The sequence below is a fragment of the Vidua chalybeata genome, chromosome 5 (assembly GCF_026979565.1).
Source record: "Vidua chalybeata isolate OUT-0048 chromosome 5, bVidCha1 merged haplotype, whole genome shotgun sequence".
NCBI classification, from domain to species: domain Eukaryota; kingdom Metazoa; phylum Chordata; class Aves; order Passeriformes; family Viduidae; genus Vidua; species Vidua chalybeata.
Window position 1 is genome coordinate 57,149,846 of NC_071534.1, and position 124,447 is coordinate 57,274,292.

At 41.3% G+C, this 124,447-nt stretch overlaps 2 protein-coding genes across 8 annotated transcripts; one reads left to right on the forward strand and one right to left on the reverse strand.

The window, feature by feature from the left end:
- Positions 1-27,380: 27,380 nt before the first annotated feature.
- GRAMD4 (GRAM domain containing 4) lies at positions 27,381-99,265 on the reverse strand. Of its 6 annotated transcripts, none has more exons than XM_053943131.1 (20): positions 99,093-99,265; positions 95,766-95,880; positions 75,618-75,828; positions 67,258-67,378; positions 54,107-54,227; positions 46,573-46,634; positions 44,563-44,695; positions 44,047-44,072; positions 42,094-42,185; positions 40,437-40,528; positions 39,468-39,516; positions 38,565-38,636; positions 37,201-37,244; positions 36,992-37,101; positions 35,620-35,774; positions 31,688-31,835; positions 31,121-31,214; positions 29,952-30,036; positions 28,168-28,236; positions 27,381-27,625 (listed from the first exon to the last, which is right to left on the reverse strand). In XM_053943131.1, the coding sequence occupies exons 2-20, from the start codon at positions 95,813-95,815 to the stop codon at positions 27,524-27,526; spliced, it is 1,836 nt and encodes a 611-aa protein (XP_053799106.1). In that variant the 5' UTR covers positions 95,816-95,880; positions 99,093-99,265; the 3' UTR covers positions 27,381-27,523. The 6 variants fall into 6 exon arrangements, with proteins under 6 accessions (XP_053799106.1, XP_053799108.1, XP_053799107.1 ...); XM_053943133.1 differs by lacking the exon at positions 99,093-99,265 and adding an exon at positions 98,586-98,643; XM_053943132.1 differs by lacking the exon at positions 99,093-99,265 and adding an exon at positions 98,022-98,082.
- Positions 98,586-118,842, forward strand: LOC128788221 (histone H2B 5-like). Of its 2 annotated transcripts, none has more exons than XM_053943142.1 (2): positions 98,586-99,020; positions 114,553-118,842. In XM_053943142.1, the coding sequence occupies exon 2, from the start codon at positions 114,582-114,584 to the stop codon at positions 114,960-114,962; it is 381 nt and encodes a 126-aa protein (XP_053799117.1). In that variant the 5' UTR covers positions 98,586-99,020; positions 114,553-114,581; the 3' UTR covers positions 114,963-118,842. The 2 variants fall into 2 exon arrangements, with proteins under 2 accessions (XP_053799117.1, XP_053799118.1); XM_053943143.1 differs by lacking the exon at positions 98,586-99,020 and adding an exon at positions 99,500-99,686.
- The last annotated feature ends 5,605 nt before the right edge of the window (positions 118,843-124,447 follow it).

Genomic DNA, 124,447 nt, shown 5'->3' on the forward strand with positions numbered 1-124,447 from the left:
CCAGTTGCTTTTTCCTATATGGGGAGCAAGGAATACTTTCAGAGCCCTCTTGCATTCATCCCTTCAGCAACTACATAAACTTGTGGGGTGTTGAAGCACTGCCAGGAGAGGGGCAGTCATATTGCAGTGAGTTTTGTACCGCCTGCAGGTCTTCCACACAGACGGATTCCTTAAAGGTGTTTCGAGGCAGTGAAAGCCTGGAGAGCTGATGCTTAAAAACATTTTAAGGTGAGCTGTGGTACTGAATAAGCAAAGAGCAGTGGGGAGCCCCTGGCAGCTGCAGCAGAATCTGGGCCTGTTCTTTATAGGACAAAAATGCATCTTCTGTGTTTTGTCCTCGTGAGCTGTGAATGCTGAACAACACCAGCATTTCCATGGAGATGGAGGCATTGCATATTGTTGAAAAAAGGATGTGAATTTTAAACAGAAATATGATAGATCTCAAAATGCTGCTCAGGAGGCAAGGCACTGTTATGCTAAAAATCATGTTTTCCAGCCCCCTGCCATGGGCATGGAGGGATGACACTGTTAACTCCTTCAGTTCCAAACTTAATAGGCACCAGGACAGTGAATAGTCTGTCAAGCTTAAAATCTATTCAGAGATAGCAAGATACTTGTCTGCTGCATCACTGAGGCCCACTTTTTCCATGATACACCATTTCCATGCCAAAGTGGCAGAAAGTGCTGCCCCTGCAACATATTTGGAAGCTTCAGTACTCCGAGGGAATGAGAGTGTAGGCTCAGCATCCTGAAGGATAAAACCACCAGATTTTGGATTTGCAGAAGAATTTAATATGAGGAGTTAGCAAAAAATACATAGCTTCATAATATTTCTGTGTCAGCCTTCCATTAACTGCCAGAAAATGCAAGGGAAACGTTATTCAAACCAAACAAATACTAGGGGCCAATATTTTTTTGTTTTACATCTTCTTGTACCTTGACACTTAAACTGTGCTTGAAACCAGGAGAAAGCAGAGAAAGACCCAGGAAGGTGATTTGGAAAGTGGTTTCACTTACTTCTAGTGGAAGAAGCTCTCTCTTCACATACAGGTCCTTTAAGCTTTCTTAGGAATGGGCAATCTCAGAAATATGAAAAACAAGATGCATTGTGAATCTGTAGAAAAAAATCTTGGTCTAACACTGTGGAGGTACAAGCAGCTTTGCAAAAGCCCTCACCTAAATGGGAGTGGAGCAGTCAGCCAGGAAAGCACATGGGAGGGATGCTTGGGAGAGACACGTGGAGGCAGTGAAGGTGGCCAGCTCAACAGAAATAAGACAGAAGGTACCTGCGAGAAGCCAGATGGGAGCATGTGTGTTTGCTAACCCTGTCACAAGGAATTTAACATGGTGGGAGGCAGGGAGAACCTCTGCTCCCTGCCCAGGAAAAGCAGGCTCTCTGCTTGCCCAGAGGTCTGGCTGGGGAAATGACCCTCTGCTGCCAGTGTCCTCCAAACTCACAGCTCTACTGTCACACAGGACAGAGTCCTCGAACACTGGGTCCCCCAAGGAACAGGCATTGCCATGAGCAGCAGCACCAGGAAAGATTACAAAGTCTTTCATCTATCTGCAAAGAGCTGAATGCCTCATGAATGTCATTATAAAATTACTTTCTTTTATTTAGGACAAGAGATGGAGGGAGTGGGATGGGGAGTTAGCAACATAACCCCACGTGCTGCATTTCTGTCTATGACAAGTAAAGAAACTCTACCCCAGCAATCTTCAGGGCTCAGCATCCTTTCATCTTCTCAGAGAGGTATGCCTGAAGCACTAACAGCCTTTCCTGGTCACAGCAGCTTTCCCAAGCTACTCCCTCCTGCTCCTCAGGATGCGCAGCTGCATGGGTCTGTCCCCATTTCCCCTGTCTGGTTGTAGATGGAAAATGTCATGCCATTAATTTCATAGGAGCAGATCAAATTCTTGTCTTTCGCTGCTCTTCAGATGCTACAGGAAAAGAAGCATTTTACATAATCTTGATTAGACAAATGGCCCACTGAAGGCAATATTCATTAAAATTCCATATAGATAAAAATCATTAAAACACAGAGCTGGCTTGTCCACACACACAAATTTTCTACTATTAAATAATGGAATTTTAACACTTAATGATGTTAGAAAAAAAGTTACTATTGCAACAAACCACCACAAAAAAACTACCACAGGCCTGAAATTCACAGTAAAACTATAGCTTGTTTGCTGGGTTAGAGGCATTTTTGTGGGTTTTTTTTTTTCACTTGACCCACAAAGTCTGGAAACTACAGACTGAAAATTTCTTATCATTGTTGTAAATAAACACACTGTGTGGGAGGGAGAAAGCAGAAAACACCGGGCTGCCATTTGGCGTGAGACTTTTGGGAGAGCAGGGATAAACCTGGCACAAGGCGGGGGGGACGTCCCTGGTCAAAGCAGTCAGCCTTGTCCATTTCAGCAGGCATGTAATATGGCCTTCATAAACTGACCCAGATCCACCTTAAAGTTATTAAGGTAAATACATTTCCTCCACTAGGACACTATGGTTCTTATTCTTCTAATATTCTGGGACACTTGTGGTAATTTTCACCTTATGTTTATTAAAGACCAGTTTATAGCCCACATCTAAGCTGCCCTTCTGATCAAATGTCCCTGAGGACCATTCCCTGAATATTGAATATTTTCTCTCTCTTTCCATGTTTTACCAGACCCTTTGCTGCCTCTTGAATGGCAGCTTTCCCTTTCCACAGGCAGCCATAGCAATGAGTGGGGTTTGCAGGTATCCCTGCTGGACACTGGTTATCAGACCTAGATTTTGCTGTCCAGAGGATGGGTATGGATTTGTAGGTGGTCTAGAAGGTCAATCTTGTCAATGCTAAAGTAGCCTTATGGCTTGAGGGTCTTTGATGCTAGAGGAAGACAATGATTTACCATCCACTTATTTTGGCAAAAATAGTTAATTTCCCTGGTGATATTCTCAAACACAGCCAAGGGAAAGCTTAAAAAGGACATCCACCTTTTGACTGCGGCAGGATGGGCTAAAAGCACAGCTCTCTACCACCACTCACAGCTGTGGGTTCTCCCATTTCATGCCTCCCAGGCTGCTGACTAGCTTGGCCTTCATGTGGGTGCATCCTTATACTCCATTGAGTGAAATTTGGATGTGACAAAAGGATTCAACATAACGCAAGTTTCAGAGCAAGTGACAGGAGTACTAAAATCTAAGCAGAGCATAAACATACAAGGTTAGCATGATCAGAATGAAATTACCTTCTCCTTATTGCTCTTTATAGACCACATATTGACCATGAAAGTGAACTGCTTTCTGTAGCATGTCCAATTGACTTTGGGAAACTTCCTGAAATCAAATTGGAAATGTTTTGAGATTTCTCAAGAGAATAAATGAGAAATAAATAGCAAAGCAGCATTTCGCTGAAGTGTGTAGTCACCAGTCATCATTAGATCTGACAGACAGAACAAGATGTTTGGAAAACTTATTGAATATGGTCTGTTATCTAGTTATGTATCAAGGCTTTTATCTGACATATCTATGGTATTCTTTATATAAAGAGAACTCCATTGCATTTGCAACAAAAATATCTGTTTATCCTAAGGACCTTGTTGTCTACAGTATGTTGGTTTTGAGCCCTATACAATTTATTTCATGGCAACATAGTTCTCTGTTTTAACATTGCTGTGAAAAATCAGGAATGTTGCTGTTTATCTGGTGAAGGGCAGACAAAAATCTGCTCTTATTTATGTTTGAATAAATCTAAAACAAGTGTTGACTTAAGCTGCTAATCTAGATACCCACTGCTGTACCAGAGGAGAAACTCCTCCACTGAATGCTCATTTTTTTCAATAATGTCTGTCCCTGCATGGCTGAGCCCAGGGTCCTGATGGATAATGTACAAAGATTTTGAAAAAGTCATTTTTCTCTGTCCTAGATCTTCAGCCTTCCTCTGACCCTGACTCCAGCCTTTCTCTGCTCTGTTAGAGACTCAGAAACTTCAGAAACCTTTTCCCCGGACAGGGGCTTACAGGCCATGACCGAGGCACTTAAGCTCTTCTGGATAAATTATATTGAGCTCTTGGCATGCTCTAAGCTTTTCCAGACTTCAAATCATTCTTGCAGTATTTCAGTGTATCCTCTCCAATTTATCAGCATATTTTTTAAACTGGGGATCCAAGAAGTGGTCAGTTTGTTCCAGTAAAGCTCTTGCTAATGCCTCACAGAGTGATAATTTCCCTTTCCACTTCTCATCAGTATTTCTTTCCATGCAGCCATGGATTACTTTAGCACTTTAACCATTTGGCTACTCTGGGAGCCCATCAGCAGCCAGCTATCCACCGTGAAAACATTTCTTGGCCACTGCTTGCTGAAATACAGTCCTAAGTCCTGTCACTGGTACCTGCACAAAAATATTCCAGCAGTGCAGTTCCATCTCCAGGAATTCAGCCCACTGTTAAAATGCGTGTTACCCAAGGGAGCCCGAGCTGCTGTGCCAATGGATAGCTCTGAAGGGCTGCCCTTTGTCACTCTCCCCCACACAAACTTCTTGCAGTCAAGTCCACTGGGGTGTGTTTGCACCCTGGCTGTGGAGAATGTTGATGAGAGCAGGACCATGAGCCGGCACCTTATGAAATCCCAGTGAGCACACTCCACTGGGATACTGGTTTCTCAGATATAGTTATCTTCTGAGATCTGTCCATCGGCTGATTTCTGAGCCTTTTGGTAGGGATTTGTAATGCTTTGTGTACAGAAATACTGGGTTTTTTTCAGCAGAATATTATCCATTATCAAATGAAATGCCTTACAGTGTCAAGCTTGGCAATGCCATTGCTTTTATCAGCCAAGTGCATCTCAAAGAAAAAGCAATATAAAGTTCAACAGAAATACTGCTCTGTGCTCATTTGCCTATACATACAAAAAAGCAATCAATCTGCAAAACCTTGGCAAATAAGAAAATATATTCAGTTATTTAAATTTTCAAAGAAAAATCTTTTGTTCATCCAGTTTGCAATGTACCTGAAAACAGAAAGGTTTTTTCTCCTTCCTGATATTCAGAAACTCCTATTAAGTCTGAGACAGCCAATTTCACTCTCAAGCCATTTAAAGCAGATGGATTGTAGCCGTGCACAAAACTCTCTAATGAATAAGTAAAACTACAGTTACTTATTATATTATATAATAGCCATTTGTAAAGAACTGATCATTGAAGCAGCTGAAGTTTTCAGCTTCTCCCTACCTTGCTTTATTTAATTGCCTTTGTCTGCCTGGCTTTTCTTGGGCATTTACTGCCATCCAGTGCTTCTCTGAGATATGACTCCACCATCCACTATTAAGAGCTAACACAAAGCAAGAATATTTGGCTCTTAATGCACTCACTGACCTCATTTGGAGAAGTGCTACAGGTATTTTACAGCAATAAGCCATCGCTGTGCTGCAGCAGTGCCTGAAATGCTGCGGTACCTGACCGTGCTGGCAGCTTCATCCTCGTGGGACTGGGCTGTCAGACCCTGCAGTCAGACCCTGGCTGCCTGACATCCGAGGGGGCTGATTTGAGCTGCTGTTCCATGGCTTCAAAGAGAAAATGTTCCATGATAAGAAATTTAAATAATGGTTTGCTTTGATTTTAAGATATTCATCTTCCGTGATTTTTTTTTTTTAATTCATTGCATACAATTTGCTTTTGCGTTTTGTAGCCTGCAAGTATTCTGTGTTCACTGCTTCTGCTTGCCTGGAAGATAAAGCTCCATGCTTGAAAAGCATTCATCTTACTGGGTTTTGGGGCTTTTTTTTTTTTTTTTTTTTTTTTTTTGAGGGTTTTTTATTTTTTGGATCAAACCCACACTTCATACGACCTGATCATGTTTATGCGATGTGTAAGAAGGTTAAAATAGTAAATATTTTAATTATACAATATCCTTTTTTTTTCATATTTTCATGAAATGTTGAATGACATTCCTAATGAACTATCCATGTAGCAAAAAAACCAATACTACTCCAATATTGTACTCCTTTTAATAAGACAGAATATCTTAATTCCGCAAGGAATAAACTGTGTCAGGCTTTGGAAAGGCCAAAACTGTTACTTCAGATCTCATGGGTAGAGAGAGAGAAGACAGACCAAGTGCAACAAGAAGTTTAGGGTAGTGAGCCAGGGAGTCAGGCTCAACCTTGATCCTGGCCAAGTTATTCAGACCACATTTTGGTAGCTCTGTACACATTCCTTGTTTTGGTTGGGTATGAGATACCTAAATAGTTTCATGTGTCCAGCCATTGTGTATTTGTACCAACTAGTGGCACTTTCCTTGCTGCAATAAGATAACACATTGTGGAAAAAACGTACTTAGGATGAAATGTGTGTTTGTTTATTTAAAGTGATTTCTGTTTTGTTTTGTATGGTGATTTAAGGAAGCCAGAATTTGTAGTATACAGCACTTAACCACTATTTTTATTGTGAGAGATCAAACACTGCAAAGACTGTCCTGAGAGCTTGTAGGGAGTCCACCCTTGGCTGACTGGACATGGTCCTGAGCACCCTGCTGTGACTGACCCTATTCTGAGCAGGGGATAGACTAGATGGTCTTCTGAGATGCTTCCGGCTTCAGCAAGTTGGTTTTGTGTGGTACAATACATAGCTTTGTCCTGAAACAAAATGTTAGATAGACACAGGAAAATGTAGTACACCAACAATAAAATTATGGCCAAACACTTTAATTATGGTCATGAGCTGACCACCTTTCACTTTCCAGTAAGATAATGAATCTCTAATTACACAGAAACTCATAATAGCATTCATAAATATCATATAGTTATATTTCCTACATTAAAAAATGTTCAAGCACATGCTTAAGTATCGGAACAAGCCTACTGTGATCAATCCTCAGATTTAGACTAGGCATATGTTAGACGAACACATAAACTTTACCTCTTTTAACACATTCATTGTTCTGGTATCTGTATTCCTGACCACAGAGCTGGGTTGTAAAGGGCAAAAGGAAAGTTATATGCACTAGAAGTTGGTGTGTGTCCAGGTGAGACGGAAGTGAACTGGGAAAATGAGAGCCCAAAAAAGGGAAAAGCTGACCCAGAAAACACTTTCTGATACAACTATAAATTCCCCATGTAAAACTTCTAGCACATGCAGGTGAGCTGCTTCACATATCCCAGCTGAGTTTGACCTCACAATGGAAACATAGGGGATTTTTTTTCTTCTACAGCTGTGTTTAACCGGGAAAGTTGGCATATGTGAAGCCTCTCAGCTATCCCGATCATCTTTCCTTGCCTGGCACAGCACCCCAGTGGTTACCCCATCCCCAGGAGCACAGGTCTCCCTGAGCACCAAAGCCTTCATCTCCCCTTACCATAAATCCCCCCCACATATACACCTCCCCCAGCTTTCCCTTTCTCCTTGAGTAGAATCAAAAAGCCTCCACAAAGCTCAACTGCACAATAGGAAAAGAGGTGGTGGCTTTAAACTAAAGGAGGATAGATTTAAACTATTTATAATGAAGAAATGTTTTATGATGAGAGTAGTGAAACACTGGTACAAGTTTCCCAGAGGGATGGCAGATGCCCCATCCCTGGAGATATTCTAGGCCATGCTGCATGGGGCTCTGAGCAACTTGATCTAGTTGCAGGTGTCATTGCAGGAGGGTTGGACTTGATGGCCTTTAAAGGTCCCTTCCAGCCCAAATTATTCCATGAATCTGTGATTCTGTGATGTGAACACAGATCACCACACACACCTGAGCAGAGATGCCGTACTGCACCTGAATGCTCTTTCCTTAGCTGCTGTCCCCCTGCAGCAGGAGGGTACAAGGAACTGCTGAATGCAATATTTCAGTATTAGATTTTGTGCTGCAGGGTTATATTTTATTTAAGATAATAGCAACTAAAAATCTTTGCCTCAATTTATCTCCATGATGTAGAGAATTTCAACTGAACTTTACAAAAATTATTTTCCTTTCTATCGTTGTTTTTAATTCTGCATTTCTTACATAGTTGTGATTCAAAGAGGTTTAATTGGACTCACTTGGCTTTATAATAGATTCAAAATCCAAATAGATTTACACCCTTCAGATGCCTCACACAGTGGTGGCATGGAAATGCTGATCTATTCTAATGGATCAAAACTAAACCTGTTCCAAAGACTTCCACCTTCATCTAAAGCCAAACACCAAAATTAATAAAAAATTCAGATTGTATTTTTCTGAAAATCTGTGTAGGACACCTCAACCCTGGGGGAGCAAACTGTCTTTTTTAATCTTTAGTGGGAAACAAAACAACTTATTGTTGATTTTCTTAAAATTACCTCTTTATGCCTTAAAAAAAATCTCAGATACCAAGAAATTGCTTGAGTTTTGTGATACACAACTGTATGAGGGAGCTTGATGGTTTGTCTCACTTTTTTTAAAGGAAAGTTAGGGTCTGATCCTATGTCTGGACCCACCAGCAGCTTTACCACTCACGTGAGCCCATGTATATCAAAATGATGCTCTAAATTTTAGCCTGGCCACAGCTTGTCCAAAATGGGATCACTGAGATTCAAATGAGCTGTGATATTGCTTTACCCATGGGTCTAAATGAAAAACTGATAATTTTAAAGTTTATTTTGAAATCTTTACTTCTTTTTAAAAAATTATTTTAAAATCTGTAACACATTGAATGCTGAAATTGTAACAAAACACAAAAAACAGGTTTGCTTTTGAAGTGTTGAAGGAATGGGTTTGTTTTATCCAATAAGTGTCTTAAAATTGGTAAAAGAGACTACTATGCCCTTCTTATCAGTGATAATTTTACAAGATCATTTCATCCTCCATTTCTTCAAATTTTCATCCAACTAGGTGCCTGCATTTTCAGTGTCTCAGCCCCCTATTTCACCATGCTTTAGTCTGTTACTCATACTCTGAGGTATGTCACAGTGTGTAACCTACCTGGTTTTATGCTTTACCTCCTTTGAGGAACTCTTGACCTTCTAAATCTGCTGACATGAAAATATTTAAAGGTTACAAGGCCATCCCTGTACTGCATCAGCCTCAGTTTCTTCAGGAGCTTCTCATGTCACTCACATTTTAAATTCTCTTTGGCTTATGCTTTCTTCATGCTTTTAGAAACTCTGTGAATCATGTTAATGCCCCTCCCCTCATTTTTAATTTTGATTCTGGATCTGAAATGAGTATAAGTATGTGATGGATGCTCCAGAGCCTTGGCAGACCTGGCCACTAAAAAAGTGAAGGAAAGGGAAAGAAAACTTGCTTTGAGTTTGGCCATAAAAAACATTTGCTTGCTTCCTGCATGATTGCACCCAGAAATCTCTTCAGTCATTTCATGGTGCCTGATTTGGCAGAAATCCCACCAAAACTAAGAAATCAATTGGGCCCTGTCTAATGTGAGAGCAAACTGGGAGTCAGCACAGTTCTAAAGGTAACATAGCACAGGTAAATTCACCACATAGAAATGTGCTGAGTTGTTTGAGTCTCATTTTTTAAGATGGGAACTTGGTGCCATTACCAAAAAAAGTTTGCAATGATCCAGCAGGAGCTTTCTATCAAAAGAAGGTTTTGATTCAGCATTACTGTGGGTAAATGATGGATGTAGTTACACCAAAGAGAGGATCCTCAGACTCCCAGACCTTCATGTGCTCCCAGGAGGCTGACAAGAATCCATAATAAGCTGGGTTGAGAGAAAGCAAAGTAGGCTGCTGTCTAATTGGCATTTCTTCCCCAGGATTTTTGTCTATGAGTTAGCTAAGCCTGAAGATTAATGCTACAAGGGAAAATGGGCACAAAGGGAATCTAAACTCATGGCCCCAAGGACTGCAGCTTCAGAAACAGGTATGTGCTGTAGATTGAAGCTTGAAACAAAAACATTAAGAAGTTTTCAAATCAGATGGTGTTTTTTTGAATAATTTGTTCAGATTTTTATGTGTGCTCACGTGAATATTCCAAATTGCATCAGGCCAAACAACACATGTCGAAGAACTCATTTTCCCCCTGGGATATAAAACCTAATATGTACTTGGCAGTAGAAAACAATCTACAGTAGCTTAGAGGCTTAATTAAAAGCCAGCTATACCTGTGGTAAAAACTGGCAAACACTGACTTTTCAATGGCTTCTGTGAGCAATTCAAAGAAAAAAAAAAAAAAAAAAAAAACCAACCAAAATTCAAGCTTACTTGACTTAACAGTATAAAGAGAAAAACAATTCTGAAGAGCAGCCGGGCTTTGGGAACACAACTTTTACTGATGGAACTCTTGGAGATAAACACAACTTAGGCAAGCACTTAAGTGATGCACAGGATAGAAAAAGTTACCTTAACAAGATGTATTTTATAGAGCTGTGTGTTTTTACTACCAGCTTGCAACTATGGACTCATGAATAAGAGAACTAGAAGTGCTTCTGAAATGGTGGAAACAAAATGTATTGTTACCACTGGTTGAAGAGCCAAGGGATCTGAGACAGTTCCTCAGCACTTGCTGTGCAGACTTGGAGCTGCTGTGCAGTGATGCAGCTGAACACCTCATGGGAAATGCAGTAAAGCTCAGCAGAGATCACAGTGGCAGGATTTTAAAGAAATTACACTAAAACCTGCAGAGTTTAAGTTTCTTTTAAAGGAACATTTGCTGTGAACCTTCCAAGAAAGACCCTCACTTGCTGTAAGCCTGGCTCACAAGGGAAATGAAAGCCATCCTTGCAGAGCTCGGTGGTATTCAGCTGTCCTCAATACACATTCCAATAAGAAGCCATTAATAGTCTCCAACAGGAGAGCAGATGAACAGGAAACAGTTTCTGTGAAACTCTCATTCTTGATGGTGCTGTAAAACACACTCTAAGGCTCATTCCATTTGTGTGGATGGTTTCTAAAGAGCCCACTTATTTAAAACACTTATTTAAAACTATTTTTGCTGAGCTAAATCTCCCTCCTAGAAAGAGAGTCAGAGTGACATTTACAGTAGTGCCACAGCCAGAGACCTCCTGCAAGCACAGAGCTCCTTCCTGCTGCATTCTGGCTCCACACTGATGCATTACTAGGGAAAACATGCAATAGCAAATCCTTTCAGTCTTGTTCATCTGTTAGTCAAATAAACAGAGAGGGAAGCTGGTTAATTTGGTAACAGGAAGTCTTTCCTCACTGAAACATCACAGGCAATAAATAACCACTCAGTGGGTTTTTGTTTGTTCTCTTCATTGCTCTATGACTCTGACAAAAGATAATTCATCTGGTGTTACATTTAAATGAAGAAAAACAGATATATATATATATATATGTATTCATTTATACAGAAGTCATATGGGGGAAACCTAAGATGTTTGCAAAGAAAGGTCATAATGGAAAATAAAACACAATTTATAACTGACTTTAATCCTTTTTCTCCTTTCTTTTGGACAAGCTCATTACAGAAGGAGAACTGAATTTCTGCAGTAGCTGCCTTTGCTCACAGGCCTCTGATGAGCAATCAGCACTGTGCACTGAAGCATGAACCCTATATCTGTACAGAAACTCATAGTTCAACAAATTCCCCAGATCAACCTGGAGATGGAATAACAACAGAATTAGATGTGTTATTAGAGATAGTGACCCAACACCTTCATTTTTTGCCTTTCATTTACCTTTCCATTTGCCTGCATCCAAAATGACAAGCTGAGTCTGCCTTCACTCAGTCCCTTCCGTGATGAATTTTTTGATGAAATTTCTGCAGGCCAAAAATATTATGGTTTTCTTTTTAATTTTGATGTTGTTTTTCTTGTGTTGCTATTCACATAGAAGCCACATATGGATGGAGGAGATAAAGGAAAATGTCACATTGTGCAGGCTTTGAATTAAGATTAAGTTCTTGCATCACAGTTTTTTTCACTGAGCAAAACACTTGAAAGATCCTGCATTTCTTCCACTTTTCTATGAGGGATTACTCGGTGAGGTCATCTTTGCCAGTGAAAGCAGCAACAATTTTGGAGTGGAACAGGTTCAATAATTTTAGTATCTCTTGTTGTCTACAAAGTAAACTTCTTGTCTAAATATACCCCCTCCACATGAGCCTGCCACCCTGACCCTGGTTGTGGCAATTTCCAAATGGCAGCTCCAGATCCTCTGTGGTGCCTGAGCCACAGCAATGGGCATCTTCATGACACCAACAAGAGGGAGCCAAAACACTGATATCTCTGGTTCATCAGGGTCACCAGCAGCCTGCTGGAGTAGGCAGATACTGATATTAAATTATAAGGATATATTAGGTTCAGCATTTTTTTGTGTACCTTTGCTTACCTTCCTTAAGCCAGTCAAACCAGGTGTTATACAAAAATAATACATATACTCTCTATATATGTGTATATGTATAAAATAAAGAAAGGGTGGCAGTCCCAATTTTGGATTTACTAAAATTTTGGATTTACTTCAAGCATCTCTCCTACAGAAGGTGGACCACAGAGCAAGAGCTGCACTAGCAAGGCAAGACTGGGCCATGATAACATCAGAGAGTTTTTCAGGAACATGCTGCCCAGAGCCTGTTTTCTGGAGAGGGATTTCTCACTACACATCACACACTGACACACAGGCTGTCAGCACTGTATCTGAATCAACAAGTAACACATTTACCCCTAGGTAAAGGGAAGAAGGTCAGGCAAAAATATCATAAAATCAATACCTTGCTTTTTCTAAATTTAATTTTATTTTATTTTACAACTCATTGTAGCTGGAACCAGTGGCAGATAGACTCTAAAGCCAGGTGCTGAGACAAGAGTATTTCCAGTTGTGCCTGTTTCCTGTTGTGCCTCCTGCCATAGAAAGGCTGCTGTAAGCACCAGCCTCTTGCCTCTGAAATTAGAGTTTCATCACTTGTTGGGTGACTGCGGATATAACAAGTTCCACATTTTCAGAATGAAAAAGAATTCAGCCTTGAACAGCAGGTGATATTTTTGTATTTCAGCTCAATTTTTTTTCTTAACAGGGAAAGGAGAGGACTTTAATTTTCTGGGAGCCTTATAAAAATAGTCACAGTAACTTTACTTTGATAACTCCTGTCTGTCATATCTGGAACTTCAGACTCCTCTTGCCTCATACAAGTCTTAAACCAAAGGAGCATCAGCGACACCAGCAGCACAGAGTCTGCTATTTCATCTATTTTATTATTTTATCTTAGCTCTTTCCCCCCTCTGCCAGCTGGCCAATATTTTTAAGATTTTCAGTCACTAAAATATATTTTAGAGCATATTTTGTTAAACAAGGGATTTTGGAGTCATATCCTTGATGTATAACCTTAGCAAGGACAAATATTTAATGGACCCAGTTTGCAAGGGAGTGGCATGCAGGGTGCTCCCGTCCCTGGATCAGACCTTGCTGCTGACCAAGGGGTGATGTCTGTCACCTGCCTGTGTCAACTGTGCCTCTCTGGTATGGCATCCAACGTCCTTGGTCTTCACACAAGACCTGGCAGCTGGGTGGGAGCATCCTTCCTGCTGCTGGAGGGCATCACAATTCCTGCTGGCAGCAAAAACCAAAACCGCCCTGCTCAATGATACTTACAGATAAGAAGAATTTTTACTTTATTCACTGAAGGGTTAAATACACTTCAGTGAATCATAATCTGGAACAGTCTCCGAAAGACTAAAGGAAGTGCAGGTGTGCCTGGACAGCCTCATCAGTGCTGCTTGAAGGTCCCTCTCCTGCTGCTGCCCCAGCCCCTGCACAGTGGGCCATCCTCCATGTCCCCTCCATAGCCGCAGGCCAGTGAAGCTCACCAGGCACTTCACAGGCCAGCATCTGTGATGCCTTTCATTCACTTATTCAAACTCCTCCAGCTAAAGCATGTGTCCTGACAGGTAGAGGCGTCCTGTGGTGAGTGCTGGGGTTTCCTCTCTGTCTGTTCCCCTTCAGAGCACACCCTGAGCTGAGGTGTCCCTCAGCCCTCTGCAGATCTGCCAGCTAGCTTCCAGCTCAGAGTTACTGACCCACAAGCACGGCACCACCGCTGCGGTTCTTCAGCTGAAGTGCCAAGGATGCTGGCTCATGGAATCCACCATTCACCTGACAGCCTCTGAGGACTTGAGGGCCCAAAAAGTTTGGGAACTGAGTTAACTTTGGATTTCCCTTCTCTGGTACTGCCTCAGCAGGACAAGATTCCTCTCAGAGCACAAGTCTGATATCACACCAGTGGTGGAGGATGCCCCTGAAGGTATTTTAATTAGTTCAGGCTGGCTTATTCTACCATAGTGGATCACCAAGGCCCCATAGCTTTATCATCTCAGAGCTCTGAGCTGATGTCTTTGATAGCAGCTTGCATCAGATCTGTTTGCCATTAAATCATTAGCAGCCCATAAAAAAATGAAAATAAATCAGGCTACTATTCCCCAGACTGGTCATTTCCTAATCTCATGGAACATATGAAAATAGCTATGCTAATGACATTGTTATGAATTTGGTTTTCTTGCTCATCATTACAATTTTAAAGTGGCTTAAATGGACTAGTAATCACCATAGCAACAAAGCAGCACTCAGGGGGACTACTGTCAAGAGAATTTGATGTCTTAAAAGGGTATGTGGGTTTTTTACATCTTTTCAATGAAATCTGGAGTTTTTTTCTGACTTTGAACCAGATAACAGACCTGAAACAACCAGGAAGAAAATATGCACATTCTCATAATAGCACTGAATATCCCCAAAGCTACACTTCTTACTTATTGATGCAAAGTTTAGGGGGCATGAACAGGGAAGCAAGTAGGAATTAGTCCACCAGGAAGGATTTAAGTATGTGTTGGGGTAAAAAATGTATTTCAATTGCAAAAAGACAGTGCTGTACCTGGGAAGGCAAATAACTGAGGTCTGCAAGAAGACCACAGTGTCTTGCTATGCCTCAGCCTTCAGGGATTTTTTTTATAATAACCTTTCCTGCTTCTACCTCCTCCTTCCACTGCTAAACATTCAAAGACTCTTAAAATTACTTGTCACAGTATACAGCACAATCTAACATGGTTCTTTTTGTTGTTCCTTAGATACTGACAGCCACAGCTAATTATATTAGAGACGAGATATACATTTTTTTTAGCTGTTTGCTACTGCCTGGCTAAAAATGTTTAGATTAATAATGACATTGTCTGTTATCTCTTTCCTATCTTTGCCTGTTTTCTGGAAGATGTGATGTGTCTCAGGAAAAAGCAAATTGAGTCAGAGATATAACAAAATTGTTACTGTATTCTTGTTTTAATATTGAATCTGATCTACATATATTTCTCATAAACTTTTCACTGATGCACAGTGAAAATCAACCCACCTGCAGCTGAGGCTGGAGTGCTGGGATGTTCCATGAACCCTTCACCAGCACATGGCAGCAGGACTGGGAAGCAGGAGGGAAGCCAGAGGCCAGTTTCTGCTTGGTCATATCTTTACCTTTACTCACCTTATTTTGCTCTTCCTCCCCAAAATGCCAGACATCAGTAAACAGGCAATATAGACAGCAGGTACAGGCAATACACCTGCCTACATGCAGGCCTCATTTAGCAGCCTTAGGGGAGAGGGTTTTGCCATGCACAGCTCCTTCCAGCCCTATAAAATGCAGTGTTTTCTGCTCGGGGGAGCTGCCCCTTGGTGTGCCACTGTGCCACACAGCCCAGGAGCCACATCCTGACAGCCAGAGCACAAGGCAACCCCTGAGGGGTTCAGAGCCCAGGATGGAGCTGTGGGTGGAAGGTGGCTGGGGAAGCAGTAGGTAGCCACGCTGGCCAGCCCCTGGGCTGATCAAGTTACCTATTAAAGTCAACAGATATTGAACTCTTGAGGGCAAAGACATTTTCCAAGTTATTTTCCTCTTGTTTTCCTTGTTGGAGCCTAAGGAACCAGCACACATCCAGCTGGAGCTGAGGCCTCTCCATCCCTCTCCTGCCTACATCTGCCAGACTGCTGTGTTGGGGGGTGTGGGATATGAGCTTACTTCAGCCTTCAGCCTCCACCTTAGTACAGAAGCATTCCAGAGCACTTGGATTAATAACATTGCCTCTCTTCTTGGAATGTGCACAGTTTTCTTCTTATAAAGGACTTAGCTGCATGCCAAAAGCTTGCATCTCAACGCCACTGCAATCACTAGGCACAGGGACCTTTTCCAAGGCCTGCACACTGATCTGTAGTCAGATGCTATTTTCACCTCATTGCTGATGAGCAAGTAGAAACTGCCAACGAGATCTAAAGCAGCACACTTAACTCCAAGTTCCTTCCCTTCATTTTTAAATACTAGCAGATGGAACTAGCCCAGGGCTCAGGGAGGATGCAAGTTGTCTTCAACTATGAGCTGCATGCTCTTCACCAGGAGAGTGCACAAGAAAACACATTGTTAAAAAAACTCACCCCGGAGGCTTCAGAGGTGCCCAGGTGAGCAATATTGTGGGTGATGGAGACCTCCAGCTTCAGCACAGTGCAATCCCTGTACCCCATGGGCATGAGCTGCTCTTCCCCATTCTGGGCCCAGAACGTCGCCCCCACAGCTCAGCAGGCTCCTGCATGTTACCCACCACAGCAGGCAACAGTGCCTCTGCTTATTAAAAACATAAAATTAGACAGACCACAATGTTGCTTTTCCTAAAGAAAGCATCAAAACCGGCATCTGATAAATACTCTTCATTTCCCACAGGATCTTCCCTTTCACTTGCTTAGAGACTTCACTCAGCAGCTGTATTTCAGAAAAAAACAAACAAACAAACAAACAAAAACAAACAAACCTAACAAAGGGGCAGGGCATTTAAATTACCTCAACCACATCAATAGTAAGAGGAAGTGGAGACCAAGGGTCCCCTGAGCCCAGACTGGCTTGGCATAACAAGTCGCCCTGGCTCTGATGGCATATTTTGGATCTGCAGGCTTAGGCCCCAAAAGGAGAGCCAATACAAACCAGTATGAAACCAGACAGAAAGTTAACTTCATAGAAAAGGATAAAAGATATGGGACAGGGGAGATGTTCTTCATAATGATGTCCCTCTCTTCACCATGGCTGCTCTCACCATCTTGACACAAGGCACAGTGCAAGCAGTACAGTTCTTCCCACACAGAGCTGGCTGATTAAGACATAATGGACACCATAAATTGTGGAACAATGGGTGGTAATGAGGGTAACAGCCTAAAAAGAATTCTGTTTTGCTAAGAGAAAAGCTCAGGCTTTACCTGAAACCTTTCTGCCTGTAAATGCAGGAGAGGACAGCAGGACTCCTTTCCACTTCTGCCCACCCATCAGTGCCTTGAGCATGGCACCAGCCCAACCTGTCCCCATCCAGAGGCACAAGCTCAGGCATTTCTGTCACTTCTCCCAGCTGGGACAGGCTCAAGCAGGGCAGTGATGACCCTCCTGGCCAAGAGAACAAAGCAATGACTTGTACTCAGCTGGGAGCTGCAGTGGGACAGTGCCTCGCTCCGATTGCTTGCTGTGCAGGGGTATGGCAGCTGCTCTGTTCCACCTCCCCCTGCAGCTGTGTGGGAGCCAGGAGCTCAGGGCAGGCACTTCCAACCAGCTCTGAGGCCAGCAGAGCAGAACAGACTGGGCTTGGAGGGGCCATCAAGCTCGTGGTCACTGTGAGGGCCCTTCCAGCCTAAAGGTTTCAGCAGCTCTGTTTGTTTGGACAACTGCAGGGCTGAGTACCCACCAAAGGCACTTTAAAGCACCAACATTTGGGATTTAATACCTCTTGGAGACACAGCTTTTTCAGATATCAGAAGTCTGAGCAAGCTTGTTACCACCTTCCCCCCTGTCACAGTGAGAGTCTTCTCTGTCAGGTGCTCAGGTTTTCGTTCATCAACTCATCCACCCCTGAGCAACCCAATGCAATCACCAAAATGACACTCCTGAAAGCAGGGGGAAAGTGTCTCTCATTAGGGCTTTCTTGGCAGTAGCAAAGAAACCCAACACCATAATTCCTAAAAACAAGGACAAAAATTTAGGTGTAACTGAAACCTGGTACCTGTATTTTGATAATATATTCCCCACCAAAAATGTTAGCAGCAAGGAGGATTAAAATGCAGTGCTATAAAGTATTTCAGCCATAGCATAACATAAATAGCTTACAAAGTGTGATGTTTTTCCATGTGGAAAAACATGGGAACCTACAGATGAGGTTCCCAGAGCTGTCACGGGAACCCCTCAACCTCAGCAGCACTGAGAGACAAGCCAACCCAACATTCCCCACCCTGGTCTGGTGCTGATGGGCTCCGCAGCTCGAGCAGGTCATGCTCTCGAAAAGCAAGAGGACAAAATCATAAAGATAGAGATAAATACAGCAAATGCTGGGATCTCTGGCACTAGTGCAAGGACACAGATCTGAGAGTGTTTAAGTGCAAGATAGCATTCTTTGCAGGCTGAGGATATGGGGTGCAACAGGAGCAGGACATCCCCCATCTAATAGATATTCCTATCTTGGTTTTAAAAATAGTAAGTGTTAGAAACTGTGTATACTTGCAAAAAATTACACTCAGGCATTTGTTGACTGAGATCTGGGAAGCCTGAGCTTTCTCCCAGCAGCCACCGCCGCTGCTGCAACCCACATCTTACAACTTATTGCACAAGAGTGCAATTACAACTTAAAGATCAGATTTTTTTGCAAAGATATAGGACGGCAGCACTTTTTTTACATGGCTTACCAATCCAATCCTGTATCTACCTGCATTTTATACCACCTCAGCAGTGCCACCACCTACCAGGCCAGACAGTGGCCCTTGGCCCCTGTGGGAGCATGATGTGGCTGGAGGCAGCTTTGGGAGCTGAAGTGGGAAAGCTGCAGAGCACAATGGCTGGGTGGGGCTAAGGGTCTGGAAAAGAGGGCAAAGCTTTGCCAGCCTTCATGTGAATACACTGGCTGTGCACAGAGAGGTAAAGGTTTTGACCCATTTCTTCAGTGCACACAGCCACATGTCCACAGGCATACATGCAGAAAGAAGGTAAAACTGAAGAGTAACATGGACTAAAAATGCAAAGTAAATCAAAACCTTTTAAAATTTAAATTTAAGATAATCCAAGTTCCTTAATCATGGGTTTTAGGATGAAAACATGCCACACATCAGATAACATCCTTTCTGCTTCTTCTGCATGGAGGCTGTGAAACAGCCATCCCCACTTTGCTCCTGCTTCTAAGAGGGATGAGTTTAACCCAGCACAGCCCCTGAGACAACATGCTCAAACAAAAAAGCCCATGACCTCTCCTGGCTGTATTTCCTGCCTCCTCTTTAACCATCCCTGCTCTTATTGCAATGGCCCCAAAAATTTAATGAGCAACGGCCACTCCCTCACCTTTTTTTTTTTTTTTTTTTTTTTTTTTGCCAGCGCTGGTTGAAGTTTTAAGGGAAGGAGCTGTGCAAAAATCAGTGCTTGAAGGAAGTGGATATAGCAGATTAAACATACCTCAATCAATAGCATTCCAACTCTTTAAATATTTGCACAATCAGGTTTTGTGCAGATTGCACACACAGACATTTTAACTCAGTTTCTTTGTGTTATTCTTTAATACTATATGCTCAGGATTAGCTCTGAACATTTATCCAAGTTATATTCAAAAGTTACCTCTGAAATCTGATGGACATTGCAAACCTGAAAAGGAGAACTCAGAGGTGTGTCAGATCCCTTATGGCTACCAAAACCATACCTGGGCTGCAGATCCAGAGGTAGCCAAGCCAGCTTCCTGTGCTTTTTGGAAAGGTGGATAATGCACTGCTCTTCTCACTGCTCTCATCCTGTGCTGGGCTCCTGCCAATTCAGGAAGGTTTGGTGAGACCCAGCATTGGCATAAGATAGGAAGCAGGAGGCAGGGAGCTCTTAGTTTGGCATGAAACTACAGTTACCTTAAAATGTTTGCTTGAGCAGAACTCAGGTTTTTCAAGGTGTATACCCAGTTGGACATGGAGCCTGGCACACCTCTAGAAGCAGGTGTGACAGGCTCCTGTCATATCCAAGTAAGATGCACAGTAAGTCTTCACTAAGCTATCCACATTGTCAGGAATATAAAACAGTAAAATTACTCGTACAGTAGAAATAAATCGCAAGCAAGAGTTAGTAGAGGAGCAAGTTCAAGATGCTTGCTGAGGTTTAGAGGATTTTGTGTTTATTTTCGCAAGAAGTCACCAAATACAACTGGTATTTGCCACACAGTGACCTTGCATGATGACCATAGTGGTCATTTGAAAATGTCTGTATTAGAGCAATACAGCAAAGATACATTTTCCATATAGACATTCTTTATACACTTTTTGGCACGTTTAAATGAAGAGTCTCAACATATTTATATAGCTTTGAAGACAGTATCTCCCCTCTTTCCAAAAGCCCTCCTGAACCCTGCTCAGCCACAGATGGTGTGAGGAGCACCTACAGTCATCACAAGTCCAGTTTTGGACTCAAAGCTGCCTCTCCCTCATATCCCATCTGTCTTCCCTTCACCATTTCAACCCTGCATCCCATAGGTAAAGCTCAGGGCTTAACTGTGCTTTGCTTTCATTGGAAAGTGCCCAGAGCCACTCATCTTGCAGATGGATTGGAGCACAGACACAGCTGCCACCACTCCATGAGCTGTGCAGTCAGGGCTGCTTATTTTGCTAAGTCATAGGGATCAACACCCCATGAGACCAATGTGATGGTCCCTCTATGAGCAGGAAAAGGGCTTTCTAAGGCATCTCCCCTGCCAGGCGAGTCCTGGAAGTAATGATGACATCCTGTGTGGATTTGGAAACTTCTAAAGAGTGTCCACTAACCAACACCAACAACACACTTCCTGCAAGCATCCAAAATGCAGGGTATTGCAAGAAAAACACATCTGAAACACAGGAAAGCCTTGCATTATGAGAGTAAAGAAACTTCAGGAGAAATGTCTAATGGAGGCTGCTGTTAGCTCACACTCCAGGACCCATCAACAGCTTTTTCCCAAATAACATCTAGAAGATTTAATCCTTTTTTTCCTTTTTTGGCAAAGAGCTTCTTTTCACTCCAAATACTTCTTGTATAGGTCTCATGTCTACAAATATGTAACTTGCATAATATTTTTAAGGATTGTTAGGTTTAGAATCAACTCATGACTTTTATTCCTATTGTGTGGCTGGTTAATATTTGTGACTGGCCAAAGACATTTCTGGTCAGGGGCAATATTTTTTCACAAAGCAGAACCAAAACTGAATACAGTTGCTTTGTTTACAGACTTTATACCAGGAATCCTTCCCAAATACTCATCTGACATAACCTAGTGAGAGGATTTGCAGAATTTCTGACTTAACCATGATGGGTTAAAACCTCATGTCCTGATGCTCAAGAGACTGGCATGAAGATGCCTCAGCAAATAGCTTAGGCTCAAACATTCCTTCCCAAACACCATTTTGCAGCAGGCAAAATCATCTATATCTACATTTGCTCTGCAGATACATATTTTGCTCAACCAATGCTTGCACCAGTAAAACTGGCTTTTTCAAGAGATTGTTCACTTTAAAGAGCTCACTCAACAAGTTAAAGAAGCATCTTCTTTCCCAGTCATTTAGATGATCAGGAGCAAAGACATGACAAATTAGACTGAGAAAATGGAAGCCACTGAGTAATCCAAACCAGCAGATATAGCAATTTAGCTCCAATTTATACAAAATAGAAGATGTAAGATGTGAAGGCAGCTTTAGTGAACTTGTGACATGTTCATCGGGACATGGTCCATCAGTATCTCCAAATAATCAGGACTGAAATTACAGTTATTTTTGTGAGAGGAAGAAAACTGGAACAACACTGAAGGAGAAAAACAAAGGTCAGAGGAACCAGTGGAAAAGTTCTGACTTCAAAACTGTCATAGACAGCAAAGGAGAAATTTCGGAAATTTAGGAATTAAAAAAAAGAGCAACTTTTATCAATATTTGGTAATTAATAGGGAAGGATAGTGAAAAAGGAAAGCTGAAGGAGATCATTATCCATATGCAACTACATGTCACAGAAATTCTCAAAGATGGAAGGAACTTCAGTAGAGAATACAAAAGCAGAAATTTTGCCTAATGCACATCTCAACTAGGCTGTGCAGCTTTCAAGGCACAGAAAAGTGCCAGCTATTTAAAACCAGAAAAAGGTATTTATCTACCCCTCATCCCTCTGCTTCCCAGTCAAATCCAACCTGACCAAATACAGAATCAGTTCAGGCTAAATCTAGTATTAAAGAGATGTTCATAGCTACATCCTTCAGGCGCTGCATTACGCCTATCTAACTTCTGGAGCAACCACAGCCCAGTGAGGACACTGTTGCTGCAAGGGAATGATCCCTTTGCAATATCCCAACCTCTCTAAGACAGAAAATTAACTTCTCACATCTTCTGTATTTTTTACTTTTGAAATAAAAGTATTCAAAAGTCTAAGATAAGCCAATAATTAATGTACTAAACATTTAGCCTAACCTAAAACTAAGGAGAGCAATTAAGTGAATCCAGGGATTCAGTAGAAGAACTCAGACTTGAAAATTACTTAAAAGTAACAGGAAAAAAACCCTCAGCTTCTCCAAGCTGAATGCTGTAACTACCCTTTATCATTAATCCAGGACTGCCCAGGCCATGCCTTGCTCACATGTACTAAGCCACTGTGTGTGGGTGACACTGCAGACTGTGGCTGGAAAGCCTTTCTGCAGTAGGAATTGGAGTTACAGGCAGAGCAAGTGAACAGCTCATTCAACTCAATTCTATGTTTTTCATGGGCTGCTAAAGTGACCTTGACACAGCAAGCACTGTTTTCAGGAAGACCAAGTCCCCTCACACATACCACGGAGTCTATAGCCAAAACCAGACTTCCAGGCTCCACATCTTCCTTCCACAAGGCTTCAGGCAGGTGGGACTGAATCCAACCTCTGCGAGCGCTGGTGCAGGTGCAACTCATCTTGTACAAACATTTAACAAAGAACACATTAAACCAGTACAAGAGGGAAGCTAAGTATTCTCTGAACAAGGTAAGCATTGTCAGAAACACTTAAAATACCAGCATAAAACACCATGATATTGCCAGCTGCATTGCTGCCACCAGGAGAAAACTAAATATTGAAATGGGGAGAGCAGCACACATTCACATGTGGAGGATCTGTCCCAGACTGATCTATTTCAGCCAAACCAAACACTTGGAGCATTGTAGAGACAAACAAATGGGTCTGGATTAGATGACCAGGCAGCTCAGTCCCAGGATTACATTCCTGAGGGCAGACAAAGGTCTGAGAACGCTGTGGAAGCGAGCACAGGACAGCGGGACAGCTTCCCTGGAACACAGCAGGGATGGGGGAGCCTGCCCATTCACCCCCAGCAGGGGTACAGGTGACACAGGCACAGCACTGCAGGGTGGGCTGCTGTGACCAGAGAGCTCAGGTGACACAGAGGCTGCAGAACAGCTGCTCCTGATTAGGGAATGCTGCTGCTGAGCACACCTCCTGCCCACCCCCGGGATGGAAAGGCTTATCCCTACCTGACAGGAGTTTGTACTCCTCCCAGCAGTCTTGTGTCATCCGTGCCCTCCTGCAGTGGCATCTTAGAAATCACTGCTTGCTTTTTCATTCATTACATTAACCACGTAACTACAAAGTGACTGTACTCACAGGAAAGACTATCCAAAAACATAGGTGCACTCTCCAATAAAGTAACAGAATTATTTAAAATAAAATTCAAGTTCTTGGGCTTCAAAAGTAATAACACTCACCTGCCTCCCCCCAGAGATGGCTGTGAATCTGCCAAAAAGCACTAACTCACTTTGTTCCAAGAAATCAGGTGTAGTTTTGATAAACAAATAATTGAAGTTTGCAAGAAGCATTAGCACAAAGCATTTTTAGGTTTATTTAAATAAAAATTATAATTTATACAAGACTTTTTAAACAAACAAGATTTTCTTAAAAAATGTACAGGGCAAATATTTTCATTATTTCAGTTATTCATACAGTATAAGTCTTCTGTCAAACAAAAGTTACACTGATAATGAATTATTTACAATTTCAAAATATAGACTCAAACTTCAGACATAAAAATTTTAACATCCATTATATTTCAATGATTAGTAGAAATTAAACATCTGCCAAAATGTACAGAGTTCAATAAAAACTACCAATGTTTTCAAACAGGTTTAAGTAGCCAAAAAACAGGTACATCCTTTCATCTCTTCACAGCTGGGTAAAATTCCTTTTCTCTTTGTCTGCAGAACGAGGGTAGAATTTTGCTGCTGGCATCCTGTGTGATGTTGCTACTAATAAATAGCTTGTTTCATTCAATCTTGCCTCACAAAAGCTACAGTGCACAGAAAGGCATGATTTCATATTTCAGCTTGTTTCACTTTTAAATTTAAATGGTCAGTGATAAAGAATTAGTCAGTTTTCATCTCCCTTTCTTTATTGTCTTTAGAAGGGACTCAAACTAACCAACCAACTTCTAAAGAAGTTAAATCCAATTACACGTGAATGATCCAGACATCCACAGACATGAACAGAATTGCAAATATAAACAGCAATCAGACAGAATGACAAGAACATCACTTTCAGCTATTTAGAAGCACTTTACATTAAGTGTTCCGACCCAGCCTGTTTCTGAAGTGCACCAGGCTGTACTACAAAACTACGTAGGAAGATTGGAATTTAAGGTGGGAGCTTCAGTGTGATCACACAAGTCAAGGATACATTCACTCACTGCCCATCCCCTCCTGCCCTCCAGACCCCAGAGGGTGCAGCGGGGAGGAAAGCGCGAGTAAACACTCAAAGGTCGCCTTCAGTCTCTGAAGTCAGGGGCACCACAGGAGCAGCTGAGCAGCAGGGAAATCGGATAACCCAATGTAAAGTGAAATTTGCAAAATATGTACACAGATGTCCGTCAATTATATTACAACTCTATTAAAAAAAACAAACAAAAAAAAGAAATCCAGTCTGTTTTCTCTAAACTAGAACCAATGTTGCATTGCAGTTTGCACTAGGTTTGCTGCTTTAAGGATCACTAACTTTTAAATTCACACTGTTAAAGCGTGGATTCATTTCAAACATCAGCACATAAGATTTTATAAGACATTTCTAATTTCTTCATTCAGAAAATAAATTTTAAGAGTGTATTGTACACATGAGGCATTTCAGTCTGGGAAAAGGATAATGATATCTCTTCTCCCTCTCGGAAGCCTAGGTATGGTTAATTGTCCTGGCACCAGCAGTATAGATCCTATAGCTCCTCCAGGAACCAGAATCTAGGACAACCCTGTACACGAGGGTCACCAGTGAAGGGTGGGAGGGGGAGGAGGTAATAAGTGCAAGTCAACTGATTTCCTACTGAAACTGCTGTTATGATCAGAGTGAAGGTATAAATTACACTTGAAAAATGATACAAAAATAAGAAAAAGAGCATGCTCTCTGTAAAAAATATAGTTTTCTGTTTCTTCAAAAAAAAAAGGATAACCTTAAAACACACCCAAGGGATTTTTTTCTTAAGACAAAATGAATGAATCTGATTAAGATTTATATAACATTAAGCTATTTTAATGCCTATTTTTTAGCTGCACTTGCTATTCAAGGAAGATTCTAGAAAGAAAAGCCAAATTATAATATGTAGCAATTATAAAAAAGATATTAACTGATTTTAAAGTAGTTTTGATAAGAAAGATTTAAGAGTAATTTTTACTTAAACATATAACCCGAATGTGTAAAGTTATGAAACCATGAACTGTCAAGCTACATCCACTTTAAACGGTGGCAAAATGGATTTCCCACCAGTTCACTTGTATTTGAAGTTTCCAGGCCCTGAGTTACAGCATACCAAAGGTGGTGTCAGAAATGCACCCATTTTTCAGGTCATGCACAGACATATTCCAGTGCTGCTCTAAAGTGAGAACTTGAAAATTGCATTTTAACCATTACAGTGGTTTTTCCCCTGTTCTTGCTTACATTTCCACCCAGGGCATCAGTGTTTCACTTTACAATACTCAAACAGATTATGGTATTCAACACTACTGTTTAATATAAAATTTGTATTAAGTTCTCATATCCTACCTTTTCATGGCCAGACTAAAATAAGGTTTGTACAGTTTGACCTCCACCTTCTTCATCACTCCTGCACTTATTGATACACTTCAATTTAAAACTGTGCTAAGAGTTAACACCCTTTGGTGTTTGCTACCCCTCTCCCTCCTTCATTTTACCCCTTTCCTTACAAAGAAAGGAAATTCCTGTTCAAAAAAAACCAGAGAAAAAAATCCATTAAATTAAATCTCATTTTACATAAGAATTTGCATCTCCATTGCTTTTTTTTTAGGGCCATTCATATAATGTCTGGACACATCTATACTACTCAACTCAAAAGACACAGCAAAGGAAAAGACACTCTGGAAGGCTTGGCCTAACTCCTACTGTGCTTTCATGAAAATGCAAATAAAATTCTAAACCTCTCAGATGGGTGCTATTATATAGAGTATAAAAGCTTTCTAATATTAAAGACAAAGGTCAATATGTGCTTTGCTGCTAGACAGGCCTGAGAGAGTTTAGAGGAGTGCAGCCTTCCTGCTTTACCTGGCATTTGTGTTTAATTGTTACTAAAATTTAGTTCTGCAAGGGGGAAGACAGAAAGCACACCAACGCTTCTCAAATTATGCTTTGAGAGGAACAAGTGCTTTCAGTTGCTATATTATAGCATAATTTTATCATAAGGTAACTCAAGAAAAGAGCCAAATTAAAAAAGATCACATCTGAGTTTAGTTTAATCGTTCCAACCTCCCCAGCACAAAAAGCCTTCAAGTCTTTAATGCATTAACATACAAACGCCTTGTACATGCAACATGTACAACAGCTGAGCCCTTCTAGGACAAGTACCTATAGAAATATAATTATAAGATGCCTAACATTTTAGGAACAACATTTCGGCGCCCTCTTTTATAAAAAGTATCTGCCTGCCTTCCTTCCTCTTGCTTTGGTTTATGAGGAAAGAAGATATACTTACAAACTTTCTCCTCCAATTTACTGTACAAGTAATTTAAAACATCTCTATGCAGGAAAAATTGAAGCTAACCAAACCAATAAAACACCCTTCTGCAATGCAAAAATTAGCAAGGAGGAGTTATTTTAAATGCAGTTGTGGAAAATACTAATACTAAGAAGCTAATAATTCCTTGGTGTTGCCATCAGTTTTAATAAAGGACCCAATTAAAAACTCCAAGCTGAAGAAGGAGACTTCAGGCTGCTGCAGTCATCATTCTCACATCTCAGGGAAAAACAACTTAAGATAAAGGGACAAATGAATTCCTAGTGACATCAGTGGAGATAAAGGGATCAATCTGTTATATAGTCAGGTCTCTGAGCATCTTCCCAGCTTTTAATGTCAATAAATAAACATTAAAAGTGCTTAATGTGCAAGGCTAATAGTGATGATAGCACTTTCACTGTTTTCATTTGGTTTTTTTGTCTTTTTTTACAAAAACCTTAAAAACAAACATGAAGGCATATATAAAATACACTTGGTTTATGTAACAGATAGAATATAAACCACCAGACAAGAAAAATTATTGCAAAATAGATGAGGATGTTCATTTTTTTCACTACCAAGTCATACAAGAAGAAAGTTTCCTTCAGCTCCTCCAATATAAGACACTAGCTTTCACTGCTGGATGATGCAGATGTTATTTTCATGTATTGGCTGAAAATTGTCTCAAAAGCTTCATCTCTGTGTACCATGGCACCAAACACCAAAGGCTAAATGACAGAAAAAAACACATCATGTCAGTCCACAAAGAAAAATAATTTCCTCTAGGTATATTTCTGTCAAGTCACTAGGAACAGATTAATTGTACTAGAAATGCATTGATAAAGTCAAAATAATCCTTCTCTCTATTAAATCCTTGACCATGTGGCGTATTTTCCAATATTTTTCACTTCTTTAAAATCTTCATCTGTCAGTCCCTCCCACCCGAAAGCCTCCTCCCCCATGGACACTCTCAAGCCAACAGCTTTTTGCTTCAGACTGCGTAGCAGACTGCATGCTCCTGATGTAGGATGCTGGGAAAAAGCTTTCTAAAGTGTCAAACACTCCAGACACAGTAGACCAAGCTGAATATTTAATTCATTAAAATTCTGAAGACAAACACACTGAATAATAGACAAGTCAATTTTTTTAAAAAAGAAAAAAAGCCAGCCACTGGCATAAGGGGACAAAAAAAGCCTTTATGCTGATGTTAACCAGAGGAGGAAAAGGTAAGAAATCCAACACAGCAATACAGATACAGCCAGCTACTTACTTTCTGTGTAGATGGTGTTGATACAGCAATACCCATCCCTGATCCCGGGAGAACAGAGAGCACTTTATACTAAAAAAAAGCAAAAAAAAAAGCCACACACGAAGACATAAGATACCTTCTGTACTCAACAATTGCAAAAGTTGCTGCAGAGGTTACACAATCCATCACTGGCATGTCCTCCCAGCCACAACTAAGAGAGCTCCACTAAAACCAGGATGAAGCTAGCTGCCATTCTCTGGAGTCTCATTCTCCTGGACTCGCTGGGTACAGCCTCACCCAGACAGCCAGGACCCTTCTCCCCACTTCCTCCCATGAGCTGCAGCAATGCCCACCCTGCTGGAAGCAGCCCCAGCCCCTCCACGAGCATCAGTCCTGCTCCAGCACACGGAGCTGAGCCAGCCGTGGTGTGGGGAACCGCACGCAGCCGGATGGGGTGGGCAGGGCACAGCCCATGTGAGAGGGCCTGTGTGCATCTCCCACAGCTTCCCCTACAGCTGACATCCATCCACTCTTCAGTGGAACAGCAAGCAGACCAGAAAAAGCTTCTTTTCCAAAATTAGATAGAAAACAGGGTATCACAGATTCATCATTAAGGTCAGAAAAGAGCTCCCACCTTTAACTAAACACCACCGTGTCAACTAAACCATAGTACCCAGTGCTACATGTGGATTGCTTGCTTGTTTTTGTAGAAAGAATACAGATAAGGAATACAGTTGGCTGAACCTGGGAGTATTCACAGGGAGAAAGTGACATTCAAGTCGGACCTGGGTTTCCCACCTCCAAATAAAACCAGGCACAGTACATTTTTATGCTTGACTGCATGATCCCCATCTCATCTTCATTAAAAACGCTACACAGATGCAAAAGAAACTTTATGGCAGCAAAGGCATACTGAACAACAAAGTTGAAGTATGATGTTTGAAATCCATTAATATGAATTATTAATTCCAGTAGGAATGCTCAATTTGAGCATAAGCTGTCTGCTTTATAGACATGTCATAGAAATAGAAGGAATTAATTTGAAAATCTGGAGGTACTTCTGCAGTAGTAGATACCAGGCTGAGATGTTTCTTTCTCAACATGATTTAATCTGTGGTAAGGATGCAAGCAGAAACTAAGGGTGTCTGTGTTCAAGATAGGGACAAGTTCAGAAAGGGTAACAAAAAGTGATGTTAAAGGCCATAGAGAGTGGTGTGAGGCACCAGTAAAGCCATTAGTAACCACAGGCTGATAAACCTCAACCAGAGGAAGGACAACATTGCCCTTGCTATGCTTCCAACCTTCCACTTCTTGCCTCTGTTACTGATGGGTCCAACTAGACTAAACTCCAGCCCATCCCAGTCTGGCTATTCTAATGATCCACCTTTTTCCACTGACAACAATCCTGCCTCCCTCTGAGGCACCTACTTTTAAGATGGTGCATCTATCAATATTCACACCCAAACTGAAGTTAGTAATACACAATTCCTGCTACCAATAGATCTTAAGGCCTACACAGCTCTGGTCAACACTGGAGTTAGTAAACAATATAACTTAAATTAAAAAAAAAATGCATGAGTGTAAGGGTTTAGCAAACTAGTTTGTCTTCATGCTCATAGCAAGTTCGCTTGTGCTGAGTCTGAAAAAGCAGTTCTGTGAAACATTCATAATCAAAGAATTACATTTCACTTATACAAATTATCAGTGGCATGCTTTTCCAAAATAACAAAAGCACAAATGAAAAACATGAGTAGCTGAACAGAAAACCAGTTTTCTCCCCTATTTACAACACCAACCAGACATACCTTCTGGATATCTGTTATGTCCGACAGCTTTATAACTTTATTTCTTTTTGATGAGCCGGATTTTGAGCTTTCAAAGCACAAGTAACTGAAAACAAGAAAAGAAAGTGTTAATTTTGATAGAGTGTTTTAAAATAAATTTCTCAAATATCCTCTTGTCCCTTCTGAACTTTGAAATCTCACAAGTTAAAATAACTTTCAAAATAAAAAAAGTCATTCAGTTCAGTTATGGCTTCTAATTTAGCGCAAACTTCAATGAATTCTAACAGCTGGCTGGTGTGTCTGAAAGCCCAGAACATACAGTATGCATACACACGTAAGAATTATTGTGTTTTTATTACTGCACTGAATGGTTAAACCTGACAAGCATTTTAAAGACACACAAGGGACATATATCCTTAAACAGCTGAAATACCAAATGTCAAAAGGCTTTTAAGTCTTTCACCATCCTAAAAGAAGATTAATGAGAAACACTGTGTTAGTTTCATGTTATTGTGCTGCAGACAAAAGCTCAGATTTCTAAACATTGGAGAGCAGCCTCTATCACTAGCTGACACTGCATACAGATGAGCTTTACTTCCTTTCATTACACTCCAAAGGAACTTCAGTGCAAGACCCAAACAGTAATGACCATAGCTATTCAGTCCTGGGAGGCTGGGAGGTAAGTAAGGAAATTTTAAAAAACAACCACTCACCCATAAAAATTTGAACCCAAGGCTTAATTTTCAGTTTTCTTTTTTGTTGCTGTTATTTCAAGGAAGCTATATGTTCAGCTTGCTTAAAAAAAAAACCCAAACTAAGCATATTTGTCAAATAGTTGTTGATCACAATTTTCAACGTTCACTTAGGTTTTAGGTATCTATCACTTAGATTTTTTCTAGTATCTATACAGTTAGTATGTTATCCACATCAAGAACTGCGGCTTCTAACAGCTGTCTGTACAGAGCTACTTTGCATTCCAATGCAAGCCTTTCCAAGGCAAAATCTCATCTGTTAAGCATAGCCACACACCAGGTTCAGCTCCCCCTCTCCTTTGATGCTTCCTTGAGTTTGCAAAGCACTTTGAAATGGCATTTTTGTTTCAAAACATTATTAAAGGACCCTTTTTAGATTCAAATGCTTTAATGTCTCAAATTTCCCTCCTAAGAAAGGCGTGGAGTGCAATGACTCACTTTTCTGTGACATAAAGAACTCCATTCCTGATGTAGTCTGTAGGCATCTTCCGATCCCTGTTAATCAAGCAACAGCGCCAGCCATTTTCACACACTGAAAAAGTCAAAACAAGAAATCCTGCTCTAAGAAAAAGAGAGACTGGCACTATCCCCAACAGTCTCCTTATACAATAGAAAACACTGAATATTAAACTTAAATATTAAACTTTAGATACCTAAAAGTGCTTAGAAAGAAAAGCCTAAATCAGGTGTTCTAGACACCATAACATCTGTTTTAGCACTAATTTTGAAAAAGAAAACCAAAATAAAAACCACCCACACAATTATTCCCATTAACTTGACTTCCGGATTTGCATAACCATAAAAGGAAAAGCAGGCTGTGCACTCTTTCAAAGAGCTGCAAGGGTATGGAATGAAAGAGACCTTCTCCATTCATCCTAATTTAAAGCAAGACCTTTAAATCAAAAGCTTACACCAATACAATGCACAGAAAAAGAATTCAACTTCAAACTATCCTTGGCTTTTTACAAAATATTCTACTAATGTATCCTTCCTGTGGCATCATACCTGGCAAAGGACGTTCATTCTCTGACAGGTTAAAAACTTCATGGAAATTTCCTCTCTTGGTGGTATGAAAACGACTTGTGTCTTCATCTTTGCTAATTCCAGTTGGAGCACTTGAGCCCACGTAACTCCTGGAGGCTGCTGTTTGAAGCTGCAGAAAAAGAAATACGATTCCAAAATCTGAGCAGCAACATTTAAGCTACACTCTCAAAAATAATTTAGCTAACTAGTCTTTCTAAAAAAGAAAAAAAAAACCAAAACAAAATCTATAATGCAACAATTTTCATTAACTACTTCCATAAATTAACTTCAGACTACTGCACTATGCTGCTGCTAAAGCACAAGCCTCTATTATGGTACCTGAACACAACCTTTTAAAGTGCTAGCCTTTGATGGACGCACTTTAGTGGGGTGAAGCACACGGTGCTAAATGTACCTAACTTAAAATACCTTTTTTCTACAGTAAAGGCTATGTCTCATTAGATACAGCTAAGTCACTGCAAACAGCTCCAATGATTGTAACTAGTGGGACTACTAACAGACAATATATTATCAGTACTTGGCTTGTTTCCAAGAGATAAACAAAGAAGTTTAGAAAGAAAAAAGAGAAAAAAAAGCCACACAGAACACCATAAGCTCATTATGAATACAAATGCTGAAAATGAAAGGAAGTTTTCCACACTATGATCCATACCTTTTCATGCCCTGACAGCTAGCAGGAAAAGAAACAAACAACACAAATGTGACAGTGACAAAAGAAAAAAAGTGAAATCTATTTAACAGTATACACAGAATAAAACATGAACTGAGTGGCACTGCAAGATTTTGCTCACAAACCAAGAGACTACACACAATGAATGCAATTAAAAACGAGTTATGAGTGGTTAGAGCACACCAGTTCAATTTATTCAGGTTGCATTAGAAGCACTGATCTTTTCTGTGCTTTGAAGTTGCACTGCATTTTGAGAGTGTTGACACATAAAACAAAATCTGAATGGTTGTTGGCATCCTTGTATGTAACCTAGTATGGAGCTCCTAAAACCAAAGTACTTGAGTAAAATCTAGTTTTAAACAGAGCTCCTTAACCACTGGAGACTGCTCTGGCAACAAGCCTTGCTTCTGGAAGGACAGCAGACAGTTTCTTTTTGAAAGCTTGCCTGTATTTTCATTTTCATCTTGGTGGGGCAACACACGATTCCAAAAGCTGGCACTAGCAGCTCTGCTCTTAGCCCTACTATGCACATGCAGTTAAACAGCTGGCAAACTGACAACATGGAAGCCCAGGACTAAGCTCTTCTTCTGTAAAGGCCCAATGCTGCTGAAAGCCAAGCAGCCTTCAGCTGCTTTTTTTGTTACTTTGCACTAAATTGGCAGCATTCAACACCTCCCAGGATTTACACACTAAGAAAAGAAATCCAAAGGAAATGAAAACATGTGAAATGCAATTGCTAACTAGAAACCAGACTGACAAAACAGGCACAGCAGAGGGCATCTGCCACCTGCCTTTTTAGGGTACCTGTAAGAAAATGGTGCCTCAGGGGGAAAAAAATAAAGTAAATTAACATGGAAAGCAAATGGTTGATGGCAACTGATATCACTTCTGCAGTGCTGAGTCCCTGGAACCAAGGAAAATAACAGCTTCTTCAACAATCTGTGTGCAACTGAATATGAGAAAAATTTTCTGAAGGCCTTCTTAGACAAGCTATCTGGCTGCACATGCACACAACCAGGTGAAGCACCATGGCCCAAAATACAAAAATGATCAAAGCAAGAGGTCTAATGCTCTTTGTGCTGGAATAAAGACTATTTCTTCTCTCTGCTACACTGCTTCCTACCTACCTGTTATATAAAGAGATTTCAAAAATGGAGTCTAAACTTCAGTACCATTACCCATCTGGTGGCTGAAAATGTGAGTAGTTCTGTCCTTACTTCTAGTCCTGCATGCAAATGTTTCCTCTTTACCACTCAGGCTTGAGACAACTAATGGTCAATTGTAAGAGAAAAGCATTTTGATAAGCCTTAAATCTAACTGGAAGTGACTGGATTTGTAATGCTGGAGTCCTGATTGTCTAAAAACGTCACCAGCAACCTAGAGGTATTCCTTTTCACTTGATCTGTCATCAGCTTTTGACATACAACCTTTACCCATCAGGTACTGCTGTCAGGACTGTTCTCTAAGGACACAAGGTCAGAGTGGTGGTACAGGCAATTAATATTGCATTGTGTCTAAGTTTACTCTGTCTTGTACACTGTTTAATAATAAGAAGCCGAAGCAAATGCACACATGCTGGCACTACATGCTTTTGGGCTCTGCCTTAGCTATGAAAAAAAATTAAAAACCCTCTTTGGCTTTTACTTTTTAGTACAAAAATCTATTTTTCATACTGTGAGGTTTGCAGAAATCTCTCAAGGGGTAAGGAAGTTTCTCTAAAATTACTGAGATCAAGTTCATGTTTTCAAAGGCATTTGGAAGCAGGTAATGCAGTCCTGCACATCCCGTCCAGGAAGACAAGCCAAGGCCACCGAGCCAGACCTGGCAGTACAAAAACCCTGTCTCTACTTGTAAAATTAAAGCCATGAAGAAAAGCCAAAAGGAGTAACTACTCTCTAAGTTTATGGATTCAAGTTCAATTGACTCAATCAATTGAGTCAGTAAATTTAATCAGAATCAATCAATTCAAAATCTTTTCAGACAATTCAGGATCTTTCCACCTCTAAGGCAGATTAGAGAAACTTATCAATATGATGTCACAACTACCAAGTATGTGAAAGATAACCTGTAAGTGTGAGAAGCACAGAAGCTTTTAAGATCATCTTCTGCAAGTAAGAGAAATACAGGCCATGGATGGCTTAATCCAACTGCTTATTAACTCAACTCATCCATTGGAAAACAGGAACAGAAGACTCACTTTCTGTAACAGACTGTCCTTGTCCACTTCCTTCTGAAATAGTCAATTGTGCTGCAGTATTTTACCACCCTCTGCTCCACCACCTCCCAAGCCCCAGATTTCCTCTTAACAACTAAGGGGTCGTGTGCTTATCCCTTTTGCTCTCCAGTTGTATACCCAAGCTGAATTACTGCTCAGTACTGTGCACTTCAGACAGTACTCAGAAACTCCATGAATGCATTTACATATTGTGCTAAGAGGCACTAAGCAAATGCTAAAATGGTATTAGACTCAAGGTTTACTATAACTATTTTAATTTTTAAACTAATAAACATTGACAAATCCAGGGATATGTAAAGCCCTGACTCAGTTACCATGTCAGGCCCCAAAAGAATTTACCAAATATGCGCAAAACACAATACTTAGTGATTTAACTATGACATTTTAAAGAAAATGTACTGTTGGAGTAGGAACATGAAGTGATTTATCACCACTATGCCAAAAGGTTACCTAATACAAATAAACATGAGACATCATGTCTAAATATGTGAAGTACCTCACTACCTTTGTTAGTGATTATCCCATTAGAAAGCTGCATATTATACTCAAGCCTTTTTCTATTTTTTAACTGCACTTCAATTTAAGTATGTAAATTTCCACTGAAAAAGAATGTCTAAGAATAGAGAAAGTGGATACAAAAAGACTGTATTTGACAACAGAATTACACAAAATGTAGATTAAAGAAATTAGTATGAATATGGATGGTGTTATATTTGTGTGTTTAGCTTCATGATTCACAGTACATCTATACATGCATATACATTTTTGATAACTGAATCCTTTCATACAAGAAACAGAATCCATAGAAGAACTGTAAATCTTGAAAATAATAAAAAAAGGGATATTACAATCAACTAACATTGATTGCAAGGATTTAATTAACCTTCTCTTTAATGTGCTCTAGTCACTGGAGAAAAGGAAAAGGGACAAAGGGATCTGGTTTTCTAAGGCTGGGAACATAGGGACAAAAGGATTCATTACCCTTACCCGTCTCGACACTGTAGCATTAGATCTTTCTTTGAGCTGAGGATCTGTCAGGAGACTTATCCAGATGATATAAGGAGTATCATACTTAGCTCTTAGTCTGGGGCATCGTTTGAAGATAAAATCAATAAGGAAGAACTTGATTCCAGCATAGAGTCCTGAAAAAAAGGTCACTTCAGTCTGAATGTTGAAGAGGCATTAAGAACATCACTGTTTTGATCATATTTTCAAAAGTTCACAAATGAATCCGAATCCTGTATATTTAGTCACAGTGTTAAAACCATTCTCCTAGGTTTACTATTTTGTTATTCTTCTTCCAACACGAGAAAATTATTTTTCTTTCCTTCCCGTCCCCAGTTCTTTTAAACATTTACATAGCCACTATTATGCAGAAGAACATTTGAACAATTCAAACATATGCTCCTTATTACCAGAAGCATTCTGAAAACATTATATACTATCAAAAGAAAAAACACACCAGAGCATTCAACTATGCAGCTCCTGCAAGAATTTTAATGGCAACAGAGGGCTCTCACGTACTACATAAAACTCTATCTTCCAGTCCCAACTCTTATCTTATACAAGTTAGTTCCTTGCATTCTGCTATTCAATACGGGCTTAAAATTCTCTCTCAAAACTTTACCGAGTGCAATTCAGATCTCCTAAGAGTCAAACAATTATTCCTCACGCATATAAATTCAATTGCTGTGTCAAGCAAACATACATTTATGTTCAAGTTAACAAAATTTGAAGTTCAATGCCACTAAAAGTAATACTCATTTGATTACATCATTACTTTAATGAAAAAATGAGAGTTCTTGGTTCACAGTACAGGGCTTCATACCTTAGCAAAGAGTCTCGTGATGTAGTGAGAACCCTTTTCTCAATTCCCAGCTGAGACTGAGTATCTGTAACAGACCCACAGTAGTCTGCTCATTTTGTCCAGCTCATCCTCCAAGTTTTACTAGGAATCCCACTAACTCTTTTACTTTTTTCCTACAATTTCATTTTCATGCCTCCTGTGTTATGCCACATATTTTATCTACAAGGATGTATGAGCAAAAAGACCCTCAATATACAGGATTTTCCAGAAGCCTTGGAGCTGACAGTCAGAGAAATTCTGCTAACAGCTTATCATAGACTTCTTCTCTTCAAGAAGCAAAAGCATTATTCAATCTTTCCCTATTATACACTGAGATGGTTTTCAAAATGGTCAGGACAAATGATGCCAAGCACAATGAAAATACTTTAAAACACTGCATGATTTATTAATGCAGGTTTTCTCCCTTAAACTCTAAAATTCTCCCTCTAAAGATCATGTAAGTTTTAACCATTAAGTCTAGACTGTAACAGGTGAATTATTTATTGTGTTTACCCAATGCAAGCCCAAGAATCCTGTAGGGCAAAAAGCAGGATGCAATAAAAGCTGCCCATAGAGCAATGTAGAGCTTCTGTGTAATTTCTGGCTGGACCCACATGAACAAGCTGAAAAGAAAAAAAGAAGCAAAATTTTATTACCAATGTTACAGATATTGGTCAAGTCTTGTTTCAAAAGGGAGGAAAATCTTACATCAGATAACTTACTTTTTAAATTTTTCCAGTATGTCTGCCATCTTGCCAAAAAGGTTCTGCATAAGAAGCAAGAGAATTAAAACCAAGTCCTGCATTGTTTTGGGGATTTTGTCCACATAATGAAAACAAATAGCTTTCTGACTTTATTGGTAAACAATTCCCAGAAGTGATTTTTTTTTTAACTAATTTTTAACCATTTTTATACTTCACAACTGAGTAAATCCAGAACAGAATAGCAACATATGATGACTTCCATCTCATTTAACCTTGTTCTGTAACTTGACATTGATTATTACAAGTGAAGAAGCTATTTGATCCCACTGTCATGACTGGAAAGCATTTACATTACTGAAAATATTTTAAATTAAGCTGTCAATCTAAGAGTAAAGAGCTTTTGCTGGTAGGTAACAAAACTGAAGGTTTCTTCAGATATTTTGAGTGCTCAAATTTCAGGAAGTGGTATCTGAGTTCATCAAAAGGACTATTAGCTTCTTGGAAACAGACCATTATCATGTTTTATAATAAACCATTGGAGACAGCAGATTTCAACTAATTCCAACAAATGGGGAGGCAATTGACCCCTGCTCAGGACTTAGGCCATATTCTCTAACCAATCCTTACTGTCAGAGCACCTGAAAATTTCACATTCCCAATAAATTTCCAAAAGTGTTCATATAAACATATGCACCGCCCCCAGCAGAAGGAAGGAGCTGAGCAGTCACAGTTAGTAGGGAAGGTTAAACCCCTTCTCTCATCAGCACACCATCAAGCACGGCACAAGGCTGCAGTTCAACTGGATGGTGCAGTCACTCAGCTGCTACATCATCCAACTCAGGGAGCTGGGAGAAAACCTTCCTTCAGCCTCTCCAACACCAGCAGATTTCAAGACTTGGAGGGGCTGGAGTTTTTTAAAACATGCTGTTTTAGAGACACAATGCAAACTACAGCTAAAGAGACCACAGCCTTCAGCTAAATCTTAAAGGAACAGAGTCTCCTACATCAGTTCCATGACTAGCAAATTTGGGATATGGATCCACACTCCAGTACATTTTGAAGATTCACCACCCAATCTACATTATCAGAAGCTTGTATGATATATAAGGTAGAAAACTCTGAGAAGTTGCTTCTGTTCCCCTCCGGAGTTTGCTCAGAGCTGCAGTCAGAGAACCACAACCCATTGTCTGAAGCATCATGCCATTTCAGAAGCTCCAGGAATCTTACTGAGATCTCCACTGCTCATGGGTAAAGTTCCCTTTGCAAGAGAAGTATTTCTTCGTCAAGCATTTGTTTTCACATGCTGCGTAACAACCTCCTTTAAGTACTTGGACCATGAACCCCCTTGTTTCTAAGGAGGCAGCCAGAGAGCAGCACAGTACCTGCGCCTTCTGAGCCACGTCTAGAACAAGCTGGAACTTTTCAGACACGGTCAGGTCCTCTTTTGGGTGCTCCTTAGGCAAGGAAGAGACAATCCATTGATTTACAGCTCAGATAAAATGTATTTTACAAAACTTGTCAGAACAAGGTGACCCCCCAACATTCTTAGCAATATTCATCTCACTTTTAATCGTCTCTACATTTACCATTTTCCTCCCTTGTTTCAGATTTACTTTTTATGTCTTTCATTGCTGGTTATTTTTAGTTTTTAATGTTTTGGGGGGCTCAGGGGAGACTTTATCATTCTCTACAACTATCTGAAAGGAAGTTATAATGAGGTGGGGGTCAGTCTTCTCTCCCAGGTATCAAGTGACAGATCAAAAGGAAATGGCCTCAAACTTTGCCAGGGGAGATGTAGATTGGCTATTCAGAAAAATTTGTTCATTAAAAGGGTTGTCAAGCCTTGAAACTGGCTGCCCAGGGAAGTAGAGTCATTATCCTTGGAAGTATTTAAATGACACTTAGATCTGTCACTCAGGGACATGTACCCAGACCCAGTGATGGGGCTGGCAATGCTGAATTAACAGATGGACTTGATGTTTTTAAAGAAAACAGAATGCAAGACTTCTTGAAGATCCCACAGGACCTAATTGTCCCAAGCTTAAAATTCATTAAAATTCATTTCAGAGATGTGTTTTAAGTTTGGAATATTTTAGGGTAAAGCATCTGAACCTAAGAGTGCTGTTAGTAAAGACTTTTAAATTACAAGAGAAAGAAAAAAAATGTAGTGTCTTCACTTGCAGCTTGCTCTTCCTTCCTTTCCAGCTACCTACACAAACACAGAGGAAGGTTTAAAGGTGCAATTTTTTTTTGCAGGCATACAGGTGAAGCTGATAAAAACCTACCATCTGTTCAGAAACTTCAGGCACAATGCTCCACTGTATTCTCCAACCCCTAGGAATGATGGAAATAGTTAAAGAGAGCAAGAACTCCATCCATCAACACAGATTATTTGTAAAAGGTTAAAAAGCAGTTTTCTGCAAGAAGCACTTATGGCTTAAAAGCAAATAACAGAATCCCCAAATTAACAAAGAACCCACAACATAAGAGAACCACAAGTGGCCAACAGACAGCTTTAAAAATATTAGTTAAGTAGATACTAAACAGAATCACTGCTTGTGGGTTTTATAACAGAAGTTAATGGTGTGCATGGAGTAAAGGATCAGGAATATTTTTCTCTTATTTTTTCATGTGAAGAAAATTACATCAACTTATTCAGAAGCCTATTTGCTACCAGCAATTTCCAGGGAATACAATGTCAAACAGAAAGTATCAATTAAGAAGTCAGAAAAGTATTTTACAATATGCACATTAAGGTCCTTTACACCATTTTAAGGTGCATCAAAAAAAACCCCAGACTTAATTTGTAGAAGAGATTGACTTTACAAATGGAAGATACTTTGAATAAAGTATTTCAAGAGCTATGGAAAAAGGCAAAACTGCCATTTTAGGCCTAGATGAACATTCTCTGCTGGGAAAAACAGCAAGCTTCAATACTGAAGGTGATGTTCTTCAAGTACTCTAAATATTGCAGAATTAGAAATATTAGAATTTTAGTGTGCTGAGGGATTTGTCTGAGAGCATGCAACATTGTTTATGATATGATAACCCAAGCCACAGGATACAAAGATAATTCCCAATAATATTAGATTACAGAAACTGAGCAATGATACTTAAGAAATTTGAGTTTGAATTTCACTGTCTTAAATGTAACTCACAATTAGAAAAGGTAGCAGTTTACAACTCAGTGCAAGAATAACATAACATCTTTCAAACAAAGCATAACTTAAGTAAGCTAGTATTTATGCAAATACCTGGCTATGAGGTAATTTAGGGATAACCTCAAAATTGCTAAAAATAAGAACATAGGAATGGCCCAGCCATGCCATACAGCATTGATGTAAATCTGCAGATTAAGAAGAAAAAACAAAGAGAGATGTGGATTACAAACTGGGGTACAGTGAGTTACATGAAATACCACTTCCCACTGTGCTGTTGGGCTCAGAGCCATGCAATTCATATTAAAAAAAAACCCTAATACATTTTAGCCACTCTGTAACTGAAAACAGCCCCACATTAAGGAATGCAAAATCAAAACTAAGAATGAACCAAGTCACCAGAGATGACACTTAACTAGTTCTCAGTTGCCTCAGAGAGAGTATTGAGTATTTTCAACACTACAATTACTTGAAGAGGTAGGAGGAAATAAAAAGAGGTAAACCCTCAAGTCTGTGAATCTGCTGCATGACCATGATATGGTCAGCAATGGCACAGAAGCCATGGTATAAAAGTGGAGTTACAGGAATTTGCCCCATACTGGGCAACAGGATAAACTCTCACTCTCTTATTTCAGGTTAATTAAATCCCAAATGTTTACCAAGACTAAAAAGATTGCAGGAAAACAGGTTTTATTTTATGTAAAAAGTACAAACACAAAAAGCTTCAAAAGGTATTCTCTTCCCAGCTTCTGAAAACAGAGACTGTAGTCTCTCTGTGACAGACAATAGGGTTGTCACTGATAACCCCAAAGTGAAACATTGCTCTGGCTCCCAGGTCCCATAGCTTTCAAAAAAAACCAGTTCAAGTTTCTTCTTTCAGTTTTTATCTGAAAAATGGGCTTACCAGGTGAGGCAAGAGAAAAATCAGCAGATATGGAAAAGGGATAGACAGAGGGCACTGGGAGGGAAGTCTCCTTCTCAGTATTCCTTCAGCTATGCCATGCAAAACAGCAGAAGGTCTGTAACTTACAGGGAGGTATCATTTAACAATCAGGTGAGTGACATTTTCACTGCACAGCTATTGCCAATTCCTTTGACAGAAATTCATTTCATATACAATATGACCAAAAGAATTTAGATAATTTAATTAACAATAGGAGGAAGGGAGACTAATCAAAACTCCATAGATACTTATGACTCTCTGCAGCATCCAAACCTCATTAAGATAGCATAGAAAGGCTTGAACTTAGCTCACAGACCTGATGTTTGCACATTGAATCCTACTGACATCAAGGCATTTTGCCTCTCATCAGTATGATACGAACAAATGGCAAAGAGCCCTGATGTGGACAGTAGCTTCTCATCAAATGTAACCACTACCAGCATTTCAGCCCTAGACAAGAAGAAACGTTGCAGAGGCTGAAGTAATCACTAAATTACCAGGACTGGGAGATGAGAAACAAGAAAGGAGTGAACAATATCCAGATAGTTCTAAGTTATTTTAACAATTATAAAAGTATGCTACAAGACACCCAGGAAACACCCAGGAAAATTTTACTGGTTTTATATATAACAGAAGTGACTACTACTGTTATATATAACACTACTGGTTTTGTATCAAATGAAATGACACTTTTTGATTTGACTTGAACTGTAGCACAACTCCTACTCAGATATGGCAGTTTCAAAGAATTTCAGCAAATAATGTGTTTTTTCAAGTTCTTACTACTCCTGGAGGAGTAGGATAACTTACAATAAAGGCAATAGCAGAAGTGTAGATAGAATACCAGTCTAATAAGGCAGAAAGATTCTTCACAAAATTTGTAACAGGTTTGGCACCTCTCTCTAAGTGGAAGTTAAGAAAAAACACAATATTAGAATTAGCTGGCAGTGGTTAAAACACTTGCAAAGTACAAACAATCAAATAAGAAAACTAGAGGAATATTCACGACATGTAATGATAAAAAAGCTTATCCAAATGAAAAAAAAAAAAAATTAAACCTGCCAATGTAACTGAACAATTAAGGAATGCACTTCCAAAAACTAAAGTGTTACCCAAGACTCAACTCTTAAGTACAGACAAAGGAAAAAAATCAACATCCTTTATAAGAGTACCCTGGATGCTAAAAGCAGCTTGTTCTCAGCCATGTTCACATTACCCCAGAGATCACTGTACAGGTCAGTTTGTCTCACTGTAAAACAATGTCCATTAACCTGACTGAATTACAAGCCACCAAAGAACAACTGAGAATCACAGAATCATTTAGGTGGGAAAAGACCTTTATGATCATCATTGTGTTCGACCATTAACCCAGCATTGTCAAATCCTACACTAAATCATGTCCCTAAATTATTTTCTCTGCAGAGCCTTCCTACCCACTAACAGATCAACACTCCTATCCAAGTTGGTGTCATCTGCAAACTGACAGGGAGCACTCCATCCTGTTGTCCAGATCATTGATAAAGATATTAAACAGGACAGACCCCAATACTGAGCCCTGGGGAACACTACTTGTGAGCAGGTGGATAAAGCTCCATCCCCCACCGCTCTCTGGGCCAGGCCATCAGGCAGTTTTCTACCCAGCAAAGCATACACCTATCCAAGCCATGATCAGCCACATTCTTCAGGAGAATGCTGTGGGAAACAGTATCAAAGGCTTTACTACAGTCTAGGTAGATAATATCCAGAGTCCTTCCCTCCCTTGCTGCTGCTTCACCACCTATATTAAAGCCAGGCTAGATCTCTTGGCTGTATCTTTGCAGGACTCTACCCATTGCTAGCACTTTTCTGCTTACTCTTCCTAAGCCAAGCAACCCAGCACATGACTCCCTGAAAAAGTCTGTCTCCCACCTCTGCAGACCTCTGGTCCTGCTGTCACTGCATGGGAGACTGACCTGTGCTGGGAGAGGCCCACACACAGACACACCCAGCCAGGAAGAGCAAGAGGAGCTCTTCCTCAGCTCCCTAAAAACCTCTTATCCTTTATCCCTTTCCTCTACACTCTTTCACTACTTGGGCAAACTAGCTAAGGAACAGCTGTTTCCAAGGAAACAGGAGAGGGCTGCTGCAAGACCACCGTGGTCCCTGTTGGACCACACAAGTTTTGCCTTTCCTGATGAGAAGAATGATGATACCTCCTGCACAGAGAGCCTCTGAAGCCCTCACTCTCTTTTGCACTAAAACTCACAACTTTTCAAGTCTTTCTTCAAGAAAGCTTCTGACTCACTGTCCCAGTTTGTTTGGCTTGAGACTCAGCTATCCTAAACACACTTCCTATGTGAAGTAATTAAGCAATTAGCGCTAGATTTCCTTAAGCGTCAGCAGCACAACCGAAGCAGCAGATGAACTGAGTGGAAGGGCACACCCAAGGCACTGGAAGAGCTCATGGACTCAAGTGCTGCTTCCATCCGCTCTGCTACAGCAGCCTACACCAAGCCCATAGAGAAGATTAAAACTTGAAAGACTGGAAATCGCTGGTGACACCAAAATTCTGGAGAGCTCTGAGTCAGGCTCCTTGGACAACAGGGATCTAGATTTTGTGGCTAACCTAGAGGAAGTTAGGAACCACCCAAAACTTAAGTTTAACACTATTTTTTAAAAGGTATTATGAAGGCAATGCATGTACACCACTAACAACAAGTCACAAATATTCTCCCAAATGAAACTAGAACAAATACAATGAATAAAATATTGCTAAGTACTTACTTAATCTTCTCATATTTTCAGTCAACCTGAAAAATAATAGATAAAAGCAACTTGTTAAAGAGACAGCTATTTATAAGTGCACAATTGTGTACATTTGATCCTTGAAATACTCTTCACAATTATAAACTATATGTGTGTAAAGCTCCATTCTTGCCTGCTACAAAATATGTTTCTAGTAATTAATACAGTCTACCTTGCATCAGACTGAAAACTGAAGTTTAAAAGCTCTCCAGCCTAACTAAGACTTTGTTCACTGTTTCCGAGAGGCATATAACAAAACCTGGTAAATAATACAAATCTTATTTTATTTCAGACAGCAGATAAACTTCAAATCTCATGTTTTGTCCAAAGCAGTCACAAAACTTTTGAGGTAGTTCTGTACTTTTGGTGTAACTATTTGTTATTGAAACACTTGTTCAAACCATACAAAAGGTTGGTTAAAAAAAAAAAAAAGTGAGGAAAGAAAACAACGTGTAAAGGCACCAACAATTTCTCACAATGACATTAGGAATTTACCTTCTAGCACTAAGTGGCTCTTCTGTTTCCACTGTATTCTCTTCTGGCTGAAACCTGAAGTCCTCAACATACTCCCCAAATTTGTCACAAAACCACTTCTGGAGTCTTGAGGAGACTGTGTGACTGCTCTTATCTATAAAAGAGAAGCACTAAGTATCAGGATAATGCTAGAAGACATCTTCATCCAATGCCAGCCCGTTCCCACACACAGTGCTTCTTTGGGAAGCACACTTTGTACAGCTTCCCCATCCTTCACCAACACTCTTTGTGGAAACTTGAAGTTTACTTCTGCCATTGCACAGGAACCCAAGTGCATTAAATTGGTAAAATAAGACTAAATGTGACTCCTGCACTGCTCGTAGGACAGTACATGGAAGCATCTTATTACCCAAAGTACGAAGAATAAAACATCCTAACAAACAATAATTTTTAGCAAACACAGTAAAAACATTTTCTGGTTAAGAGACTTCTGTAACCGAAAGACTGATGTAAATCTCAGTGCTCCCTGTTGTGCTGAAGGGTCACCTTGAGAAAAGCAAGTGCAAAGCAAAACACTCCTGAGCAGAGAGCTGGACAACCACCTTGCAGCCACAGGGATTTGACAGGAAAGGGAGGTGGAAACAGAAGCAAGATTCTGCTAGAGGTATTTTTGTTTCCACTTTCCAACCACTGATAGTTCATAAAGATTGTGTGTGTGTGTGCGTCTTTATAAAGCTGTACAAAAAAACCATGCAGTTTCTTTTTTTCTAAAGTCAGCCTTCAGAAATTATGCTGCATATACCACTATCTATATATGGAATATACAGTCATAATACTACCTGGGAGATTTTACACAGCAGAACAATGAAGTGATGCACACTTTCTGTATGTCAGTTTCAGTGGAAAAATATAACATAATATAGGGGTACATGGAAATAAAATTAGGCTGAAAGATTGTTTTGTGAGAACAAAACAATCACCTGTAACTCACAAAATTGTGGTCTAGAAGGAACAGACAGACTATTTGGAAACATAGCTAAATACAGCAATGTCACAAAGAGGATACTGGTCGTAATTACTCCATGACCAAATTTAGTACAGAATTCCATTAAATTAATATATGATTAAACAGAGGCATGGAAGATTCATCAGCCAATTACAACAGCCAAAATGATGCATGAGAAAAAACCACTGGTGCTCCAAAAATAGAATCAAACCATTTATTAATGATTTATGATGAAATCTAGAAAAACAAGGAACCTAGTGACTCTTTACAGCTGGGACAACACTTCCATTAGAGAATAAAAATATGAAGTAGCTTCCCACATGCTAAAACTTCAGAAAATAATGAGAAGGAAATTTTGACAAGAGAAAAAAATGTCATGTTGTAGCTCACATAACAGAAAGCATTGACATTATAGAAGTACAGGAGGGAAAATTCAGATTTAGTCCACAGATTTAAAAGCCTAAGTCTCAATCACAAACTATAGGAAGGAAAGTAAAAGTGTACGGAAAGATTGAGAATTTGACTGTTGCCTTAGTTTTTTCAGACATCAGTACATTATTGAATTCATCATTAGCATCAGCTTGAGAAATGTATGTGTAGGTGTCCAACAAATTAATAACTCTTAATCTTATTCCTTCTCCAGAATGTCTCTTCTTTTAGACAAAGGAAGTAGTAATATGGCTAGTGGCACAACAGACCTTCTGCAACTGAGAACAAAACAGGACATTTTTTCTATGTATTACTCCTGTTTTCTGGTAAGTCAAGGATCAGCAAGGCATGCCAGAATGATGAAGTGAGCCAGTAGGTTTCATTACATACCTAAAGGCCCTACAATACACAATAAATTCCTTGCTCAGGTATGCTAAGTCAATTACAAAAAGTAAATGCAGAATCATGTACAGAGAGAGAATTTATTTGAATTGTCATTTATAATCTGCTTCTTCAGAAGCAATATTTGATCTACTAAGGACCTAAAAAAAAAAAAAATCCAACTGAAGTGCTGTTAGAGATCTGATGAAACTCACCTGTTCCATTGGCTTGTGCCTGTGGCTTTGCAGGTTGCTGAGCTGCAGGCACCTCTTCTGCCCTACAAAGAAAACAGAAAAAATGTGAAATGTTACAGAGGAATAATTTATTCCCTTTTAGGTAAAGGAAACACCAGAACCTCCATGGTTTCCATAGCTGAGATTATAAAATAACGACAAAAGAAAGCCCAGCTTACACCTTTTCAAAAGACTCAAAATATTCATTGCTCTTAGGATCCTGGGAAATACCATCCACTGCAAGGTGGGGTTTAGCCATTCCTGTCACCAACAGCTCAATTTCATCTTACAACTACTCAACAATGTAGTATTAAATTTCTTGCATTATTTATGCCTTTGTGTGGTATATTCATTGCAATGCCTGCCAGGAAAATTCTTTAGAGCCATGACTTTTCCCACAGCAATAAATTAAAAGGGCTTCCACATCACAATTTGATAACCACAGCAGTAGAACACAACCACAATTTAACACACAAATCTTGAATCCTGCCATCGCTACTAGGGTCAAACAACTTCACAAGAGGAACAGGTGTTGAGAATGATTTAAAATGTTATATTGTAAACTCTCAAAATATATAGATCACAACCAGGTTGAAAAACAACTTGAGAAATCGAAACAGCCTGAAAAACTGCAACAAAAATGTTCTAAAAATATATGTCAAGTAGCTGGCATCATGAGTCTCACCTTTCAAAATGACTCAAGAATATTCTCATCCATTAAAAGTGAACAGATTTTTTAAAACACAAATGCTTTTGGCATTCTGTACATGTGCAAGGCTTCAAATTACATTTGTACACAGCCTCCAACTGCCAATCTGTGTTGAGAATACTTCAGGCTTCAGTCCCAAAGTCTTCAGTTATCCATGCAGATATCATACAGAAAGATTTTTCTAATGAAGCAGGAGCTTTGACCACATAACACCAGCCACAGCAAGCTTTACTTGACAGGGAGTTGTATGACTGAAAAGATTACTTCTTGAAACAAAAAATGTCCGTTGTGCAATTTCATGATCACTCATTTATCAGGCAATGTAAGCATTTTCAAATGTTCCTTTCATCTTTTGCTCCTCAACAAGGGAATCAAGTGAAACATGGTCAGCAAACAAAGAACAAGAAGAAGCATTCCACTGCACTGGGCAGATTGCAGCAATGCAGTCCTGTCTCCTGCTGTTCCTCTAGAAAGGACATTAGGAAAAGATATCACTGTACTGTCTGCACATGGAAAAGGTCACTACTACTGTGAGCTGCTCAACATTACCATACATCAATGAACATGATGGAGAAACTACAGAACTTGTCACCTCCCTTCCTTGCTAAGCATTCGCAATTCTTAAAGTGTTTTCCACATCCTTGTTCATTTCTAAAAAGAACATTTAGAAGTAATTTACTGATTTATGAATTACAGCTCGACATTTATTGGTGTTGATGAGCTGAAATCAATGGGTTTGCTTTGAAAGACACTTGCTTTCATGATTTGTCAGGACTTTTCCCCATGGCTTCTGTATTTGCAGCAACTCTTCCTTTCAAAAGTCACCTGAAATGTCATCAGTTTATTTTCTTTAGTTAAACTTTAATTTTGGTTTCCATGCCATTTTACCCCTGTGTGTATGTAAGCCACAGGTTCCTCACCTAAAAACTCCTCCTATCCTTGCTTCTTCTCCCATACCCTTGCATCTCCTCCATTTCCAGCTCTCAAAAGACAGGCAGCAATAAACATGATCAAATTGCACCAGCTATTACACAGTGGTATCTTGTTTTCCTCTACCAGCCAGACATCAGATGGTTACACCATATAGTATAGTTGAGCATTGAAGCTGAAGCCATATTTAGGTGGAAGGGAGGTGGTCATTAACAAGCAGGCAGGAGCCAGTTACTCAACCCATTCCAGCTGTGTGGAGGCACTGACTGAGATAGTGTCACACAGAACAACTCCCAGGACAGAGCCAAGATGAAATCCCACCACTGTCAGCTGTCAAGAGTCTTCAGGCTGGGTCTTCCTTTGACATGCTGGGATGTATTTTCAAAAGCAGCACAGCTTCATTACTCCCCACGTTTCTTAGGCAAAAAAATCAAGAAAATCTCATCAAGAGACATAAGCCTCAGCTGCCATACCAAATGCTGGGATGTTGTGAACTGTATCTGTAGCTCTGTACAGCAGCCTGACTGGGCTCCATCAGGAGCACGTGACAGTTGGCTTTGGCCCTTCTCGGTGCTTTTGTTTCATTTTTCTGGCAATGTCTTACTTGCCATCTGCCTGTTACTTCTTCCCCATGAAGAACCTGACCTTTACGAATCATCAGGTTAATGACAGCTCATTACTGCACCTGTGAATCAGGTTATAATTAGCCACTTCAGACAGATCTGTGACAGGAAGCTCAGAATTCATTGTTTGGGCTTGCACACCTACTGGGAAGTTCAATTGCAAAACCAGGTCATGTTGAACCATCCAGTTCATCAAGACTACTGACAGAGGGAAGAAATTATCTTTCCAAGTTTCTGGACCACTCTTTATGCCAGAGATAATTTAAAAGGCTTTTGAAAAACATAAACAGTCCCCAGACAACATGTGTTCCTATGTGGGCTTCCTAACCGCAGCCTGAACCTAAGAAAACAAGCTGCATTAATTCCTCCTGGACACACGTTCCACCCAGAAAAAGGGTGTAACTGGTAACACCAACACATCCCCAACATTAAGCTAGGTCATCTTTATGCAACTAGAGATTGCAGCCATTTAAAGCACAGGCTGTTTGAAACAGATAAGAGCAATCTCAGACAGTGGAGAAGACAAACACAAGCTGTCTTTTTAGTTTATCTCTCTTTTATTTTAATACACTGAGGTCAGGGAAGCATCAATAATAATGAACATTAGAGCTGTTCATGACCAAGACACATGTACCTCTCAAAAGCAACTAGCACACTCTGATGCAGTGTCCATTCAGTGCTGCCCCACAGAACAGCACCCAAGTGTTATTTAATTATTTAGTTGCAAGTATAACACAAAAGTTAAGGGAACCTTGACACTGAAGGCCATTTCCCTAAAATAAACATTTTTCTTTCTGCACATTAGGCCCTGAATACAGCTGCAAGTTGAGATGTCTGTGAACCAACAGACCCCCCAAAAAACTGGATGCAGACCTGAATTGGTCTGCAACCAATTGGACACAACAGGTGCAGTCACTGCCATGATGTTCTCAGACCTATTCAAAGCAATTTTCCCACAGGCTAACTCCAAGTCCACAAGCAACCCACCACCAGTTTTTCAACCACTGTTGTAGAAGACATTCAAGGCTGTTAATATTTTTCCTACTGCTAAAAGAAACCTGAATATGTGTGTACTTCCATCAAAAGCATATTCCAACCTCATACATGAAAAATAAGCAGGTATTTTCTTAGCCTAGTTTAAAAACATATCTTTCAGGTAGGAATGGCTTCTTACCTGGAAGAACTGTTAAAAAACCAAGGTAAATAATTTTCACATTTTCCATCTCCTTCCCATTAAAACACACCAAACATTTCAGAGGCCCCTGCTATACTCATCTACAATGAAGGAATACTGACTTATGCAGAAGCATTTTTTATTTGGTCCTTGGAAAAATAGTTCACAATGATACTAATAACAAGGTGTGCTGCGTAAGTCACAAGCTGCTGGTAAGTGTTGTTGCAAAACTTTTTGTTATTTTTTTCTTTTTCTGCATGATTGTAGCTCACAATTTGTAAATATGGCAGTTATAGCTCACACAAATTATTCCAGTTTATTTATGCATCGTTCTGCTCGCTTCAGCTGCCACACCAAATGCTGGGATGTTCTGAACTGTATCTGTGGAAAACTTCAGCTGAGGCCACTGTATTTCTGAATAAACAGATATACAAACAATAAACACCATGACAAACAAAAGCACCAAAAATCCTCTTCTTACACTCTACCCTCTTCCCAATGCACAACTGTGACCCCAGTGAAGGAAACCCATGTTCTTAACTAGAAAAAAAATTATATTTTGAACTTGTTTTCTCCTTGCCAAACATTTTTCATCAAGTTTTATATTGCTATATGTATTATCTGCTTCAGAAATACTTTTGAATACTGCAACTTTTAAAATAATTTCTTTCTTATACCACAGCACAGTTTGATTTTCATTAGCAGTTTACTTCTGCAAGCAAAAAGAACAGTACACACAAACCCCAGCCTTCAAATAAGTACCAAAAAGCTGCTCCTTCCCCTACCAGGGGACATATGAATATCTATTTTAAAACTGCAAACAATTACCTTAGAAGCAGGCTGAATTTGACATAGCCAGATAGAACTTGCTGCAGTTACTTTGTTTAATAAAATTAAATTTCCATCAGGCATAAATATGGCCTATTACATGTATGACTGTGTAAGCCAACATTTCCCCTGTAGTCCTAATAAAAGTATTTTTAGATGTCCACAATGACGTGCAAAATATAGTAAGCAGTGAAGAATTTTACAAAATGAAGCACAAGTTAAGGAAAAATCATGGACAAACAAATTTCACTCCTCCTGGGTAGAAACCAAAAAAATTTCAGTCTTATTTTGTTGTCACCTTACACATCGTGCTTGTCACAGAGAGGTTGAAATAGTTGTAAGACCAGTTAGAGAAACACTTTGGTAGAGAGGATAATTGGCTAAATGTAATCTCCAAGTGCAATACCCAAGCTGACAGGACTAATGTAATCCTAAGGATATCTAAATAGCACTCAGGGAGCCATGTCATCCTACCTTAATTTAGTAGTGCCACTCTTGCTAGAGATTTTCTGTTGTTCACAACCCAACAAGGTACATATGTCGGCAAAAATATTGATAAACAAAGACATTCTATCTCTTGTCTCTGTAAAACCTGTGCTGATAAGCTGCAGTGGGCCAGATCAGACTCTGAGTCAGCCTTATTATTCTGAAACAGAGCGGGATGATGAGTACCATCGCGCAGAAGAAGACAGCTCCTCATCCTCCTCCAGGACTCACAGCCATGAGATCTCTTTCCCCTTCTCTGTGCATGACCTGGAGTCCAGGCGTAGCCACCCTCGGGACAAAGACGAAGGCCTGTGCTAGCACTGAAGACAAGCACGTGGAATTTGCATCTCAAGCAACTTCTTCAAGGCAGCAAGTCACAGGTGAGAAAGTATCCTTTCCTTAAGCATCAGTTTCATCTACCAAGAGCAGGAAACAACGCTCAGCGCTTTGTACAAGTGTTACTGTGCTAGCTGATACTCTCAGCATGCACAGGCCCAAACTTCTCCTCTTCAACTGTCCAACAGATAATACCAGTCTAGACACACAGCCAGACCAACCAGCACAGGCAATAAAAATGCACTCTCACATCCCAGCTGTAAGAGCAACTTTAAAATATCTGGGCCACCTTCCCACTGCACAGCTGTGGTGGTGGCTTGGGAACCAGACTTCCACAAGGACCTTTGAGAGCCCCTTCTAAGCTGACTTGGCAGTACTGGTCAAAGACTTCACATAGACCAACCCTGCACAGAACCAGTGATTTTGGAAAACCATCACTGTGAAATATCACCTAAAAAAATCCCACTGTAGTGCGTACTGAGAATAAGAGGGAAAGGCTAATCTATCTTTTATTATCTAAATAATAGTGTTGTGCACTAAATAATAGTGTTGGTGCACCAACACTCTGAATACTTTTCAAACTCTTTAAAACAGTTAAAGAATGGCAACTGAATTGATGAAGGGGGTGGAGTACTCTTAAAGAGACAGTGGAAAAGCTGGAAATCTTTAATTTGGAGAGAATGTAAGAGAAGAAAGGACTCATTAAGGATGGCAAATAAACTGAATGCTGAACAGTAATTCACCAAATCTTACAATTCTGTAACTATGGGGCAGTTCTTGAAACCACTATAAAATCTGTTAAAAAGGAAAGCAAATAAAATGCTTCTTTAGAGTTAAGATGGGACTTCTGTAATGTGTTGTCTCACTAGTTTCCAGAAGAAGATAGCTCCAGCAATTAATAGTGTTAAGTAAATTCACGGATAACCAGTCTGCCAACAGAGACTGAAGTGAAAGACAGCAATGTACCTTCTGACACCCATAAATAAAGTATATGTGTATGCTTACAGTGAGTGGTTGAGGGAACAGGGGTTGTTTAGCCTGGAGAAAAGGAGGCTCAGGGGAGATCTCACTGCTGTCTGCAATTGCCTGAAAGGAGGTTGTAGCTAGGTGGGTGTCAGCCTCTTCTCACAGGTAACAAGCTACAGGACAAGAAGAAATGACCTCAAGTTGCACTGGAGAGTTTTAGACTTGGTATTAGGAAAAAGTCCTTCACCAAAAGGGATCTCAAGCACTGGGACAGGCTGCCAAGTTCCGATCCCTGGAGGTATTTGAGTTCCGATCCCTGGAGGTATTTAAGAGACATGTAGATGTGGCTCTGGACTGCATGGTTTAGTGGTGGCCTCAGCAGTGCTGGGTTAATGGTTGGACTTGATGGTCTTCAAGGTCTTCTCCAAACTAAATAATTCTATGATTCCATGAGAGCAGGAGGTAGACAGAGAACAGAAAGAAACTAGGCCCACATGTTTCCTAAAAATAGCTCCTACTTCCACTGCTACCAGTGGATGTGGGCTGGCCTGGGAAGGAAGGTATTTTTACACCTAAGTACAGAATGGAGTGGGAGGCTGGGAAGAATTTGCATGGCACTGGGAAACTGCATATCCAAGCAAAACATTTTGCCTGTCTGCTCTTGCTTGTCACCTCTGAGTAAGTGGCAGTGCTTAGCATGTGATCACCAACTCTGCCTGCACTGTCTCCTGATGACAGCACTTGGTGGTGAGCCACGGATCCTGCTGCCGAGTAATCTCAGTTACTGCTGGGGAAGATAAAACAGGCAGCTACGTACACAAGGGGTCTAGAACAACCAGGCCCCCAAGCAACTGCTGTGGTCTGAAGATCTATGTAGCTAAGCAGAGCAAGAAGAGACAACATCAAATGTATGCTTTGCATCATCAAGATGGATGCCCTTGAGGCTAAAAGGACCTAGGAGCATGGGGAGGTGTTTCCATCTGTCACTGCAGTGGCAAGAAAGGCTTGAATTCCAGTTACTCACATGCATTTAGGGCTTTGCTGTGGCACTGGGACATCCTTGCTGCTGCTAGAATAAAGAGTAACAAGGATTGGGCAGTCTGGAGAAGACATAGGTTTTGAGAAGGATAAGCATATGCGATGGCTTGGCAAAGGCTCTGGCATTCAGTAGCTCCAGGAAGGCAAGATCCCAGAGGGAGAGCATCAGAAGAAGTGAAATGAAAAATATCTTAACTAGGAAGTGTCATGGCACTTCTATAGCTACAGTAGCATGTATGGCCAAGTAACTTATACATAGATGGATGTTAATTATGTATTTTTACAGGACAACATAGACAGCAATTTAATTATTTTTTTATATTATATATTTTTTAGGCTGGAAATATATGCTTTTACCAGCACTTCCCAGAGACAGTCAGAGATCTCAAGTGGCTTTCAGCTCTACAATGAAGATATTTCTCTTACCTTGCTTTAAGTACTTCATTGACTCTTTGTTCTAGTTCTAATCTCCTCTGCCGTTCCTTGTCTAGCTCCTGCCTTAATGTTTCAGCGTTTGTTTCTTCTCTCAGCTTCCTGAGCTCCTCCTCTGTTAATTAAAGAAGAAGATAAAGATTAAGTTACCCTGAAGTATTTCATTAAGAAATTTAAAATTTAATTTTTACAGATTCAGTGTGGGGATTTTTTTAGCTGTGCTATACCAAATATGTTCACCAGAAAAAAACCTAGTATTTAAGGGCTAGACAGACTTCATAAAAAGCACACAGCTGTATCAAGTACAAAATGTTTCATTACAATTGTTAAGCAAGGAGGAAAACAACTCCAAAGTTTTCTTTTCAAGATGCAAAATAAGCCCTTGGTACAAGCTATCTTTACTTAAACACGACATACTCTTCATTCCCTAAAGAAATAATCAGCAGGAAAGGCTGTCTTTTGCTAAATCCAGTGGTCATAACAAAAAAAAAGAAAAATAAAAAAAGTATCTGTTTTCTTTCCCCATGTCTGTGGGTGGGAAAACATGAAACCATAAACTCAAAAGAAGTTATATGATGCCATATAAACCCATGCCCATCAATTTCTGACACTACGTCAGATGGACCCTCTATGAGCCTCAGCACCTTATAATTTTAAGAAAAGGTTGTGAAACAAGAAACTACGTTAAAATTTTTACTTTTCCAAGGTTATTGTGTGCCCTACTAACTTCCATGTAATAATTATATATATATAAGTGTACTCACATATTTACTTATACAAACACATACACACTCCCACAACGTTTTTCACACAAAGTTAGTATCGAGTATGCATAAGGCTTTTTTGTGGCTAATTAGCCTTGCTTTTTGTCACTGTCAGTGTCCTTGCTCATGATCTTATTTTACTCTAGAGCTAAAATGGGGTCACTATTACTGACAACTTTTCCTAGAGAGGCATACATGAGACATGGTGAAAATAAGATTAGGAATCTCTTTTTTTTTTTTTTTTCCTTTTTCTTTTTAAATGAAAATTTACTCTACATTTTTTTCTCTGGGATGGTTTTTAAGCTCAGTCACAACAATCAGTAGTAGAACAGCAGGTGTATTTCAAGTTTACAACAAACCAGAACAGAAACTACTTTCTATTTCCACTACCATCACAAACACAGCAGGTTCAGGCTTTTTACATTGTTTTACAAGACTGGAGTACTATGTTATACCCTCCAGAGGGTTGTTACACAATCACTTTTGTTTCTTCTCACATATTGCCTTCTAAATCTTTGATAATCAGAGAATTTTGGTATCTGACCCTCACTGACTCCAAGCACTATGCTTCCTGAGAAGGTCTGAAGCCGTAGTGCAAAGGTGCAGAGGAACGGATACACTCTCCGTGCCCTGCCGGAAGCCCTGTGCAGTGTGTCCCATCACTTCATCTGCCGATTTCTGGACTCCGGCAGCAGGGTAAGAGCTTCAGATGGGAAGAAGATACATGAATCAAGGGGACAACACTATGGCTTCCACTGTGAGGCTACAGACTGAACTCCACCAAAAGGAAAGGAGTGCTGTTACCCATCTCCCCACTGAGAGATAGTTAGTGACCCTGGGAAGAAGAGCTGGAGCACAGAAACCACCACGTTATCCTCCAGCAACTAAAACTGAGAATCCCCAAGGGTGGGGTAGGGAAGCATCGCTGGTGCAGAAGGTATTGTCTCTCCTGTAAATAAATGGAAAGATATGGATATAAGGGCAGACTTCTACATGGAGCTGCTCCTAATTACATCTCCACAAGGAATTTTAAATCCAACAAGAAAACTACATTTATAATTAGTTTACCCTACTTTCAAGGGCTTGCCTTGTTCCAGAACAAGAGCCTGCACACAGCTGAGGGGAAACATCTGTTGCACTTCAAATGCACTGGAGCTTGTGCAATATCATGAAGATATCACAGAAAGTTCCAAAGCTTGAGAGAGACGCTATCTTCTCAAGACCATTAAAGGGAAAAAATTCTCCATTACGCATTTTTTGTTTTATTAAAGAGGAAGTGACTATGCATTTTGTGTACATAAGAAAACCACACACATTATAAATTAACCTCAATGTCCTTGAAAGTCAGATTTTCCAGCTTTCTTAATTCCAGTTGTTCTGATTGCACTACATCTTGTACTACTAAAACCAAAACAAAACCTCCAGAAATTTTACCTCTTGTCCTCCAAATAGGACAAGCAGTGTCAAATATTCTTTATGGAAAGAGGCAGAGTTAAAGGGTGCACAGTGAAAGAGGCAGAACTCCTATAAAACAAACTAAAAAAAATACAACATCCAATCCTTAAGCTTCACATTTCAGAGCATTTCCTAACTTTCCCATACATGACTGCAATTCAAATCCACCTCATCAAGTCCTTAAAGCAGTATTTGTTGCTACTTTGGCAGCAGTGTGGTCTGGCACTGTAAAACCTTCGTGTTCAGTTAGTTAAGTACTCCTAAGTCTGCAAAGCAACAGAAGCCACAGAGAGGGGAAAGAGGGGGGGAAGTTCTCCCTTGCTCTCTCCCCTGAAATAATCTATCATTTGGCCAAGCTGAACTATACTTTTAAAGCAAATTTCTCTATCCCTGAAGAGTCCTCCTGCAGAATGACTGAAGCTGGCTACAAAGAGCAGAGGTCACGGACCCCTGAGAAGAATCCATAAGAACATTTCACCATCGTATTTATCTACTGAGTTTTACAGATGAGTACCCTCCATGATGCTGAGAATGGAGGGCTCCTTGGATTTCATCTTCAGTCAGTCAAAATTCAAACAACCTCCCCACTCTGCACACACACAAAAGGATAAAACATAAAATGTCAAGCTTCCAGATTAATCAGTTTCCATAATTTCCTTCCCAAGCATATCCATCCTGGCTCATTATCTCCTCCAGGGCAAGAAATAGTAAAATATTGCTGGAGGCTCAGTGCATGTCTTAGCTGGACATTCAGGTGAAGTGAGCAGCCATAAAGGTGACCTGGGTTAGAGGAGGGAAATTACTAAAAGAAGAAAGTGTCTGATTAAATACTGACAGAGAAAATGCTGGTATGCCTGGAAACTAGACCTGGGAACCAGAAGCATTGTTGAGAAGTGCAGCTGGCCTCTCTGAAACGCACAGCCTGGTACCTAGAAACCTGAGACACCTGAGATACCATTGATAAGCACAAAAACAAGGAACCACAACAGCCACTTATCATTTGAAAAGGTGAAAAATAGTCCAAAAACAGGAAAACATCCTGAGGAAGTAAGACCTGGTAATTGCCATTGGCTGTTTTATCTGCAGGAAAAAGAAAACTGTCTAGAAAAATAATAATTGGCCTGAGAGAACAGAAAACAACATCTGTTGGCTATTCTGGGTGAAATATAGAAATTAACAGCATCTACTGGCTGCTGAAGTGGTAATATCCTACACTTCCTTATTTCTGTCTGATATTACTTAATTTTTATCCAAAACAAAACTTCTCTCTCCAAGAACTTTGCATGTTGCATATACTTTTCCTTTCCTAAAAAGGATGAACCCTTCACACAAACTTTCTAAGAGATCTTGGACCCTCACCCAGGACAGTTTTCTCCCACATCTGGGATGGTTTGGCCCATTCTGACATCTGTCCAATAAACTGGATACTCATATTAATGTAAACATTTGTATATGTGCATATAAATAATACATCATAATTACATTTTCTGTGGTTTTACTGGAAAGTTTTCTTCATTAGTGAAAAGTTTGTAGTAGCCTGTAACAGTATACACCTACTTGGTTGCTGCCATACTACTGATTGCTCCCAGGAATTTGTAACAGTTCAATATATATTTATATATATATACTTGAGTTATAAATCATAGGTACAGTTGCTGGCCATGATTTTTGTTGCTATCTGTAATAGAGAACTTAAAGTAAAAAACCTCCATGCCCTTGAGTCTTAGAGAAGCCTATGAACTCACTCACAACCTCTGAATACCTACATACTGGGTAACCCTTCAGGTTGTGACAGCAAGTGTGACTCCAAAAGAATGCTTTAGAAGCTCTCTAGCAAAGTCAACTTGTGTAGAAAAGCAGGACAATATCTGGATGCTATTGCTCTTTTAAAATGAGCTATAAAGGTCTGCAAGACAAGGCAATAGTGGTGTTTCAATGACAGTAATCATTAAATTTCTTACTGCACTGTAAACCCTAGGAGAATTGACCCCATAGTAAAGACCATCATCAGTGATGTATCTCACAGGTCACCAAAAAAACTTACCCTTTTCAGTTTTTCTACAGCATTTTATCCTCTATGAAGTGCAATGGAACTCTCACACCTGAACTCTAAGGATTTGACAAGTGAAATTGAAAGACTTAGCATTTCAAAAAGCTTAGCTGATACCACATAACTGCTAAAAGACAGCAGCACTCAGTGTTTTGTTGCATCATCTTACAGCATCAGCCACTACAGCAAATAAAAAAAAAATCAGTTTGCTCCTCAGAATACTCACCTGTAAGAAATATTCTGATGAAAAGCACTTAAACATCCAAGTATTTAGTATTTAGTTCTGGTGAGACTGAACAGAATGTGAATAGTGTTTAGAAAAGAAGGATGATACATCAGGCTAGAAAGGCATGACAGAATGCTGGATTTCTAATTCCAAACTGCTTGTGAAGTAAAGCGGATGTTTCCCTTAATCCTAGGATTGGAGGTAGATTAGGGAGCCTCCTCATAGCTGTTTTATATAATACCATTTATTCCTAGACCTACAGGTATGTTGCAAAATCCCCCTCTGGGACAAAGTGACCAAAAATTTATTTCAGAGCAGAGCTAGAGACCGCTAGTCACTGTTTCTAGCTACATGAATTCAGTTTAGTGTTAAATCTAAGGAATTTAATCTGAGTTAAAAACTAGAAATGGCAAAAAGCATGTGCACAACCCTGTCATATTTACATGGGGAAACACCAGTACTTAACAGGACAAAAATAACCCTTCTACATCTATGCTAATCATGGTAAATCTCCTTACAACCCTTTGCACATTACTGGAGTTCAAGTATGTTATTTAATTGTTACTAAACAAATTAAATCCCAACCACACACTTTCAATCTGGATCTCACCAGTTGTGCTGATGGAGCTGGGAGTTGTCTCCAGGGCAGGCAGCTTCCACCTTTACCAGACTCCCAGTTCCTACAGAAAGCTAATGTGTTAACTTTGTCCCAAGTAAACTCACTATATGAAACTACTAACAAAATGCCAGGAGTCTGAAAACATCAGATATTTTTATCATCATAGACACTGAGGGGCTTTTAGTCTTCACTGTTAAAACCAGCAGCAAATGGTAGTGCTGTAAAAGACATGGAACAGCTCCATCACCTATGATAAAGCAAAGACAAACAAAGAATATTATCTGACCAACAAGCAGTGATGGAGGAAGAACCTGCAATGGAATTCCCTAACCTGCTTTTTCCTGCTTACAGTTACTCTGCAATTTACATACTGCTCTGAAGACATGTTCATAGTTCATAGCTACAACTAGATACAGCTTATTAATTAAGTGCATTATTCATTACCTGTTCTTCTTCTAATCCACGATTCTCCTTCTCCAGGGCATATGTTTTTTTCCATCAGTGACTTGAGAACCATGGAGTTTGCCAAAGAACTTATCATAAATCTACCCAAAAGATTTCAGATAAAACATTACCTTTTGATCCTAGACATTGTGAGATATTCTACTTCTTTGCCTGCCAGATACTTGGCAAAGTGCTTATTTAAGCCATCACTCTAGCAGCTCCACTTTATTAGCTGTCCTTTCTTCTTTAAGGTCATGTCATCTTTCATGCTTGGATTTCTACACTTCACTTGGGAATCCCAAAGCTCACTGCTTACAAGGATTACTCTAAGGATTTTATGAAGGAAGAGCCTAAAAATGTCCTTTGTCAAAATTGATACCAGTATTCTTGCTCTCCATAGCCCTTCCAGAGCTGAACAACAACTGGTCTGGAAGAACTCCTCTTTTTTGTTTTTTTTGGTTTTTTTTTTTGGTGTTTTTTTTTTGTTTTGTTTTGTTTTTTGGTTTTTTTTTTTGTTGTTGTTGTTGTTTTTTTGTTTTGTTTTTGTTTTTTTTGCATTTGTGAACATCTTGATTTGTCAATTTAATGGCTTTCCCTTGTGGTCAGGCCTCTTGCTTGTCTGCATGAATCTTTCACGCAGAAAAAAAAAGATTTTTTAATAGTAATATTGGTGTCATAAAAAGCCAAAAGGCAAACAGAATCATTAAAGATTAAGTATCTTTACTGAGTGCATATCCTTCCCTCCTCTCTGCCCGGTTTTATATAGGCACTTTGGTAGAGTGGAGAAGTGAAATGGATAAATATAAATCCTCCATTTTCGGTATCACCTTTCTCCAGCTAGTCTGCACACATCAAAACAAAGAAGTGACCTGTCATTTTCAGAACCAGTCATGCCAATCTCCCTTTAAAAACTTTAACACAGGTTTGGCAGTTAAACAATCACTTTTTGCTTTGTTTTGTTTCCATCATTCCTTTGTGCTTCCCTTTGTTCTTCCAAAGACAGAGGTCCTGCCCCACTACTTACACTAAGCAGAGCTTTAGAGGACCAGTTTTTGAGCCTCTTTGCATATGTCTACAGGACAGGGAGCAGCATGCTGACAGGGCTCCTGCTCTACTAATAAGCCAACTCTGATCCAGAAACAGTGGAGGGAAGGCAGAGTCTGAACCATCATCCTCTCTCAATCAGTTAATATTCACTGGTACTATTCTCCTCACCTGAACAGCAAGAGTTTCATATAAAGTGTTCTTTTTCATGTGATGAGGAAGACTGATTTACAAAACACATTATATTTGACAATGTCTTCTTCCTCTGTGCAAACTGTTCCAGCCTCCTCTCTCACCATTCCTGTTATGTCCTACTTCAAGTGAGTGAGGTTAGAAAGAACTAAGATGCCATTGCTAAGGTTTGTACAAAATCATTATGCTAACTACCAATTAGTAACTCTACATTTACATTTAGTGCTTTCAGTGGAGCTTTATCATGTTGTAATAGACACAGACCTGGATCATTTCCCCCTCATTAGGGAAGGATTTTAAATTACACTTCCTGAAAATACAGCTTACTGAGACAGACCCCCTTCTCAAAACATCAAGTGGAAAGTTTTGTATTGCTAGATACACTTAAAAGGACAGCTTAAAAGTCATGAAAAATACTGCTCCTCTATGAATTTTCAGAAATTTCAGAGAATAAAAATGCCGAAAGTGTTGCAAAACCACCTAAAATAAATAGAGCTGCAAAAATGTTGTCATTATTGCAGGAATGGTTTTCACTCTGTGGTTTTGGCAGAAGTGAAACAGTCTATAAATGTTGAAATAACGTCTGGCTTAGGAATAGCAGCAGGCTCTTCCAAGGCTTTTGTGTTACTAAGCTGAGCAGGGAAATGCAGGTTCCACACAGGGCTCCCAAAAATCTCTGTCCCAGTTATACAAAAGGGAGAGGCACAACAGTGCTGACCATTGCCCTGCCTGGGTTTTCACACCATCTCTGCAATTAAACCAAGCTGGGCACACAAAAAAAAGGCAGAAACAGGAACAGCCCACATACATAACACAGTGTGTAGGTGGTATCTGTTCAAGACTCTGGAGCAGCTCAAATAATACATCCCTCTGAGCACTGTGCTGCATTTTTTGTGGTCCATCAGTCTCATGAAAAGGCAGTGTGACAACACAAGTTCCTGCAGCATTTGAGCATCTTCATGTACAGCATCATCACCTACATCGTCAAGTACGTGCTCTGTACAACGACAAGGGCAGACTGCACAAACCAGGCTCAGACCAAGGTTCAGCCCAGGACTCCAGCCTGCTTGCTGTACTGGGATGGAGTCACATCCTTTCCCTCTCCCCCGGTCTCAGGAACCTCATGCTCTTAGAAGCCAAGCTGAGACCAAGAAAAAGCCCAATCTGCCTCCTCCACCAGTCAGAGCAGAGTCCCTGAAGATGAGAAATGGAGATCTGAATGCTCATTAGTCTGTATTGAGGCCTCTTGACTCCCAAACAAATGCTCTACACTGCTCACAACTGCTTCTTCCAATAGCATTTCCAGGAAAATGAAGTCAGAGTTTTGAAGGATTTTTTTTTTTTTTTTTTTTTTTGTCCCAGGAAGGCTAGAAATGAACTCAACATTAACGGTATATAAGTATCTTTGGGTATAAGCAAAACCTTTCCTACACCTCTTAAGAAACTTTCTGCAGTTTTTGAGAAGTCTCTCAGATCGAAGTCAGACCTAGAAAAACTTTAAAATTTGTTAGTAAGCAAATGAGAACAGCTCTAGTAAAGAGACAGCACCATAGCAAAGCCTGGATTCACGTATTTTTACTGTGTCTTCTCTGGGTGCCCAGGATAAACATTCAAGATTTCCCAAAAGTCACCACAGGCAAACCAGTCTTCATCAGAGGAACTCTACAATCTCCAAAGAGACATGTAAATCTCCCAGGGATATATTTTTAGTGTTAGGGAGTCCAGGATTGTAAACTGAAAGAAAGGAAGTTTAGAGGAAGGAGTAAAGGATGTGAGAAACCCAGGGTAAGCTCCAGTGCCACAGCACCCTCAGCGCTCACCAGCATCGCCACCCTTTATTTCAGAGCCCATGGTGCAGCATCAGGATCACTTGGCCAAGGGTTGACCATGTAGCAAGGAATGGCTATTATGGCCCACAGCTGGTATTTGGGTCACTCAGATAAACACAGCAGCTACTTATTCTCTTGCCAGGGTCTTCACCTACTATGTAAATCAGATCAAATCAGCTCTAGATTCTGCTTCAAGATTTCTGAACCTAAGGTTCAGATTACAGGCTGCTATGTCAGTAAGAAAACAGCTCTTCTCTAGCTCTGCTACTGCAACTGGTGTGACCCTTCTATCAGGAGAAATTAAACCAAAGGTATTCTGACACAGTTGGTAATTGGACTCTGGCACAGCTTCACTGTCTATCTGTTGCATAGAATGACTGGGACTGTTTGAGGAGGCATTAGCATTTCTGCAGAGAACTGGACTTTTCAGCATAGGTCTTTTGCTGGTCAGCACACGCATGGCCTCTGAGGTTTAACACTTTCTAACATGCCAGTTCTGCTTGAGAATCATGTCTGGTTTTCTAGAGCTCTACTTCCATGAGGTCAGTATTCTTCTAGGTTGTTCTTAAAAAGAATCATCAGGTCATTTATATCAGAAAGTGGGAGCCAGAGAAAATACTGTGGAGTTAGTCACATATATGGTTCAAAAAAGCACGAGGATGAACAGTGTGCCAGAGCAGAAATTTCAATGCAAAAGCAGAATAATCCCAGCTTCTTTTGTCATGTGGTATAAAGATCATGACTGAGACCGCTGATGTGGTAAGACCTTAAAGACTCCTGCCACAGACTGCTGTATGGAATGGAATGCAAAAACCCTTGTGGGAGAGGGTTATATTTCCTTCTAGTAATCCTCAACCTCATGTGAGGTTCCTTTGATTTACCAGTTCATGACTAACCCTCTTCTCTAAGAGTCACCGGGTTTATTCACTCTCAGCTAGTGCTACCAACTCTTTCCTGAACTGCTGAATTCCGCATTGCAAAAGGCTTGAACGCCCTTGAATTAGAATTAGCTAATACTTCATGTAAACCACAGGATGCATGTGTGCTTACAAAGCACCTTGTGGCACCAGGACAAGAGCGCTGGTATCTCCAAAACTGCCCTCTGTAAGCAGGCACAGTAAGTAACAGGAATCAAGGCATTTACCTTAAACAAAAAAGGTGCAAAAGCAGAAAGATTGTTTTGTTGGTTGTTTTGTCTTTCAAATGCAACAGCAGCAAGTACAATTTTATTTTTTTGTTAAGATACAACCAGGTTTTGAAATGGAAATACTAAAATCACTATCTTAGCATATCAATCTAACTGCCCTGGGTCAGTAGCTGCCTTCCCAAACTGAGCCCTCAACTAGCCCAATGCAGTGTTCACTTGTATGAAAAACTAAGTTATAATAACAGGAAGTCCTTTAGAAAGAAAGGATTCTGATTGCCCCAGCTCCAAGAAAAAGCTTTTTCCAACCACATGCACTGGAAACTCCAGCAGACTAAGCCCTTTGCACTCTTCATTCAACTGGTGTTCCAAGACTTTTTCTGAAAGAACCCACACTAACACCACAAACCCAACAGGCACATTTTCAGCATTCCTATAATAAGGCTCAGAATGAGCCATTAGATCAAAAAGATTAAGACCACTCCCACACAGACAGGAAAAGCAACTTTAGCCCCTTTAGCTGGGAGAATCAGATGATCCCTCCCCCTTGCTAAAGACATTATCCAAGATCCCATTCTTCACTGTCAATCTGCACCTTAAATCCCTTGCATTTCCAGACACGTTTCATTTGCATTTACAGCTCTGCACATGCTAAGCAATTCCTCTCCATCTTCACATCTCTGGGTGTTTGGATTAGCTCTTTTCCAAAGAAGACATTCATCTGGCATCTCAGATGAAGATATTTTCCCCTTAGAGACAACAGTTTGTCTCCATACCTACTGGCTCTGGATTTCCCCTGCAGCTCATAGAGGCTACAGTTAGGTTTGAGATGTGTTTCACTGAATGTACTACTCAGCCAAACTGCACCCATTGCTGGTGCCTACCAATGACTGAATGAAGTTTAGAGAAAAACTTTAGTCAGGCACCTCAAATTACAGACCTACGCTGACTTGCAGCTGTGTAACGTATATGTACATTACACATGATGTAGAGCTGAGAGGAAATCTCTCCTCCTTAAACCTCCTGGTCTGATGACACCAATACAAATTAAAGTATAGAAGAGGACAAAAAAAGTCAGAATCAAGCTGATGACAAGTAGAACTACAGCACACTAAAAAGCAAATTTATGAAGCTTTAGCTGTTTCCCTCACTAACTAGCATTTGCTTTGATTTTTGCATGCCCTGCTGGAGGAAGTGGAGTACATGGACATGGCACACAGTTTATGCAAAACCACAATCATAGCAAGGAGTCCTTAAGGGACTCCATAGTTAAAAATAGTATGGAAATACTGCAGAGCAACCAGCCTTCCTAAAAAAACACCTACTGCAGCAACAGGATTTTAAAAAAATAATGACCAGGCTTTCTTCCAAGGGCAAACTGAAGTGAACAAATTGCACATTTCAAGAATGTTTTTCTGCACAGCATTAGTTCACTTTTGGGAAGAAAACAATAATGAAGCATTTCTAGTATCAAAAATCCCAAACTAACTAAAAAGAGAAGAAAAAAAGGAAGGTAATAACTCAGGAGCCATATGCAAATGCTGAATTCCTACTTCACTCCAACTGACAAACATGGTGAACTATTTCATCCCAAAATTTTGAATGGAAAGTGGCCAAATAAGGGATAAACTTTATCTCACTTATTTCTCAACCAGTTTATGATTCTTACTTTTGTTTTTATGTACAAAGTTACAACCAATTTGTGAGGACAATGCTGTAATTTCAGCTACAGCAAACATCAGGCTTTGGTGAAGAGATGAGGGCTGGAGACACCCCTGGCTGACTCAAGGCACCCAGCTGAACCACCCCACTGGACTGAGCCCCCAAACATCCGCTTGAATTTACACAAAGGGGTAAACTTTATCCTCCTTATCCTTCACCTTGGAGCTCACTACAAAGCTCTGCGCAAAGGAAAAATGATTCACCTACAAGTAACAGTTGATCAGAAGGTTTTCAAATTACAGCAGGAACCTGAAGACTACCAATATTCACAAACCTGTGTGCCCCATTTAGTTACTGTAAGAACATACTAAGAAGGAGTATGAATTCACCAGCCATGGAAGTGCCTGGGAGCCCTACCATGTTTTTACATCAAAAAGCACATCCTACTTCAAATCAGAAATCAGTTCTGCTAACTCCTACTGTTTTTGTTGCACATTAGATTGCATTGAGAAATCATGTGTCCAATCTAGCCTAAAACAGAGCTGTATAACAGGAGCTAAAGCAATGTATCTTTGGGGATGGAAGGAGTACATGGTAACTCTGTACCTAATAGGTAAACAAAAATCAAGTAAATCACTGAAACTAACAAGGCAAGATCTTGCAGTTTTTGCCTGACATTCTAGCCTCTTCCAGGGATCGGTGGAAGTTGACAGCAGCTTGTTATAAATTCCTGCCCAGTCTCCTTTATCAGGCCTCCCTCTTATTCACATCGGGGGGAAAACATATCAAAGAAGTATTGCCAAGTGAAAAACAAGTCACAGAAAATTAATGACAAATCCTTGAGAACATGCTGAAGATAAAAACCTAAGTCTTGTCATTGGATTATAGCCTAGAAATTGAACAGAATCTATGGTCTTGTTATTTATACCCCTTCGAAAATATCTGACAAGCTTTGAACAGATAAAAACAACCCTCATACTCTGAAGTTCAAAACCAAAATATTAAAATGGCCATTCTGGGAAGTCACTGAGCAAGAATTCCCATTGGTTTATTACAGAGATCTCTACTTCTATCAGATTATTTTGTTTTCTGTTTTTAAGTATCCTACCTTAAAAATCAACAGTTCAGACCTGCTGAGATAAAATCTCCAAAATCTTGCAGCTGCCTCTAACCATGAATGACAACTTTTTCTCATTATACACACATACATGTACATTTGTATGTATATAATGTACACTTTAAATCTACAGACACTCTTCTCTGTACTTCTAACACTCTTCCCAATAATACACATAATGTTAAGAGACGTGTTTTAAGGTGAATTATTTGTTGAAACAGATGCCACAAAAATGAACTGGTGTCCCCTTCATAAATCTCTTCTTAGCAATTACTACTACAAAGAAAAACATCTATTGCAGGCACGTTAAGGTTGACTTAGTTAGTTCTAAGACAACCTGCAAATGTCAACATCAAGACTTCAACTACGCAGCTTTTGTCACATAGTGAGTATGTTGTGAGGAATGCAATGAGGAAAAAAAATACCCAAGTGACCCAGAAACCCTGGGAATGCTTTTAAGTTCTTCTTAGGGAAGAGTAAACCCACATACTATCTGCACATCAGCACACCTCAAAATTCTGATGCCAACTCCTACAATTAGAGAAACATTATTTCAGAAGTCCTAAACTATTCCTCTCCACAGAACATTTTATACTTACGTAAAAAGTGTTTTTCCAGTAAGGCTATTTCCAGGTGACCTTTGATTTCATTCAGTCTGTCAGACTCTGTTCTGTTAAAATCCTGGACTCCTGAAGCCATGATGATGGTCCCTGGACCAGCCTATAAGAAAGCCAGAACATACTGAAAGTTCAGAAGGATTTTTTTTTTTTTTTTTTTTGGTGTGTGTGTTATTTAAATACATCAACTGATTTCTGTAGCAGTAAAGAAACAAGCATGTAAGAAACATGCAAGTATCAACAACTCTACATGCCTCTTTCAGCATCAGATTACCAAAGTAAGTGAATGAAAGCTAATCAAATGTGAGTTTACAGAACACACTTCTGCAAACCTTGGAAAGTTACAGAAAACAAGTATTTCCCACCACCACCCTCACCAGTTCTACTGCATCATCATTTAATCCCTTCTGCTGACTGAAAAGCCATATTTATACTACCCCTCTCCTCTTCCCATAGAATGAATGGTCAGTGCCACACACTTTAAACATAAAATTGTGAGGCCGGCAAAAGTAATATTTTTCTAGATAATTCCTGAGCTACTGGGAAACACATATTGTGTATTTTAATATCCATCGATGGAATGTGTGATTTTCAAGATCACAGTCTCTCAGCAAGGAAGGGGGTCCCCACTCCCTCACAACAAAGTTACTGCAGAAGGATGTTGTTGGTGCCCAGGAGCTCATCCTGGCGTGCTAGGAGAGTGGGAAATCAGAAGACTGCATGCCTCAACAGATTTACCAGCACCCCTTGAATGAACTCAGCAGAATACTGAAAATACTTTTTAATTCCTGCAGAAAGCAGGAATTAAAAAGCAATTTGATTAGTTAGTGAGACCATTGACAACCACCACCTCCATGATGTAAACACAGAAAAACCCCAAGCCCACAGAGCAGAAGGCAGGTGATGCCTTTGATAAAGTGGGCTTTTTCAGACAGCAGGGAAAAGGGTGGGTGAGGGCATCTCCTGGGTAATGGTTGCTCAGTGCTTGTGTACAGTCCCAAGTCCCCACCAGCTATGAAAAAAATCTCTCAATAAGCTGCTCTAGCAGTTTATACTCAAAAACAAAGTGATAGATTACAGAAACCTACATCTCAAAAAAGATCTCAAGACGAAAAGGAGTTTATTTACGTATTCTGACTATTCCCCACTCCTTGTTTAAACCCTGAAAACTGTATTCCTTTCAAATACCAGTTTGCATACATTTAATCGTGACAGCTTAAATTACGTGCATATATAAATTCAAGTAATCTACAGGAGACATTAAATTAAGACATTTTCTATGTTTTAGGAAAGATGTGCAGAAAGCTTACTGATAGCAAAGTACTTTCACAGTTGGGATTTATTTGCACTTTCAAGATAAAACAGTGTGGAAACACCTATTAAACATCTGTTTTCTTGTTTGAACTGAACCTGAATTTAAGAACAGATCCTGAGTTTAAGCCTCAGAATTTGTCTGTACAGGCATATTAGCAATCTGTAGGCAGTTACTGCCCAGCATTTACCTAGCACCACCTCCCCACCTGGGCTTGCTCTATACAGTGCCAAGCAGAGATGCTATTTCCAGTCCCCTAAGCAGCACTCACCCACACAGCACTCTGTCAACGCTGCTGGCCTTGACGAGGAGCAGAAGCGGTTAGCTCAGCAGCAGCCTTGGGCTACTTCCCATTTTGGAGCTGGCACCAATCACACCACAGCAGAGAGGGACAGACCCCAGGGCAGTCCTCACACCGGGAGCTGCAGCACAGCATCCTCCTCGCCATGCCCCACATTTCCCCATCACTCCTGCCTTTAGCCAGGGAGGTGCAGTGAGAGATGCCATTTGCAACTGTTCCAGCCACCGCAGAAAATTATCAGAGACTCTTTTCAGATGAGCACAGCATGCAAATTAACCTGTGTGTTGATCTCTTATCTACAGAGCTGGGTTGTATTTATTTACGCTGCAAGATTTAGTGCTATCACTTGCCAGACATTTGGAGAGCCCCAAGGAGGATGATGTGGCTGAAGCTGAAAAGCAGCACCCTTGCGACACACTTCATGGGCAAGCACAAGGGAAGTGTTATTGAAATACAGACTGCTGCCCAGGTGTTAATGCATGGCTTTCTGTATTGTACACCCACATCTAGCACATAGGGACAATCTCTGCTCCCAGCATGCAGGGTTTCACAGGGAGCTGTCTGAAGAAACAGTGCCACTGCTTAAATATTTTATTGATAAATAAAAAAAATCACATACAGGACAAAGAGCAAGGTGCTGTACTCAAAACAAATGTGTCTGAACTCTGGGCATCAGCCCCGTGCTTAGACAGCAGCTTGTCCCCACCCCAGGTGAGGGAGGACAGGAAAAAGAAAGGAGCTAGCAAGTTCCTGAGTATATTCAAGTTTTCATCCTCATTGAAGGTACTCAAGATATTTTACCCAAAGATGTGCTACATTTCAGAAATATGCCTAAAAAAAACAGCTCTGCTTTTGCTTTTTCAGAGATGTTAAGTAAATAATTAAAGCCCAGGACACCTTAACTGTGCCTCTAAGGAAGAAGGAAAGAGCAAGAGGTGCAGAGCACTGGGGAGAGTGATACCAGTTAACATGACTCATTCTTAGAGTTTCCAAATATGCTTATCTGCTGAAGCATTGGATCCAAGCAGCCTAAAGATGGGTTAAAAATCAGAAGGTACATATCTTTAAACTAGCTACAAAAGGTTAAAATGACCTTCTAACTTAGAGAGGAGAAAAAAATAGAAAGAAAATCCACTGAGTTAAAACATAAGGCTGCTTACTAGAATACTGTGAGCAAGATAATGTAATTAACATGTAATAGTAAAATCGTTTATTAAGATACACAATGACACAGGATTGGTGGTGCATCCAATTTCCAAAATTAGTATCACAACATTTTATGATTACCATTTAGAAACACTCAGAAAAACTGAGGACACCCAGGACAGTGATATGGGAAACAATTAAGCAGATTCTCTGTCACCAAAGCTTTTTCCCCACACCAACACACCTAAGAAAACAAGAAATAATGTCTCTACCTTTGCTAAAGGTCAACTGCCTGCCTCTGAATTCAAAAGGTCCCTCTGTCTGAAGCTAGCATACATGGCTCAATTTACAAGTTAACAAAATCCTTGTATTAATCCCAGTTTTATCTGGGTAAAGGTTTCTCCTCTCTGCTGCCTTGTAGGACAGCGCTGGGACTCAGGCTGGATTAACTACACTGCACTGTACAGATGTCCTTTCTAGTTTCTGACTCACAGTAAAAGCCTTGAAGGCTTCCACAGATTTCTGCTCTTTCTTCTGCTTCTCTAGCTTTCACAGTACTTGACATAGGAGCCCTCTTAAAATGCTGGCAATCGTTATTACTTAGCCAAGACCACAAGCAAGAAGACCTGGCAGTGCCTAGGAAGACAGAGAAATGCCCGAGGTGAACACAGAGACAGAGGGGTTAAAGGAACATTTCTGATGGTGACAGACTGCCTGTAACCCATTAGCAGAGCTCAGGGTTGTTTGTCCAAGCCACATCCAGCTCCAGATCTAAAACCCACATCTCCCCACAAAAGTGTTTTTCAAGCCATCTGCAGTTCGGGCTTTTCATAACAGCACTTCCCAGCCTGAGACTTCTCTGCCCTCCCTCTCCAAAACACCTTCATCCTGCAAGCCCTGGGATTTTGGTCTCTGTGCTGCTGTACAGCCACAGAAAGGGTCCAAGTCACTTCCCAGCTAAGTGCATGTGGATCTGTCCTCTCCTGCAGCACAGCACATCTTCAGTATCACATAGAAACACAACTGCCTAACTCGGTGCTTCTAATTTCCTTCCACAACATCATATGTATGTGGACAATTTTTCTCTAGGAATATCCAACAAAATGGTGGTCTAATTTCCAAGTTTGTCATTAACCCGGAGAGGAGCAGTTCTCAAATACGAAGGATGGGGAGCAGTGAGGACACAACATGCCAACGCCAGGGGTGAAATCATCCACTCAAGTCACCCCTCAGAGCCCAGAAAGTGGCTGGGACACAACACAGGGAAGAGATAGTTTAAAATAGAAATTTTTAACTTGCATTCATTTGAGGAAAAAAGAGGAGGGGGAAGTCTTCAGCAATACAACAAACTACACAGCTTGTCTCATGAAGTTCTAGCCTCCTGAGTTTTTAATTTGACACTTCATGTGCATTTTCTTACTTCAAATTATGAAAGGGCTCCCCATGAATGCTGCAATTACCTGTTGTAAGAAAAGGTAAAACTCAACAACATCGCTTAAGAATTAAAGCATCTGCATGAATAGTTAATCTTTAGTAGCTATTCATGGAAGCATACCCATACTGGCATGCTTCTAAACCACACCTATATTCTATATAATTTTTTTTAAATCTAATGCTAGCCAGGTTTAGAGACTTTAACTTCTTAACTGTAATGTTTGCAGCATGCTTTATACCTTCCAATCACTGTAAATGAGATGGCCAACAGAGCAGCATTTAAGGCTTTAATTGACATGTGTCAGGAAAAACCAAGCTGTACTGCAAGAGCAATTAAAGTAATGTTTTCTATACCACAATAACTCAGATTTAATCCTAGCACACTGGCAGGGAACTTGCATAAGTAGATTAGACTGCTTTCAGTACAATATGCCAGATACAAGAGAGCTTTACTAGTAATTCTCACTGCCAGGTTAATGCCAGCCTCTACAGGTTTAAACACAGTTTGCTCTTTCTCTACTCTGTGAAGGGGATGTGATCTCTCTGCAACCTGTTCATTCATATACCTGCATGGAGAACTGGATCTTGTCTCCCCTTCTGTACAAACAGGAAAGGTACACTGAATAAAGGGGACTTTAATTACTGAGCAAGCAACATTACCTCAATTTCTGATGTCACAACAAATCACATGCTAATTGATTTGGAATGGACCAGGTTCCTCCCTCTAACTATTTTGCAATTGTGGTGATTTTACAAAACAATGCAGAAAGAGCAGTGCTGCATAGAGTGTCTAATACCCTTGCCTTAAAAAAAAAAATCAAACAACCAGCTATGGTAAAGAGGGAATGAAGGAAGAAATCTAGGAAGCCATTCAGGAATTGAAAGAGATGTTTAGCAGAGAGTTGAATTTGTTAACCAGTACTGCTGTCTTGGCAATGATCTGATCACAGCATCCAAACACCCACAGGGACCTAAGAAAGTATCTCCTATTCAAGGCATATCTGGTAGCTGGGGCACTTAAATGAGAGGGGGAAACCCACACATGCAACCAGCCAGCCTGTAAGCTGAATCCAAACTAGTTCAAATAAAGACACCTTTTGAACAAAAACTCTCAAACCACTGAGAATTCAAAGGAAAATAGAAATCCTTCCTCCTCCAGAGTCCTCAGACCAGGAGCTAGCTGTGTGCTTTACCTGAACACAGGTTACGATATTTATTATTGAACTAAATAGGTAAAGCTCAGTTTAAAGATAAAGAATAGGAAATCACCTCATCTGTCCACCCTTTCTGTCTTTCCACAGGGTATGAATTTTACATGTGCAACTTCAGTAAGGCATGTGAAGTGTTGGGACTAAGTGCCACTGCGCGATCTGTGGCCTGGGACTGAACATTCACTTCCATTTGTAGGAAGTGCAACAGAGGATGATGCTCTTCCTGGCAGATGGTCAGGGCTCTGCAATCACAAGCTTTTATGACAAGGCTTTTTACTCTGCAGTCTCCATTTGCATCAAGCTTTTGCACCCATTTGTCGAGTTCAGTTACATACCTAAAGAAGAGGCACATTTTTAAGAGCACTGTAAACCCATGAAGCACAGAAGGGTCCTTCATTCATATGACTGCACTGGGCTGCTCTAACAGACAGAGATCTTTCCTTAATGCCTCCATAATGATTAACACACCAGACAGGGGCAGGGGGAGGGAAGTAGAGAGGGGCAGAGATGAAGCCTTTGTCTAGGGAATGGCTGACAGTGAAGATGCAGATAAGGGGACAAGGACCCTAATTTTGCATGCCTATATTCAGTTCCAAGCCACCAACCTTGCTCAAGACCATGAGTTCTGTACCAGATTTCAATAGAAACAATGAAGGAACAGAAGTGGAAGCACAGTACACCTCACATCTATCTGAAAAGACATGTAGCCTAACTTCTGTTTACACAGAAGACTTGCATTGGGTTTTGTGTGCTTTTAACAGTTTCCCAAAGGTATTAAACAGGAAGAAACCAATAAGACTTGGTCTTCCCATGATCAGTGTAATATAATACTAAGTTGCTTGCAGAGCCTATAAAACACCCTGTACAAGCAATTTAGGTTATGAGTTTTAGACACTGAATTAAAACCAATTCAGGCACAACTCAACTATATAATCTCAATAAGAAATAGACAAATAATTCAGAATTGCACTGTTCACACAACCTCAGACACCACTACTTTAATACTGATTTAAACATATAAGCATTACTTTCTTTACTCTTGGCACCTTTGCAACACAGGGGATTATTTCTTCTCCCTTCATTTTACAGATGGGCAGCAGTGCTGAGTGCACAGATGCCTGTGAGGGCCAACTGCTAATCTCTCAAAATTCCCATCTGAAATTTATCCCTTACATGTCCTTTAGACCTTATAGACCTTTTTCCTCATACCAATTTGCTTATTTTGCTCATATCTGTAACACAGCTACTGCTCTTAGGCTGTTCCAGCATCACACTGGGTTTGGAGCTCCCAAACATCAGGAGTGGGGCAAAACAAGTTTGATGCCATTTTTCCTTTCCTCTCTTTCTTTCTCCCAGATTTTAAAGAACTTCCCTCAACTGTTTCCCAAGGACTTAGACCACAACAGCCTAGTGCAGTATGTAATCAGCCAGAAAGCAAAGTGTTTCTCTAAGTTCCCTTCTCAGCACACAGAGCTCAACATTTTGAGAAAACAGAGACCCATCACTGCAGATATGCGGCTGTTAAGGCTTTATAACTATTCAAAACTACAAGTTTACCTTGCTGTGCCCTCGGCTACCCTCCATACCACCCAGGAGCTATTATTTCCCTGAAGAAATACAGAAAATAGTACCTGGAGTTTAAGGCAGATCGTTCTGTAGCCTCTAGCTCTGCCATCCAGATACTTCTGATTAAGTATAAAAGGTATATATACCAACACAAAACATAAAGCCTTAAGTTTAATGAAAATAAGCCAGTATTTACGTATAAAAAACTCACAAAATACCATGGTGGAAGGTCAGCATCAGAGATTAGTCCCAATATACATCTTAACAAATGACAAATGTCTTCAGTAGAATAAGAGCAAAGGAATAGCATTTAACAGACTTCCTTGTCTGAGAAGCTTGAGGATTTACATATAACAGACTTTTTGTGACCAAAACATGCTCTGTCATTACCACCTGTTTGTTCCATGATCATAGGAAAAACATTCTGGCAAAAAGCTCTCTATAGGACTGTATATAGTACTATGAAAGCTCACTTAAATTTGAAAAAGCTAATAGCTACAAAACTAGATACAAATTGCCAACCTCAAAGGAGATGAATAAGCCTATACAGTTTAAAATCTTTTCGTTTATAGCTTCCTGTGAGCAAGCCCCACATTTCTAGAAATGAGCCTTCAGACAACAGTCTGATTACATTTTGGGGATAAAAACTGCACAGTAAAGTTTTCATAGGGTGATATAAATCCTGAATTCCAAGTCACTTCCACAATTCAATTATATAGACAAATCTAAACAAATACTGTAGCACTCCAAGCTCATGGATCCACAGCCGTTTTTTAACACTTGAAGAAGTATTTTATTTTACTTTTTAAACCAATATTTAACTTTTCCTGAAGCAGTGTCTTTGGTGCTTCCCCTTACAAGCACCAAAACGTTTTAGCACCTCCTTCACAGGCTTAAACCAGCTCTAATTGCATGGAAGCACTACTGGTTATAACACTGTAGTGGAGAAGGAGCTGGTGTGACCCTCTAACACTAACAAAGCAACCAGAAGTCTTATCCCTAAAGTCCAGGACAGTGTCATTTGAGCAGATCTGAGCTCCTCAGACTGAAAAATTGCCTTTCCTCTTTCACACGTTCATCAGTAATTCAACAAAACAAATAAAACCAGAGAGCATTCAGAAGCACATCCAAAGTTAACAAACCTGTCAACTCACAATATCTAAAATTAGAAGTAGGGACAGGGAACTCTAATATTGAGAAATTAATTGATCTTTCCACAAAATGAGGCCTATTACTGGAAAGTTACTTCCTAGTCCACAATCTTCAAGTGTTACAACCATAATATAAGGATAAAGAATTAGTAATTTCTGTTATTTTTCTGCCTGAAAACTAAATAACATAATATAACAATTGACCTAAATTGAGTACTTACAGGGTCTCTCAACTCTTCATTGTCTCGAGCTGATGTTCGAGGTATCTTCACTGGGATTTCATCTCCACATTCAGTGTCTGAAGCATTTGGAGACTCTGCTAAATCAAGGAACTCATCTCTCTTGTGACCTCTGAACCTTATTTTGTCCAACTTCTTTAGCATGTTCAGCACTGCACTTTTCTGCTTTACCTTAACATGACGGTTGGAGTCTCTGCAAGATCAAGAAATCAAGAGGATTTTAGAAAGCTTGCAATAAATCTAAATACACACATTCTTATCACTAACTACTCCCAATCATCCTTCAAGTGCTTTTCTACCACTGGAGGAAAAACGTGCTTAGCTTCCTAACAGGAGTTTTTCCCACAGTGTAACAGATGCATGGTTCAGTTTGCAGTAGTTGATCATTTACCTTCTTCCCAGACTATCACAGCCCCTCTCTCCTGGCAGTTTTTAAAGCAAGCCAGAATAGGCAGAAAGTAACAACCTGCACTCCAAAGAAAGATTAGGAAGTCAGTTCCTAAAAGGTTACTTGAAACAAAAAAAAGTTTAGCTGATAAGTCAATATTCAATTTGTGATGCTCCTAATCAAAGACAGGAAAATCCACCAAGCTTCACAACCAACTTTTTAATTCCCAGACAAACTAAAGCAAAACCAATTATCTCAGCACACAGAGATTCATCTGAAGGATGATGCCATACTCTAGCAAATGGATTTTTAAAAATCTCTTTTGAGGCACTTGTTCCTGGTACTACCCTTTTGTCCTCTATGGTCAGCACTACCATCCTCTTCATTAGAAGTCATGCTTCGCTTCATGGCACATCATGCCAGACATTAGTGTGAGATGAAATTACAAAGGTAAATTCAGACATATGTCAATTCAGGAGTAAAGATAAAGAGCAAAACAGAAAAACCTTTTGCAACCACAGCCTTTGCACCTAAGGCAATTCTCACCTCCTAGGACAAACCTCTTTTCAACAGAGCTCTTCAACTTTCCCTAGGATTCTCCATTTACCCTAACACTTTGGCATTGACTATTCACACCAAGTTCAAACCAGATCATTCCCTTCAAATATGTCTTAGTTTGCACCTCTGCCAAGGTTTATCAGCACCCTTCAATTAATCACAGAAGTTTTAAACTAATACAAACCCCCTTACAGTACAGCTGGCAAAAAGCCTCACAAAATTCTTCCTTTATCAGAGATGCTTAAAGTTTCAACCCTGTGTTTAATCTATCACTTATAGAGAAACACTGGCAGTAACTCACACCAAGGTTATTTTCTAAGAACAGCTTTTCTTTGAAGTTCTTTTACTTGTCAGAGCTATGTTTAAAATAGAAACACTTCTTTCTCATTCATTGACTATTTGATGAAGAAACTTGTCAGCTATCACATCCAGAAATATCTTTAAGCCCTGCTATTAATAGCAACTAGGGAACAAATGGTATGAGGGAAATTTAAACCTCTGATAAGCACCAGCACAATTGTATTGTTCTCTCCCCCATCACAATGATCTCCATCTATGTTCAACCAGATTTACATACCATGTACGAGACCTACAGCAAAGCAGCTGTAAACCAAATCCTGTCTGCTCATCATCCACGCTGTCACTGCTAGTGATACAGCAGTGCATGGAAATAATGAAGCATGGAAGAGTGCTATTCCTTTCCTGGAGCAGCCCGTAGCAATGGAGGACAAGCATGTGTCCCATGCCTTCTCTATCCCTCTTAGAGATGGAGCAGTTCCAGCAGAAAAGCATTGCTGCCCTGGACAGAAACAGGGGTCCTCGGCATTCTCCTGTTAAAACCACATTTATTCACTACTCCTCAAAGGACATGGCTGGATCTAGATATCTTTTATAGCCAGCACTTCCACAGATAGTTCAAGATCAGAATTCAGCTTTCTTTCCCCTTAGCATAAATTCACATTCATTTATCACAATTAAGAAATGAGAAGCATCAAAAACATCTTGAGACAAAGCAATCTCCAACCCTTTGAATGAAGACTGAAAAAAGCCACAAGTACAGTGAAAAGGCCCACTGGCATAACTGCCAGGGATGAGCATCATTTTGGGAAATTGAGTGCCTTTCTTATCCCACAATGGTTCATGCATTTCAGCCCTAGGTCACAGAATAACCTGGCCAACAGATTACCCATTAACAAATTTATGGTATTTTTTACTCACAAAACTGATGACTTACCCCTATGTATGTTACCACCTAGCCATTTTAAAATGCAAACCTTTCTTTAAATCACTCCATTGAAAGAAGTCAGCATAAATTTCGATTTGACATGTATGTCATGAGGGTCAATATTTTTAAAGGATTATTCAGTAGGTTAATCATTAAAAGAGGACATAGTAAAGAACCACACTCCAAGGCATTTCTGAAGTGCTTGAAGTACAAGAAGCTGGTTTATAAAAATATCTTCTCAGTTAAAACATAAAAATAAGAAGATCATTTTGTCTAAAAATTGTTTTGCATGTACCAGGTTCCCAAATTACTTACAGTTACATTACATTAACCTAAGCAGAAATGTAAGCTTGCCAACAAGCTCCCATGAAAACTCATTATCTGGCCTCTAGCCAAATGCTGGATCTAAGACAGGCTTTTTATGTCAGCAGCCTGTTCCTGCAACCAGCAACTTTTTTTTTTATGCTGACATTTCAGCAGTTTCACTAGGAAAAAAGATTCTTGGAGATTCTGTATTCCAACTGACTTGAGTCAAATTTAGACAAGCTTTTGTAAAATGAAAGACCAGAATCTGAACTAGAATTAGATTTATTGTAAAATACAGCCCTCACCTTCTCCCAGCTACCTATCCTGGACCCATCCCTACCCAAACACCCATTCTGAGCTCAGCTGGTTCAGCTGCAAGTTTCAGGCTGTTTCTAGTAACTCCCCACACCCACTACATCAAATCCACCATGCAACTCTGAACATGAGGAGCTCAGAGTGCAAAGGCATACCCACATCTCACTCTACTTTTGAACTATTAACAAATGTCATAACACTCTAATAAAAATACAAGTATTTTAACTCCAAGCATTTTAACACTGCCAAACATGCATTTCCCAACACTGTCATACATGTGACAATAATCAAGTGAAAAACGTCTATTTTTTCCATGCTTAAAAAACCTCCTAGCTAAAATATTCTTTAAATATTTTCTTTTTAATTGCCATTAATATGTACCAGCTAACACAAATCCTTTAAGCCGGAAGCTTTACTCCTTTTAGAGAGGGCCAGGGAAGAGATGCCTTTATTTTGACCTAATGTATAAAACCCTCAAACAACTGTTAGACCTTTATTTCAAATTAATATATCAAAACCCAAAAACCAAAACAAACATACACTCACATTCCAAATTTCTACTAAGAACAGAAAAATCAAGCTTTCCCAAACTTTCACATGAAAACTGTAAGGAGATCTACAAGAAAATTTTCAGCCTAGGTTTATAGAGACACTTCAGTAAGCAGACAACCAGCTTCCAGGGAATATTCACAGCCACCCCTGCCATCTGGAGGGACTTGTTCATGAGATGTGTTCCTATGGACAACCTTCCCACCCCTTTGTGCCACCGCTACCCCATTTCTACCCCTGCATGGAGGTGGAAGAGGTTGGGATGCAGAGGGAACTCAGGGAAGCACAGTACTCAATGCACTGCTGCTTTCTGAAACCTGCCTTAACTCACCCCAGAGTCTCCTACAAGTAGTTTATAGGTTTTGGTTTTCTGTTGTTGCACTTAGTTTTTACACAACCACAGTCTGTGGCCTGGTAGATCTGGCAGGGATTGAACAGCTAAATCTTCATGTGCACTTTCCAGAGAAAGGGCTCTGCTTCACAACAGAGGGTTTAGTCAGTTTTCCTTAGCTGTTAACAAAACACAAACCTGCTACACAAAGTCAAACAGCATTGCCTCAGCAAGTGTTAGTCTGGAGCCTGAGGGAAAACAAACAAAGAAACCTACTAAAACATCATGGATTCATTTCATTCCAGGTCAAAAAGGCCCTACAAGACTATGACACAGTGCAGTAACCTTCAAAGCACCCATGTTCCTTTTGCTAGAAAAATAGCTTTTCAGAAACCCAAGATGACCTGCAAATCTAGCATACCCCTAGTTCTCATCTTTACATTCTACCTCCTTCATCCTGTCCTTTCATTCTCAAAATACATTTCTGCAGAAGTCCAATGTAAGAGCCCTGGTATTCAAGAAAAGCCAGGCTGTGTGTGGATGAACAAATACAGACATTGTTGTCAACACCAGGACATTTTAGTCTTATCATGAGGAAGGGATGTGCAAACTCAGGGAAAGTATTGAGATTGTGTTTGGTATTCATTACTTCTACACTGAAATGCTCCTTAATAATATCCTGAGAGTTGACAGGAGAGCAGTGACACAAGAACAGCTCAATCCATTCACGTTCACTGAAAATTAAGCTTGGTGTATTCCTTTCTAGACATATTTAACTAAAACTGGAAGGAACAGTATATCTAAGCCTAATACAGATTCAGAGTCCTCTGTATAATGTTCTGTGCAAAAAATTCCCTCCTGCTACATGATTTTTCCCCCCAATTTTTCATTTTAATTAATGGAATCTCCTTTCAAGTCACTTCCCGAACATTTTGTACTTATTAATATTTAAGAAACTAATCAGAGAAAGATCAACTGCGCTAGAGAGCTCCTTGTCCGCTCAGCTTTTCACAGAATCAGGATGGGTCAGAGTGGAAGGAATCACAGTGGGTCATCTGGTCCGACCTCCCAACTCAAGCAGGGTCATCCTAGAGCACAGGATAAAAGAAAAGGAAACTTTTCTTCCCCTGTGCACAGACTTCTCCCAAACTACTCTCTAGAAGGCTCACATCTGTGAAGAAAGCCAAATTTTACCCACAGTTCTTGAACAACTGGAAGTGTTTTTTTTAAAGGTGAGGTTGGCATCTTTCAAGAAAATTTTGCATTAAGCTCAGCTCAACAAAGACATTTAGCACATAGAAGGGGCACAACTCACACTCAACATAGCCCTTTCATGAACAGCCCCAACATGAGATTAAGCTCATCCAAGACAATACAACATTTTAGGTTCTCAGTATAGAATGTCATCACTTGTCATTGGAAACCATGACTGCAATACTTTGGGCCAAACATTCAGCTGGATTGGCCAAGAGCAGCTTACAAACACTCTCTGAAAATTACAAGCATTGCACAAGTGCCCTCAATTTCTGACATCAGCAAACACGCAAACAAATCTTCCAACAGAGCCCTCTCCACACACTCATCACAACAGGTTCATCCTGAAATAACACTCACTGCCTCAGCGTCACAGTCTAGTCAAGTCTTCTAATTACATCACCCTTGGCTTCAGGGTCATAACATTCCCAGAACAAACTCCTTTCTGCTTTTGAGTAACATATATTAAAAGCTCCTTTCAGGGTCAGGAGTCCTTAAAACTCTAGGAACAGACTAGACTAGACAGGGATAGACTAGGGGGATAGACTCTGGTGGTTTGTTTTTTTTTCATGATAGATGAAGTTATCAGGCTACCTTTGAAGAAACATTCTGTTTAGTAACTTGGGATTATTATGCCTGTAAGATTGAAGGGAGACAAACAAAAAAATCCCACCAGAATCACTTCCTCTGTGGTACAGACTCCCAGCAGAAGCAACACTCAGTTAACACAGTCTGGAAACCAACAGGAAGTTGTACTTTGGTGTTGCAGACTTAAACAGATGCAGCTATTAATTAAGCATCAACTCAAACAACTTATATTGTCCACCAGGAGGAGGAGGGGAGGAAGAAAGAAAGTGGAAAAGCTGTGTAACATGTTCTCTGGTTCAATATGGAAACTGGAGATGAAGTTCAACATACAGATCTCGACTACGACTGGTGAGGTTGTCACAGCAACCAAAATGCAGCTTCATGAATATGCATTACGCTAAAATTTATCTTTTTTTCCCCAAAAAGGAGTAACACATCATTCAGCTCACAACATGAAGCTCCCTGGGAGACAAATCAGGACTGCACAGTAAAAGTGACTTGTCTTCAAAACCTTCAGCTTGGCTGCTGCAAACAAAAGGGTTGAGAGAAGAGGGGAGACACAGAACATGGTGGCTTGGGGCTGTAGGGCTCTCTTTTGTACTTTCCTTAGACAGTACTTCACACATATTTGGCAAAAATGTTAAGGCAGACATTCCCAAAATGAGCTGCTCAGTTCCTGCAGAGTTGTAGACCTTAATCTCTCAAGCACCTGGGGACCTTCAGTCAGCTGAGGCAGCAGCACCAGTGACCCTCCACAGAAGGATGGAGAAGGGAGAACTGCTGCTCAGTGTCCAAGACAGCTGAAACTGAGGGCCTTGACTTGACCACCACTGGAAAACTGTGAGTGGACCAGTTCACCAAAAAAAAAAAAAAAAATATCCCAAACCACACACTTGCACCTATCCAGGTCGCACCTCATGGTGTCAAGGAACAAAAGGCAGTAATTGTTTCCAGTATCTGTGGGAGTTGTACTTTGTCCTTAACTCCCCACTTACCCTAACACCTCCTCCACTAACATAGAGCTACCATACACACTTCTGTCTGTCATCATTAAACCTCTGTTTCTCTTGTGAAACCTAAAATTAGCAAGCTTTGTTAAATTAATTTGTTTGTAAATTTTAACTCCTGAACAGGAAGCTAAAACCTATTTTTCCTCAGAACACCTGTGTGGAAGAAAATAAAAGCGAGACATTGATTATGCCAGCAGAAGAGCTGCACAAAAAAGCCTTGCATGGAGACTTTGCCTGCAGAGAGGGTCTGCAGCAGCATGCATGGACTGGAGGAGCCACCAGTGCAAGCCATGGCAGACAGCCTGTGAAAGAGTTAGCATGTCATGATAAAGGCTATTGCTGACATGAACTTCTCCCTTTCTGCTCACCCACTGCATCCTCCTTTCTCCCCTGCTGTGTTCCCATCCCAGTCCAGAGGAGCCTAGCCAAGCCTGAAGCCCACTAGATCATAGGCTGACACCAAAGGGAGCAACCCCATTAATTTCCGCTACAGCCTTTATGTCATTTGATCATTCACGCAGTTTATCAGCGCATTGCTGAGCAACTAATTTTTGCGTTTGTTTTCTGGCAAGGTCAGACTAATCAGAGCAGACAGGGATGCAGTCTCACTCAGAGAAGCACAGGCTATTGGAGATTTTGCTACTCCCACATAGAAAACGCTTGTGGTGGTGGTGGGCAGAGGGAAAGCATCCTTTTACAGGAGCCACCTGCACTTAAATGAGGTTAAACAACTGCAAAGCTTCACCCTAAAGACAGTGTTTATGAAGCTGCCACAAGGCACATTTCAGAAATTGGATGCAAGAGCTTCATTCCCTACTTTGAAGGACAGGGAAGAGTTTGTCACAGCTTGGCATTGACAAAAGGCTTTTTTCTGCTGCCTTGCTCTGGATTTTGTCTACTACTCAAAAACCTGAGGGTGAAGACAGGAAGATGAGCATCACCAGCTTAGCAAGAGCCTCTGCATGCAAGAAGGTTCAGGCAGCTCAGAAGTGGATAGGCTTCCAACAGGTAAGAAGCTGGGGCACACAACAAGTGCTGCCCTAAGCAAGCACAGCTTCTTCCTATAAAAACAGAGACATGGGGGTGACAAATCGGGCAGAAGGACAGGACATATCTAACACAGGGTAAGATAAAGTCATCACTGCATTTGTCTCCTCTTCCACTGTTCAAATGGAAACTGTAAGAAGTCTAATTTGACACAACACTCGGAATAATGCTCATCTTTTGCAACCTACTTTAAAATAAATATTTAAAGTCGGAAGTACATATACTGGCAGGAGCATCTTATGCAGACTAACAAGTTTATTAAGAAGGTAATCACTAACTGTTTATAAAAACTGTGAGCCCTGCCAGCCTTGAAGAATTTTGATTATATCCCTTCAAGGTAAAAAAGAGCAAGTTATTGACACCTCTTTGATGCCAAGTTTTTCATCATCTCAATTGCATGTTCATCTTCAGAGGGTAACTACACATAAATCTGAGCATTAAAGGTACTGCTAAGAAAAAAAGACACTGTAGAAATGAGCTGCAATCCAAGCTTAAAAAAAGATAAAAAAGATTCTTTGAGAACATCCTTCCAAGGTCTACACAGACTGGCTTGGTCCTAGCAGGTATTTCTTTGAGGGGACTCTCAGCAGCAAGTACCTCATCAGCTCAGGATGTCTGACCATCGCTCATTGAGCAACCTATGAAAATAGAGCAAAGGTACATGGCATTGTCTAGTTTTGAAGAATGTCTGTGTTTTCCTTTTTGTTGGTTGTGTGTATAAACAAAGATGTACCCAAGTGAAGCAGCTCACAGCTAACAAGTGCAGCCTGACCAATCTCCACTGTGCACATGCACCCACGAGCACAGCTGAGAGCACAAGCCAGGGCTGAAGAGAAGCCTGCCCCAGCCCTCACCAACCTCTGCACCTCACACATCTGAATAACACTTCCCCTCAGCCACAGTGCCAAGCCTCCTGTGCATTACAATTTCACCTATGCCAAGGCCATACAGAAGGAATTAATCAAGCTAATAGGCAAAAGACCACAAGCCTACAACTTTTGTGTTACACATGCAGTAATAAAATGAACCCCCCTACCTTTCTGACACTAAGAAACCACAGGCCCAGGTTCATACTTCCCAAATCACTATCTATCAGGGTACCTCAATGAGAACAAGAATAAGGGCCAGAGTACAGAAAGATGGTCTATTTTGAGAGTCTTCCCTCAATTTAGGGAGACAATTCAGTAGAAGCCAACACTAAAACTTTGTGAATACCCAGTTTACATGAAACTATCTGGATTCAAGTTTTTCAGTGAAAGATTCCCAAGATGCAGTAATTTTGTGTACAACACTTTGTAACTTGTTTCTCCAAGTTTTAACTATCCTACTGCTGATCTGAGAATTCATTAACCTTCTGAAATGTGAATGTTGCGAAAAAATCAAGTGTTTCAGTTATGCTGACTACAAAAATCAAAAGACAGACATGGCTGAGGAAAAGAACTTAGCATTTTACCAAACACCAGTAGTTCTCCAACTGCCACGCAGTTATAATAATAATGTTAATGCATTAAAGATTTTTAACTTCTCCCCTTGTGGTTAAATATAACATTGCAGTTCCATGAAGAACTATAAAGACAGAGCTAGCACACACCAATTACAATGACCACTATAATTCAGCATCTTTTATTTCTTTCCTATATACTGGCCCTGAGCTTACAAAGAATGTGTATAAACCCCAAATCACAGACATTTCCATGCAAGAAGCAGAGCTGCTGCTCATTCTATTCCTCGTCCCTTTCTCCCAGTAAAAACCTGAAAATGCTTCTGAAGTTCGTGATACAAGTAAGCAGAGAGGGATGGGGGAAAAAAGTTAAAATACACCATGGATTACGCAAGTTTGCAGTATTAGAATTACTCATCATGTCAACCTCTAAATGAAGGGGTATAACATATTATGTAAAAACTTGCATAAATAATGTGTAAAAGGACAGGCACAACACACAAAGATGGGGTTTATCAGAGTAAGTTCAATGAAAAAGTAATACAGAAAGACCAAGTTTTATACAATAAGTCTGGCTTCAGGCATCAGCTTAATTTCTGGCACTGTCTGTACTACACAGCCACTTGTAAAAGCCATGTAAACTATTCCTTGAAACCTTACCACAGAGTAAAAAAGTCAAGGTCAAGTTCCCACCAGACTGACAGCAGCTCTGCGGGAAAGCAGCACTCTGGAAAAGAGCCTCTTTCATTCCACCCATGCAGCTTGTCAAAAGATGAGCGAGGTATTTTACTCCACGTAGAAGAGTTAGCAAATAGCAGAGGAAGTTGTGTGGCACAGGAAAGCACCGAACCTCATCTCTAGTTATCACAGACCCCTCCTGCATCTCTTCTGACTGCAAACCTTTATGTAAGTCCAACTGCATTGCTGGAAAAATAAAGAAATCACATTTGCTGGAAAAAGAAAGAAATCACTGTACCCGAAATATGAGTTTGATATCTGAACTGCAATTACTTGTTTAAATAATTAACCTACTGAAATGGCAAGCTCCGGATTGAAAAGCCCTGCTGCTCAAGGTAATCTTCCTTACAGGAGCAAACCTCTATTCTCTTACATTTCAAACTACATAATTCCCACAGTAGCCAGAATATCTGCTCTTTGTCCCCATGCTTACAGTAGAAATCCTGAATTGTTAAAGAAACAAAACCCAAACCAGACCCCCAGCTAGTATAGCCATACCAGGGAGCAGAGGGTACAGTCCTGTGAGAAACTAGATCCCAAAGGAATAGAACCACAATCTTGCAAGTTAATTCTTTTGTTCAGTAAACTGCTTGTGTCTTCTGCCATAGCTGCAGATCTTTCATTTCACATGTTGATTTTAACATAGTTTGGGCAGCAAAACTCAGTAGAAATCTTTGCTATTAAATCTGATTCTTCCAAGAAGCAGCTGCTGTCTGGCTATTTCCTCGACGCTCTTTCCCAACAACCTCTGCCTGTAGTATCAACTGCTGTCAAAAAAGCCAATTTAGGTGATACCACTAACTGCTTTAAGAAGAGGATTGAAGATTGACACCAGTCCAGCCCAGGAAAAGGCTGCCATACGTGCTTAGGAGTAGTTAGAATTAAACAGGCAACTGATGGAGAAGTATGAAGGTGAGGCTGAGCAAAGTACATCCCCTCACCCCACCAACAGTTACAGATGGGGACCATAGCCTACGAGGAAGTAGAATAACCTTGGAAAGAATGATGGAGAAGGGAGGGAGGGAAAGGGAAAAAAAGAAAGACATTACTCAAGTTTCCCATGCATTCTTGTATTTTCTCCCAAATTTTATTAGTTGACAAAACCTGTTTCATTTTGTGAACAAAACCAAAATAGCTCGTTACTCAAGACACTCAACACTGCTGAAAACGAGCTCCAGCCAGCAATCATAATCCACTCATCTCCACACACACACAGGGCAACACAGCTCCCCACCTTCAACAGCCTGGCACACACATGGCTGCCACAGGAACAGGGACAAAAGATGGAGATGCGCAGCCACATTCTATGAGCAATTTTGAGGCCTCCTTAAAGCAAGAACAGAGCCAAGGAAAACTAAAGAAAAAATTCCACCATTTCAAGGAAACACAGAAATTCTGCTTTACATAAGTCTGTAAGGAAGATACAAAGTCTGTTCCTAACAATAAACCGAACAGCTGAGGTAATTACCATAAGCTTGCCCAGTTCATACTAATTTGGTCATATTTGTAAAAAATTAATGTTTTAATGGTGCCTCTTATATTCGATCGCCTCATAACCGCAGAGGACAAAACGTTATGCACAGAGTTAACAACTACATTTCTGAAGCTGCTTGAAACAACTGGAACAAGATTATCTTAGAGCAAGTCTTTAAATAAAGCAGGGCACATCAACAAACCCACTTCTCTGCAAAGGGAGAGCCTGCTGTTAGCATCACCACCGAAGTATACACACAGGGTAAGTGGCATTTCTCCCAAGAGAACCAGCTCCCCTCTTGAAACAGCAGTACTAGCAAGTTTTCCACCAGGTTTCAACATAAGATGTACTGAACACATGGAAAAGGAAAAAAAAAATCTCTGCCAGACTGGTCCGTTTGATCCCAAACGTGGGGTAACACATGAATACAATGGTGTCTGCACTTCATGGATCAGCTTTTTGGTTTATTAACCAAGCCTGTAAAAGCACTCTAAATTACCATACTTTTTGCATGCTGTATTATAAAAAAACCCAGAACTTTCTTGTCTCAAAATGTCACAGATAGAACGCAAAGCCTGTCAGGCTGCTAAAATAATCTAAAGCCAATGACAGCAAATAGCAACCTGGCACATGTTGAGCCTTCAGACTCAAAATAGATTTAAATTAACACAAAGATAGCAGGAGAGAGTTTAGTAACAAAGTGAAGAAACCAAGGGAGAAGAAATAAGATTATATCAGTCATCATTTCAATCAGACCAAACAAGTTAAAAGCCAGCTAGAGGATGGCATTTACATCTGCCTCTAAGGCTGGGATGAGGGCCAGAATTACACTCCTTGATCTCACTTATTTATGCCATGCTGACACTTCAGTTGGCAACAATAAAGGTCCAAAGGTCAAAGTCCTGTGAGGCAGAGAGCCATGTACACACAGTGTGTCTTTCCAAGTGTCTGGAGTGGGGAAACAAGGAGTAGGGAGCCATAGCCCTTGCCATAGCCATCCACCCACCTGCCACCATAAACCCACTTCAGCTGTGCCCATTTCAAAGCTTCCTCAGTCCACAAAGGAGATTTCTGGAGAGATCTCACCTTTCTTTATCCAACCACTCCTACAAAATAGTGTGTTTTTCCAAGTCAAAGCCAGAGAGAAGCCAGTGGTGCCTCATTTTAAAACTGAGAGGCCACGTCACCAGCTGAAGCCCAGAGACCACCCACAGACCTCCAAAGACCTCATGAAAATTCTCTAAAGAATGTGGGGATGGATATAAAGGAAGGCAGAGAGTGACATTTTTGGCACTTCTGTCAGTTTCTTAACTGGGATTTCTTACAGCTTTAACTTGTTCCCAATTACTCAAATAATATTCACGTATTTAAATCTTGGAATTTTAAAACCTAAACCATAGATTTCACTTTTCAAGAAGGATCCCAAAAGTTGAATTACAAGTCAGGCTCAAATTCCAGTACAGGGATATCAAGTCTTTTGTTTATGCTACACAAATGTTTTTAACAGTCTCTCAAAGTCATGGAAACTTGGAATTCTGAGACTTTTTGCATTAATGTCACAAGTATACTCAAGATTGCAGAATATGATGGAACCACCAGCTAGTACTTAACTCCCACTAGCTTCTGATTTGTTTACATGATTGGCATAAAAGTTAAAAAAAAAAAAAGAAAATAAAAAAGTAAAGCTACACCATATTATTTTTGAATATTTTAGGGATCTCCAGAGCAAAATATGCCCAAAAGCAAATTACAAAACATCAAATTTGGTGAAGGGAAAGAAGAAGGAAAAGAAAGATGTATCTTTGGATTTCTTTGTTGTAGACATCTGGAGCCTCCATCCAGCTGCAGGATCTAGGCAGACAGACCAAACTTGAGCAGGGACTTGGATGGCTGGAAATGGGAGCCTGCTCTAAAACAACACCTTAGTCTTGGAAGAAGAGTTGATGAGTAACAAAGACTGGCTGTCTTTAGAGTGAAAAGAAAAGTTGTAAATACACAATGAAGGGATAGTTCATCTCCTATGGACACCTCTGCCAAACCATTCTATTTGTTGGATAGTACATAAGCTTCAGAAACCAAACAGCAGTTTTAATCAGGGACTGCTCTAGCTTTTAATTGCTGTGCTCAACTTTGATGCTCCACAGCATACCAGGGGCATCAGGCTTTTCAAAAGATGCTATTGCAACAAGCAAAATAAAAACTTTTTACTAAAACCCTTCCTTCAGAAGAGGGAGGCATGCAACCTAGAGACATGAAAGCAAGTTTTTCCAAATTAGAAGATTGTTTCCTAGTAAGTGCAAAGGTTTCTGAGTGCCCAGGAATCACAACTGACACTGAGATCAGAAAGCTGGGTCTGATTTGTATATACCCAAAGAACTTTGACCAAGAGCTCACATATGGACAGAAAAAACATCTTTAGATTTGGTATATAGTTAACAAACATACAGAAGAGGTCAGACCACTTCATACTGGCATTCTTACACAAGAGCGCACACTGGACTATAATCACATTGCTAGTTATGAGTACGTTTTTCAAAACAACTTTTAAAGTAAAAGTTGAATCTACTAGTAAGTCCATATTTAAAAATAAAAATAAGCTGTTCCGATTATCAACTCGTATGAAAGAAAACCTGCACGCTTGTAGCTAATCTACCTCAAGAGCTCGTGTCTGGTGCTTCCTCTGTGGTTCAGAAACATCAGCAATGCATCTGTTTCCTAAACACAGTTTCCCGTGTCTCATTTCAGATAATGAGCAATCTGTGATTGTTCGGTCATCTTCAAGGTCAAACCCCTTCACAGTGTTTCCAGTAAGTGTATGGGTCTTAAACTGACTTTTCTTCTGACTTTTAGAAGAATGCAGTATTAACCCATAGCAACTAAATTACTGATTAAAAAAGTTCTAGAAAACATCCCTCTGTTTAACTACCAATACTTAGTTCTGTTGGAGCTTTTGAAATGAGAAGAAGCAAAAAAAAAAAAAAAAACCCAAGGAAACAGACACTGGTTTTTGTGTCAGTCTATGCAGTGTTTTCAAAACTCATCTAACACAAATGTTCAACAGTTAGATATGCACATGAAATACTTTGTTCAATGAATGAGGTCTCCTGTACTTTAATATTAGCTCTCAGATGTTATTATTAACTTTTAGCCAGATGAGAAGAGAGCCTCCTTCAGGGTAAAACAAACAGCTGTAGTTTGCTTCAGACAATAAGGAATACAAACAGCATGGAAGGATTTTCCATTATTTAACTGTCACCAACAACAGACTAATGAGTCACAGACAACAGCTTAATACTTAGAGCTTATTGTTAAAGAAAAAAATATTTACGCAATTTTGAAGTATTAACAACAAAACACAAAATGAATTTTGAAAAGATCCCTGTAGTGTCTCAAACCAGGTTAGCTGTAACGAGCCAAGTGAAACTCAAAGTGGACACTGGACACAGCCAGGCTTGCACTGCACCAGGAAAACCAGACTGAAAATGTCAGCCATTGTTTCATACTCAAAAAGCATAAGTATACTGTCCCTTACTCTCCTTTAACAGAGAACTGCAAGGGCCAAAGAGCTTTGCCAAGCAAATTCAAGCTGCTAACAAAGTAAGCTCCACATTCCTTCTGTAAAATATTCCAAGAAATGGTATTTGTGCTTCATTTATTTTCAAGAGGGATAAGTGATCCAGCATTAGAGGGAATCTTTGTTTGGCAGAGCCCTCAAATTGGGGAAGAATTGCTACTGGAAGAAACAGGAAAGAAGCAGAAGTAACTTTACAAGATGTGTATTTGCTGTAAAAATATTGCCTAATATAGTTTTCTGGGGAAGTTGGAACTATCCCACTTTGTCTGGTTATTCCCATGACTGAAAGTAAAAAGAGCTGTTGAATGCAGGTACAATTATCAGTCTCATATGCAACTCTGCCAGGGAGGGAAGACAAAAGTTTTTCAAAATAGGCTGAGACCCTTCTTAAGTATCAAAAGCTTTTGTTTTCAGAATGTTTTCAGAACATTTCTTCTAAATAGAAAAAGGGCTTGCTTATTATTCCAGATAATCTAGAAGAGAACAGAGTTTTCATTTCTACAGTGTTTTGAAAACTCTTGACATTAGTTTTATTTACTGCAAGTTTCCAGGAAGCTCTTACATGTGAAGAAAATCTTGGAAGCACAGCACCTTGTAGCAGCTGGCAGTTCTCTTAAAGGATCAACGTGTCCAACCACACTGTTCACGGCTTGTTGGGAAGGGCATTCCCCACTGCACAACCACAAGTGAGCCCACAGAGCTGCTGAGACCATGCAGGGTTTTTACACAAAACCAAGTCAGACTACATTTTTGTACAAAAATTGATCTCGGACACTTGGAGGTATCTTCTGGGTTACTTTGTAGATTAGCTTTTAAAGGAGCATGAGATATTGGATAAAAGCACTGCAGAAGTGCAAAGAATTATAAACTTAATCTAACTGTAAAAACACCTGCAAGTGTGTTTATGCTTTGAAAAGGTTTAATGCTTTGAAAAGTCGGACTACAAAAAGAATATATTCAGACAGATTGCCCTTTTTCCTGCTCCTTCCAATGACACAATCCTTGCAGGGCAATGCAAGATTCAGCAATCTACAGAGATGGTTTTTACTATGATCTGATGATCCCACCAGTACCAAGACACCCTCATGTAAGTCCCATGAGGATGCTTTGGATGTTCTGCTGCTCCCAAGTTCCACACTTCACAGCTAACTTTGCTGCACACAAACAGGATGGCAACTGCTGGGAATCAAACATCTCAGCTAAAGACAGAAAAGTCCATGAAGGTAACTCCTCTGGCACTACTCCCTGTCTCACAAGGGAAAAGGTGAGCAAGAGAGAAGATGAAGAAAGCCCATAACACAAAAATGAGTTCAGAGATAGGATAATAGATTACAGATCATCTTGCACTTGATTTCAATGTGGTAAAGGTCATGTTCATCAGGGGCCATGTAACAGCATGGAATATCACATTGAAGGTAACATGGCATTTCATCTTTGGGTGCTTAAAATGCTATTGTTTTTTCCTGTTCCAACCCAGTATCTCGTTGCAATACTTGTGCATTTCACAAAACACTCAAGAGCCCAGGCTTTTGCTCCCTGCACTCCCAGAATGGGGTTATAGGTATTTTCAGACTGGTCTCTACTGCCAAGATCCCTAAGGCTCAAACTGGACATCCCATTCTCTCCAGACAATTCAGAAAGCATAAACTCACCCATTTTCTGGGTTATCCCTGGAACAAAGTCTGACACTGGTAGTGGTCCCACTACTACAGAAGTGTCATGGGAAGCAGCTTTACCTAAATCACACAACAATACAATTCCCTGGATTCTCATCTGGAGCAAATTACAGAAAATTACAGGGTTTAGACACCTTCATCAGTCCTAACATAACTAGGTGGGTCCCTATACAGCTACAGATATCACCTGGCTCTGAAAAACTACATGGAAAAAAAAGATATCTTCAACAGGCTTACAACACAGCTGCAGGGACTACTCAATGTGAAGTCCAAAAAAGGCCTACATTTTAAGAGATCCTTCTCTAGACACCTCATGTTTCCCCACCCCCGTGTCACTGGTGCCCAGTGACACTCCTGAAAAACTGCTGACAATTAGAAATCCGCACACCTCTCTGTAGCCCTGTGACACTTCCCCAGGAATTGCAACACACTTTTGACCTTGAGAAGTGCAGCAAGGTATCTTAAAACAGTTATTGTGCACACCTGGGAATGCAGAGAAGAGATCCACAGAGAAAGAAAGAAAAACATGTCAACCATTTTCCAAATGTAGAAGGAATGTGGGGCCTCAGGTAGTAAAATACATAGTGAGAAGCTGCAGGACTTTTTTCTGAAGGTACCTCTAAAGCTAAAATTCTCTTAAGAAGTCAGCTTTTTCATACACATTTCTAACTTAAGAAGTCAGTTTTCAAAATTTAAGTTAATGATAAACTTTATTTTATGAATTAAACCCTGACTTGAGAGCATCTGAAGGTGCTTGTATATCCTTCACTGAAAAACCTGGTACTAGTTTTGGATCTCTGAATACTGGTCAGTTTCCAAACCAGTGAATTTTATGTGTTCCGTATGCCAGTAACACTCGTACCTGACATGCATATTGAAGGCACAAGTGGCTTTTACAACACGTTAAACTGCCAAGCATTAGTAATGCTAGATACCAATACAAACTGCTGATAGTGCTTTCAAGAGAGCTGGTAAGACAGTTTTAGCAGCTGGAAACTAACTGCACTCAGTCACTAATTGCATGCATCAGGCCAGCCTGAAGTGTATGGTTCTGTTCTTTCCAATTAGGGTAAGTACAGACCTCTCATGTTGTGAAGCTACTTTTCAGGGGATACTAAGAAAATTTGAAAGGTGCCTATTAACCATTGTATTTGGACATAGAGAAGGCAAGCAACTGCCAACTGCTTTTTCCACGATTTTGCTATATTCTTTAAGAACCTTCCAAAAATCCTACCTTAACCAACCATACATACTAACATTAACAGGAGGGGACACTTAACGATAAAGAAATGAACATCCCCTCTCAAGGAGTTTGATGCAAAACCCAAGGATAAAGTGATATTTCATGCTTTATGCGTTTTTCTTGTTCTTCTCTCTCCCTCCTGTCCATGACCAGCATTAGCAGCATTACGCCAATATCTTTATTCTCCACCTAGAAGGGTTCACCTAAAAATAATGCCCCTGTTTACAAATTCTGTATTTAACATCAACTACAGAATTACGCATATACACACAAACTTCCCTGGGTTTAGTCTACAGACAGCTGCTCCCCTCCAGGCTCATCTCTGGGGAAATGCAGCTATGTAGAAGTGCCCAGGGCTGGGCAGGTCAGCCCCAACAGAGTACAAGGGTGGCTGCTGAAGAACCAAACCAGCCCACAGCAGGAATGTGCCCTCACAAATATAAGCACACATTCATTATATGCTGCAATGAGCTCTGTTTCAGACAGGAGTCTGCATCAACACACCCCAAAAACACATGTCCCCATGTGACTCAGCATCCAATGCTTACGCTTATTAGGCATGTGCAGCCAACAAACCTAGTCATAAATCCCTTAATCACAGGTCAAAAGAGTTGTCAAAGCCTGCACTGCTGGGATCAGGAAAATGCTGAAGTGTTTTAAACAAGGAACATTAGTTCCTATGGAAGGGCAGAAGTACTCAGAAGCTGCATCAGTGATTTACAGCACCAAAGTGACCTGCATAAAAAAAATGCACAATTTACTTTAGAAGTTTCTTATTTTTAAAGCATGCTGGGAAGCATGAGGCCACAACTGTAGTATTGTGCCCAGTTCTGAGGGCCCCAGCACAAGAGATACATAACATACTGGAGATAGTGCAGCAAAGGGACTGGAGCATCTCTTCTGTGAGGAGAGGCTGGGAGAGCTGGGACTGTTCAGCTTGAAGAAGAAAAGGCTCAAGGGGAGGATTTTATAAATGTATATAAAAAGCTGAAGGGAGTGTGTAGAGGTGACAGAGCTGGGCTCTGCTCAGTGGTGCCCAGTGACAGAGGCAGAGGTAACAGGCACAAACTGAAACAAAGGAAGTTCTCTCTGAACATCAGGAAACACTTTTTTTACTGTGGGTTTTTTTTACTGAGAATTTGCACAGGCTGTCCAGGAAGGTTGTAGAGTCTCCATCCTTGGAGGTACTCAAAAGCCATCTAGACTTGTCCCTGAGCAACCTGCTTTAGCTGGCTCTGCTTGAGCCAAGGGTTGGATCAGGTATCCCCAGAGATCCCTTCTAACCTCAGTCATTCCATGATGCTGCGAAATAAAAAGACAAATTCTCTTCAATTACTGATGAGACACCATTGAATAATTTTTAAAAGAATACATCAAAATTCATTTAACGTGTCTCTACAGGTGAAGTGTTATTTATAGACCATCATAGAAAGCTTTCTGCATTAATCTGGTATTTATAGGAAGCTGCAACTAAACAGAATTTCAGTTTTTACTAAAATGCAGATTAGATTTTAAACTTAGAGACAATTTTGAGTATTCTCAAGGCATGTTTAGAGAACACTTCCTGTTGGGGCTTTTTCCTCATTAACACAGGCAAATATTAAACATATATAGTGACCCAGGATACAAATAGAAAGGATTTTTTCAATGCAAGTGAATAAGCTGTGAATCTTTACCTTCCATTATCCTCAGAAGCAAAAAATCTGCATTTTCAATCATTTAAGCACCTCTGAAGATCTGGTCTTGTAAGCCATGGAATTAAATTTAGTGCTCCCAGAGCATGCACCAAGAGAAAGGACTGGGTATTGAAGAGAGAAGGGGAAATAGAGCAAGAGTGTTCCCACCCACAAATACAGTATTTCTGATTTGCATCTGATAACTGCTCTTTCAGTTTAGTCAAGACAAGACTTACTGTGCAAATGAAACCATACTATTAAGGTGAAGAAAAACATCCAGCACCTACTCTCTCTGAAGACTGCAGAGCCTGTTAATATTTATGAAGTCTGAAGTAGCTTCAAAGACTCTTTACTTCATTTTTCATATGTCATAACAAAAAGCAGAACTAAGTCATTAAATTTTAAGTGGAGTTCACAACTAAACTGTAACTCTTTTAGTAAATTCTGACCTGTAGGAACAGGCCTTATTTCTTTGGTTTGTGAGTGTGTGTCCTATAGCAACGGCAACGAACACAAGGTGCAAAGGGGAAACTTGCATGTTCAGAAACTTCAAAGAACAAAACAGATAAAAACTTCAAAGCACCCAACATTACAATTGAACTACAGTTCAGTTGTAATGAGCACTACATTTGTTGTCTGTATTTCTGTGCACAGATTATTTCATGGATTAACCTGACAGGTTAAGGGCAGTGGGCAGAGAGAAAATCTGTTTTGAAAAACCCTGATTAAGCACTTACTGTCCAAAGCTTTCCCTCTGATCAAATTCTGTGTCATAAAAATAACACATTAGAGAAAGTGATCTCTCCTCCTAGCACGGATGCTGCTATGCAGATATTCTTTAGCTGCAAAAGTCTGTGTAGGAAAGAAATAGAAACAGTGTTACAGGATAAAGCTAGAAAATTGCGTATTTTATTTGGGCCTGACACAGGTTTGGACAAGAGAGCCTCCGATTCAAGATGACAGAATTCTTTTAACATAATACTGGAGTATTTTAGTTATAGTCAGGGCTTTCAGGACTTTGAAGTTAAGGAGCATCGCTGGTAAGCCTGATAAATACTGTATTTATTTAATATAGAGGGGGGTAAGATAGGGAGGAAGAGACCACAACAAACCATTGAATAGCTACACAACTTTAACCCAAAAAAATCAGTGAGGTATATGTTGCCCTTGACTCAAGCATTCCTGAAGAGTATTATTACCCAGACTTATAAAAAACAAAACATCAGGAAATGTGATCTATTATTCCTTAAATAAAAAAATATTCACTATAAAATTGGTAATGGGACCATATGTTATACTAAACAGAGACTGGTGTTCAAGAGTCCCTATACATTTGGTAGTGATACAGTCAAAAAAATAAAATGTGAATTTTCAGCAGACAATGTAAGGAGAAATGGGATCTTTGTTATTCTTCTAACAGATCAGTCATCACTTTGGAGGTTAAACAGCTAATGCCTCTCCCTAGTTTTGAAGTCTCTGTATCAAGGACTGAATACTCAAGTACCAAAATTATGCTTAAGACATACCACAGATAGGTAGTACCACATGTATGTACTTCCTATGTGTCCACAGACAATGTTTCACACGCAGTACCTATACCTGACCTTTAACAGCACTGCTAATCACTTCTCAGATGTTGAAAGGGTTCCCTTGTGAAAATAAAGTCTTCCAGCTGGGGTTTTTCCCTCCAGGTCTCAAACACCACTGAATTTCTTTGGCATGTAATACTGCTCCAGCCATTTATTCTTATAATGAACTTCTATTCCTATAAACTTTCAATATCACTCATGGGAAGAGAAGAGGTAGGGGCAGGAAACAGTTTCTGCTGTAAATCACTGGGAATTAGTTTCCAGCTGGAAAGACAGCAGGGCTGCCAGTCAGCCCCCTGATTTTGCGTCCTCATTTCTCCCTTCTACCAGTCTCTTTGAAACCAGGTCCCATGAAAGAGGAGAGCCAGGACAGGTTTTTCCCAGCTGCTGCCCTTAATTCCTCACCCTCTCCTCACTGATGTCAGGTCACCGGACACAGTGATGCTGACAAGGCATCAGGCAGGAGGTCAAAGCCTGGGTGATGCCTTCACCCAGAACAGAAGCTGTACCATGCCAAGGAATGGCACACACTCATCCAACAGCAGCAGCCAACCCCAGGCTGCTTGAGAGCCACCCCCTGACCAAGGACATGCTGAGCAGATCACATCTCAATAGTGCCACAGTTAAATGAGAAAAAAAAAACAAAACCAAACCTGTCAGTCTGATACTTGAACTCAGGTTAGTCCCACCTACCACCATCTGAAACCAGCTCCAAGAGCTTACCTGAAGAGCCGGATGCACGACATGGCTCATTCAGTTCAGTCTGGCATCTCGGCCCAAAACCACCTTTATTAGGGCAGAGGGATGAGCCAAACATTCTTGTGGCACCGTATGTAAAATAGCGAAACATAACTCAGGCTTTCATGGAATTTTGCACTCAGTGCCATAACAACACCAATTTTGTATTTTATCAGTTTCAGAGCTAGGAGCTTAACTGTCAGCTTCTGAAGAACACAGACTAGGACTAAAAAAAGCCTTCCCTTTCTGAACAACTAGATGTGGTATTTGATAACTAAACATGGCATTAAAAAAAAGTAGTTAAGCTCACACTTCTAATTCTGTGGAATGAAACTATTTATCGCATGTTAAAAGCAAAGGCAGGATACTGCCAGATAATGCAAAGCACAGGGACCTGAGAGCCCTACTTTATGAAATATTTCCTCTCCCCGCCCACGTCTTAACCACCACTGGAAATGTGATACCGAGAACTTGTCCATCATTCATTCCACAATCACAGAAGCTTAACAGTACCACATCTACTAATCTAAAACTCTTGAGCTACAGCAACAAGGCAAGACAGAAAAACATGACAAAAAGCTGTCATTTCCCATTTGCCCCCTTTGTGCACACAAGCCCAGCGATGACCCACAGGAGGATGCAGAAGGCCACAAAATCTATGCATACCTATTGACCTGTCTGCAGGAGTCCAGGCTGATGGCCTCAATTGCAAAACAGCCGTTTACCATGCCATCCTCTCTGTCTCCTTGCGAGTAAGCTCTCCAGCAGCATTTCTCTGTTTCTACTGTTCCAACAATCCCGTGCCTCATTGCTCCACACCAAGATGCATCCAGACACTGCAAGCTCTGAGGAATCAGTACATTGCTGGCTGCTATTTAACATGAATGTGTGGCTAGCCCTGAACTCGGCTAGGCACAGCTACCGCTCAGGAATCAAACCTCATAGCAGAACCTGCATTCCCAGCTCTTATTGCTAAATCGGATGCCACCCAGCTGCCACCCCGGCCGGGGGCGGGAGGAGGTAAAGGAGGGTGTGACGCAGCTCGCGCTGCTGCTCCCTCGCCAAGGGAGATCCCTGCACGCAGCCGGGGAACACCGCCGAGCAGAGCCAACGGCCGGGAGCGCGGCTTGGCAGCGACAGGCACCGGCAGCCACCACACCGGCCCCAAGACAACAGCTGGGGAGCCCAGATAGGTCGGGCTACGTGTGCACACAAGGATGTGACCTTTACCGGGTTCACCGCCGCCCCCCGCGCTCTGTTTACTACAGCCGGTGCCTTCTGGCTGGTGGCGGCGATGCCACCGCCTGTCCCCGCAGCCCAGGGCGGCTCCTCCGTGCCGGAGGGGCGCGGAGAGGAGAAGAAGGCCACTGCTCCGCCCGGGAAGCAAGGGGGGAGCAGCCGGACACCCCCTGCGCGCACGGGGACAGCGTCCCCTCTGCCGCAACCGCCCGGACAGCCGGGCCACCGGCCGACACCTCCGTTGGCTCCCCCGCAAGCTCCCGGTCCGCCCCTTCCCCCCAGCCCCGGGAGAGCCAAACAAAAGGGAACGGAGGGACCAAAGGACAGCAATCCCCTTCCGAGGGTCCCCGTCCGAGGGTGGCGAGAGACACCGCGCCTCGCAGGCAACCCTGCCCCAGGGACGTGGCACCGGGCTAGTACGTAAAGGTGTGGACACCCCCAAAAATATTATTATTACTATTATTATTATTCCTCCAATACGGCCAGCGAGGCACTCACCCTGCTCGGAAATCGGAGCAAACTCTCATTCACGCTCCCCGCCGTGCCCAGGCCGCTGGAGCCAGGCGACGCCCCGAGAGCCGCCGGCTGCTGTGCTGAGCCGAGCCGGGCCGGGCCGGGCGCCGCCGGGGCCGGGCGCGCCCGCTCAGCCCGGACAAAGCGCGGCGGTGCTGCGGGCGAGGCGGCAGCAGGTGCCCGTCCGCCGCCGCGGCCGTGCCGAGCGCCCCGCGCAGCCGCCGCCGCCGCAGCGCCCGAGCCGCTCGCCGGGGCCGCGCTGCGCGCCCGCCCCGCCCCCGGCGGCCCCGCGGCGGGAGCCCGCAGAGGCGGGGGCGGGCGGAGCCGGCGGGCGGGCTATGGGCGGTGCGGCACGGCACGACCCGGCCCGCAGCGGCGGCGGCGCGCAGCGAGGCGCCCCGCCGGTCTCAGCCTGGTCGGGATCGGAGGCGGGTCCCGGTCCCGCGGCCCACCCAGCGCGGCGGCCGCCGGATCTGCGCGGAGCGGCAGCGAGCAGCCCCCCAGCCCCACCGCGCGTACCTGCCCCGCGCCACGCCGGCGCCTGGAGCTCGCCTGCGGAGGAGTCCAGACGCCCAGCAGGCAAGACCCTCCCCTGCGCCGGCTGCCCGCGGTGCGGCAGCGGTGGGCACCGCACGCCGCAGTGTCCGCGGCGGGGCTGCGCTGCCCGACCATGCGAGCTGCCGCACCGCTGTACCGCGATGCGGTGCGCGGCCAGCCCTGCCCTGCCTTGTGCTCGACCCTGAGTCCCGCAGAGCTGGGGCTTCGTCGTTCTCCGGGCTTGGCGAATGCACCGAAAGGGTGTCAGCCTTGGCAGCGCTTTGCTGCGATCGTAGGAATCGTATCGCCGGAGCTCAGTGCGCTCCGGCTAACCGGGGGCTGAAGGCGAAGCCTGGGCCGGGGCACGGCCGTGGCAGGGCTGGGCGCCGCAGCCGGGCACTGCGTGCAGCGGGCCAGCGGTGCCCACGGGCTGGGCTGGCCATGTGCAGCCTGACCGCGCACATGCTGAGGAGCCCGGGCCCTCAGGGAAGGAAGGGATCGTCCCGTGTACAGACCCCCACTGTGTCAATACTCTGTGAGGTTGTTAATTATTTAGTAAGTGTATAGGGCTGTGTACCATCGCTCATGCACTGTTTGTTGTGTTTTGTGTTGCTTGTGGTTAACCCTGATCTTTTTTTCCATAGCTTAAAAAAACAGGGAGTATATGCCATAGGAAACCCTTTTATTTCTCATTCCTCTCACCTCCAGTCTCACGGGTTTGGTGATGCAGGGGCTGCCTAACCGAGTGGCTGCTGTGCAACATAAGCAATATTACACAATTTTGTAATAGATTTGTCTACCTCAGCATGCGCCTCTAGCGCAATGGACATGAGCTGTGGTTTGCTGCACGGTGTCCTCCAGCGAGTCCCTGGAGAGGGTGGCCCTGTCTCCACTGCTTATCTCCAGCAGATTTGTCCCTTTGCAGGGTGGTGATTGATGGCACGTTCTGTGCTTACCAGCATCCTTGTATTTCACGTCATCTCATGCCCTTTACATGCTGGCTTTGTAACTCTTTCATTTTTTGATATCAAGAATTTATGAATCAAAAGATGGGGGAGTGTGGAGGCTGAATCAGATCGTGAAAAAGGAAAGCCAAATGAGAGAGTGTGCAATTGCATATCACATTTACAAACATGGTTTCATTCATCTCCATATGTTGCTCCTGTTACTACTAATAAAGCTCTGGTTTCTCAGACTGGAGCTACCCTGGGAGCACTGATCTTCCTGGCGTTTTTTCTCTATAGCCTCCATAGTATTTGTGTTACAATATGTTATTTTCCTGATTATGTTTTCATTACATTGAACAGGTTAATATCAGAAAGAATTTGATAGTATGAATGTACTTCCCACACACTCCCTCTTGTTCCTATTATTTGATGTTCAAAGGAATGACAGTTTATTTACAGGCAGCAATTTCTTTCCCTCTCTACTGGGCAAATTTCCTAATTCTAATAATTATGTTACAAAGCTTTTTTTCCTGAGTGCTTATCCCTGTTTCCTTCCTCTTTCTTTCCTCATTTTAGTAATGATAGCCAAATCCATAATCATGATTTTGGAGCTGCAGGAAATTTACCTTTGTCTACTGGAAGATTTCTACAGAAGCCTCTATAGGCAAAGGGAGCCAGAGACAAAGGTCTACTTTGAGCAGAATGGTGTCTGGGGTTTACTTTCCCAGCAGGGAGGTACAACTGTAGTGTGTACAGTAATTAATTTAATCCAGCATTGAGAGAGAAGGAAGAATGATTGTATTGGAAAAGAGGGTTTTTTTTCAAGTATCAGATGTAAGATTTAAGCAGCAATTTCAATGACCTTTGTGATTTCTGTTTCAGACAAAAGGCAGCAACCTAGTACAAGGATATCATTATCTTCTCCCAGCGTCATCCTTTGTTCTCCTTGGGTTTAGCCTGTCACTTCCTAGGGTTTGCCTCTGTCCCTTGTTGGGACAGCAGCACCTCTCACCCGTGACTCTGAGAAGTGCTGTGCTAGCAGGTGATTTTTTTTTTCCTGCTGCTCATTTCCCATCTCTGCTGCGCAAGGTCTTTTTTTCTTCTTGTGACCCATCTTATGAATTTCTCTTTTCTGTGTCTTATTTATACTTAAGTATTTCTGCCTTACCAAACATTGTGCTCATTACTTTACCTTCCTCCTCTCTCTGTTTTTTGTCTGCTCATGTATTTTGTCTCATTTTTGTTCCCTTTCATATATCTTCTTCTTACATCTCTTTTTTTCCCTTCTGTGTCATTCTGTTTAAACCCTCTCCTTTTCTCTCCTTTCTGTCATCTCACTTCTGTCCACTGCCTAACTCTGACTTCCTCTTGACATTTCTTCTCCAAGCTGTTCCTTTGGTCACTGTCCTTTTCCTCCCTTACATTTACATATATTTTACTCCCTTACATTTACATGTATTTTACTTGTATATACACACACACACACACACACACATATATATATATGTTTACATATATTTCCACTCCACATATTTCACTCTCTAGCTGAAAACAAGAAATTACTCATGCTGATAATCTGATCCTATTTCATCCCTTTCTTAGCACCTGAAGTACACTGCTCCTGCCCATCCTCAAACATATGTATTGGGTAGACTGAAGAATTAAGTATGTGGGCAATGTTCCTAAATTCAGATATGTACTTAAGAAAGCATCTTGCTCAGGCTGCACTGTGAACAGAGCAGATGTTGTGTTCCCACTGACAGTTCCAGAGGAGGACTTCAAGCCCCTTGAACTCAAGGACCTAATGACATTCTTTTTACATTTCTCAATTTCAGTTTTGTTTTTTTTTTAATAAATAAAAAGACTTAAAATTTAAGTGAGGGACACTGCCATGTCTTTGAATATGTTGGACTGACCCAAAATAAGACCTCACAAAGCATTTTTCTTTCCCCCCCCAATTGTTTTGTTTTATGCATTTGTTAAGCCACTTTTGTGCAGCTATTGGAAGAGAAATGCTTTCTCCTCAGCAGAGCTAAGCTCTTCCTCTGAAAAGGGTTCTGTGTGGGGTGAGACTGGGATTTCAGCTTGTCAGCTTCCCTTTTTTCTGGAGCCAGAGGGAGAGGAGAGAACTGTGACTGCAGCATCATATGCATTGGGTGGGAGATGGAGGAATAGATGCATAATCCAAAAATGCTACATTAACCTCAGAGGGTGGGGGGAAGAGTTGCTTAATAATTTTTTCCCTTGACTATCACTGACTACAAACACCATCATTGGGAATCAAGGGCAATTGTTAGATTTTGCTATTTAGATAAGAGTCTCAGTTTTTAAAAATATAATTTATTATTTAAACTACCTTTTTTTTGTTGATGTTCAAAGAGCTTACTACAAACTGGCTGGAATGAAAACAGCTCCATCCCACGTATTCCACCTCCGCTTTCTGGCAGCTTACCTGACTCATAAAGAGAGTGGGGGCTTTATATGCCACCTACATCAACTCAACATTTTCCTTTGTGGTGAGACTTAATCACCACCCTTGTCATATTATTTCATCGACCCTCTTGGAGTAGGAATTCTTTACCTTTCAAACCAGCCTTAAAAGTTCTTATAAATAGGGTGAGGGTTTTTTCCTGAATTTGGTGAAAGTACATAGGTGGTCCAATGTAGCAAGGTTTTCTGTGTTATTTTTTAAAAGATAACCTTTACCTGAGGACCATGGAAGAGAGAGTTTCCTTTTGCAGAGGACATATCTCTGACACGAGATGTGTCACCTAAAGAGTTGAAATCCATCAGCTGAAGGTAAAGGACCATCCTCCAGGTAATCACTGCAGGTGGTGTGTGCTGAGGGGGAAACTGGGGGCTTTTAGCCACAATGATCAAGGATGTGAGTGAGCAAACTTTGTCAGAGGCAGTGCCTATATTAGACACAGTCAGGAAAGACAGGCATGCTTTTGGGCACATCAGATCTCTCCTTATAACCTATTTTTGTAACCTCTGTGACTCTTTCTCTTGTGGAGAGAGATCATATGAAGTAGACTGATATTTGTTAAGCAGAAAATACTGCATGAGAGAAGACTTCAAGGTAGAAATGAAAACAAAACACAGAGGTGGCAATGCAATAGGTAGTGTGTACAGGAGGCAATGGAAGAAAGGGTAGGAGAATAGAACCACCCCAGGTTGTTGGGAGTTACAAAGAGGACATGAGTTGTGCTAGAAAGCTGGGGCAAGAAGCATGTGACATTTTTTTCTGAAGAAATTATTGAAACGATGTAGGGAAAGGGCAGAAAGGAAGGTATTCCAGAGCTCAGCACTTAAAGATAAAACCTAGTGTGAAGAGAGGCCAGGGAAAGCATTTATTAAGAGTCTCCTCATTTCTCTATCACAAAGGCAGGTAGAATCAAGGAACAGGAAGGAAAGGGAAAATTGAAAGGACTGAAGTGAACCACTGGTAAATATCAAAGAAGGAAGCATAGGGAAGGGAAGCTGCTTTCTCATTGACAGAAAGGCAGAAGTCTTCTTTGGGTCCTCTGGGGGACCTGGAAATTGACTGAGTGACAAGTGTGGTTCTACAAGATGGGAGACAGAGAACATCCTGTCAGGAAGGAGCTGTCTGACCATACCTAATATAAATATAGGCTGTTTTCATTCCTGATGTGTTTGTCTTAAAATGCACTGCAGGTGCAGCAGCTCTGCCCTGAAGATACGGAGGCTGCAGCTCTCTGGACCTTCCAGTACCACACTCCTCTTTCTTGCATGCCAGAATTAACCCTTATCTCATCTTCTGCACTGTGGGTCCTCAGCCCAGCTCCATTCATCCTCCTTATCAACTGCAGCTGCCTGATAACTGGGACACAACTCAAGAAAGGGACTTAGCAGTCACCTGCAAAGATACGCTTCCAGAAGCAGAGGCATTAATGAGTTCTGTGGAGGGAGTGTGCTGGGAGAGGCACCAGCAGGAAGGGAGAAGAGCAAAGGGTGAGCACTTCATCTGAGGAAGAAACAGCTTGGGAGACTGTTGGACTAAAGCAGTGGAGAAACTAAGGGCATGGAAAGCTCAGGAGGAAAGTGAATGTGGGAGGATGGAGCCAAGGATGGTTAAAAATAATACTCTTGTACAGCTAATATGGCACTCCACTGGCATTTTAAACCTTTTGCCTTTCTGAGTTTTGAAAAGTGAGCTTTACATTTAATTGTTCTAATTACTACTGACCATCCAGGACCACTGTCATTTTGTCCAGCAACCCCCATTTTCTTCACTGCTGGTCTAGTGTTTGCAACCAAGTCTTCAGCATATTGCTTATTTATATCTTGCCTGATGTAAATATTGGTGTACCCCCAGTTATACCTTGATTTCTCTGGAAGGGAGATGGTGTTTTTTAGCTTGCATCAGCATAGTGACTAGCACACTAAATTCATGCAATAATCATGCTATCACAAATTAGAGGTAAATTAAAACACTATTCACAAGCAATTTGTGCAGTGTGGAATTTGGGCATGGGCTAACTTGACAGCCATTTCTATTAAAGTTTCTGGAGGGCTGCCAGTTTTTCAACCCTGTGGCTGTTTAAAGTACTTTGTTAGTCTCTGTACGAATACCACATGTGAGACAGGACCAAGTGGCAGCAGACCTGCTGGGGCTTTGAACCTCCTGGCACTTGTAATGGATGTGAGAAAAAGAAGGAAGGAACAATAAATAAAAGAATAAAGGAAAGAGAAGTACAAAGTGAAGGACATCTGTGTATTTTGATAACAATTCTTCAGTAGCACAGCACCATAGAAAAATGTTGCCTGGTTAATGTAGAGCAGTTACTTGCTATGCTGGAACCATTTCCTAGAATTTTTATAATAACAAGTTTTGTCTTTGAAATATGGAAGGAATGGATTTCTTTGTCTTTCTCCCCCCCTCCCTTGCCTTTATCCTCCCACTTCCAAGTAAGGATGTAAGGTTCCCTTTCATCTATAGTGTGAATTTATTCATGAGCATTTTAAAACAGTTTATTGTCAGTTCTTGTTTCAGAGTTTACTTTTACCTTCAACAGCTCTTCTGGCTTTAGTGCTTGTCCCTATCTGTTTCTGGAGAAAAGCCAGCTTGCCTCTTCAGGGGTGCTTTGCCAGAGTTGGCTGTCCCAGCCCTGCTTCTCTCCTCTCCTTCCATCTAACAGACTCTCCATTTTCCTGTTTCCTACAGAAGATGACCTCTAATGCTCAGAGGACTCTCTGCCTGTGGTAATGTGATCTGGTGGCAGCAGCAGAAAAAAGTGTCAGTAATCTTGGATCGTGTTCCCAATCCGGTTATTGAATGATGCGAGATCTGGGGAAGGACATTTATCTTTATTTCCCTGCAGGCTCCAGTAATAGTTACATATCTCTGTTTTACAGTAAAATTGCTTTTACCATGCCAAATTAATTATTAATACACACATTACAGTTTTTTCAGTATCCTGTAGCAATGAAATCAGATGTTGTGTCACTTGCTGTCCTTTAGCTTGTGGTATGGCATGCAGTCCTTTTGGATATACCTGTCTGGTACCCCACTCTTGTGTTTACAGTCTGTGTTCCCAGGCTTTACCACCATTATAAAGCAGCTTTCACATATCCCTGACATTTTTGATTGCATGCTTTCTGATATTTTTTCTGAAACCATTTTCAGGACTTGCTGAAATGTGAGTAATGTAACTGGGAAGTGATGATTGAAGTTAGAGACTCATTTAGAAGGAATGTCAGTCATGATTGATTACAGCTGTGCACATCATACCCTTGCCTGACACTTTCTCCCCCATGTAGGGGGAGAGTTGGTCGTGGTAATGTCCAGGTCTGTTGAGCATACATGCCTTAGACCCATATAGGTACCTTGAAGGTTGTTAAAAGGTTTTGCTGGGTTTATTTTATCCATGGCATTGCGACTATGTGGTAACTGTATAGGTACATCACTACATTGTGATGTACCTATGACATCACTCATAAAACCTTAATGACCTTGGTCTGGTCTTCAGCCTAATATGGGCACATAGCTTTCCACTTCAGCATGGGTTTATGTACAAATTATTCTTTTCGGTCAGTGTGGTTTGGCCAAAGTACACATTTTGGGGTACAATCTCAGCTTTTGTTTCTTTTTGCTACACCAATTATCTGTGGCACTGGAAAAGGGTTACAGGAACCTGCTAAAGCCTGGGTGTGGGGTGTGTAGGAGGAAGAGGTGCTGTATATGTCTGCATTGCTTCCCACATAACTCCTACCTTAACTCAGAGCAGCTCTCATTTCATGGTGAAGCTTCTTCTCCCTCTTCCACCCACTCTCCCTACGGCCTGCAGGTGTTGGGCTATAGCTTCTTTCCTATTTTTGGCTGAATGGCTGAATTAGCACATTTTTAATGGATGCCTTTTTCAGCACTTATGAAAATAGTCTAGAATTTTGATAATTCTCCATTACTCCATAAAATGCATAAAAATAGTTTGCTTAAATGTGATAGCAGTTCTTCAGGCTTATTGTTATTACTAGTTTAGAGACCACAGTTCCACCGTAGAAGGAGTTATTTAGATATAGCAGCCTTAGTGAGTTTTTGCTCTTCTCCTTTTCCAGAGAAATTGAAATTATGTGGATAAAAAGCAAGTGATTTTCATTTTTGATACAGCACAGAGCAATTTGTTTCAAATATGCAGTTTTTATTTTCAATAGCATAGGATATCATGGAATAAGTAAAGCACCTTTCTTCCATTGATATTACAGACCACAGTCATCTATGATTTTGGAGATAGGTTCACACCTATGTCCACTAGTCTGTACATTGCAAACCACCAAAAAGATATGTAGAGCTTGTGATGCTTCTGAGCAGTGGAGCTGCTGTGACGTCTTGCTCCTTCTGCCCAGCAGGATTGTCCCAGGTCAGTTGGACATCAGCTGCCCTTACATGGTTGGCAGGCTCTAACCTCTCCCTACCTCCAGAGCAATTTTGCTGAGTTAGTCTAAGGATGGGAGCTAAACCCTGCAATTGGACACGGGGTTGCTGCTGACAGGTTGGCTACCAGTGGGTCCAGTTGAGTTGAAGTGGGATATGAAGGGAAAAGAAGGCTGTTGCTTGAGGAAAGGATTCATGGCAGAAGCAGAAAATCCTGGTGATTCTAAAACTTGGAGAGGAAGCTCATGGTGCATTTTATGTGTGAGGTTTTGAGTTATTGATAATATACCAGGAAGGAAGTGAGCCTGCTTGTGTTCTCTGTTGGACTGTGTTGGGCTTCCTGAGGATGGTTGTGATAATACAGAATCACAGAATGGTCCAAGTTGGAAGGGACCCACAAGGATCATCAAATCTAACTCCTACAGGTTTCTCTGAAACCCTGACACTCTGTGGGAAAGCTGACTGGAGCGTAATTGTAGCAGATTACAATAGGTACTGGGTGTACCCCTCATACATTTAACAGGTATGGATCCATAGAAAACGTCATTCTCCTTTTTGTATTTATTGGATACTTGCTCAAGCATGTAGATCAGAGCTATCCCAAAGCAAGTATACAATGAGTACTCTTACAAAGAGCAGATAATAAAGCTTTTTTAAGTATTTGTTTATTAACAGTAACAAAACCTTGATAAAATATGAAGTCATATGTTTGTGAAGTAATGAGCCTTTTGGATTCCAGTGGAAATCAATGTCAGCTGTTAGTGCTAAACATCTCTAAACATTGTACATGTGTGTCAGGGTTGGGTTGGCAAGACCCCAACAGTGTGAAAGTCCTTTCTCCCTAGCCCGGCAACCAAAGAAAAGGTCTGGAAGGCGTGAAGCTGAGTTTTCAAGGTTGTTTATTTCTTCTTACCTAAAAGATTTTCTCTCTGACCTGCCAAGGTCTGGCTAGTACAGAAGCCATGACAGTCTGCTCCGAGCCCCAGGTGTCTCCCACATTATATACCCAAAATTACATGTACCATGTTTACAGTTCCCATACCAATACCTAAAATCTATGTTGGACAGTGTGTCCCTATCCTAGACCAATAGAAAAGTGTCACTATCACACCGAGACATGGAGGACAAGAACAAGGAAGAAAAGGCTAGGGCACGCCCAGATTCCTCCATATTGTATCCCTGAATGGCATTCTAAAAAACCCCAAAATTCTACTTTTTCACCCTGTGCCAATTCCCATATTACACTTCCTTTTGGCTTGTAATTCCTCATATAAGGTTGACAGCCTCTCCCATGGGCTAAAATCGAAGCCATGGGTGTTTTTGACTTGTTGCCAAGATCCCTGAGCCCCCTGCCAGGGTCTCAAGACATCCAGAGCAGCCAAAAGGATGTTCTGGACTCCAACACATGTGCTTTCAGACCTTTGTTAAATCCCCATTGACTTCAGACACTCTTTTAATCAGCATAAGGACTGCAGTATTTAGTCTCCTGACAGTCATTCTTCTTGCAGCGTTGTCTCTCTATTGTTCTACTTGACTCATGGGTAAGATTTTATTTTCCTTAAAATTTCAATGTATCTTCTATGCAGAGGACTCTGATGTAGAGTCCTGCTCCTTACTTTGTAGGCAATAATACAAAATCTCTGATTGATAGCCCTGCAGCCCTGAGAAGTACTTGCAAATTGGGCAGAAGTAGCACAAGAAATTACAGCTGTTAGTGGTGATTAAAAATATGATTTCTAAAAATCATAAATTGAAATTACAGAAAAGAACAGAAAAGATTCCTGTAGTATTCTGTATAGAACGCCCAAGCAATGGGTTAACACAAGCAAGATGGGTATCAGTCAATGAGCTCAGACCCAGTGCTCTGTTCTGCTTTTATTTGTTCTAATGAAATCTGAAGGCCTATGTGAGCATCATGGGTCTGTGTCAGGGACTGAGTTTGTAGCATTTCTTTCTTTGTCAGTGACTAGAGGTCATCTTCAATTTTAACCTATAGTCACCATATTCTGTTCACTAGAAAATGACATGTGTATATCCAGCTTTGAAAGGTAGCCATTTAAATGAAAACTTTACAGGAACAGAGATATAAAGTGCAGCAGAGCATGTGGAACTGAGGATGGGGTTTTAGTACTGCTACTGGATTACTTGGGAGGAAACCTAGAATCTCAAAACTGTTTTCTGCACCCCTGCACTGCTGGAAGAAAGCAGGCATTTCAGATTAGTTTACCACCTTCTAGGAAATTCTCCTCCTCCTTACTTCAAAGCAAGTATTACCTCATCATCACATGCTAGACAATATACTAAGAGAAAAATTCTTTTCAGACCAAAATACAGTTATCAGTTTTTGCCGAGGCAACATCACCAATGTCTCACAATGACTCATCATGCTTCTGATCTGCTTTATACCTGAGGCAGAGCTTGCTACCAAATAATCACTAATATTGTTTGTTTTCTCAACTATGTCTATATTATGACACCTGACAGATGAACAAGTTCTTGTATAATAGTAGATGGCCATACATAATAAAAGGAAGAGGATTTGCAGTTTGCAGAAATTCTCTTTTCCAGTAACAGTCATTTCTTGACACATTGTAATTTGTAAACCATCTTTACCAGGTCTTACAAGCATTTCAGAGCAGGTGAATCCATTAGAAAGCCTTTTCCTTTTGGTGGAAACATTCCCTAATTTTTTACCCTTTGTGTTTCAAAGAAAATTACACAGAAAGCAGCAGCAAATTTCATTTAGTATTTCTTGGCATGCAGGAATAAAGCCAAGTATTCTTTCTCTTATATAGTAGGAGAAAATGAGGAAAGGGGCAATAATTGGACAGAACAAACAGGACATTCCTATTTTAGGGGCAGAATTATCAGCAGGTGCCCGTTGGCTCTCCTTTGCTCTAGCAAGGATTAAAGTAGATCAGAAGATTAACAAATATCAGAATTTCAGATGTCCAAAAGATGAGAGCTTGAGTTTTTCCTACAAATGTTTAACTGGTCACCAAAACCTCCTAAGAACAAAATGCTGATTCTAGAAATGTAACTTTTATAGTTGACTAGGAAATTACAGAAAGGGCATGGGGATATACAGTGGATGTCCCAGAGCTCATCGCAGCAAGGACAGCTTTCAAAAGGAAAAAAAAAAGTTAAAAAAAATCCAAGTGCTGTTTCCAGCCCTGCATGAGGAGAAGTCCAGAAGGCCAGCTCATAGTCCACCCATGGTTACCCATGCACACTGCTGGCAGCATCTTGCCACTGGTACTACAGACTCAGCAGCAAGGCCAAAAATGAACAAAAATCTTGCAAGAGCTTCCCTGCTTGTCTCTCTCCATTGATATATCAAGCCTGGGGATAAGAGACAGCATCAGGTTCCACGTGGGATTTCTCAGCAGGGCTCCTCTCCCATTTCAGATCTGAGAGACTGTGGTGATTTGTATCTTTGAATATGTTTTTCCGTTCACTTTCCTTTTAATGATGCTGAAGAAAGGAGTGTCAACACAAAGGAAGATGTATCTGTCACTCTGCACCGCTCTGCTTTCTGGCAGCAGTCAGGCTGCTGCTTGGAACTGGCTGGAAAAATTACTGTGGTTGGTTTTGTTGTTGGTTTTCTGAGGAAGGAGAAAACTGCCAGCACTGATAACTGATTTAACTCAGAGCATACAAAGCCATAAAGAAAAAAATGTCCCAGAGATTTTTCTCAAAAACCTGAAACTTTCCAAATGTGCTGCTTGAAAGTGCCTTCTCTTGCATGTCCATACCCTGCATCCCAGGGACCTCAGTGGCCTGGATCTGGAGATGAGCACCATCTCTTCTTAGGGGTCCATGTTGGAATCTCGGGCTGCAGTATCCCATGGGAGATGTGAGTCAAGGGAACACAGCTCATAAAGTGTTTTCTACCCAGTTTCAGTCTCCAAAAGTCACAGAATGGGTGAGGTTGGAGGTGCCTCTGGCAGACATCTAGTCCAGTCCATGCTCAGAGCAGGGTCAGCCACTGTGGGTTTCTCAGGGCTGTGTCCAGTTAGATTTTGAGTATCTCCAAGGATGGAGATCCTACAACCTCTCTGAGCAACCGGTACAATGCTCTGTCTACCTCACAGTAGAGAAGTCAGTCATGCTGGCAACACTTCCAAAATAAAAACCAATAATTACTAACTTCTCTCTCCAACTCTCTTTTTTTTTTTTTTCTTTTTTCTTAAGGAAACAAAGATATGCAACTATTTTTATAAAAAGAAACCATTCTTTTAAAGGTCACTTTTTTGTTTTCCTCAACAAACTCTCCACAAGGACACTTTGGGAATAATCCCACTAGTTCTGTCTTTATACCAGAGCAGCACCTGCTGTGGGTTGCATTGTACTGTTGACAGAAGGATTTGTGATACGGTTGACCATTATTAACATTATTTATTTAGCACCTGGCAAATGCACTCAGACTCTGTGTGCTAGGCACTGCCCAAATAAACCACAAAGAACACAACCTGTTTTCAAAGGAAGTGTTATTTACCTGTTAAACAGTCAGCTGTGAAGAAATGGGTGGAGAGAAGCACAAGCTTTTGTGCTGATCTCTGAATTTCAGCATCATTGCTTCCCCCATTGCAGCCGTACATGGGAGGGGAGTGAGATCCGGGCTGTGCTACCCAAGGGTATTAGCTGATCTAATGGACGGAGATGTCCTGTAGATGTGACCTGTTCTGGAGCCCTAGGAAATCACTCTGGTGCCTGTTGGGCTCTCCATTCATTTTTTAAAGCTGCAGTAGAAGTGCACTTAAGAATTAATATGTATTTTAGAAGGATGTACTTTTCAAAATGCTTAAGAAATACTCATTTGCATTTTTCAGTTGTGTTTTTCAGTGAGGAAATGAGCTCAAAAGAAAAATGAGCAAGTGCAGTTATTTCTTCTTGTAGAAAAATCATTTTCCATTGAAAAGGCATATTTTCAAGTCTACAAACAGAGCAGTAGGAAATTTCTTTTCCCAATACTTCTTCCCAAATAGAGAAAAAAAATGAAGAAAACTTGTGATTTCACCAGAGGAAGAAAATGTTGGTTTTAAGGGCACAGGTGTCAGTTTTGAAAGGTGTCTAGAACTTTTGGGGCAGTCCAGCACTTGCCCTTCCAAATGCTGCCACTGGGAAGAATGCCAGAAAAAATTAAGAAAGGACATAAGGTGGCAGAGTCAAAAACTTAGCACGTGAAAATCATGTCTTTGGAGAAGAAACTGCTTTTCTGGAGCAGAAACACAGCTCTAAGGACACTAGTGCTGGCTTAGGTTTCTAGACAGGAGGGTGTTTTGGAGGGCTGTGGTGGAGACCTCTCTTCCCCACTCCACAGCATCCCAAGCAATGCCAGCCTGCCCTTCTAGCTGGGCATAGCCCTACTTGAAGTGCCCAGTGTTGGTCCTTGCCCAGTGGCTGCCAGACCATGTGGGTGCCAGAGCCCAGCGCTGGTGCCTCGTCAGGCACAGCAGCCAGCAGGGGCCCTGGTGTTCACTGCAGGCACGAGGCAGCGTCACACAGGCTGATTTGGAGCCATGGAGGTGATTTGCAAGCAGGAGCTGGTACCCACTGAGGTGTGAGTGGGCACATAAATCCAGCCTCAGGATCAAAGATGTCTCCTCCCACAGGGTGCAGCCGGGAACTTCATATAGACTTGTTTGCAGCAGTGCTGCTGCATCTGGTTCTGATTGCAGATGGAGAAATCAGACATCTCACTCACTCTTTCCCAAGGAGGAGAGACAGGGCTGAGCATGCAGCCATTGCCTTGGCACAGGCACTGTTTAGGTCCTTCTCTGATATTCAGGGTGTGCAGACCATATGTTACATCCCAGCTTTCTCTTTTCTGTTTACTTCTATCCATTTTCCCATGTGCCATCAGCCCTGAAGCTCTTTTTTCTCTACTAGTCTCTCTTAGCCAGCAGACTGTAATTCCTAGGTCATCTTCAAAGGAGATGCAGAGCAGTTAAATCCAAGCCCTGGGGTGATGCTGTAAGCTTATCCTCCAGCAAAACCTGGTGGAGCCTTGTCTTTCAAGGGAGCATTTGAAGTGTTCTCTCAACACAAAACCATTTTCCAGGTTGCAACACAGTTATTCCCCTTGGCCCATGAAGTAAAGCACATGTAAATTTGAAGTGCAGGGGAGGCACACAGTTTTTTCATGGGTTTACATTCTGGTTTTTTGTTACTGCACTTCTGGATGAGAGCAATTAGCTGCAGGTCATGGCTCTGCACGTTGTGACCTAATGAAGAAAAACTTAGAGGGAGGATCAGGCATCTTTGGGGTAAACTGTTCAGCAAAGGCTTGCTCTCTCAAAAGCAAAAAGCATCAAATAGCAGGAAATCATTTTTTCCATGAACATGTAGCCCGAAAGCACTTTGCTTTTTGACTCCTATCCACATTTCTGTTTCTTAGCCAGGTGATTCCTGCCACCTCCTCTAAGCTTTTCTACTCCCTGGTATTTTTTGATAGCAAATGTGAATACTGATATATTCCTGTAGCTCAGCCAGCTAGCTTAAAACTATATTATTTTTTATATTTCACTGGAAAACATGGTGTCAAACAATAGCCACAGAAATGCAAGCACCCTCAAAATAAACTTCTATCTACATGCAAATAAAAAGAGTTTATTGAAGATTGTAAACTACATAAAATAATTTTGACCAGTCTCATGTGAAGGTGCCTGTAAAGGAGTGATACCTTGCAACAGTCTTGGGCCCATTCCAGCAAGATTTGATTTAATCCATGCTGCAGTTAGTGTTTTCTTTGGAACTGCAGTGTTCTAAGAAAGATGTTCAGGCTCCATCCTGTATTTCCTGAGTAAATGCCAATTAGGCTTGTGTTCAGAGATGTTGACAAGGCCAGTTTTATAGGTATTTAAACAGAAAACAACAAAAAGCCATACACAAACCAGAGAAATTCTTGCTGGCAGTTCAAAAATGCTCACGCGAGGCCATGGGGTGTTTGTCTCAGATTCTGAGCTGATGCTTCCCTCCAACTCAGACTCTCTCATCTCGCAGTACAATTATTCTGTGGAAGGTCAAAAAATAATTAGATTTTTTTTATATTCTCTCCAAGCAGCTCCAAGACACAGCGAAAGAGTTCTCAGGATGCCAGAGCCAGCAAAGTCAACCTCAGCTCCCAAAAAGGGCTCCAAGAAAGCTGTGACAAAGACCCAGAAGAAGGGTGATAAAAAGCGTCACAAAAGCAGGAAAGAGAGCTACTCCATCTATGTCTACAAGGTGCTGAAGCAGGTCCATCCTGACACTGGCATCTCCTCCAAGGCCATGGGCATCATGAACTCCTTCGTCAATGACATCTTTGAGCGCATTGCTGGAGAAGCCTCCCGCCTGGCCCATTACAACAAGCGTTCCACCATCACATCCCGGGAGATTCAGACAGCCGTGCGCCTGCTGCTCCCAGGAGAGCTGGCCAAGCACGCGGTCTCAGAGGGCACCAAGGCTGTCACCAAGTACACGAGCTCCAAATAGCCAGACTTCCCCTCTGCAAATGGGACCATCGAGCACCGGGCCCTCCACACCAGCACAGGTAGGCAGCCATGGTCTGGATGAATGGTCACAGCTATTATCCACAGCAATTTGCAGCCTGGGGATGGGCATGAGAAGCTGCCCAGACAAAGAGGAGACAGCGATCTGTATGTCAGCTGATTTTTATCATCTGTTCAAGATGTGGACAGGATTTGTCAAAGCTGGTAGTGGAGGCCCCTGCTTTTACATCTCATTCAAAGAACTGACCAACCATGGTATATCCAGTCTCCTCTGTGCTTGGCAAACATTCATGTTTGGCACTGGGAGGGGGGACTGGCAGCGGCAACACAGAGACACCATCACCAAAGTCTTCCTGTTTGACTGCTTTCTCACAGTCATCTGATATGGGTACTGAAGAGTCAGCGCTGCATCCTCTCTCTCAGAGCCTGAATCCCTCCTGGTGTACAGTGGCTCAGCCCACCCTGTGCTGGCAGAAGTGGCATCAACAGCTACCAGGCACATATTGATTCAACAGCTATCTGTGCTTGACAGCCTGTTTTAAAGAGCAAGCCTGGCAGGCAGGCAGATGCCCACGTTGATACCCAGCGCTAATCCTCCTCCTTGCTCCTGATGGATGAGCCATGGAGCAGGATGAGGGCGCTGGCGCAGCTGCCCACTGCCTCCCACCTTGTGCTGAGGTGGAGGGATGGACAAGGTGGGATGTTGGGAGTGGGTCTCTATCTTTCCTGGCTGCTGCTTTGCCTGCCTTAGGACTTGCTTTGGCATGCAAGACATTGCTAATTCTGCTGCTTTTCAGAGACTTTTCCTGCCTTGATGCTGCCTGGGTGTTCCCTTCCACCGTAAGTGTGGGCAAGATGGGGTGGTGCCCATGAGGGTCCCCTCTCCTGTGAGCAATAGGGTGGTGCAGGACAAACAGCACAGATGTTTTGGGCAGGGACTGAGGATTTGGGAAGGCATCTGGTGTGGGAGCACAGGTGGTTAGTGCATTTTGAGGGGTGGGAGGAAGCTCACTCCCCAGAGAGATCACTGCAGGCAGCTCTCCCGGCCCTGCCCTCCCTAATTCATTCAGCAGTTAGAAAGCAAAAGCAAAACTGGGGGCAGGGTGGATATATAGGGACTCTTGCCTGCATCCCAGATACTTAAAAGATTAAATAGTTTTAAACTGCTTCAGATACTCCCCATATCTTTTCAAAGCCCACAGTAAGAAGAGCAATAATGAAATTGCAATAAAGCCATAGAGATTAAGGGAGGAATGTCTTGGTTACAGGTTTATCTTGCCCAGACTGCTGGATAACAGAAGGGCCTGTGTAGAACTGGTGTGAAGTTGAAGCTTCCTACTCAAAACACAAAATTAGCCAACATTAAAAAAAAATCAAAGTCTCTGGTAGGCAACAACACTCAAATTAAAAAAAAATCATGTCTAAAATAACAACAGCTTTCTGCAACTTACTCTGTAAATAAAAGGAGCAGCAAGGAAATAGGGTCCAGAACTAAGTGCAGATTCTCCCTAAGTTTCAAGACCTTGTTTTTTATTAAAAGGTAAATTCATATCCCAAATTAGCTAGCAGCTATGCAGTACATTTCTGTCTTTCCCCTGCATTTATTTCTATCCTGTTTCTTTACACTTTGAGAGTGTTTGGGACCTTTGGCAAATTTATGTTGCTTTTGGAGCTGTAGGACTCTGCAGCTCCAGAAGATTCGCATTGCAGTCATTTTTCCAGTTGGTCTGAGGCATAGCCCTGCTCAGAAGTCTGAGCAGCCTAGGGTCTCATGTGGTCTCTGTGCAAGAGTGAAGGTCAGTTTGTTTATGGGCTGCTTGCACACCCCTGCTTTGGGTGTGAGCACCCCACACTTGAGAGGGGGCTTTCCTCCCACGCTCTGCTCAGCGATACCACACAGCTGTGTTTCATGGCCTAGTGCCAGCAGGAATCTCTGTTGGTAGCTCTCAGAAAGAACAAAACCCAGCTCCCTGAGTGCCAGCACACACAAGGAGCAGCTCCCAGCAACAGCACCTGTATTCAGTATCAGTAGCATTGGTAACCTGGGCCTCTTGGCCAGGACACTTTGTAGGTGACAGCTTAGTACTTCCTTTTGTTTCCAATCAAATAGTCCAAATCAGATACCAAAGATTAACATGTACCTGCAGTGGGCCTAGAGCCACCATCCTTGACACCTCTGCCACAAGAAATCCAAGCACTGGATGATGCATCAGGGGGACTCTTAGGAATGAAGGGCTGGATGGCATTGCTGGAGCTTTCTTCTTCTGTCCCTCTGAGCTGCAGGTCAGAATTCATCCCTGTGGGGAGTTCTCTTGAAGGCAGGAATTCAGAGTGGAATGAACCCACTCCAGTCCAAGCAGTGTGTTTGAGCCAGGACACACATCTCCCATGATCACCTGGCACAGCCTCTACACTCTCACTCTTTTGAGCAGAGCAGAGTCCCACTTGAGTCTCCACAGGCTGCAAGAAATCAGGAAAATGAAATGAGGTATTGGCCCTCCAGGGTCTCCTGGGCAGCTCAGGGAGCCAGGAATGAGGCTGGGCACTCAGATGAGAGCTGCTCACTCCATACTCATACTCAGAGTACTGGTCCCATTTTCTTCTGCCGCTGTTGTCATTCTCCATTTTTGGAGATTGTTTCAGAGGGAGGAGAACCAGTGATTTCAAGCTACAAAAATACTTGAAGGCTTAAAGAAGATTTTTATATTGTCTAAAGCCAAGTGACTGAAACTGATCATGTCCATGCATTTATAGTTTAGGTGGTCTTTTTATGCCTCATTTGCTCTTCACTGTCCATTTGTATTTTTTTTTTTCACTCACTCCTGACAATGTGAAGCATTGAGGAACCGATCCATGTTAAAACAAACCTTTTTTTTTTTTTTTTTCCTTTCTTTCAAGCTTTGTTTTAACCCTGTTCTGGTGGCTGCTCTGTTCTGTCACTGTTGTACAGAAATTTGCACCAGCAAAGGGAAGGGATGATCCAGGGAAGGCAAAGCTGGTATAAGCTAGGACTGACACAGAAAGAATTTGGGAAGTTAATGTACAGATTGAAAGTTGGAAAGTAAGATGAAAAAGGTAATACAGCCTTGATACTAATCTCATATTAACCCCAAGGATATCACTGCACTGAGTTATTTGTTTTCATCTACAATTTAAAAGAGAAAACAAGCTGCTGTAGATCTTCTGATTTCCCACCCTGCTTCCCTAGAAAGGTCTAAAGTCCATCTGCCTTTCACGGCAGAGTTCAACCTATAGAGGAACTGAGAGGCCACCTACATGGAGGCTTGCTCCTGCTCAGGACAGACAGGTTTTTAGTCAAGCATGGGGAAAACGAGCAAAAACAAGTTTGGAGGATGAGTGCCTGTCCTGGACACAACTGTGTGCCCCACAAAGGGACACTAAAGAGTCCTGCCCAGTGGAGTTGTGTGGCCTGTGCACCCTTCACTCTGGTGAGAGGCAGCCATATGGGTCGCCCCAAGTCCTGCCACCCCTGGAGTAGAGTTTGGCATGGCCTCTGCATAGCCCTGAGCCTCTGTTCCAACATAGCATTTCCTGACAATTTACATCCAGATCAAATTGTTTACAAGGAAAGGAAGAATGGGAACTGAATAATAAAAATCACTTAATGACATAATTTGGAGAGTTTCCTGGGACCACCACCTCAGGAGCAATCTTTCATGCTTACTCCGTGCATGGTATCTCTTGGGCTTATGTACGCAGAGTTTTTCTGACAATAAGTGTTACATCAAGTATGATCCATGTTATATTGCTGCTGGGTTATGACCTTAGTGCTAATTACCTGCTTTCTGTTAAGTGTCTAAATAAAATGTAACTTCCAACCTGTTGGAAGTCAATGGTACCTAGCTGCCGGGGTGTCTTTGCTCCTGCCTTTTCACTAGTGTTCCCCCAAGCCCTGCATTTCTCTTACTCCGTATTTCCTCCAGAGCTGGGGTGACAGCAACCCCGCTTCCAGCAGAGATGGAGCACAGCTGATCCTGGCAGAGGGTCAGTTGTCAACCCCGCGGCGTGGAATAACTCACGCACTCACTCTAAGATGCTAAAGAACAAAAAGGGGCCGAAATTTTATTTCTGACCTCGCAATATATAGAATTCCAAAAGTGACAATGGATTGGAGGATGAAATTGCCACCTGTCCAACCACACTGGTCAAACTAACAGTCCATCAATTCTCTCCTCCCATAAAGAAGAATGCAAAACAATCATTATTTACATGACAGTGCGTGAGAACTCCAGTAGAAATATGTAAACATCAGAAGGCATAGAAAACTTTTAAAAGAACAGGGCGACAGTCAGTCAAAACCCAGAGGAGCCTGTCACTGAAGGGATATCACAGGCTGCCACTGAAGTCCTTATGGGGTGTCACTCAACCCAAACATGAGTGCAACATAAGCATCTGTTTTTCTCAAGCCCTTCCAATGATCTTGTCCCAGGAAAAGCTGAACCTGAAATCTGTCCTTGCCACACTCCTGTTTGGGGTGTGCTCTGCCTGGCACCCATCATTTACCCCCAGGCAGGAACAGTTTGGACTGAACAGTGTGAGATTCTGTGGCTGAAGAAGTGTTTTATGCACATTCAGGATTTCTGTTGATCTGATTTAACAATTGCTTACACTAGAAACATCATTTCTTGCACTCTGAGAAGTTTACAGGCAACAGCCATGGGATAGGATGTAGCATTTGAAAACCCCAGAAAGAAAAAGACCTTCCCTTTAAAGAATGATTGGTAAATACACTCCAGTGAAACACTTACCTGCTGGACATCAGCACCATAATGCATTCACTGGAGTAGGAAATGCATGTGCCATTCTGGACACTGTCTGCTGGACAAACAAAGACTTCAGATATGGCATATAACAACAATCAGAGCTAAAAATGTTTCTAGTGTCTCTAAAGAAATACAAGCTTAACATAATTGGGAAAATCAGTATTTAGAAAAAAAAAAATCCCAACTTATAACTAGCTGATCTGAAGTATTTATTTCCAAGGAAATAAATTTTGCTACTTGTACTGATTTCCATTTTGATACCCCTTTCCAGAGACACACCCACAGTGCCCTTTCATAACAGAGCTGACACCAAGGTATCACGAAGACCCAAACCAGGTTATAAAAGGTAGAGCATAACCCTATGGTCATGCTTCTCCAGGATGCTGGGAGATAACTTTTTTTTTAAATTATCCAGTTACTATCTAATAATTACTGACTGGTTATTCGAAGACCATTAATTGGACTCAAGTGCCAGATGAATGTAGCTGCTGGCAGAACCAAGTTGAAGAACTCAGGAACATCAAAAGAAATTATGAGAGGATGAGGTTTGAATTAAGAGGAGCAGCCCTTCATGCAATGAGAAGTCTACCTGTAAAGCCTTTGCCAATGGCTATTGAAGATGCTAGAATTGGCTCAAGGACAAACAACTGGGAGAAAAATTCTTTATGTCTTGCTAAACACTTAAAAACTGAAAAATATTATAGGCTGAGAGAATATAGAAAGGAAGAGACTGTATGTGTCTGTCCTATTCCTACAGTCTTTTTTGCCTATTCTGTCACAGCCATAGCTGGAAACAAGATTTTGGGTTGGATGCACCAAAGGGCTGGTCCATACACACATGAACTGTAAAGAGTTTCAGGCAGTTTTCTTAGGTCTATGGAGCTTAGATCTAAGCATGAACGAAACTTTTTAACCTCAATTTTCTGTGTGGCTCCTGTACTTGCTTTGATGGTTATGTGGATTCAGTTACCCTGGCTTACATGAAAGATGTAAGAGATGTTTTGTTTCTAAAATAATTAGGGTTAATAAACACAGATGTAGTGAGAATGAGGAATGGAGCTTCTGCTTTCTCATATAATGGAAAGCTGTTATCAAAAAAATTTTCTCCCTTGAAGCAGTTGATTTAAAAAAAAAAAATACACAATTTCCTGCCTTTTAATGTCCATAATGATAATTCCATCCCTGGCAAAAAAAAAAAAATCTACAGAAATTCATTCAGAAGAAACAAATTCTTACAGATTTAACTTTCTTCAAATAAAAGAAGAATATTCTAATAGTAATAGAAATGGGAAGATTGGTAGGAATGAGAAAGGAATGGCAACGGGTGGGTGTGAGGCACCAGAAGGGACCAATGGAGACACTGAGTGAATGCTGCAGGATTGACAGATGCTGGTGGGAACTCACTGATGAGCTTACCAAGATGCCAGCACACACAGCGTGCTGCTGTTTGGGAGGCAGGAAATGAAGGACAGGGAGTGAATCCTGGTAACTCCCAGGGTTGGAGCAGGATGGACTGTGTAGTTGGTACCAGGAAAGGTACAAAAGGCACATCCAGAGCCAGCACATGTCACCAATTCAAGAGCAACACAGGAAATGTGATGCAGACATGAGGGCATCATCCCCCATGCTCAAAGTAATTGCAAAGTTGGACACACATATCTTGTGTGCTGGTCAGACAGCTTGGATACAGCCATCTCATGAGGGTGCTGCTGCTTTCAAATAACTTCATCTGCCAATAAGAAGACAAAGTCACACTCCTACAGGGATTTGTGTTCAGTTTGCTACACTGCAGCTGCTCATCAATCTTTTGGGTGCATCCAGCCTTGGAGCAGGAAAACTTTCTCACCTGCTGGGCACCACTCCCATTTATGGGCCATTAAACCTCCTCCTAATCAGGTCTGGAGAACATTCTTTATACAAAGTACAGCCCTATTTGCCAAGACTCAGAAAAATGTCCAGCACAACTTTCCAAATAAACCAGGAGATGTTTCTAACCTAATCTGCCCCATGGACTCAACACATTCTGGTGAATACCATGCCTGCTTCTGAAAAACTCACTCTGGATAGGAGAGCTACAAGTGTAGCTGATATAAGCACCCAGTGTCCAATCTTTGCCTGGCACTGCCTGGAAGTCAAAAACAAAAAAGGAAGGAATATCAGTGCACCACACTGAATTTCACTAAAGTGAAGGAAATGTGAGGGTATTGAAACTTTTTTTTTTTTTTTTTGGTAGGCTTTTGGTTTGTTTGGACTGTCATAGTATCCAAGGGACTCAAGGAAGCCTGGTCTTGCAGGCATAGATGGAAACAGGCTATTGAACTGCTCCATCCCAAAAAACTGCCCTTGCACAAAGCTTTCTGAGGCATGACTAAGTTATAGCAAAGTGGGAAGCCTACGACAGTATGGGCTGCTGAGCATGTTGAGAGGAAGATGGTTTCTTTGTTGGGAGGTTGCTTTTTTGGGATGAACATGTATCTCACAACTAATTTCTCCTGTCATCAAGGTAACAAAAAGTCACATTGAGTATTGACTTCAGAGATGCAGGATACTCCCATTTCTTCCACAAACACCCTGCAAATGCTTCATCCACATGTACTCACACTAAGTCTATGCTGCTCCTATACTGACTTGCACTCTGGCCCTGGGTTGCAGCCAAACAACTGCAGCTTCAAGTGGAAAACTCCACAGTAGAGCAAAAGCATAAAATGGGAATTCATCCCTCAGTGCCTCTTGCAGCTTGTTCTGTAGTGAAAGGACCGAAACACCTCACGCTGGAGCTGATCTTGGCTAACAAAAGCTGTCTCAGTGGGGTCCCAGCAGTCACTGGCCACTTAGCAGGAGAGAGCCTGAGCTCTTTTTAGCACGGGTGATTCAGCGCAAGGAACCTTCCCAGCTCAGCAGTAGGCATCTCGCACTGCTTTGCATCACGCCTCTACTCAGGTTGTAAATACTAGGGGACAAAAGTTCTTACAAAACCCTGATTCTGTCAATTCCCTGAACATAAGCCTGAAACGCTCTTTCTGGCATTTAAAGTGCCTTTAGATGGAAAAAAGAGAGCTCAGGATTGCATGCACCATCTATCTCTCTTTCGGAGCCAGCTTGGCTGATGGATCACCTCTTGTGATAGCTGGCGGCTGCAGGGCAGGAGGCTGAGCACCCCTGAGCTGCTGCAGAGCTCAGGGCGAGCAGCTGCATGCCATGCAGGGCGAGCAGGGGGCCATGCAGGGTGAGCAGGGGGCCATGCAGGGTGAGCAGGGTGCCATGCAGGGTGAGCAGCTGCATGCCATGCAGGGTGAGCAGCTGCATGCCATGCAGGGTGAGCAGGGGGCCATGCAGGGTGAGCAGCTGCATGCCATGCAGGGTGAGCAGGGGGCCTCCCTGCCAGAGGGAGGGTAGCGCAGCAACCAAAAGCTCAGCCATGTTTTAAAGGGATTAGAAGTGCATAGATGGTAAGAAGGATTTTCATAACAAAAGACTAAATAGATGCATGTTTGCAAGCAACAGTAGCTCTCTGCTTTATGGGAAAGTTACACTAGATACAAAGAAACCGCAGGAAGTCTTATCCCACCCTGCCAGCTGCTGTAGGGCTTGCAGCATCCTCAGAAACAGCCCATACCTGCTGGTCCAGGCAAGAAACCTTCCCTAGGTAAAGGTAGAACACAAGATCATGGCCTAGCTGCCCTATTCATGTAAATGAAGAGTCAATTCAGACTGTTCAGAAATAAATACTCAGATTTTGGAAAGTTTTCCTCTGTTTTTGTTTGTTTGTTTGTTTGTTTGTTGTTGTTGTTGTTTGTTTTGTTTTTTTATGTTTCTTTTGTTGTTGCTTTTGCTTTTGTTTTTGTTTGTTTATTTTGTTTATAATTTACCATTTTGATAAAATTATTCATGTTTTCTTTGGGCTTTAACCTGCTGTGGGTAACTTTGACATAACTGTCAAGGCCAAAGTGGGCAACAGCTCTGAAAGTGGCTGGGGAAATGTGAAGGCAACCCCAATATCAGCAGTTTTGCTTCTGGGAGCAAAAATGCCAAAGCATCTGTGCCTGTACAGGGCTGAACAGCTTTCTACTGATGTTCTCCCTGTTTGTCTCTATCAAGCTGTCTTAGGAAATGCAAGAGGGGGGAGCCACTGCTTGCTTACTCAGTGCTATAGCTCAGGGGGAAAAAAAGCACCCTGATTTCTTCCGTCTGGTTGGCTGTGTTGAAACAAGACTCCTATCTGCTAGCATCAGAGGAAATGCTGGCTGCAGCCAACTGCTTCCCAACATATGATCCCTGGCCCTGCCATTACTCCTATGCCTAACCTGGGGCACACCTTTCTACCCCACTGCTGAGGCTGGGCAGCAATTTAGAAAAAAGAAATAAAATAAACTATGTGTAGGAAGAATCAAGCATTTCTGAAGCAAAGGATAACAGAGCAGTACCCTAGAAACTGGTTTTATAATGTTAATGATTAGTGAGGAAGTGTGTGTGACTTGGAGCAGAAATCCATTCCCCAGTGAGCGCCATCTCTTCCAGATTCCCCACCAAGGGCACTTTTGTTTACTAATATTTTTTGGACAAGAGATCAGTTTAGGAGGCAGCCAAGGGTGAGAACTCCTTGGAAATTAGACACAGTAGTACTGTTATTTAAATCTGTCACACATCTCTTTACCACAGCTAAGTGCCTGCAATGGATAAAAAT

Excerpts from the sequence above, each read along its gene's own strand:
- GRAMD4 (XM_053943130.1), bottom strand. The coding sequence starts at position 98,164 with ATGAGGCACGGGATTGTTGGAACAGTAGAAACAGAGAAATGCTGCTGG. Across the intron at positions 35,775-36,991 it reads GATTCTTGGGCTTGCATTGG|GACTCTATGCTGGAATCAAG; the intron begins GTAAACACAATA and ends CCTTTTTTTCAG. Across the intron at positions 31,215-31,687 it reads GAATGAACGTCCTTTGCCAG|TGTGTGAAAATGGCTGGCGC; the intron begins GTATGATGCCAC and ends TGACTTTTTCAG.
- LOC128788221 (XM_053943142.1), top strand. The coding sequence starts at position 114,582 with ATGCCAGAGCCAGCAAAGTCAACCTCAGCTCCCAAAAAGGGCTCCAAG.